Raw genomic sequence first — 127,578 nt, forward strand, 5'->3', positions numbered from 1 at the left:
TACATTTCATGGAAAATAATAATTCTTTAAAAACCCGGTAAAATAGCAAAAGTGTCATATACAGTACACAGGAACACCCTTATCTCGGGTAACCTCTGCTATCAAAAAAAGGCCACAAAAAAGAAGTCAAACGTTACTCAGGATAAAGCACATACTCCTCCTCCGTTAAGTGTGGGTGGAAGGTGAGTCCAGAAGGCCTGCCAGCACCTCCATGAAAACTTCCAAGGGCTTCCTGGGGCCCCCATCCCCCCCCCGGGGGGCCTGGGCTCGGGGCCAGACCCCCCTCACCCCAAGCTCAGGAGCCGACTCCCGAAACAAGGCAGCACCATGGCGTTGGTTTGGTGTTGGGTCAGCTAGCACCGCATCTCTGATTCACCCTCAGGACAGATGCCTGGAGGCAGAAGGGCCACATGCAGATGGAAAGAGAAAACTGCAGGTTCGTGCCCCTCTGTTCCCCAGAGTGACTGAGTCCATCAAAAAGGGGACAGCTGTGAACAAATGACGCCCTCTCCCCTCTTCCCTTCTTCCAATACATTGCTCTTTTGCTAAGAAACACTCCCTGGCCACTTGACTGGGTTTTGTTTATTTTTTAACGACAGCCCTGGGTGGGGTAAACCATAGTGTGCTGGGGATTTCAAAGTGCTCTGGGCTAAGAGGCACGGGATCCGACTTGAGGGTCTGACTGGATCCCTTAGGAGCTGAGAAAACTTGAACAAGAGCGGCCGAAATACTGAGCCTTGGTGTTCCCACCTGGGAAATGGGACAGCCCTGCAATCCTTGCTGGGAAGATGGGAGGTGACGGGGATGAAGGGACTTTGTGTAAAACGACTAGAACACCTAGGGAGGAGTTACTCTTCACGGGAGGATTTGAAGTCGCTTACAGGACCAGATCCCACCTGTGATGGGTCGCCCTTCCCTCATCTCCCTCGCCCCCACCTTATTGTTCAGCTCCGTTGGATGCCCTGAGGCCCCGCCTTCCACAGCAGTCCAAGACACCTGCCACTTGGGCTTAGCCTTTGAACTGGCCTTTTTACATAAAAATATCAGAAGTCTTCTGATTCTCCCACTTTTCTCCAAAAAATGACCCAAGGACACTGACTTAGTAGGGAAACCTCAGGACCTTCAGAGAGAAGACCACCTCCCTGCCCCACCACTCCCCCCGCCCCCAACATAACCCTCTTCCACAAACTGCATGATTGATTGATCGGGCTCAGGGACACCCCAGTCTTATGCAAAGTACCTTCTGGATGTGAGTCTTCCTACACTCCCAGTATGAGCAGCCTATTTATTTATTTATTTATGGCCCAAGATTCCTCAGTAGGGGCTTCCTCAGTCACAACAAGAACCTCTGAATCTAGATTTCCAAGGAAGGCATAAGAGACTCAAACCATAAACAGAAACCCCAAATAGATGCCACCAACTTCCCAAACTACAAATCTGTTCTCTGAGCTGAAACGCACCACCACCATCACCACCAGAGGGCGCCACTTGCAAATGTGTATCAGAAGTCAACCTGCAAATTCTCTAAAACCATCATCCTGCTCCATCAGCTCAGAATATTGTCCCCTCGACTTGAATGACCAGGTTGCTATCTGCTTGGCTCCACCATGCCCTCAGATGCCAAGTTAAGACCATCAGGAGAGACAAAGGGAGTTTTCAGGGCCAACTCCCCACCACTTGAGAGCCCTGGTCTGTGCTGGGTGGGATTCCCAGGGAAGACCTTTGCAGGTGTCTGCGGACAACAGATAAACAAACAGCCTATCAGGATGCCCTTGGGCATCCACCTGTCCCTGTGAGGACGGCAGAGAATTCCGTAGTACAGACACACTTCTGGCCTCGCTGGGTTCCTGTCCCAAGTCCCCCAGAAAGATCTCAGAAGCCACAGATGGGTTTCTGGGCCCCATGTGCCCGACAGACCAAGCCCTGCACGTGGCCTCTATGAGCTCCTCTGGTACTTCTGCAAAACCTCCTCACTGCGGCTCATCTACATTTTGCCTCGTGACATCCATGGCTCTGGACCCTCTGACCACCAGAAGCTGGAAGAATGTTCCAGAACACGCACAAATCAGATTCAGCTTAGCCAGAGTGAAAACTAACCATGAAGGATTCTTCTCACAAGCCTCCAAAGCATCTATCCAGACTGATGACCGGAACAAACCAAGCCACGCTCCCTGATCAAGGTTCAGACACCAGAATGCTGACTGGGTGGCAAGAGAGAGAGAGGATCCCCTGCCCCAGACGCAGCCGGCCTTTCTGTTTGTGTTCGGTTTTATGGTATCTGGCCAAAAGCAACATCCTCTCTCTGATTTGGCGGGCGGGATTTCTCCTGTGGCCCCAAAGCACAGCAAAGGTAGTGGTGAATTCTGCCCGAGCCGTGGATGGAGCTCAGCTTGGGCCAGATCCCAGGGTGGGTGAGGCTTTCCCAAAGCAAAAGGGGCTCGATGGAAGTCACTTTTCCTGTTCCCTCCCCTCCTCCTCCCCCTCCAGACTTTCCAATCCAAGCTCAAAGCCTCCGGGCCAGATGAACAGAAGGTGAATAAAAACGAGGTCACTAAATCATTTGTAACTGGGGAAAGAGGGGTAGGGATGGAGAGAACATCTTTCGGGAGAGGAGTCCCAAGACTGTGTCCGGGGTGGCAGCAAAGCCTTGGACCTGGACGTCGGCACGGCAGGGTCCCTCCTTGGGGCTCAGATGGCCAGCCAGTGCTGCAGCTGCAGAGGAAGATGGCAGGGTCGTGATGCCAAGGCCAGAGGCGGGTGGGGACGAGAGGACCCGGGGCCCAGAAGGACAGCGGAAGCACGGGGAGGCAGAGAACACGGCCCCTCCCTCCAAAGACCCCGGAGAACGTGCAGGCTGACTCCCTAACCGTCACTTGGGCCCAGAAAGGGCGAGGAAGCCTCGCAAAGTGGCACAGCAAGTCTGAAGCAGGGGGCTCACCAGGACCCTCCCCCAGCCCCCAACCCCCAGGGTTTTAAAGTTAAAGGACTTAGGTCATCCTGTGGCTCATCCTGCGAGATAAGAGATCCCCAGCCTAGGGTGACAACTTACAGAGAGGAAATAAAGCTTCGGAAAGACTGGACGTGTGGTTTCCCAGGACCAAGGAGCAGAGGGGCAGCTGGAAGCTAGTAGAAGCAGGGGACAGGCCCCTCTCCGCCATTCCTGACACCACACCCCTGGGACGATAGCCCCACAGCTGCTCAGGGTTTTGTAGCATGTGGTATGTGCAGCCAGCATACAGTGGGGGGGCAGCTAGGGCCCCCTGCCCGGAACAGTCCGGCCTCCCGCCCAGAGCGGTCCGGCCTGCACCTACTTGGAACTGCCTGACATCCCTCTGGGCCACCAGGTGATGCTCGTTCTCCGGGGTGATGCCATAGGCCAGCCTCTGTGAGAAGACGGGGAGGGGGAGGAGGCCTCAGCCGGGCCCAGGGGCACCTCCCGGGAGCCCAGACACAGGCCACCTGCTATCTGGCCCTGAAGTCCCACAAGGACAGCGTGTGAGGTCCACACAAGACACACTGTCCTTGTTTGTGGCCTGGGTCGGTTCACGCGGACTCATTGGTCTAGTCCGTGTTTATGGGGTCGACTACTGTGGTCAGACATGAGGTGAGGCCCTGCGGCTGCAGAGCTCAAGGAGACGCACACGGTCTGTGCTTTGGGGAACACACACGCACAGGGGCAATTTTGAAACCACAACTGAAGTGTTGCAGAGGACAGGCTCGGAGCACAACGAGGGCCCAGAAGATGGAGTGGCGTTGCTGGGGATCAGGGCAGGCCCTCCCTGGGGTGCAGACACAGGGCGGGGACTCGGGAAGGCATCTGGATCAATGACTGATCCTGCAAGGTGGGACGCCCTCCCTGCTCCCACAGTGTGACAAATAAAAAGCGCAAAGCAGATCGTGGTTCTCAGGCCCAGGATGTGCTGACCGAGCACAGACCCTCCCGGTGACCCGGAGGCTCCTGGATGTGGGATTTCAAGGACAGGAAACATGTCACAAGGAGCCGGGGGAGGGGACAGACAAGCCCGGCCTGGGACCCTCTTCCCCCAGCCCTGTGTGGCCCGCTTCCTGATGCCCTCATTTGTCTGTCTGTCCCCCTCATTAGAATGTGAGCTCTGGGGAGTTTCATCTGGTGCCCAGCGGACTGCTGGGGCCTTGTAGACTCACACCAAATAGCTGGAAAGTCAGGGCATGAAGGGATGAAGGAATGAAACTTCATCTTCTGAAGTAAGGACATTAGGAAAAGACCGTCACCATTATTTATGAAAGAAAAGGCCTATCAACGAAATAGGACAGACATAATTTCAGAGTGAGGGCACTCTTCCCTCAACCTTTCTCCGCGCACATGCACACACAACGCGTACAAGTAAGAGAGGAAGGTGTCGGGTTCAGGAAGGAGGCAGGTAAAAGCTTCGATGACCAGATCACAGTGAGCTCAGACTGGGAGAGTGGGGGCATCTGGGACACGACAGACCTGAGTGTCACCTCCTCACATAAACACCGGTAGGGACTGACTGCAGTCAGAGCACGTGTGCACCCGACACAGACATAACAGTGGGCAGCAAGCCTTGAACGTGTCCTCTGTGCCCGGCACTGTGCTGAGCGCTTCCTGTGTCTTCTCAAGATCCATAGCGCTAACCCCAGGGTACCAGTGTGGAAACTGGGGGCGGGGGGCGGGAAACGACCTGGCCGTGGTGGCGGCTCTGGGGTCCGTGTCCTCGTGTCTGTCCTCTCCCGTCGCATCGGGGATGACCGGGGACATCCCTCCCGTCCTGTCCCCCACACCGCCTGGCGGCCCCAAGCTTACCTCCCGAAGGGAGCCCCGCGTGCTGAAGAACTTGTAGATGCTGTAGGCAGGCACCAGGACCATGGAGGACAGCGCGATGCCCCATCCAACCCAGTTGGCCCAGAGCGGGAAGATGTAGTCATCGTAGGTGAGTGGCTTGAAGTTGACGACACTCATCACCACCACAAACTGTGGGACAGCGGGCAGTGGGAAGGGACAGGAGGAGGGACGTGAAGACAGAGCAGGACGGGGAGCCACGGGGAGAGGACAGAGGAAGCGGGTGGGAGAGAGGCAGTGGAAGATCCGTGGGAAGTGAGGGGCCAGGGGACGGAGACAAGAAAGAAAGAGAAAAAGAGAAAGGAGGTAGAGAAGGAGGAAGAATTCATTCAGCAAGCAAATGATGACCAAAGGGGACAAAGGGAGCCAGAAACAGAGAAAAGGAGTGGCAAGGTGACCCTGGAGCTGGGCCGAGTGGTGGTGCCACGGCGGGGCTGAGTGTCCTGAGTGTCCCGTCTGCATAACCCGGGCTCTGCTCCCCAGAACCTCCACCCGCAAAGCAAAGATCCCCGCGCCCCGCCCCCCCCAGCCCAGACACAGCCCCCTCTCCCCAGGAAGGCCGGGCCACGCGGTACGCACCAGGAGGAAGGCGGGGCTCACGAACTTCCAGCACAGTCTCCAGTACAGGCCTGGCTTGAACCCCATCATCTGCTGGATGTCGTTGCTGAACCTGTCCACACCTGTGCACACACAGGGCAGGCTGTTACACCGGTCCCTGAGGAGCGCTGGGCCGCCCCCTGCTGCCCTCCCCTGAGAGTCAGGCTGCCCAGGGGGCAGCGGGGCAAGGCTCGGACACGCTGGCACTTAGGAGCCCCGGGCGCCGGCAGTGGCTGGCGAAGAACAGGGAAGAAGAGAAACCCGGCAAGTGCCATTTGTGACAACACGGACGGGCCTAGAGGTCGCCATGTCCGCCACAGAGACACAAAGGCCATATGACTTCGCTTCTGTGTGGAATCTAAAACACAAACCAAAGGAACAAAGTAAAAAAGAAACAAAGAAAAAAACACACACACTCTCGAATACACTGGTGGTTGCTGGAGGGGAGCCAGGCGGGAAAGGGATACAAGACACAGACAGAAGGGATTAAGAGGTTCAAACTTCCAGTTAGAAAATAAGTCAGTCATGAACGCAGGGAAGATAATGAACAGTACTGTAGTGCCATTGTTTGGTGACAGCTGGTGACTGTACTTCTCCTGGGGAGCACTGAGTAATGGACAGGGGTGTCCAATCACGATGCCTTGCACCTGAAACTAATGTAACACTGTGTGTCGACTGTATTGCAGTTAAAAAGTTAAGAAAAACAGTGTCACCTTTTATGTGCCATTCTGATTTGTTTTTCAGGGGGAACACAGTGCTCCGGGAGCAGAGGGGACTTGCTCCAGGTAACACAGCCAGGGCGGCCTGGCTCCCAAGCCTGCCACTTTGCCCTGTTCCCTGTCTTTTAGAACAGTGATGATGGGGGCGCCTGGGTGGCTCAGTCGGTTAAGCTTCCGACTTTGGCTCAGGTCATGATCTCACGGTTCGAGCCCTGCGTCGGGCTCCGTGCTGACAGCTGGGAGCCTGGAACCTGCTTCGGATTCTGTGTCTTCCTCTCTCTCTTCCCCTCCCCTGTCCACACTCTGTCTGTCTGTCTCTCTCTCTCTCTCTCTCTCTCTCTCTGTCTCTCTCAAAAGTAAACATTAAAAAAAAAAAAACAAACAAACAGTGATGAAAGAGTCCAGACTCACGTGAATTAACTCTTTGATGCGACACGTGGGGAAAAAAGAAAACAGAACACATTGGACAGTTTGTAACGCTTTCTCCCCATTCAGCTCCAGAATAAGGTCATCAGAGAAACAGTAAGACACTCGGTTATATCTGAATTTCAGAAAGGTAACGGGAGAGATTTTGGTTTAACTCCATCCCATGCAATATTTGGGACATACTTAACAGCAAATCAATTACCGATTACTCATTGCTTATCTGAAATTCAAGTTTAACTGGGCGTCTTGTATTCTGTTCGCTAAATGCGGCGATCTCACTCTAGAATGAATTGCACGGCTTGGGGATCAGCAGCTCCCTGAGTCCCTTTTGCTAAAAGCTGGCACTGGGTGCCCCTGGGGGGCTTTCCTTTCCGTTAAAAGGAATTCATGCAAAGATGAGCTGGGGGCTGGAAGACCTGTTCCCTGACAAGCTACTTGCTCGACTCTGGAATCAGGCCGTGGCCGTGCTGGAAAAGGAGAGCCCCTTTGCCTCTGCGGGTGGGGGTGAGGCTTTTCCAGGGCCCTGCTCGTACCATAAAACCAGGAGACTCCGATGGCTTCCATGAGCACGGCAAACAGAATGGAGGTCCCCGCCGCAAAGGTGTCCAGCAGGGTCAGCACGTATATCCCGCCCTGGGCACGGAGAGACAAAGCCTGAGGCCATCCCGGCCAGAAATGGCCCACTGACCGTCGCATCCACCCCAACTCACCTGCCCCCTGTCCCGCTGGCTCAGAACCCTGTTTGAGAAGGCAGGTGACAGGGTTGTTTGTGGTTCTACTGTCTCCATGTAGCCTATTTGCTTTCTACTGCGGGTCTTCTGTAGTCCCTGGCCTGGGGGTGGGTATTTCAGCCAGCAAATGTAACAGGGCTTTCACAGGGACTTTGGCTGCCCCTCACACAAACAAGCAGTTGAAAGAGTCGCCTGGAATTCTTCAGGCTCAGAGGCGGGAGACTGAGGACACTGGGGGGTTAGCCCCAGGGGATCGGGCTGCAGGGCTGAGGTCCCGCCTCCCTTCCCCGCTGAGCTCACCCTGGCCCTCCCCACCCCAGCTCCAAGGCTGGGGATGCCCGACTGGATTGAAATGCAGCCTCCAGAGCTCCAAGTGACCCAGGGCCCAGCCCCTCCTCACCTTGGTTATGCAGAACAGGGCCAGAAGGAAGGTTCCAAAGGTGACACCAAATGTGAAGAGTTTCCGGTGTCTCTTCAGGACCTGGAAGTCGTCCGCCAGGCCTGTGATGACGGCCTCCATGCCTCCCATCTGCACGGAGCCAGGCAGGGCGAGGAGCACGGATGAGAGACTGCCCGTACCTGGGTCCCAGGCCCCAACTCCCTGGGACCTCCCGAAGCCCAGGGGACACGGGCACCCTGGTGGCGGCCTTGCCTTCCTCCTCATCCTCCCCCCACTCTGCCCTGTCCTCAACCAAACTCAGAACTCCCAAACTATGTGGGGGAGGCTGCAAAGTTAACTCCTGTGTCCCTCTGATCACAGGTACCTGTCTCCGGTCCCACGCAGTTGGCCTGAGCCGGTACTGACTAGCCCAGGAAGAGGGCAGGGGGTAAAATGCCAAACTGCTCATGCATGGAATCTACCTGCATATAAGCAGAGGGCTTTCTGGAAACAACCACCAAAAGAGCGTTTCCAGTGCCTGGAACTTGAGGCAGCGGTTTCTGACAAGGATTTTTCACGCCAGACTCTCAGAGTCGGAAAAGGTCTCATATGAGTAATAATCATGTGCTCACTCCAGTGATCCCCCAAGCCTGGGATGGCAGATAAGAGGTGCACACGCTGTCACTCTCTACCTATACGTGTCCCCTGTCCCCTCGGCAGACGGTGTTAATCAAAATCAGTTTTCCTTCCTACGAGCCTGGAAGCAGCCTCAGAATCCTTCTCAACACACTTCCCTATGCAGAGACTTCTTGCAAATTTCCAGGCGTGACGTATGGAAGGTGGACACAGACATAAAGAGGTCCGTAAATCTAATCTTGCATGTGGGTTAACAAAAAAGAAACTAATGAGACTCAAAGTGTTCTGTCGGCCATTGGTGATGAAATATAATGGGAAGGGTGCTTGGTTAGAGAAGAAAAGTTCCATCCGGGCCCCCTCCGAATTCAGCTCCCCTAGGTGTGAGAGGAGGGCGCCCGGCTGGCTCCGAGGAGGTCTCTTCTGGTGTGAATTCTGTGATGCCACCATGTTTCTACTGGGTCTTAACTTTGGCCTAAGTCTTGCCCTTTTTTTGAGTGAGGGCTTGTCTGCATTTAATTGGGGCTTTCTGGAAACAACCGGTAACCAAGCGGGGACGTCAGGCTGAGTAGTTGGGGGATGGGGAGGGTCAGGCCCGGCGTGTGTGTGGTGGGGTACCCCGAGCAGGGTCACTCACCGAGCTGTCAATTCCCAGAGCCAGAAGCATGATGAAGAACACGACAGCCCAGAATGTGGATCCCGACAGGGTGGAAATGGCTTCTGGGTACAGGATGAAAACCAGGCCGGCTCCTGTAAGAAACACCGAGGACCTCGTCAGCGGCTGGGCCCGCTGGTCGGAGATGCCGATGGGACAAGGGTAGCTGAGGCCGTCAGCCCAGCCAGCCCCGCGGAACTCGGCCAGTCACCTGAGGCAGAGCAACCAAGGGTCTGCGGGTGACAGGAGAAGCTGGATCCAGCTCGTAGTTTGTCACGGTCCCGGGGAGGTTGACCTCAAACAGCCAGGCCAGAGAGCAGCGCCTCGCCCGGGCAGCTCCAGGCTCCAGGCCACGAGGCCCATCCCCGCACACCCTCGGGGAGCCTCCTACCCTGAAAAGTTTGTGGTCCTCGGGGTCCATTAGAGTTCCCTCCCGGGCCTCAACCTCTTTGTGGCCATAAGACTATAAGAAACAGTAGGGAAGGCCAGTCTCCAGAGTCGGACAGCTCAGGGCTTGAACACTAGCACCACTGCTCACTAGCTGGGTGACCTTGGGCAGCTCACACAGCCTGAGTCTCAGTTTTCTCACCTGTAAAGTGGGCCGATTAACACTTTACCACCCACGGCGGTGTGAGAACTAATGAAGGGCTGTCAAGCGCTCAGCTTCAAAATCGATCCTGCCTAGCCTGACTCAGGGAAGGTTCCGTTACATAAGCAGGGGCCAGGGCTTCCGGGAACTCCCAACTGACAGCCTCAATGGCAGCTGGAAGATTTGGAAGCCTCCACGCCCAGCCCTCTCGTTCCCACAGCCCCCGCCCTTCGTGGGCTGCGTCCGCCCACCCACCTTCGGTGGCAACGTCCTCAATGTTGACCTTGTGTTCATGGGCCATGTAACCAAGGATGGAGAAGATGGCGAACCCAGAGATGAAGCTGGTGACACAGTTGATGGTGCTGGTGAGCAGGGCGTCCCTGGGGGAGAGAAGCGCCGTTCATTCACGTCACCCGATGCCCCACCTGCTCCCTGAGCCCCGCACTGGCTACGCAATGGCTGCTTCAAATGCCAACCCCCCCCCCCCCCCCCCGAGTTTCCCTGCCGCCACAGGGACCCCAGCGCCCCAGCGGGTCAGGACGTGCAGGTTCAGGAGACGGACTGACAGCTTTTGGATGAAACACGTTGGGACCAGGGGCTGGTAGCAAGCTCTTGTTGGGGAATCACATGCCCCGCCTTCCACTTCCACCAACTGCCTGTAGCTCCCCCGTGCTGCTCGACTTCAAGGCCTTCAAGAGCTTCATTGAGATGCCCCAACCTTGGGGCACCCTAGGTGGCTCAGTCGGTCAAGCGTCCGACTCTTGACTTCGGCTCAAGTCATGATCTCGTGGTTTGTGGGTTCGAGCCCCGCGTCGGGCTCTGCACTGACGCTATGGAGCCAGCTTAGGATTCTCTCTGTCCGCCCCCCCCGCCCCTCCCCCTGCATGTGCTCTCTCTCTCTCTCTCTCTCTACCAAAATAAATAAATAGGCTTCAAGAAAAAGTGACCCAACCTTCCTGCCTGCCTTCCTTTCCATGATGCAGTCTTAGGACAAAACATACCAGTCGACTTGCTGGCCCACGAACACAGCACCTCCCTGGCTTCGCTCAGGCGTCTCCCTACCACGCGTGCCCTCCACTCTGTGTCCCTCCGTCACAATCCCCAGCCATCTTGCAAGGCTCACCTCACACTCCCCTCCATGCTCCTGCCGACCACCCCACTTCCCTGGCCCGCCTACAGCCTGCCCACTGGCATGCATCCATCCCACTTTGTCACGCACCAGAGGATGGTGTGCTTCTGTCTTTTAGAAAAATGTTTACTTATTTATTTTTGAGAGAGAAAGAGCTCGAGCAGGGGAGGAGCAGAGAGAGAGGGGGAGAGAGGGAACCGCAAGCAGCAGCCGAGATTGAGAGTCGGACACTTAACTGACTGAGCCACACAGGCGTCTCTTTTATTTTTTTAATGTTTATTCATTTGAGGGGGAGAGTGAGTGTGCAGGGGAGGGGCAGAGAGAGAGGGAGAGAGAGAATCCCAAGCAGGCTCCACACTGTCGGTGATGTTTAACCGACTGAGCCACCCAGGTGCCCCAGTGTGATTCTGTCTTAAGCCTTCGCCGGGTGATGGGACCCAGCCCAATTTGTGCCCAAGTCCGAGACTGTCACGGCACTGGGCCCAGGGGAGGCAATGTTAACTGCTGACGTAGAACCGAGCTAGAACGTGGAACGTGGCCTTTTGACTCTGGGGTCCTACACAGACTTCTCTGTCCACCCTGCAGTCTTACCTCTGACCCTGCCAGACCCGCACCTCCCATGTGACCAGTCCTTGCCTGTCTGGGCCTCCGGACGGTGTTGTCTGCTCTTGAAAGGCACACGGTGCTCCTCTGCCCCAACTACCCGTCCCCATGACCTCCCAGGTCTTGTGGCCTCACTTTTCCCAGCACCCACCTTGCCTGTTGAAGAGGTGTCCTGAATTAAAATGCATTCGTTAGGACCCCCTTAGGCCATGTCAGAGGTCACCCACTCTGCAATTCGTGGAAGGTCCACTCTGCCTCATTTGACAGAGGAAGAAGAGTGGACTCGCCCCAGACCGGAACCCTCTTTCCCACCCCTGCGGGAGTCGGTCCCCAGGTCTAGAGTTTTCCAGAGCCCCACCAAGGATCTTACCTGTAACAGTTGTTGTCAAATTTGTTGTAACTGGCAAATGCAATCAGGACTCCAAATCCAGCCCCCAAGGAAAAAAATATCTGAGTCGCCGCATCGATCCACACCTGAAACAGGCAGACAAAAGCCATCACCCTCTGCTGCCCACAGAACAGCACCACCTCACTGCTCCGGGATGGCTGGTGGGCCCCAGGGATGCTCTTGAGACCTGAGGAAACGAGGTCGGAACCAGCGATGGGCAGCCACGCCACTGCCCCGAAACTTGCACAAAGCAACCTTGGAGAGGGGCCTGCGGTCCCTCTAGCAACTCCGGCCTTCGGTGGCCACGAATGAGCTCACCCTGGAGGAACTCACTGGTTCAGTTTGATGTCCTGACTTCCAAAGAAAGTTTATAAACTCACAGTTCTAGGCTAGAATGTGGATGGAGTGAGGGCAAAGGGTATGAACATCTCAGGAGTTACAGAGACGGCATCTTCAGAAAAGAGACAGGGACTCCTACTGTCTCAAAACCAGCCCGCAGGCCGCGGTGACTTCCTCGGGGGGCCAGTGGAGTTACTTTTCCCATCTTTTGGGTGATGGAAGCACATGGCTGGAACCCCGGAGATCTGAGCCCCCCTCCAACTTCTAGCCCTGGTCATTTTCACCTCTTTATATACCAGTTTCCTCACCCGCACGGGGTCGGGGGGGGGGGCGGGAAATTACACCCAGCTCACTCGGGCAGAGATCTGCACGCGGGTTGGACCTCCCTCACGTCTCCTAGGCTTCCCCTACTCTGCAAGCCGACGTTGTAACAAGAGACGCAATCTGACGGAGGAGATCGGGTCTGCTCCCTGAGACAGCATATGGGCTCAGCGTCTACGCATCACGAAGACAAGATATTTAAACGGGTGCAGAACAAACCGAACTCCGGCTCGCTTCACAATTTACAAGACTGGTTCGGGTCTTAAGCTCTGTCATCTTTCTGACACTTACTAAGGAAATAGGTTTCCCTCTTGGTTATTGGACTGTAACACTGTGGTGTGTTGGAGCGTTATCGCTATGGGAGGTGAGTACTAAGCTGCGTCCCGCCTAAGCCTATGTGGCTCCCACCTGCCAGGATCGCTGTGGGTTCAGACAGAGTGTGAAGAAGCCTTTGGGAAGAGGGAGGGGCAATGCTGAGCTGCTGTCCCTGAGGCCGGCCTCAGGGAGGAGGGGGGAATGATCTCAGCCGCGGCTGGAATGTGCTCAAGGCACCGGATACCTCCAACACTCTGATCCCAGCCTCGTTCCACTGCTGCGGACACCACTCCGCGTTCACCCCATCTTCACTTAGTCTGTGTCTCTGGGTAGGACAGTGAGCTGGAGGAGGCTGTGGCAGGGTGGGGGGAGAGTCAGCGGGGTCCAGAGCGCCCTGTGGCTGCAGCTGCTACTTCTGCTGACATCACGGGATGGCAGCAGAGGCAGGGCTGGGGGCTGGAGGCAGGAATTAAGGCTGGGGTGGCTGGGGTGGGCTAGGAGGCCAGAGCAGGTGTCAGGACCCGGGATGGAGCATTGCCTCCCTTTGGAAAGTTCTGCACAGAACACCACACGGAGCCGCAGAATCCCGGGCCATCACAGCTGGGAGACCAGCAGGGGCGAATCAAATGGGTGTCGGTCAGACGGAGAAGCAGCAGCAGGGAGAGGGAAGGGTCTACCCTCCATCCCAGGCTATGCCACAAGTTTACGGCAGACCTAGGACCAGGGTGCCTACGGCTGCCCACGCTGAGACCCCTCCCCAACCCTGACCCACGGGTGCGTGGTCCCTCGTCACTGACCGTGGCCTCTCTCAGGCGGTAGAAGTCGATGTGCAGGTAGGCGTTGATGCCGTTGGAGGCACCAGGCAGCGTGATGCCATGGACCAGGAGCACAAACAGCACGAGGTAGGGCAGCGTGGCCGTGATCCACACCACCTGGCGGCGGACAAGCTTGCTGTGAGAGCCGGGCTCCGCCGCCACGCGGGCGCTGGGGGTGGGGTGGGGGTCAGGCTCTCGCCCAGGGGGCCGGCCGTGCCCTCCCCACTCCTTCCTTCACGCGTGCCACAAGCCCCCTCTCTGGGTGAGGCCACTCCCGCGGCGCAGGACCAAGTGGGAGAGTCCGCACACCGGGGTAGCACGGCCGTGGAGCGGGGGCAGCCGGGACGAAGACTAGGTTCTCACGGTACCCGGTGCCTCCTCTTTGATGAGCGGCCTCTACTGACCCCTTCAAGTTGCCCCAGGCAGATCTAAGCACACCCACGTCCAATGCTCTCCACCCTTGCTCCCTCCTCCCTCCTTCCCTCCTCCCTTCCTCCCTCCCGCCTCCCTCCGGCTCCTCTTTCTTCATTCAAACATCTCCTCCCAACTCACTGCCCGAGAAGGGAGATGTGGCTGATCAGAAAGAAGGCTCTCTGGCCGTTCTTTATCTCGGGACAGATTTAGGACGACGACAAACCTCACTGTCCCTGCTCACCCCTGACTACGCATCAGAATACTCTGGGGGAAGTTATTGTTAAAAATGTCAAAGTTCAGATCCCATTCTTGGGGTTTCTGATTTAATTGGCTTGGAGTGTGGCCTGTACTTTAGTATGTTTTATAAGTTCCCCCTCTCCCCCCGCGTGATGTCAATGTGCAGTCAAGGTTTAAAAATCACTGCTATAGGCAGGTGCAGCCATGGAGAGCCTTAGAGAAAGAAGACTGTGAAATGTGCTCAGGGCTGGGTTAGGCAGGACCCAAGAAGACCCAGCTGAAACAAAAGAGGACACATGACGTAAGAACCAGAGAGCCCCTCCTCCCCAAGCCCTGGCACTATGCAGTCCCCAGAATCTTCACACATTCCTGGGGAGAATATGGAAGCCCTGAAACATAACCACAGGTTAAGTTCTTTGCTGGCCTAGAAAGATAATGGGCTCAACCCAAAAACTGAGATATGCAAAACAAAATTCTGTTTTCCATACCGACATTGAAGGACCAGGATTTATCCTCTCTGTCTGTCTTTCCTGGTAGACCAGGAGCTCCTTGGAAGCAAAATCCCTATATTTTTCCAGTTTGTACCCTCAGCACATGGCATACATGAATGCTTAAAAAAACATTTGTTGGATAGATGGATGGATGACTGGACAGTGGTACGGATGAATGATTGGATGGGTGGATGGATGGATGGATGATTGGGCAGTTGTATAGATGAATGATTGGATGGTTGGATGGTTGGATGGTTGGATATATAGTTGGGTAGACGTGTGGTTAGGTAAGTGAATTATTCAGCACATGGGTGAGTAGATGGATGAGTGAGTCAGTGATAATTCTGAGGGTCAGTGGATGAGCGAGTTAGTCAAAGAACAAATGAAAGAAGGAGCAAGTGAATGAACGAGCAACTGAGCAGGGAATAACTAAACGCATCAGTGGTTGGTCATGTCTTCTGAGGGAACCAGAAGAGGAATCAGCATCTTGTTTCATGTTATCCAGCCGTTCCTCCATCGTTCCCTGATTCTATGGGGGGGGGGTGGTCTTTGTAGATATAGGATTTAGGTCTCCGTTCTCTTTCAAAAGTGCAGGAACGGGAGGACAAATTGCCAAAAACAAATAAGGAGGGAGACATGCCTTGGAAAGTGAAACCATTGCATCTGGGTGGCTCCGCATTAATCCTGGATTTATTCCCTTAAACTGGAACAAATGAGTCTAACTCCTTGGTGACAGGCACAGGAGGAGCCCTCACACATCCTTGTGTTGGTCCTAACTGCTGTGTTCCCCTACACTTCACGTCCACAGCTGCAGGCCAGGTGAGACCATAATCCACGCACCAAAAAACATCCTTGGTGTGACTCCAAGGCACCTCCCAGGGGATGTGCAGGCAGCACTCATTAGTCATGTCTGAGGCTCCAACATGGATTTAATTTGGAACCTATCAGGACACAAGGACCATGGGGACGTGACTGAGCTGTAACCCCGACTGCAGTCAAGCATCAAGAAAGGGGAACTTCTCTCGTCCATGCATATGTATTCAAAGCGAAACCATCTGAATCTTATTGAAAGTTCTCAGAATGGAAGGTGGTAGTGAGTTCAGCTGCCTAAAATCTTGTGTGAAAAGATCCTCGGCCAACTGCGAGCGCATACTAACATGTGCCCAGTCTGTACTCTGAGCTCTGTCATCTCTGCTCTCCAAATTTTAACTGGCAGTGCATCTCTGGCCACAAGAAGCCAGACTTGGTCCATCTGGGACCAGGAGATGAAAAGGCAGACAAGCAGCCCATTGTTTGGGCAAAGTGTCCTCAGTCCCCAAGGGAGGCCGCTGCTTTCCACTGCCTCAAATCCAGCTTCTCACCCACCTTGTGCTTCTACGCATAGGGGCTAGAATTTGCCTGGCTCCAGGCTGCCAAACTCAAACCAACGGTTGGTAATCACAACGAAGATCTTCGCCCTATAAAAGGAAGAACTTTCTAATGACTGGATCTCTCTAAAGAGAGAATGAGCTTCCCAGGGAGACGGCACGGTCCCTGTTATTGAAGGTGTGCAAATCTTGCCAGAGAACCAGGCATGGGGCAAAGGATTGCCTACATCAAGGTGAGGCCCATGAACCACAGACATCAGCATTGCCTGGGAACTTGTCATAAATGCAAACTCCCACCCCACCCTCAAGGAGTCAGACTCCCAAGGAGACACCCAAAAATCTGGGTTTTGACAAGCCCTCCCTGTGATTCTTATGGGCACTAAAGGTTGAGAAGCACTGCTTGGGGTCACCACTGAAGTCTACTCTAACACAGAGATGAGAAATGTCTGTGCTTTGTCACCACAACACTGCACTGATTTAGCCTCTACTGATTCCGAATGTGTGACCCTCCGAACTGGGCTTTAGGGACAGTTGCACTAATAATGAAGACCTACAAGGTTCATGAGGTGAGGAGTATGTACTGATGTTACATGAGAAAACACCAGGGTATAAAAATTGTAGCACATTCATTGCTCCTACGCAAGTGATATTCTCCATTATACTGGGTCCAGTCGAGTCACTAAAGCAAGCAAGGAACAGCTTGTATTGAACCATTAGTGGGAAGACTTGGGTAGAATAATGACCAGAGGGGCAGGTGCCTGGGTAGCTCAGTTGGTTAAGCGTCCAGCTCTTGGTTTTGGCTCAGGTCGTGATCTCACGGTTTGGGGGTTTGAGCCCCGCATTGGTCTCCTCACTGGCAGCACAGAGCCTGCTTGGGATTCTCTCTCTGCCCCTCCCTAGCTCTTGCTTTCTCTCTCTCTCCCTCTCTCTCAAAATAAATAAGTAAACTTAAAAAAATTATGACTTGAAACTTCCAAGTAACAAAATGACCTTTCTACTTAAAAATTCTAAAACTCAGGGTGCCTGGGTGGCTCAGTTGGTTAAGCATCCAACTTCAGCTCAGGTTATGATCTCGTGATTCATGAGTTCGAGCCCGGAGTCAGGCTCTGTGCTGATGGCTCAGAGCTTACCGCCTGCTTTGGATTCTGTGTCTCCCTCTCTCCCTACCCCTCTCCACTCCCCCCGCCCCTCTCTTTCTCTCAAAAAGAAATACTAAAAATTTAAAAATTCTTAAAAATAAAAATTCTAAAACTCGGGTGGCTTTTTATTAATCGGTCCAGTTTTCTCCCCAACCCCACCACACTCTGCCAGAATTTGAGAGGTGTTCTGTCTCTTCCCGTCCACCCAAACAGCCCATAGCCTGGCAGTCCAGTGGGCAGAGCATGGTGGCCACGCCCAGCCAGTTCTGTTGTCTTGATTTATCTCCAGGCCTAGGGGAACCCAAGATGTCTGAACACTTAGTACAATATGTAAACAGAGCAGGTGGGAGCCTGAGCCCGCGCCTCCCTCCAATGCACACAGAGTCTACGGAGCCTTTAGTCCTCTGAGGGGGGGAAAGAGCACTGGAAGGGGTGCTGGGGAAGGAGACAAAGGCAGGATGGAGATCATTTATTGATCGATTTCCATCTGCCAGCGTGGTACCAAGGACCCTCCCAGTGGCCCTGGAGGTTGGCACAAATATATCAGTAGAGAGCGGCATTAATTCCGGGGTCACCCAGCAGGAAATGATGGCGCCCGGACTCCAACCCAGGTGGTCTGGCCACAAAGCCATGTTGTCGATCACTCACTCCAGTGTATACATGGGACCCAGGATCAAGTCTTAGCCACACGAGAGACTGCGGTGAAATCCTGTCCCTCTCCAGGCCTCAGCTTCCCCGTGTGTCCAAGCAGGTTGGAGTAGGTGGCCTGAAGGTGCCTTCTGGTCTGACATTTAGGGGGCTCAGTGACTGGGCTTATGGTTTAAGAGCCAGTTCAACTAAGGACTCATGAGATGGGGGGGGGGGGGGGGCAGGCAGGACTCCAGGATTGCCAACAACAGTGCCCGTGCTTCCAGAGTGACTCCCTGGGGGCCAACTCCCCACTCAAGCCTCTGCCCTCTACCCCGAGGTGGTCAATGGGCCAAGGTCAGTGTGTGTGTGATCTGGGGCAGCCCCTCTCCCTGATTCAGACCGTGCCCTGCCCCCCACCATCATAGCTGTCCCATGGAGTCACAACTCCGCCCAGACACAGAGCCTTCACTTGCCAAGACAGGAAGTGTGAACATTTGCAACTCATTTTGGGCCGTCTCTGTGGCTGTGGAAGCCTGCTAAGAACAGCTCCGTCCCGTTCCAGATGTAGTCTGGGCAGATACACGCAACGCTCTTGATTTTCTCATGAGCTAGTTTATAAAAGCAATTCAAGACGGGGCACAGGAACGTCCTGAGTGAAGCTTCCCATTCTGGAAAGCTCCCTCCCCACGGACTGCCAGGGGCCTTTTCCCTTTCAGCCACCAGAGGCCAGAACGCTTGGGGGGGGATTTACGCAAAATGTGGGGTGGAGGGTTTCCCTAGGGCAATATCCCCCCCCTCCCCGCCCCAACTCATTACACTCTGAAGGGGAGGGCTTACCTCCTTAAAGGAGGTGCGGAGGAACTGAGCGGGCTCAGCTGTGCTCTTTCTTATCATCCGGCTCCCTGCAGACAACTCACACTCTGCTCCCAGCAAGTGCTACCCTAGGTGGGGCCGGCTGTACCAACTTCGGCGATGGCTGTCGGGCACTTAACCTTGGGATGCAATGTTAGAGGCTGTGGTGGCCTCAGGCTCAGGCCAGAAGCAGTGGCAAAGATCATGCGTCTTGCAATTCTGCCACCCGCAGAGGCCGGGAGAGCCCTTCTCCTGATACCCAGGAAAGGTGCAGAGAGGCTGGACAAGGCTGGCCCGGGCTTCCGCGCCTCTGTGGCTTTACTCAGGCAGTTTCTTCCACTGAAAACCCCTTCCCTCTGTCCCATCCCTACCTGCTCCTGTCCTTAGAGACCTGGGCCAAATGTCCCTTTCTCGTGGTCTTTACGGCCCCTGTCAGGTTCCAAGAGCTCATTCTGATGCAGCATCTCTCACTTTTTTGACCACTCATGGTAAGAAAAAACCTTGAACAACCGAGACGAAATCCACACCAACGTGTGGCTCGCTAGGGCTGAAATCCAAATTCTGCAAGCCAGCCAGCTCTTCCTTTACTACGTGCAATGCATTCTGTTACGATCTAGGCCATTTTCTTGTTAAAAAACCGTGGTGACCTGCTAAATCGATATAAGGACAGCTGAAAAATCCAGTTTGTATTTCAACTAAAATGCATCTTGACTCCCGGATGTGAAGGTATCTCCATGGTACAGTAAAAAAGACAAAAAGCAAAAGCAAACAAACAAACAAAAAACCAGGACATAGAATAGTGTGCACAGTTTGTGACCGTCACTGTTTATTTAGAGGGGACACACACATGTCTCTGGATGAAGACTCAAGAAACTAGTGGCACTGGTTGACCTATGTCTGTCTGTAACACACATAAGACCATAAGCACCTGGAGAAGGAATCTGTCTTGTCTATTCTTGCATCACTAGCATCAAGCCTGGCACATAGTAGGTGTTCATAAATGCTTAGTAAGTTGTACTGAATTCGAAAGAACACTTCATGAGCCTCCCCAACTTATTTATCCACCCATCCTTCTTTCTTTCTGCCTACTTAACCTCCTTTGCTCATGAATCCTTCAATTAGTATTTATTGAAGACCTACTATGTGCCTGGTGTCGGGATGGTAGTGGTCGTAGCCTGGTTTTGCCCTACCTCGGAATTGCTCCCAGCTCTGGTCCGCATTTTATTTCGGTTCCTCCTTGGGGCACACACTGGGTCTCCAACATGCTGACAGAAAGCTCCACGTCAAGCCTTTCTTGACAGATTTCATCCCCACTGGCTGCTGGACCCCTGTCATTATCTCTGCTCTCAATGGCATTACCAAGGACTCTAGGAATACCAGGGATACCAAGGACTCTAGGATACCAAGGACTCAGGAATACCCTGATGCACGCCACTTTCCACATCACTCGCCTAACGAAGCTTCTCACAAATCCCCACCTGCCTGATTATGGTAGATTGCTGCCTCGTGACCCCCAGTGAACCCACACCGGTGTCAGTCCCCTCCGTTACCGACGCTGGGCTTTCCCACAACACTTATCTTGGCTACCGGGCCAACGGCAAGCATGATGCAAGCAGAGGCCGGAAGAGCTACTTGCACATTGGGGCTTGTCTGCTTGGAACTTGCTCTTGGAACTCGGTGCCATGCTGTGAGGAGCCCAGACCGCTTGGAGAGGCTACGTGGAAACAGCTCAAGATGCTCTGGTTGACGGCTCCAGCTGGGCTCCCAGCCAGTACCAGCTGCCGTCCATGAGCACGCACCATCTTGGACGCTCTAGCTCGGCCGGACCCCCAGATATGCAGCCAGGCAGTATCACGTGGGGCAGCAGACCCACCGAACTGATCTCAGTCAACCCACGGGGTCATGAGACATAACAAAATGGTTACTGTACGTCACGGCATCTTGGGGTGTGTTGTTACACAGCAATTGCCAATCAAAACGTGGGAAAGAGGGTTTTTCAACTACAGCCTCTTTGGTACAGTGAAGTTCCACGTGGACCCCACGGGGCCCAAACGGGGTTGTTGTTCTCATGATGCTCCCCGGGCTCAGAATCAACATGGATCATGAAGTGGATACACTCCACCCCGAGGAACTGAATACAGGGGACAGGAGGAAGGGTCACCCAGGACAAAACGCCAACTCCCGTGGCCCTCCTACGTCATTTTACCCTGTGCCCCTCTCCCCAGGAAACCTAGACCCCTGTGGGCACTCAGCACTGTGCCAGACTACACACACCGATTTTTACAGTGAAGGAAATGGCTATGTTCCAGAGAAGGATGCAAGTTTGCATCAAGTTTGGGGCCAGAATTCATGATTTATCAATCACACGTCAATAGGTTGCTTTAGGCCTTTTCTGAGCCCCTTGTGGTGTCCCATTCCCTGGTCTCTGCTATCGGGGAGCTTTGGCTTGAATGTGGGAGCCCTGATGCACCTCCCACCCTACTGCTGGGGAGCCTTGGGCTTGGGAAAGGGGAGGGACTTGTCTGGGGTCTCCCGGTTAGCCAGCGGCAGAGCTGGGGTGGGTGCAAACCCAGGCTCTGTCCTTCTACGTCCGCCTTTTCTTTTCACCAACCAGCTAATCATAGCTAGAAAATAACTGTTGTTTTCGGGCCAACCTCCGAACTGAAAGAGAAAGAAAGGTATTACCTTTCCTGATGTCTTCACTCCTTTCCAGAGGCTAAAAAACAGGATGACAACGACGACCATCAGACACAGCAAGAGCTGCCACTGGGGCAGGCCGATGTCGTGGATCCCGCCGCTCTCGTGAAGGTGCAGGACGCCACGCCTGCCCGGAGGAGGAGAGGGGGCCAGGGAAGACGGTGTCGTCACACAGGGTGACCGAGGCCTTGACCACAGGCCGGCCCCCCGCAAGCGCACGTTGACGGAAGCCGGCCGTGGGCCGCCCCACCCCCGGCCCCTGCCCTGCATCGTTTGGGCCTGCTCGACGCCATCCTGCCCTGGGCCAGGAAACCATCGGGGAGGTCTTCCCACTCCAGGCTGTCTTTTTTAAGCAATAACAAAAATTTTCAGTGTGACAAAAATCTCTTGAGTGCCACCTGGTCCTGGAGAGAAGATGGAAATAACAGGAAAAGTCCGGAGGCTGTGTTACTGGCATCTGGAGGATAGTGGCCAGGGACATCCTACAAAGCACGGGACAGCCTTCACGTCCTTTCACGGGCAGGACGGCCTCCGACAACAAAGAATTGTCCAGTCCAAAACTTTCATGTTGCTGAGCTTACGAATCCCTTGGTCCAGAAACTGAGATGACAATAAACGTTTCTCATCTAAAAGCTAAAGGCGTGCATATCCCGAGCCCTAGCAAGTCCACTCCTGGGTATTTACTCAGTAGACATGTGTACGTATGTTCACCAAAACACATGTTCTAGAATGTTCCCAGCAGCATTAATCACAATAATCTCAAATTGGAGAATACTCATATATCCATCAATAGTAGCATGGATCGATCATGATATGTTCATAAAATGGAATATTACAAAACCACCGGCTGTCTGTGGATGGACCCCTCACGTACAATCTTATGAGAAGGAAGTGAACACCGAACCTGAGGAAGTCAGGACTTTCTGTCTGATTCCGCTCGCACAAACTATAACGGGCCAAAGTAACCTAAGGTGTTAGAAGTCAGGAAGGGTGCAGCCAGGGTGGGGATGCGGGTACTGAACGGGAGGGGACACAGTAGGAGTTTCTGGGACGCCGGTCAGTTATGTTTCTGGGTGCTTGGGAACATGGCTGTGTTCAGTTTGTGACATTCTGGAACCGTCCCTTACTGACATGCACTCCCCTACAATACGGCATATCCTATTTTAGAGTAAGGAAAACAAATAAAATACAAATGAGGTTTGAGAATAGCGGGGTTAGAGTAAGGAAAACAAATAAAACACAGATGAGGTTTGAGAAGAGCGGGGTCTCTCACACAATCTACGGTGAAGAAACAGTAAACAGAATCGCACGCAAAATGACCGGCTGCTCATGGCTAATCAACGTCATTAGGGTCTAACCAAACGTCAAGGAAGACCAACCGATGAAACCGCAGACCGGGGAAGACAAAGAAAGCAGAATTGTTTCTGAGGAAGAGGGAACAGCTTGGTAAGGCAGAGCCGTCTGCACCCCGATCATTCATTCCTTAGTGAGTGCCTGCTGTAAACAGCCTCATCCCGGGCCTCAGCAGCACAGTGCGGACTCCTTGCACGTGGTGCCTTGTGTGGGGGGCTTATAGTGTAGCAACCGAGGCAGCATTGAATGCACAGTCCCAATAAAGTGTGACAAGTATCGGGAGCGGAGGGAGCTTCGAGGGCACCCAGAACTCGTCCCTGCCTGCCCTCCACAGCACTCCACACTCAGAGGCTGCAAACTGTCAACACCCTTCAAGGCCCAGCTCCAATGTCACCTCTTCTGGGAGGGCTCCGTGATCACCCCCCGGCACGGGCCTTTCAACCCTCCCAGTTCCTGCGGCTCCTGGCTCATTCCCCAGGCCATGTCTGCCCCTGAGGCGTTAGGGCTGACCGCATGCAAGGTTCTCCCAGGGTGAGAGGGTGGACGAGCCATCCTGGGTCCCGGGTCTGCAGTGCTAAGCCTGGGCCTGGCACTCAGGCCTGGTTAGCTCAGAGCAGACTGTTGGATCAGGGACACGTGCTCACCACCTCACTGGCTAAATTCAATAATCCACCTTCTAAAGCAAGAGGACCCAGGAAGGACAGAGGGTCAGCCTCCCCCGCGCCCTCACTCCACCTCTCAGCAGCTCCTCCTCCGACCTGGGGGAGTCCTCACCCTTTGACACCCTCCAGGGCAACCAGCCACTTTCCACGCGGGAAACTAACTTCCCTTTGTCTCGTCCTGCAGGGCCTTTTGCTCTCGGCCAGCGGTCCTTTCCGAAAGTGGCTGATTGATACGCGCACACCAGCGATACAGGCCAGAGGCAGCTTCACCATCCGTCCTTCCCCACAGTAGTGCCTTCACGCAAAAGAAGGTCACACTAAAGGCAAAAGTTCACACGCCCACAGTGGATAAACCGGCAGTAGTCGACCATCTCTCTGCCTGTCTGTATCTCTGTCTCTCTCCCTCCCCTCCCCACCCCTCTTCCGTTCCCTCCTTTTTCTCCTCACTCCCTCCCTCCAGAAGAGAAATACGAGGTACAGAGAATGTAACCTGCAGGCCCATCAACAAAACAGGGTTCTCAACCTGCTCATGAGAATCACGCGAGGGGCCCCTGGGGGGCTCGGTCGATTAAGCGTCCAGACCCTTGATTTCGGCTCAGGTCGTGTTCTCACAGTTTGTGAGTTCCAGTTCCACTTGGAATTCTGTCTCTCCTCTCTCTGCCCCTCACCCACTCGTGAACTCCCTCTCTTTCTCTTGCTCTCTCTCTCTCTCTCTGAAAATAAATAAATAAACCCTTAAAAAAATCACACAGAGAAGCTTTGTGACAATTATTGACGTCTGGGCCCCCCTCTCAACCAACTGAATTAGATGCTGGGCACCAGCATCTTTTAAATTCTCCAGGTGATTCTACTGGGCAGCCAAAGGTGAGACCCCTTGAACAACAGGCCCCCTCAGCAAACCTGAGTTACAGGTTTTCCTTAGAGGAAACGTGAGTCTTCCAGAAACTGTCTTTACTTTCCTGGCAAAATAAAATTGGCTTTCTGTGCCTAAGGGGAAGAAAAGGCTCCAGAGCAGCTTAAAAAATGCGGGCTTGGAATAGTTTGGACGCCTGGGTCTCAGAGGAGCCCACAGAATCAGAGGCAGATAGATGGCCACTCTCACTGGGAGCAGAGGCACCGGAAGATGCTACCCTGGTGGGGAAACCCGTACCCTGAGTCTGGAAACTTGGTTAGCTTATCCTTGGGCAGGAGTTTAAATTTGTGGAGGCCACCGCCATTTAAATTTGTGGAGGCATGTTTCATTCACTCATTTGATCATTTACTCATCCATTTCAAGACCGATGTCTATTATTTGCAAGAACGTGAAAGCAAATAGAAGAACCTGGAACAGAACTGGGATCAGACAGACCTGGGATCCCACCCTGGCCCTGCCACCAGTGATGGGGTGGCCCGAACCCTCTCACTGATTCCGCAAACTCATTCTGCACATCTTCTGTGAGCCGGAGAGGGTTGGGGGCCCGTGACACGGCTGCAGACAAGCCACGTGGAGCTCCTGCGGGGTAGCGGGTGACAAAACCTGGTGCGAACCTTCCCCCTGTTGAGCCTTGTTCCTTTTCAGCAACATGCTCTCATGCGGATTAAATTCCAGAATGTAGACAATGCCTAGAACTCAGGAAATGTTCAACAAATGATAACTCTAATGATCATGATCCGGTCCCAGCCTTCCAGGAGCAGGAGTGTCCCCAAAGGAGCTAAGGAGTGCCCCCAAAATGACCGGGGAGTTAGGTTAGTCCGAGGAAGTCAGCTGGCGGGTTCACCGAGGGGTGGCCGGTGCCTTCTCTGCAGAGTGCGGGAGGACAGGTGAGCTGAGAGGAGGTGCACAGGTGTGGCAGAAGGAGAGATGGACAGAGGGGGTGTGGGCGGGCACATGCATCTATCTGCAAGTGAGCAAGTGTGAACGAATGGGCAGAGCTGTGTGGTCCACAAAGGCCCATATGTCCCCTCCCCAGATGGCCCCTATCCCTGCGGCCCCCAGGCCAGACGTCATGGCTTTAAAGGACTCGCCTAGCATCAGCACCCCCCCCCCCCCCACCATGCAATCGGTTTCAGTGTCTGGCCCGTCCTAATCCTGCCTCCTGGTCTGCTACCACCCCCCACCCTTGCTGCCCTGTCCCAGGCCAGACCCACATTCTCTCCCTTGCTGCTATAGAAGTCTCCCCATCTCCCCATGCCACGGCACCTTAAATCCATCTGTCTGATCTGCCCTTCTAATCTGTCAGTCTCCTGCCCCTAAGTTTTCCAGGGCTCCTTATCACCTGGAACAGTGGCTCCCACTGCCTCCCCAGGGCTGTTTGGCAATGTCTGGGCTCTCATATCTGGAGTGGAGGAGACGCTGCCCGTATCTCATGGGCAGAGGCCAGAGATGTCACCGAACATCCCAAATGCACAGGACAGCCCTGCCCCAATGTAGAATTGCCCAGCCCATAATGCTAAAAGTGGGGAGGTTAGGAAATCCTGGTCTAAAGGATAAAAACATAAACGTTTCAGAACCTGAGACTTTTCATAACTGTCCCCTGCCCAGCGTATCCCCTGTCTCAGCATACCCTGCCTTGGGCTTCTGGCCCTAGCGAGCCACTGTCACTTCTCAAGCATATGAGGCTCTGGTTGCTCTGGCCCTTAGGACTTCCTGTTCCTTTCCACCTAGAACACACTTCCCGGCCCAATTTGTCTGCCTGGCAAACTTCTCCCCTTGCTGGTCTCAACTCAAAATCATGTCCTGACTTAGTTTCCTCTCTTATGTCCTGAGAGAGAGACAGGGAGGAGGAGAGAAGGGGAGGGGAGGAAGAGGGAGGGAAGGAGGAGGGGAGGTAGGGGTGGGGAGAGGAGAAACAGCTCAAGGGAAGGGAAAGGAAAGAAAGCAGGTGGGTGCATCCAAAAATTGACAGAGAACTAGAATCAGGTCCTGAACCCACCTGACTCTTAATTCTCCTTCCTCATTGTTTCATGGGCCAAATATTGAATGGTGTCAATAACCCTTTGGCCAATTTGACTATTAAAAGCATGAGAAAAAGGCACCGGACCAGCTGTACTTGTCCTGAAAGTTGCTAAAATGACGTGAGTGCATGTCCAACCAGATGGCTGAAATGCCCCCACGCGCGTGTGAAATCCATGGTCAGGCTCGCAGGCTTTGTCTAGAGAGTTTGCCAGTGTAAAGACCAGACTCCTGAGCTGATTCCCAGGAAAAGAAATGTGACCCCAGCCTCTCCCCAGCAGGCCCCAACCCTCAGGGGTTTAGTACAAGTAACTTGGGTTTGTTGGACTCTTCCAGCAGTTTAATGAAAATGAATCATCGTGAAGTATCTGGTCCAGGCTTTCCAAAGTCCGTGGGCCAAACGGGCTCAGTTTCTTACTTGACATTTGAGCACAGAAGGTTGGTGCCGGGGAGGAGGAAGCTTCTCTGTCCCACCAGGAACAGGCAGGGGGTAGAAGTTTTCTGTCTCCGGAGCATGTTCACCAAGGGTGCCCTTTGGAAAGTTCCAGAGAGCGTCAGGGTTTCTTTTAGCTGCGGGTTGTCTGGCTTCAGGCCCAGAGCCTGGGGAGAATAGTGGTTTTGTTCCCTTGGATGGTTTTTCCAATCCATCAGCCTAAATGAGTACAAGATGGCAACGACACTGGCCAGCGGGCTCTGAGGGAAGAGAAGAAACGACCTAGCCTTCCTCAGGGCTGGCACCGGGGGTCCCACTTGCTGGCTCCCCAGACTGAGATGGGGGTGACTCTCTTAAAGCAGAAACATCTAGATACCAGGGCCATGCGCCGTTAAGAAAAATCCACTTGTTGGGGCGCCTGGGTGGCTCAGTCGGTTGAGCATCCGACTTCAGCCAGGTCACGATCTCGCGGTCCGTGAGTTGGAGCCCCGCGTCGGGCTCCGGGCTGATGGCTCAGAGCCTGGAGCCTGCTTCCGATTCTGTGTCTCCCTCTCTCTCTGCCCCTCCCCCATTCATGCTCTGTCTCTCTCTGTCCCCAAAATAAATAAACATTAAAAAAAAATTAAAAACAAAAATCCACTTGCAGTTCATGACTTACGGACTGCAAAGCACACGACAGCAAGCTCAGGGTGAGAAAGACGTGCGCGAAATGGGCTGCCGTCTACCTGCAGAGACGCCTGCACTCGGGTCCCCGGCACACGGCCCCAAGACTCTGTCGGGCGGGAGGAGGAAGACCGGAGAAGCCTGGGTGTGGGGTGAGAGCCCTGATCCAGACGACCTGGCTTCGGATCCCAGCCCTGCCACTTGCCGAAAACCCGACCCGCCACCTTCTTATCTGCGAGAGAGGAGTCATTTCCAACCCCGCCGCCTCCGAAAACTAAACGGGTCTTGGGTGGAAAGAGATCCGGGGTGCCCAGCTCATGGTGCTGTGAGGCTTGTGGGGGGTGGGGGAGGCGGCGAGCCCTGCGGAGCACGGGGCTGCTGAAATACGCCCCGGATGCCACTCCCCGCCGCGTGCCCCGAGTCCCCAGGTCCCGCACGGAAGACCGGTGTCTTTGTGCACCACATTCTGCTCACATCTGAGCCGGGAGGGAGTTTAGGGCTGTAACTGAAGTGACCCGGGTCTCAAAACCCAACTGGCCTCTCTCTCTCCTGCCGGGCAGACCTGCCGGCCGTTAGGACTTCAGAAGAGGAACCAAATAATGACTAGACTAGAGACGACCAACGCTATTGTTTTCCGTTTTAATTTACAAGGACAAGGGTTGCCCAGAGCAGAAAGAAAAGTCATGGTTTTTTCCTCTAGCACAAGATGATGAAGGGGAGGGCTTGGAAGCAATTAAACGTATCGGCAGCACCCTCTGTCCCGGCTCCTTTGCCGCCTCCTGGTCCAAAACCACACTCATAAAGTCAGGAGGCCTAAAACTTCCATCCGCAAGCTCCCTGAAGGTTCTGGGGTTTTCTGAGGCCCCGCTCCTCAGAAGCAGAGTGAAGGAGGGGCGCCTGGGTGGCTCAGGCGGTTGGGCGTCTGATTTTGGCCCAGGTCATGATCTCGTGGTTCACGAGTTTGAGCCCCGCGTCGGGCTCTGGGCTGACGGCTCGGAGCCTGGAGCCTGCTTGGGATTCTGTGTCTCCCTCTCTCTCTCTCTCTGCCCCTCCCCTGCTCACGCTCTGTCTCTCTCACAAAAATAAATAAAACATAAAAAAATTTAAAAAATAAATAAATAAATAAAAGTGAAGGCGGCCCTAGATTTCCCACAACAGGACACTGTTGGGATGTCAGCCTGAAGCGGGAAAAATCTTGCCCTGTCTGAGACCGAAGAGCACAGTGGTCAAGACAGTGGTTGTCATAGTAGAATCACCAGAGGAACTGTCAATAAAACCCCCCATGTTCTGGCTGCACCCAGACCGATGAAATCGGCGTCTCTGGGTGCAGGGTCCAGGCATCCGTATGTTTCTGGGTGGTTCTGAATCGCTGGGCTGGGAGCCTGGCTTTTCCACCCAGACTTCCTGGGTTCAAACCCATTCCAAATGTCACTTCTTTTTTTTTTAAATTTTTTTTTTTTTCAACGTTTATTTATTTTTGGGACAGAGAGAGACAGAGCATGAACGGGGGAGGGGCAGAGAGAGAGGCAGACACAGAATCGGAAACAGGCTCCAGGCTCCGAGCCATCAGCCCAGAGCCTGACGCGGGGCTCAAACTCCCAGACCGCGAGATCGTGACCTGGCTGAAGTCGGACGCTTAACCGACTGCGCCACCCAGGCGCCCCCCAAATGTCACTTCTAAACTACATGGCCCTGGACAAGTCGTTTCCTGCTTGCGCCTGTTTCCTCGTTCGTGACACGATGATAGTTCTAGACTGGCCACGGTGGTCAGGGTGAAAAGGCACTGTGCATAGTGACTGGGACATAATCTAGGCCGGACAAAGGTTAGCTGTGACTGTGGCAATGTTTCTGAGTAGTCATGGCCATTTATAATGGCTCGAATCCAATACGACCCAGAGGTTAGGACTGCAGGCTCTGGATGTCACTGCCTGGCGAGGCAGGGGCTGGGGTGGGGAGAGGGAGGGTCCCAGGGGCAAAGCAGAGGCAGGTGTTCACTCACGGCCTATAGCACAAGCTGCCTGGGCCCAAATCTTGGCTCTGTGCAGTACTGGCCGTGGGGCCCTGGGGCCCTGGGGCAGTGCTTATATTCACAGCCTCCTCGTGCGTGCACTTGGGGAGGCGGGGGGTAGTTACAGAAACCTCGTGGGGTTGGGGTGAGGCTTAAATTGAAATAACACATGCAAAGAAGTCAGCAGAAAGCTGGACACACGTGCGTGATGGGGAGGGAGACAGGGATAACACTGTTAACGTAAACGGATGTTTGCTTTAAGCAACGGCAACGCCTCAGTCCTCGAGGGGTTTCAGATGTGCTTCAATCTGCATTTGATGACAACTTTGGACCCTCTCCCCTCCAAGTCCCACACCTATGTCATTTTGCACATGCCTGCTGGAAACCCACAGGAAACACAGATGGTGGAGGGGACATGCAGGTCAGGGACCGGCAAGTTCTCGGCACTGGCTCGTTGAGGGCAGCTCCTAGGCCCTGAGCGCTTAATTTCCCAAGCCCCAGGAGGCACAAGGCTCTCCAGAGGCCACTTTTAACCAAACTGTATCTCTTTGGCCCTACTTCCCTGAGATGGAAGGGATGGAAACTGGCCTAGGATAAGCCCAGTCTCCAGACAATCAGGACTCATCCCCAGGGCCTTGGTGTAGAGAATCCATAGCACTGAAGGAAGCTGGTCCTCGCGTTTTGTCTTTTATGAATCTGTCTTTTCTCATCCTCTGGACCAGAACTATCCAACGTGGTAGCCACGGGCCACATGTGGCTCTTTAAAGGTAAATTGATGAAGATTAAATAAAATTTAAAAATTTAACTCTTCAGTCACACTGGCCGTGTTTCAATGGCTCCACTGGCCACATGTGGCCCCCTCTTGAGCTGCACAGATAGAGAACATTCCTATCACCGCAGGGCAGCACTGCTCTAGACCAGGAGTCGGCGAGCCGTGGCCCCCAAGCCAAGTCCAGCCTGTGAGCTAAGAATGGTCTTTCTCTTTGGAAAGGATAAAATGAAACAAAGCAGAATATGCGAGAGACATATATGGTCCTCAAGGCCTCAAATATTTGCTATCTGGTTTTTACAGAGCAGCTTGTCACAGCCTACTCCAGACCCCGTACGCCTCACGAGTGAGGTCCCGGTGAGATTTCCCTGTCCCACCCCACAGCTTGTAACAGGACTTCCTGCTTGTCTGTGAACACTTGTGTCTCGATTGCTAAAACGGGGCTTGTCCCCGCCCGAGGAAAAAAGACAACACAAGCTGCATTCTGAAGAGCCCGACGTGCAAACATTTTCACATTAGGTGACCAAAACCAAGTTGACCTCAAGACATAAAAGGATGGAGTTGAGGATGACAGGGGAACCACAAATAAATATTGACGGTTCTGGACGAAAACCACAGAATAAAACCACTCTCCGCGAGCCCGTACAGATGTCAATGAATGACGGAGGAGATGCAAATCAAAGCCACCATGAGATATCAGAACCTGACACCTGTTAGAATGACCACCATCAAAAAAAACAAGAGGTAACAAGAGCTGGTGAGGATGTGGAGAAAAGGAACCCTCGTGCACCGTTGGCGGGAATGCAAACGGGTGCAGCCGCTGTGGGAAAGAGTATGGAGGCTCCTCAGAGAGTTACGAATAGAACTGCTAGCTGATCCAGCAATTTCACGGCTGGGTATTTATCTGGAGGAAGTGGAAACACGAACTCAAAAAGATGTCTGCACCCCTGTGTTCACAGCATTATTTATAATAGCCAAGACACGGAAACAAGATATCCATGGATGTATGAATGTATAAAAATGATGGTGTGTGTGTGTGTGTGTGTGTGTGTGTACGGAGAGACAAAGTGTGATATACACATATGTATACACACACACACACATACAAACTATGGTGTATTGTATATATGTATTGTGTAGATATGTATATATGTATTGGGCATATATATATACACACAATACAAAATATATATGTAATATACAATATTTTATACTTATATAAAATTTATGTAAGTGTATATAAAATATAAACTTTATCTATATACATAAAATATCCATGTGAAAAAAATGGATATCCTTCCATTTGTGATGACATGGACAGCCCTGGAGGGCGTTATGCAAAGCGAAATAAGTCAGACAGAGAAAGACAAATACCATAGGATCCCACTTATACGTGGAAACTAAAACATTTTTTACAAAGATAAAGAAAACGAACTGGTAGTTGCCAGAGGCAGGGGGTGGGAATGGTCAAACTGGGTGAAGGTGGTAAAAAGGTACAAACTTCCAGAAGCTATAAAATAAAGAAATCATGGGGATGTAATGTACAGCGTGGTGAGTCCAGTTAACAATACTACTGTATATTTGAAAGTTGCTAAGAGGGCAGATCTTGAAAGTTCTCATCACAAGGAAAAAAAATTTGTAACTGTGGGTAGTGATGAATGCTAACTAAATTTATTGTAGGAATCATTTTGCAATATATACATGTGTCAAATCATTGTACACGTGAAACTATTATGAACTTATACGCCAATTATATCTCAATAAAAAAATGCATCAGTAAATGATAGAATGAAGGCATAAATGGGGGAAAGGGACAACTCTTCCTTACAAAAGAATCCCAATCAATTAATCTAGAGGGAATGATGGGAACAGAAAATCACAATTAGCAAACGCTATGATAATAATCTTTGCTGGCAAGAATCATTGAAGGATGCTGAGGATTTGGGGTAAGGATGATGAGAAACAAGATATTTACATAACCTCGAGAGGTTCCCCCAGAAGACACTTGTTAATTACAAAGGGAATAATGGTCTCTCCACACAGAAGGAAGCTGGCAGGTACCGTCTTAGCCAAACGATCAAGGTTACCATCCCCAGTAATAAGAGGCATCGTGTCCCTCCTGATACGATGCACTGAGAAGGACACAGCATCATCTCTATGGTATTCTTATCAAAAATGCCTAGCCTCAGTTTAATTGGGAGAAAATAGCAAACCAACCCACACTGAGGCCTAATTCACAGAGTAACTGACCAGTACTCTTCAAAAGTGTCAAGGTCATGACACTCAAGGAAAGACCAGAGAACTCTCACAGACTGGGGACTAAGGGGAAGGGACAGCTAAATGCCACGTGGCACTCTGGGCTGGATCCTGGACCAGAAAAGGATGTTAGTGGGAAAACTGATGAATTCGAAAAAAGGCCTTTAGCAGGTTAGTTAGCAGTATACGAATGCTAATTTTCAGATTTTAATCATTGCACTAGGGTTATATAAGGTGTCGACAGACGAAACTGAATGCAGGGTGTACAAGAGCTCTACATGTTACTTACCCAACTTTTCTGTATCTACAATGATTTCAACATAAAACGTGTCTTTTTAAAAAAGATATTCTGTCTTCTACTACCAGTCAGTGCCTCTCAGGCACACATGGTCCACATACTTCCCCTGAGCCACACATAGCTGGCCTGCTTCTCGCTTTCTGAATTTCACCGACAACCTTCAACCTGGAAGCCCCAGAGGGACAGCAGTGCAGGTGGGCCACGTGGCAGCTTCAGGACCAGTTCCATTTGGGTTCAAGCTCCAGTTCCATCAGCTGCTGGCTGAGCCCCTAGATGTTCCCTTGGCTGGCTTCATCAGTGTTCATGTCACCTCCTCAGACAAGCCCTCCCTGGCCACCCGAGCTAATGGTCCTTTCCCCCCATATACCTGGTTTTCGTTCTTTAAGAGCACCTACACTCCCTAAAATGTGTTTTATTTCCTGAAGGGCACATCGACTCTCTAGAGAAACGTTCTTGCTTCCTTACATGTTTACTAGGGTATTTCCCCACACCCCCACTCTCCCGGGCCGGAACACAGGGTCCTCCACTGCCCTGGCCAGGGCTGTATCCTCAGCTCCCAGCCCAGGGTCAGGCCTGTGGTGGCTTCTCAGTGCCCCCTACAAATGCCGACCGGGGTGGTTTTCCTTAGTGGTCGGCCCAGGTCCTGCCCCGCCCAGGTCTCGGTGCGCTCGAGTGAATAGGACAAGGGGTCGATGACTTACTCGTAAAACTCTGCTGCCGGCGTGAACTTGTACTTGGAGTACTTGGTGTGGTTGCCCAGCACAGAGCTGTTGAGGAGCTTGGGGTCGGTGCAGTTGGGGCTGTTCCAGGCATGGCCGCAGTCGGTCCAAGGCAGCTTGAGGGTGAAGGAGGAGAAGAGGTAGTAGAGAGACCAGGCGATGATGACGTTGTAGTAGAAGCCAACGTAGATGGCGATGAGGATCACGGCGTAGCCAACTCCTGGGCGGGGGCAGAGAGGGATCAGGCGTGGGCTTCCCCGGGCCCAGCCCCAGAGCCACCTCTCTCGGGGAGCCAGCTCCAACCGTGGCACGACCCAACCCCTATGCCCCTCCTTCTCTGCAGCAGGTTGTCAGAGCCTCACCTCCATGCCCTGGGAGCCCACGACCCCTTCGCCTGAGTGCTCTCTCTTGCCTCTCTTGCCCACTCCTCAGGCGGGCCACAAGGGTCAGGACCCTAACGTCCCCAGGGAGCAGCCAGAGCGTATGTACCGGAGCGTATGGAGGCACCAGAGTGTGAGTATCCCAGACCCCTCACCCCCTGGGCCGAGTAAGCGTCAGGCATGCTAACAGCCTCTCCCAGTGGGATGGGCCCCTGCTCCACGGTGGAACAGGCTTGATTGACACACCTTTGATTGGCTGACACCCTCCCTCTGTCCCTCACAGTCTTTCCTAGAGTCGACTCCCCAAATAACTCCCTCCACAAATCCTTGTCTCAGGACGTGCTTCTGGGAAACCCCAAACAAGCAGTCCCTGATTAGCACTTCAGTCCTGGGTGTTCTCTGGGCCCTCCTTTCAACCATCTGCTCCATGCGTGGGCCAATCTCATCTTCCTGAATACGCTGGAAGCTCTTCTTGGGCTAGCCAGTTCTGGGGCTTTTGCCTACAGTAGACATTTTTTTTTTTTTTTTTTTTTTTTTTGGCCTGTGCAATACTGATTCAGGGAGTAGCCTTAAGTGTTCTTAGCATGTGAGGTTTGAGTGAGGCTAATCCCTCACTTCCTTGATCTGGCTGTAGACACACGACTCAGGCCTGGCCAACCAGAGTTCTGCTTCCCCACAGCCAGAGGGATTGGTTGCTAGGTAAACATACGACTCAAGTTAAACCAATGAGAGTCTTCTCTGGGATCTTTACTGATGATAAAAAGGTGTTTTCGATTTACTCTGTCACTGGTAAACTTGGTAGGATTTAATCTTGCCGTTAATGGCCGGTTTTGCTAACACCTGAGAAGAATATGCCTGAGACGGATGCTAACACCGACTTCAGACGGAGAGAGGTGGAGAGAGATTCCAGGTAATACTGTTCAAGGACCTGGATCAAGCTGTACCCGAAGCTAGCAGAAACTCTTGGACTGAACCATATCATAAGCCAAAAATTCTTTTTACATTAAAGCCACTCTGCGCAGGATTTCTGGAAGTTAAACTAAAAAATCCTAACTAATACACACGTCTAATAAGCCTCTTACCAGCCTGTGTCTACTACACGACTGAGTACATAGAAGGCAGTCGGGAGACAGGTGCCAGCTGAGAAGAGGCTCATAAGAATCATATGGGCCCTCAGTGCCACCTGGGCCCAGTTCACTAAGCAGTGCTTGGGAGACACAAATTCTGATTCCATACCCTTCTCGTAGACATATGGCGGCCAAGAAATGGCGGCTGCTATGGCTATTTTTCCCAGACGTGCTCCAAGTCCCAAATGCAAGCAGGCTTCATCACCTGTCCCAGATGTGATCGATTAGTCGTGGCTGCTGTATTCAGGACTGTGACACAATTTCCTAGCTGAGCCCAGAAAGGTCTACGATCTATTTATCATGTCTGCCATGGGAGCAAGAGGGGAGAGTAGAGGCATATGTGTTGAGTACTTCTAGCACTTCTGTAAATATTTCCCATACAGGAAACAGACACCCTCTGGTCAGTCAGCAGCGGAGGCTCGACTGGTACCCAGGCTCCCAGACTTTCCAGGCTAAGCTGGCCTTGACACACCAAGGGCTCTCCGTGTAGCCTGCAATGGTGGATGCTTTTGACCTTGCCAATATCTACGAATCCCACAAGAGAGCTGGTCTACCCCTCGGATCCCACCTTTGGAGCAGTTTCTCCAGGGGCACCAAGGAAATCTTTTGGACACTGCTTGACTCCCCTGCACCCATCCTTTACCTTTGAAAAATGGGCAGATCTTCCACACTGTGGCTGCCCCTTCTCGGTTGTACTGGCCCAGAGCCAACTCCATGTAGAACAGGGGCATCCCAGCAATGATAAGGAACAGGGTGTACGGGATCAGAAAGGCACCTGGAGGACACAGAGGCAGAGCGTGACTCCCTGGACCCCTGGCCAGCCTTGCGTCTGCCCCCTGCACCTGCTTGGATCAAAGTCTACCAGAGCCTAAGTGTCCTCATTTATCTGCTCCCCGGCCACTTCCCAAGGGGTGTTTTGTGGTAGGGAAATAGATTTAACACAGAGCACTCAAGACAAATAATCGTAACAGTAACAGTAACAGTAATTGTTGTGGGACCAGGAAAAACCATCACTAGGATAATGAGGTTGTATGGTCAAATCAGTAAAATCTGGGTTAATCAAAGCTGAACGAGCTTGTTCCTGGCAGGATTCTTCTGGCCTTGGATACACATAGGCACACACTATGAAGCACCATGAAGACGCTTAGAGGTATAGTCTTTACCAAATTCATTTAAATGCAGAACCTTTTCTTTCATGGATCACCACTCTGGGGAATGCCAGTTGCCCCAAACCCTCCTTTTAAAGGTCAGAAAATTGACATCAGTGAGGGAGAGACAGTGCCCAAAGCCGCACACGACTGAGTTTCTAACTTTGCTTATATTTGCCTCATTTTCAGGTCACATGGGGCTTTCCCAAACACAATCTCACTGGATTATTAGTTTCACAGCTGCTCAGAGACATGATCAGACAGGGTCATTATGTCCCCCACCTCCAGGGGAAACTGAGGGCAGAGAAGGGAGTTGAATCAGGCCTGTTCTTGCTACTGGTAAGGGACAGAAGCAGGATTCACATTCAGGTCTTCGAACGCATCAGGCTCCCCCTGCTACAGGCGACTGAAGGCAAATAATCCCTAGAGCGAGCGTCTGACCAGGGAAGAAACCCACCCAGAGCATCGCAGAAACCAGTGAGAGCCCCTGGCCATGGGCAGCAACTCATCCCCAAGAGAATTCCTGCTGGGATGAGACGTGTGTGAGTCTCAGAGATGATGCTCAGCGTGTCCGGCAGCCTGGGGCGAGCTTACCGGGCTCTGACGCCGTTAGGTGACTCACTGGGATACGTGCCATGTCAGCCCAGGCTGCCAGCGTGACCGAAGCAAAATGCCAGCTCCTTTTCCTGACGCGGCTGGAGGTGGCCAGGCCAGATCCACACTCGTCCCCGCCTCTGGCCTTTGGCGGAGATGCAGTAACCTTGGAAACCAAACACTCTCTGGCCCGCCCACACCAGGAAAGTGCAGAAGCCGGGAAATATTTAATGACAGTAGCAGGAGGAATATAACATCCTGTGCTGTGTTCCAGGTGCTTTCCATGCAAGGTCTCATTCGACCTTCACAGTGACCCTAAGATGCAGCGATGATTGCTATCTCCATTTTCCAGACGTGGAAACTGAGGCTCCAAGCTAGCGGAGACTTATGCCAAAGTCACGCGGCACCCCAGGTTCAAACTCACCCAGTCTCACTTACTCAGACTGAGCCCCCACTTTCTTCCCAGGGCTGCTCCTCGGGAAGCCCAGGGATCTTAAGGACAAAGCGTGAAGTGTCGGCCCCAGTGCTCTGGGATCCAGTCCCTTCCGAAGCAAGAGAAGGACCAGCACTGTGGGCACAGGAAAGACACTAGCAGGAAGTGAGTCCCTCCTACGTATCATGTAGGCACTGGGCCCTGGACATCCGTGATCCCATCGACCCTAAGTCTGAGGTAGCAACTGCTATGCCCATTTCTCGGAGGGGGAAACTGAGGCTTGGAGAAATCCAGTGACTTGACCAAGGTCACCCAGCCAGTAAGTGATGGATCTGGGGTTTGGCCCTAGGTCTGCCTGCCTCCAGAGCTCCAGAGCCATTCCCAACATAATTTGTAGATGCCAGAATATTCCAGCTTCAGTGAGGGACATGAGGCTGAACAGGGTCTCAGAGGGGAGGTTGTCCTGGAACTGGGGATCTGGGGCCAGCTTAGCCATCTCGTCAGTTGGTCATATATACTGGTCCAATACCCCATCCCCTGCTCCCTGCTGGACTTCTTTGAATGCCCACGTGGGACCCTCTCTCGTCCCTTCCTCATTTCTTGCTTTCAGACTCCACCTTGTCCTTCTCCGTCTCCCACACGCAGAGAGGGCCGACCTGGTACCTGAGCTCTCGTCTGTCCACGGTGCTGGCAGTAATGGTGGTGGTGATGGAACTGACGCTGGTAATGTGACAGAGGTAGTTGGTGGTGGTGACGGTGACATTGGTGAACATCTGTTGTATGACGAGCCACACACTGAGCTTTTATGTAATTCTTCATTTGAAATCATCCCTGAGACATAATTACCGCTATTTCCACTCAACAGATGAGGAAACTGAGGCTAAGAAAGGTTAAGTTGCTTGTCCAGACTAGAATAATCTGGACTTCCCTTTGAGCCCCACTCTGTCTCCCACCGCCTTGCTCCTGCCCTCGGGAGACGGGAGCCAGAGAGTAGGGGAAACAGACGCATCTGACTGTTGAATAGGTCTGAAGACTGAGGTCGGTGGCCCGGGGGACGGCAGGGAAGGAAAGAGCGGGGCTCACGGCTCAGATGTTGGCACTGGCGTTCTTTTCCACAGCGAAGGGAAAGAGCAGCGTCAGCCAACGAACCAGGTGTCTCACTCGGGCCAATGTCCCCCACTCCAAACCTCCGGGTAGCCGGAGGTTTACAACAGGTTTACAACAGGTAGGTAAATTGCCCAGTTGGACATTCGTCTCCTCTTGTGCTCGGCTGGGAGTACCAGCAGAGGAGATTAGGAGGCAGGATGACAGGTCTGCACAAGCCCGAGGCTCTTCTCTGTGAGCGCCTGTGATGTGAGCCCAGCCACTGCTTCAGGAGGAAACAGCCCAAGAACACTCCAGAATGATGGAGCAGCTGAGTGTGAATAAAAACCAGAAAGCTGCCCAGGGGCCAGTGCCTTATTCCGAAAGAAGACACTGACCAGCTGGCTGGTCCAAGCCCCCTTGCAGAAAGATCTGGAGGAAGCTGGGGCAGGGCTGGAGAACCAGAAAGGGGTTTCAGGGATGCCTGAGGTCAGCCGAGGAGGCCTCGCTTAGAAAGAGCCGTGCAGCAGCTCCTGGGAAACTGAGGCTGGACTGCAAACTTTCCAGAAGCTACTGCCCTGCAAGGCCCATAACCACCACATCCCCAAGGCCCTGCTACATCTTCACGCGTGACAGTACCAGCTGCCACCGGCCTTGCACAGGGTCTGAGAGCTGAGAACCTCAGACGCCACAGCCCACAATCCTGTCTTGATTCTGGAATGCCCTGGTTACGCAGGTCCTGGTGTACAGACCCGGAGAAGCACCCACAGGGCATATCTCCTGAGGCTCTCAGCTCCTGGCAGTCTTCGCACAAATGCATGCGCACAGATGCACACCCGTGCACACTCGTGACCCTTCTGCACAGTGGCACACACGAACACCCGAGGAAAGACCTGTGGGCCGTAAAAGAGACTCTGACAAATGGCCTTCGGATGAATTTAGTAAGGAAAGCGTCCGTCCCATCACCGCTAGCCCAGGGCACACTGCCTGCCACCTCACCATTAAAGAGGCACCGCACTGGTCAGAGAGGGGTTCTGGAATCTTCTGTACAAATGCCAAGCCCTCAGGAAGTGAAGCCCAGGGGCACCAAGTTCCGAGTGGGATGCGCTGGGGCAGATGAGGAGGGCAAATGAGAGGAGCTCAGGAAAGGGGAGGGAATGTCTGCAGGGCCCTCAGCAGGAGGCAGAAGGGAGGAGGCCCACTGGGAATCCGGGGTGAGCTGGAGAGAGTGTGACCAGGGAGGGGCTGCAGGAAGGAGAGCTGGGTCCCTCAGGGAACCCACTTCCCAGTCCGCTGAGGGCCAGATTCCTCCAACTGTGCGTTCTGGCCACAGCCTGATATATCAAGAAGTGAAGACTCGTGGGACTGTTCCCTCGGTGCCTGTGGCCCAGCTGTGGATGGGCAGCGGCTGCGGCTTTCGCCAGAGTTCCAAGAAAACCTCGGTCAATGCCGAGAGTAGCCAGATTTGTGCCCTCGCCCTGAACACCCTGAAGGCATAGGAGACATAAGGGCGCAAGAGAGGGTGACATCTGCATGAGAGCCGGTGTTGCTCGCGGCAGGCACGCGGGTGGGGCCGGGGGGCAAGGGTGGCCCTGGCATTGGACACCGCACATGGCCACGGTTTTCCACATGACCAATCAGGCTGCACCTTTTAAATCAAACATGCTCTATCTTCGTGCCTCGACAAGGGCACGTTCATAACGGTTCTATCACAAGGTTCCGTTTTGGAGCCCTCGCCTCTGAGAGCCCTGTGCCACAATGGGGCGGCGAAGGGGGGGGGGCCACCTCAGCTCTGTCCAGAGACACGCAAGGCCTTTTGCATGTATGTATGGACTCTTGCATATACATGTCTAAGCTCTGTCCACACCCCTGCAGACCACAGGCCTCTGGCCTGCCCTGGGGCCTGCGGCCTGTGCACATTACAGAAGGAATGAAGCGAGAGGCCCGTTCAGACCCAGAAGGAGGTTGGGACGTTTGCACAGGGAATGACTGGGAACCGGTATCTGGAGTGGTGGCGGGGGTGGGGGGAGGGGGGGCAGTGTTCTCGGTGGGCAGGCCTCGGTGAGAAGGGAAAGAGGGCGGAGCAGGGCTGTCTAAAGCACAGGGCCCCGGGGAAGACCCCCTGTGACACAGTATGGAATACGGATACAGTAAAACCTTGGTTTGCAAGCACAATTCATTCCAGAAACATGTGTCCAAATCCAAAGCACTTGTATATCAACGCGAATTTCCCCATAAGAAATAAGGGAAACTCAGATGATTCATTCCACAGCCCCAAAATATTCATATAAAAATGATTACAATATGGTAATAGGACACAAAATAAGAAAGAAAATTCAAAACATAAAGAAAAATAAACAAATTAACCTGCGCTTACCTTGGAAAACCTTCGTGGCTGGTGTAAGGGAGACGAGAGAGAGGAGGGTTACTGTGTAGGACGACTTTCACTATCCCTAACAGAATCACTGCTATCTATCGGCTCAATGGAATCTTTTTCTTTTCACACAACTTTAACAAGGAGCTTACCCAATGACCTAGAAGGAAGCCAAGCATTCCTAAGCTTACTCTTGTATAGAAAAGCAAAGGACTGTCCATCGGTGCTTTGAAGGGACAAAAATACACTACTGCCAGTCATGGGCACCTTCCAACGTTCTGAAAAATCACTGATTTCTGCCAAACACCGCGGCCTGAGACGGAGCACCTGAGCCTAGGAGACGATTACCTATAATCCCGCAGTGAGAGAGAGAGAGAGAGAGAGAGAGAGAGAGAGAAGAACCATTGGCTCCGAATCATTGGCTCCGTTGTGATCATGTGACATTCAACGTCACGTACTACTCGTATTGCAAGACATCATTCCTTTATCAAGTTAAAATTTTTTAGAAATGTGTGCCTCGTCTTGAGGAAACACTCGAAAAACAAGTTACTCGCCATCCAAGGTTTTACTATATTTGGTCTCTGCTCTGGGTTTCTGAGACAGAGCTCTTAAAAACCCCTTGTAATTGTCTTCTTCTTCTCTTTTAATGTGTATTCATTTATTCTGAGAGAGAGAGAGACAGAGACAGAGACAGAGACAGAGAGGGAGAGAGAACACGAACACACGAGCAGGGGAGGAGCAGAAGAGAAAATCCCACGCAGGCTCCACGCCTCTGTCAGCGCACAGCCCCACACTGGGCTCCATCTCACCAAGTGTGAGACCATGACCCGAGCTCAAATCACGAGTCAGATGCCCAACCGACTGAGCAACCCAGGTGCCCCAAACCCTTGTAATTTTCTGAGTGGGGGTGATAGGAACGTCTTACACAGGGCTCCTAAGTCCCTTGGAATTTTCTGGGTGATACGAGTATCTTTCATTCTAATGAGACAATTCCCGGTGAGCTCCTGGATGGGGGCTGGTCACCAGAAGAGCCAAGCCCTGATTAGAAGCTTGGAACTTTCAGCCCCAGGTTCCAACCTCCAGGAAAGAAAGAAGGGCTGGAGACAAATAAAGCTAATATCGATTACGCCCGCGTGATGAAGCTTCCATAAAAATCTCTGAACTACGGAACCTGGAAAACCTCCAGGCTGGTGAACATCATCCTGTGCCAGGAGGGTGGCACAGCCCAACTCCATGAGGACAGAAGCTCCCGCACTCAAGACTCGCCCAGGACTTGCCCCACACACCTCCTCATTGGTATCCTTTACCATACCCTTTATAACAAACTGGAAAATGTAAGTTAGTGCTTCCCTGAGTTCTATGAGCTGCTGTGGCACATTACTGACCTGAAGAGAGGATCACGGAAACCCCTGAGTTATAGCCAGGTGGTCAGAAGCACAGGTGACAGCTTGAGACCCGTGGGTGGCCTCTGAAGTGGGGGCAGTCTTGCGGGCCTGAGTCCTTAACCTGAGGGGTCTGCCAACTCCCGGTCGCCAGTGTCAGGACTGAATTGTAAGACACCCTGCTGGGGTCTGGAGAGCCGGAGAATTGGCCAGTGCATCTCTGGTTTGCTGTGATAATTGGAGACGATGGAGAAGTAAGTACCTGGCGCTTAGCGGGCGCTCTGTAAACGGGAATCACATCCCACCGTCACACCGCAGAGCGCGCACAGTGCAACTTTGTAAACTGGAAATCGCCAAGTTGACAAGTGCCCGTGCAGGGGACGGTGGCCGTGTCCTGCACGGAGCACAGCGCCGAATGCCTGCTGGAGGCTCACCAGCACAGGAGGACTTGGAGGCAGTCCCCCCGACCCTTCACGTCCCTATCCCGAGTGAGGCCGGTTACTCCCCCTGTGGCCGTCCCCCTTTCAGAGGTGCCCACGGCCAGCTGAGGCTCTGCTGAACCTGGCAGCCGACCTCTCCCTCTGGCCGGCACTGCTTTTTCGCCTTCCCCAAATCCCTCCCCCGCAGCCTTCACTTTCCACCTTCTTTTTGTCCTTCGCACCATGGAGAACGGAACAGATCAGTCTTGTCCAAAGCAATGCTGTGCACGCTGGGTGTCGGGCATAGGGCCACCCGCCACCCCCACCCCCAAGTCTCTGCCAGTTAAACAGCTGGCTTCACACGGCCATTTCTTTAGAGAAACACTCCACTTCTTACAATAAACGAAGCCCAGATCATTCATGTTTGTCAACACAGACTCTGCCCAGGGTAGGATATTGGAACCATGCGGTGACCACTCATGTTTCCTCCTCCCCGAGACTCATCTGCCCCTGCCCACTGGCCCCAGGATCCCTTTAACCTCAGCCCAAGTGGAGCCTCGCAGCTCTTGAGTCCTCCTGACTTTTACTGAGATTGGCCAGGAGCACGGGTGCACCCCTCTGCAGAAATGCCTGCTGCTCCGGGAGGAAGTTCCACACAAAAGGAGCAGCACGGTCACTTTAGGGGCTTCCCGCTGACCTCGGGGCCTTCGATCTGAGACCCGGGAACATCCCCAGCAAGGAGAAACGCCCACTTCCTGACGGATTAACACCCCTGCTCCCTTAAGGAGGGCAAAGGGGGTTAAAAGCAGGGAGACTAGCATTGGGGCTCCCCTCCGCATGGGGCGATTCTCTCTCTGCTGTCAACTTTGCAGGGTCTGACCTGATATTTATTAAGAATTCTGGGGCTTTCCATATAGCTCCTTGAAGGTTCTGGTTTCCTATCTCCATTCTGGTCTCTTTAAAATGAACAAATAAGAGGGCGTTTGGGATGCTCAGAACTGTATTTTGGAAGGCAACACAACTCACAGAGATCAGTAGAACCTCATCGCCCTCATCTGGGATATAATACTTCCAATCACAGAACCCCAAATGACGTTAGCTTTTAGGATGTTTACAATAGACTAAGAGCTCTCTCAAGATGGGGATTGCCTTTTGCTCATCTCCACGTTCCTGGCATATGATGAGCACATCGGAAATGTTTTCTGGTTAAATAAATGGTTCCCAGAAGGGAGTCACAGGGAGGATGCAGCTAATGAAATCCCCAGGGCCTTCCTCTACTTGCATGGTGACCTAATCCTTAGTTAGGCAGCTGGGTCTGGGACCACAGGACAGGGTGCAGCATTTATCCCCACGAAATCCCATCTTGTTGGAAACAGCTTCTCTAGATCTTTTATGGCCAGCTCAGAGCAGTGAGCCCCCTCCTGCTGATGACCCCGGATTAAAGTCTCAGCTCTAGCCCCCGATGAGCACCTCATTCCTGCAAACTCGTCAGCGGAGGGCCACGCCAGCTGGCCGGCTCACGTGTACCTGAGCCGAACCGTCAGTGTCAGGGTCAGGCTTGGCAAGCTCAGGGTGTAGACGGCCTCCTACAGCCAGGCCGGAGGTGAGGGCATTGAGTCTGCAAACCTCTGACCTCTGTACCAGCCACGCTTCACACCCAGCCTCCAGAAGCCCAGATATTTTGGCCGAGAGGGTTGCCCCCCACGGGCTGTGCATACCTGAGATGCTCAGCTTACTCGGGAAAGGAGGAGAACCCTATCCGGGACCAGAACCACGTCTCACGGGACCTGGTGCGGGACTGTTAATCCCGCTTTTCCAGGTGAGGAAAGTGCAGTGGGGCGAGGCTGGACTGCCAGGACCTGGAACAAAGCCTAGGTCTTGCCTCTTGCTTTCCCGTGACCCAGATGTGCCTAATTTCCAGCCTTATTCCCCTTCCTCAGTTCTTCCTTAGAATTAGTTCTGCTCCCTCCGAAACCAGGACGCCACTGGGTCTATCCTGCAGTTAAAAATCACCCAATGATAACAATAATAGGCGCGGGTCCATTTATTGAACCCCCACTATGTTGCACACGTCATCACCCTGCTGATGAGAAAGTGTACTCTTTCCCCTTCTCTGCACAAGAAAACTGAGGCCCAGAGAGGAGGAGTCCAAGACTACATTTCCAGGAAGTGTCAGGCTCAGATGCAAACGTGGGTCTGTCTGAACCTAGAGACCACGTGCCTGACGGCACAGGACTTGTCTCAAACTGAAGCGGCCGTTGCCGAGACCCCTTCCCTGGCAGGGAGGCAGACATGGGGACCCGGTCGATCTGCCTACGCCTCCCCGGACGTCAGCGCGGCCAGGCCCAAGACCACCACCGGTGCAGGGGGAGTATCTAGCACCCTGAAAATAGCCCCACGGCCCGGCGCTCCGTTTGAGAAGGTTCCGAACCCTGGAAATTTCAAGGCACTCCCCATCGGCAGCTTCCCGTATTTGTGCGTCCCAGCAGCTGGCCTATGGGAAGATGTTCAGGCAGGCTCATCTTTCCCAGGAATTAACTCAGAAAGTATTAGCCGGGGGCCTAAACTCCTGGCACTTTTACTATTTCAAAACACCCTCCAGTATGGGCCAGCGCGAGCAGCCAGGCGCGGAGGTTACTTTGGTCAAACTGGCACCAGAGGAGCACACAGGCCATGAAATAAACAGGGCGGGTGAGTCCGGGCTTAAGTGCAGAGCCGAGCCAGGTCATTGGAGAGGGACAGATCTTGGGGGTCACCTACGCTCACCTCCAGCTGTAGTGGGGAACTCGGGCGTAGAGACGGGCTGGGCTGTGCCCACAGAAACGGAGCTGGGATTCAAACTTGGGTCTTTTGGCTGCTTGCCAACCTGCTTGCCCGTCTCAGGGGCTGACGTTAGAATTACATTTAAGAATTGATCCCCAAGGAGCAGCCAGGGGGTCTCCGCAGAGATCAAGCTCAGAAGGGGCCAGCTGAGCTCCCCCAGAGGGGTGAGGAGAAAAGGATCTGCCTTCGAGTCTGCGAAGGAAATGGGAGGCTGCCTCGCTCCCCTGTGTCATCCATGGCCACCCCAGCCAGAAATGGAAATTCACTGGGACAACTTCTCCACCCCTTAGCCTGGCATTCAAGGTCTCCGGGGCCGGGCCCCAACTTGTCTCTCCGCCCTTATCGCTGATGGCTTGCCCTCCCGCCAGCCCGCACTCCTAGTCTCTGCGATGATCGCACGTGCATTCTCGAATAAAATGCCTCCTATCTTCTTCTCAAGGCTTGTCCATGCACCTCCCTTCCCTTCCTTGGGGCGGTGCTCCAAGCACAGTCCACCTCCGAATCTTTCCCAAGCAGCCCCTCTTCGGGCCTTTAGAGCGCCTGTCACTTCTCCCACCCATGTCACACGTCATCAAAATGTTGTTAAGGAAAAGCAGCAGCTACCTTTCCTAAGGCCATGCTCTCTGCCTCGCTCTCCACCGGCATTATCACATCATCACGTCCTTACCTTCTGAGCTGAAAGCCATTCTTTCCATTTGACAGATGAGGACACTGAGGCTTCAGAGGCTGCCCCAAATCACTTTGCCAGAAGTTGGAACCCGGGACTCCACGGCCAAGGCCCCTAACTTCTAGATTGCTGGCCCCACCCCTCCCAGCGCATGCTGCCTCTCTGGGTTAGTTAGTGTTTCTGGATAGGCATTAGGTCTCTGAGGACTTGGACCATTTTCATTCATTTATTCACTCAACAGAAGTTTGTTGGGTACCTTCTATCGCATTCCTAGGATCTAGTCTTTACTTTGGGCATTAGAAATGGAGGAAGAAGTGACAGTCTGTGCCCTCAATGTGCCCCAGTCTGTGTGGGTGACAGATACACAAAGCAATAAATGACCGAACAACGCAGGTGGGTGATATACAGGGCTAGCAGACCCAAGAGAGGGAGCTTCTGGCCAAATTTACCTACAAATTGGAACCTGTGACAAATCGGCTATGTTTGTGCCCTGAGCCCCTGGTATGTCACCTTGCAGGCAGCAGGTGGTCACAATTGGTGGCAATGACCAAGTGAGCACACGGTGTCAGCGGGGCCCCAGAATATCCATCTACCTGATGTGTGCGGCTGGCCATCCGGGATCCTTGGAGTTTCACCCAACACTTATAACAGTGGCAGTGGCGTGGGGATGGCATATGACACTTCAGGTGACTGAAGCTCCTGGCAGGCAGGTGTGGTGATGAATCTATCTAGGTGACCCCTGCAGAGCCCAGCACTGTGCCTCACACCAGGGAGGAACTTGTAAATATTGCTGATTATTGATAGAGGCTCCTGCTGTCTGGGGACACACGGTCTCAGATGGTCACTGAGGTCATGCTGGATGGCACATCTCAGGGTCTCTCAGTCTGTCTTCCATTCATCACCTCCCCACCTGCTAAAAATACATGCAATCTGCATTTCCTCCCTTCCTGGGTCCAAAGGGCCAGAATTCTTAAACCTGACCAGAGACTCTTGAGAGGCCACAGCAGCCGAACACGGAAGAGTGTCACCTCTGGGTCACGTTTCCCATTTCTCCACCAAAACAAGTGTCCAGAGCAAACACTGAAGCAAACAGCTGGGTCCCAGACCCTATGGGGCAGATCACAAGCTTTCCCTTTCCCTGGTTCCAGGTAAGGAAACATCTGCCCTGCCTCCCTCTGAGCCCCTGGAGTCCTGAGCTACAGTTACTGCCAGGCGGGCTGGCCCAGGGAATAGAGAGAAGTTTCCAGAGCTGAGCCCCCGTGTGCCAACTTCTTCCTTCCCGTCATTTTTCCAGGCTCTCTGCAGGGCACCCCTGAACTCTAGCAAATGAGCGCAGGACTGGTGTGGTTTAGGCACCCAGGAGCAAAGGCCCTCGAGAAGGAGCTAGGGCCTTAGGACCTTGTGTCCTGTCCCCCCAGGCTGCTTCTTCCAGGGCTCTGCCATTTGGTTGGGCTATAGTTGGTCTCTAGACTTGCATCCCAGGCAAGTGGGTGTCGTGTCACCCTGCACGGGAAAGGGGAGAGAGCCTCGCCACTTCCACTGGAGTTTTCTCCAGGCCCCTCTCCTACTCCACCCTGCATCGGAGCCAAGGACCCCAGGCGGCGGCAGGGGGCAAAGGCTTCACCTGCCTCAAGCATCGGGCCAGTTCTTGGTCCCTAATGACCCATTCCTACCTAGACTGTGCACTCCGGCCCCTCCATCAAAACAAGCACCAACATGACAGTGGAGCTCTCTGACATTAGCTTCTCTTTGTGGGTCTCAGTTCCAGAGTCTCTGTCCCCAAGAGAGCAAGGCCTCCCAAGTGCCTTCAGGGAACCCACATCCTCTCTCCCCTTCTGGCCCAGAGGTCCCTGCCCCAAGACTCAAAGTGCTGGAGTTAGGATCACTGCGTGCCTGGCTGTCACATCCTGTGCACTCCAAATCCTCTTGCGAACCATCAAAAGATCACCTACATTCCTCATGCACCTATCACTGTCCAGGGGCAAGCCTCCACTTCCCTTTTCCACTGAGGACTCCAATTCTGTTTCCGTGAGCCCCGTCCAGACCCTTCTGCGCTCCAGACTCGCTCGCGTGCTTCCTCTTCTCCCGCGCATCCCAGCTCCTCCATCCCGGCCCCGGTCCTGGCCACTGCTGCGGTCAGGTAGCCTCCCAAGTCCAAACCCCAGCCCATCAGGGGGCTCACCGCCACCATTCTTGTAGCAGAGGTAGGGGAAGCGCCACACGTTGGCCAGGTCCACCGCGAAGCCGATCACTGACAGCAGGAAGTCGATCTTCTTGCCCCAGGTCTCCCGGGGCTGCTCGTCGCCATCGCGGGACGCCAGGAGACACTGGACGCCGTTGCGCTCTTTCACCACCAACAGCTCCGCGGCTTTGCGCCCTTGCACCGGCTGCTCCGGCCCCGGGTCCGCCCCGCCGTTCTCGGGCTGCACCTGCGGCTTCATCCGCGCCAGAAGCATGGGTGCGGTTGGCGAGGGGAACGTCAGCCGTACTGGGAGCGCGCCGAGGCTCTGCTTGGATAAAAGGAAAAGATGTGGTCACTAGGCCATCCCGCCCTCCATGCGCCTCCCGAGACCTCCCGGGAGCGCGGGGATAGAGCGGCCAGCGCGCGCACCGAGCGGACGCAGGGTTCCCCCAGACCCGCGCGCGTCTGTTGGTAAAATTTGGAAACAGCGGTAGTGGCGCGGAACTGAGACGGAACTTAGAGTTGGAGACCAACCCTGCCGGCCCTGTGGGTCTGGTCCCGGACCCCACAGCGCTTCCCTCATTCGCCCGCTCCCTCTCGCCCCCAAATGGCTGGGTTGGGACACGGCGGAGGCGGAGGTTTCCCAGGGCGGTGACCCTGCCCGTGCCGTTGGCTGCCCCCTGTCCCCCAGCTCGGGGTCTGTGCCACCTCCGGCAGCCCCAGGAGCCTCCCGACACTTACCCCTCCGCACTTCAAAGTCGCTACCGCTCTCGCTCTGCGCACGCAGCCGGGGTCTCCGGCACACCTCGGCCGGGCGGCGCGCAGGGCGCACTCACGTGTCCGGCAGCGCCGCGGTCCCGGGTGCCCCGCCTGGCCGCGACGGGCTGTGGGGCGCCGGCCGGGGCTGGGCTCCGCCGCGTGGCGCTCGGGCGCGGCCCGAGGAGCGCGGGAGGCGCGGGGCGGCCGGCGGGGCGCGCGCTGGCTGCTTCTGGCCGCGCCGGGCGGGGGCCGGGCTGGTAATGTAGCCTGCGCCCCAGGTAACGCGCCGATTGCATTAAGCCCGCGCCGGGCCCGCTCCGTCTGGAGCCTGTTAGCGCTAATGGAGACTGACAGCGTGGCCGGGGCCGGGCAGGGGCGGGGGCGCGGCGCGGGCTCGGGGGGCGACTCGGGGACCCGGGTGCCCGCTCCCTTTCCAGCACGCACCGGCGCGCCAGGCGCAGCTCCCGGGGGCCACCGGGCTCTGACTTCCCACCGCGGGAAGAGAGCGAGACGCCCAGAACTGGGGGTCAGAGTCGCGTCTGAGAGGGGGCCGGGAGAGCAAACGACCCGAGTCAGCACCAGCTCTGTCATCCGCCGCAGGCCATTTAAACTTACCCTGCCAGAGTTTCTCCGTCAACGAAGTGGGAATGTTCTGCTCAGCGCATTGCCGCGGTCGGTCGGCAAACAGGCAAACGCGATGGCCGGCCAGTTGGCCGGCTCGGGGTTGAAAGGTCACGCCCCAACCCTTACTCCTACATCTCTGTTACGGGCAGGCTAGCCCAGATTTGCAGTTCTGACCCTGGTTCTATCAGGCTTCATTCATTTCTCCACGCATTCATTTACCCCTAACTCATTTGTTCCTATCTGTGCCTGCTATGTGCCAGGCACTGTTCTAGGCCTGCACAACTTAACTCCAAAATCCCTGCCCAGGGGGCGTGGATATTCTGCCAGGGAGAGACAGGGGAATCAAGAAGCGAAATAAATGCACATTCTATGGTATGTGAGGTGATATTTGCACAGGGAAAAACAGCATGGTAGGGGATGCGCAGTGCTGTGTGCGGGGAGGGTGGGGAGGCAGGTGGGTCAGGGAATCTGAGAAGGCGACGTTTAAGCAGGTAAATGGACCTGGTATTCACGGATGCATTCCCTTGTTTGTCTATTGGTTAATTGATCCATTCTTCCAACGATCACCTGCTACATGCCTGATCAGTGCTGGTTAATGGAGCTAGTTCCTGCCATCAAGGAGCTAACAGTCCAGTGTGTAAAGAGTCCATCACGACCCAGATTGGTCAGGGCCGGTTGTAACCACAGGGGTATGGAAACTGGTTGGAGCCGAGTCGGCAAGTAAGGGGTGAGGTGGTAATCCAAGAAGGCGTCACAGAAGTGACAACGCTTAAGTGGGATGGACAGGAATCTGGATAAACCCAGGCATGCTGACCTCTCTGTCCTTTAAACATTCCAAGCTCAGACCCACCCCAGGACCTTTACACTTGCTGTTTCCTTTGCCTGAGTTGTTCAGATCTCAGTTCGGTGGTCCCTTCCTGTCCAGTCAAACCTGAAATACACCCCCACTCTCTATCGTGTTGCCCTGTTTTATTCCCTTCATTACATCAGTACACAAATTTATTTGTTCATTTCTTGTATGTCTTCTCTTGGGTAGCATATGACTCCATGAGGGGAGGAACCTTGGCTGTCCTACACACCACTCTGTTCCTAATACCTGGAACATACTAGGGCACCAATTAGTATGGAAACTGAATGGATTAATGGTAGTGCATGGAGGTGCTTAGAGCATTTTCGCCAGGGGAACCAGCAGGACAAATATCCTCTGGGAAGGATGTGGAGAGAAGAGGACGGGAAATGAAGGATGGTGAGCCTGCCCTGGCCTTCTGGGGGCTGATGATGGGTAGAGGCAGAAGGTCAGGGAAAGGACTGAGCAAAGGTCTCAGGAGTGCCCGGCACCACGGGTTCCCATCCACCAAGGATGTTAATCTTCTTTGGCCCATGGACAGTCTTTTTTTTTTTTTTTTTTAAATTTTTTTTTTTTTTCAACGTTTATTTATTTTTGGGACAGAGAGAGACAGAGCATGACCGGGGGAGGGGCAGAGAGAGAGGGAGACACAGAATCGGAAGCAGGCTCCAGGCTCTGAGCCATCAGCCCAGAGCCCGACGCGGGGCTCGAACTCACGGGCCGCGAGATCGTGACCTGGCTGAAGTCGGACGCTTAACCGACTGCGCCACCCAGGCGCCCCCCATGGACAGTCTTGACAAGCCTGTGAGGAAAGCAGGGAAGAAAACACCTTTCCATTTCTCAGGTCAGGAAACTGTGGCTCTGAGGATCCAAGGGACCTGCCTGAGGTCCCACAGGTTGGAAATGGCAAAGTTGAAATGAGAACCCAGGCCTCCCGGCTCCCAGCCCCTGTCCCCTCCACCAGTTTATGGAGGGAGACACTCAGAATGTCTCTAGTGATCACGTTTCCCTCCTCTCCTTTTACCCCATGCCCCACCCAGCTGGCCCTGAACACCCACCTCTGAACACCTCAGCCTTCCCCCCGCCGTAGCACCCCCATGGAGGATCCCCATCGCCTCACTGCAAAACCCTCCCGGCTGGCCACCTCACATCCAGTATCTGTCTGATCACCTCCCTCTTCCGTCTCCTCTTCTGTCTCCTCCGAGAGACGACACACAAAATGTGATTTAATTAACCGCGGATTGAAGGTCATTTTATTTTCTTCTTTATACTTGTCTTTGTGTGCCAACTTGTCTACAATGAGCATTTGATACTCGTGCAATCAGAAGAAGATAAGCCACAGTTTCTCGAAATCCTCCAATCTTTTCGAGATAATATCGAGACACCTTTAGCAGGACGGACAAGACTCTGCCCGTCCGTTCAGGTACCCTGGATACCTTGTGCCTCTGGATTTTTAACTACGCTGTTCCTTTCTTCGTCTACCCGGAGAACTCCTATTCATCCTTCAAAACCTCAGAAGTCATGCCCGCTGTAAAGCCTTTCCTGGTAACCACCTCCCAACCACCTCCTTCTTTATACTGCTTTGTGTATTTGTCTAGTACAGTTATCGGTGTGATTTCCCTACTAGGGGTAAGGAAAGTGCCCAATATTTCCTGTTACACAGCTTGTGCTATGGAGATGTGTACAAAACAGAACTAGAAGAGATCTCAATCATCGGTTGGGTTTGGGTTATCGGTCGTTTATGTTGGATTCCTCCAGAAGCCTAACCTGAAACAAAGATTTGCGTTCAAGTAGTTTACTTAGGAGGCAGTTCCTGGAAGCACTGGTATAGGAGTGGGGAGGAGAGGCGAGAAAGGAAAAGGAACCAAGAGAGGGGACGTTAAGGGGCAGTTACAGCTGTGGGCAGCTGGTGTTTAACCCTGCTAGGGATCTCCGGGAGGCTGCGTAGAGCAGGCCTCTGTCGTCCCACTCCTGGGCAAGGAAGTTGGAGTATTTACCCATTAAGGCTGTTCCCAGGGTGCTAACTTGCCGGCATTTCCAGCCTGCCTGGCGTGTGGGCTGAACAGGAAGAGGCTTCTAGCAGAGTCCGGGTACCGGCGGTGAGGAGCTGGTGGTGGGGTCTGCGTTGGCAGGCACGGCGTGGGCGGGGCGCTGCAAGTGAGCCACGGGGCTGGAGGGAGGCATCCCCCCACTCATGCACACCATCAGAGGGCCAGTCAGCAAGCCCAGAGGGTTCCACCTGGTGGTTTCAGAGACTTCTGGGGGACAGCAGTGGAAACACCAGGCTGGGACTGGGCCGAAGGGGAAGGCGTCTCTCTCCATTTCTGACCCAGACTCCCTGCGCATCTCTCCAAGAGCCACGGGGCCATGTGGCTTCTCTCCATACCCTGCATTCTGCCCTGCCAGGTGGCCTGAGGGCAAGTGGGTGGGCAGACGGCTGGAGCATTATCAGAGCTAACTTGATCTCGGGGGAGGCGTCACTTCCACTTACCATGGCACTTGGTGACACAGGCCATGGGCACAAGGCGATGGCTGGTGCTGTCAGTCCAGCTCTGGACATCTCCCGGCAGACGCCAAGACCCTGACATGCAACGGATAGGCTGGAGGACGTTTGGAAGCCAAGGGTCTGGGTACTGGGTGTGTCTTGAGAACAGTGTCAGAACTTGGACCTTCATTGCACGGATGGGGGAACTAAGGCCAGAGAAGAGGAGAGGTTTGCCTGCAAATTTTCTGCCTTCCTTCCTTCCTTCCTTCCTTCCTTCCTTCCTTCCTTCCTTCCTTCCTTTTTCCCTCTTCCCTCCCTCCCTCTCTTCTCTTCTTCCTCCCTCTGTGCCCTTCCTTCCTTCCTTCTTCCTTCCTTCCTTCCTTCCTTCCTTCCTTCCTTCCTTCCTTCCTTCCTTCCTTCTTTCCTTTTTCTTTGCCTGTTTGTTTGGTTTGGTTTGGTTTTGTCTTTTAACCAGGGGCATTAGACCTATGTCCTTGCACATGACCTGCCCTGGGGCCATTGGTCACCGGCATAACTTACATTGTATTTACAAATAGCATAAAAGTCCCCTTAATAAAAGACCCAGAGAAGCTGAAATCGGTCTCCTCCAGAACACCTCCCACTAAAGCCCCTCAGTCCTTGAGGCTTCTAACTCACCCACAGGCGGCTCAGACCTTAGAGTCTCCTCTGTTGAGCACCTACCCCAACTGGCCACATCCGGGCCCTGGCACGAAAGAGCATCCATCCGTCACTGACGTCCACGTTTACATCCTCCGCCCGAATCCAACCACAGACTGCACGTCTCTACGTGGGTGATAAAAGGCACCTGGAATTCACCGTGTCCGAAATAGAATTCTTGAGCTCCCCGTCCTGACTTTCCCACAAACATGCTCTTCCTCCTTCTCCCTCATCTCAGGTGATGACATCTTCTTCCTTCTAGGTCCTCAAGCCAAAAAACCTTGGAGTTGGCCCTGACTCCTCTTTTTCATTCTTCCACATCCAATGCTATTGCAAACTCTTTGCGTCCAAGTGGCCTCACCCCTCCCACCTCCGCGGGGACCGGGCTGCTCCAGGCCATGCCGTCTCTCACCTGGATTACTGTGCAGTCTCCGAGTGGCCTCCCTCACTCTCCCCTTTGCCCTGAAGTTTAAGCCCTACACCGTTGCCAGACCTTTTGGAGACGAGCTCAGATCCCGTCCCTCTATCTCCATGCTCTCATCTTCCTCGGGGGGAAAACCAAAGTCCTTCCAAGGGTGGTATGGATGAACAAGTAAACACATCCTTTTGTGGACTCGCCAATGCAAGTCCAGCTAAGCCCTGTGGCCCCCGCGGTGTGGGAATCAGGCAAGGACACAGGCCCTGGGCAAGAAGAGAACGGGACGGGCAGGTGGTATGGCAGAAAGAACCCCCGGGGCTGGGAGTCAGCACCCAGGGTCCCGACTCCTGCTCGGCTTGATTTTAGGCTTTGGGGTAATGGCCAAGTCCAATGACAACATGGGGATGAACCACAGGAAGAAGAAAAACGGAAAAAAGGGAGGTCAGGAGAGGAGCTGGGGAGGGAGAAAAGGAAAGGAGGGGTTTGAGGCAAAGGGACTCCTTCCCTTGGGAAGAAAGGTGGTCCTCCCTCCTCTGCAGGAGCCCCTTAAGACATCCCTTGGCCTTAAGGTAGTCATGAGTTATGGCGACATGGCGCTCACACCTAGTTTGCGCCCATCTCCACGGCAGAGGGGATTTGTGCTCAGCTGAGCAGAATGAGCCATACATAGCCAGGTTGGCACAAGGACTTTGCACCCCTGGGGAATACCAGAGCAAGGGGGGACCCCCCCAGGAACCTTCATGCCCAGGTACCCTCCATTAGAAGACCAGAAATGCCTTAGGTAATCTGATGAAATGTGGATTCTCCCAGAAATATGCACATACACACAGCATTTCTAACTTAGTGTGAAATGTATCATACGTGAGCAAAAGTATATAGAACAGGTATGAACAGTTTACAGTTTAAATAATATTAATGATATGAACATAGAAGAACCCACCTCCATGGGTTAAGAAATAGAGCATTTCCATAGTCAGTTAAGCATCTGACTTCGGCTCAGGTCATGATCTCACGGCTTGTGAGTTCGAGCCCCCTTATCGGGTTCTGTGCTAATAGCTCAGAGCCTAGAGCCTGCTTGGGATTCTGTGTCTCCCTCTCTCTCTCTGCCCCTGCCCCGCTCACGCCCTGTCTCTCTCACACGCACAAAAAGAAATAAACATTAAAAAAAAAAAAAGGGGGGGCGCCTGGATGGCGCAGTCGGTTAAGCGTCCGACTTCAGCCAGGTCACGATCTCGCGGTCCGTGAGTTCGAGCCCCGCGTCGGGCTCGGGGCTGATGGCTCGGAGCCTGGAGCCTGTTTCCGATTCTGTGTCTCCCTCTCTCTCTGCCCCTCCCCCGTTCATGCTCTGTCTCTCTCTGTCCCAAAATAAATAAACGTTGAAAAAAAAAATTTAAAAAAAAAAAAAAAAAAAGGAAAAAGAGCGTTTCCGGTTCCCCATCAGCCCCTATGTGCCCCTCCTCAACAGCCCCCTTCACTGCTCTCCCCCACTCCGAGGCAACCACCACCCCTTGCTTAGCAAGTAATCATTTCTTTGTCTTTCTTTACCACCTACCGATATCTCCCCAACAATACATAGTTTCCTCTTGTCCTTCTTTGAACTTTATATACAGAGAATCACACTACAGACATTTCTGTGACTTCTTTGGCTGAATATAACATGTTTGAGATTCATCCGTGATGGAGTGAGCTGTAGTTCACTCATTCTTATTGTTGGATATATTCATTGTATCGGAGGAAGAGTAACTAATTCATTTATTCATTCAACTGTTGAAGGACATTTGGATTATTTCCATGTGTTTAATATTTGAACAACGCTGCCCATAAACTTCGGTACAGACTACTCCTGTGCATGTGTGCATGGGTTTCTAGAGTTTCTATACTTAGCAAACCGCTGGTTTATAGTGTATGTGTCTGTTCTGCTTTATCAAGGAATGACAAACTATTTTCCAAGATGGTTGTACCAAATACAACTCTCTCCAGCAGAGTTATTTCTTCACTTCCAGTTTCTCACATCCTCCCCAAAGCTGGGTATTATTTACACTTTGAATTTTTGCTAGTCTTTTATTATTTTTTAAAAAATTTTTAACATTTATTCATTTTTGAGGGACAGAGAGAGACAGAGTGCGAGTGGGGGAGGGGCAGAGAGAGAGGGAGACACAGAATCTGAAGCAGGTTCCAGGCGTTAGCTGTCAGCAACAGAGCCTGATGCAGGGCTCGAACCCATGAACCGTGAGATCATGACCTGAGCTAAAGTCAGGTGCTTAACCGACTGAGCCACCCAATTGCCCCTGAATTTTTGCCAATCTTTTATTTTTTTTAATTAAAAAAAATTTTTTTTTAATGTTTATTTATTTCTGAGACAGAGAGAGACAGAGCATGAGTAGGGGAGGGTCAGAAAGAGAGGGAGACACAGAATCTGAAGCAGGCTCCAGGCTCCGAGCCGTCAGCACATAGCCCGACGCGGGGCTCAAACTCACAGACCGCGAGGTCGTGACCTGGGCTGAAGTCGGACGCTTAACGGACGGAGCCGCCCAGGCGCCCCTTTGCCAGTCTTTTAGATGCAGCTTTAACCTGCATCTTCCTGGCTTCTAATGACGTGGAGTATCCTTTCACATGCGCATTGTCCATGTGTGTTTCTTTTTGTCCTGTAAAATGATGACGTGGTTGGTGCAATTTGCTTGTTTGTTTGTTATTTTCTATTGGCTTGTTCGTCTTTTCTTCATGATTCATAGTCGTTCTTAGTATTCTGGGTACAAATATTTGTCGGTTTTATTGCAAACATCTTTTCTTGGTTGCATGATAAGTCTTTTTTCCCTACGTGGTAGGGAAAACCTTTATTTTCACATAAATAAAGGTTATTAAGGTTAATGTAATGTTCATTTAATTTAGCTTTTCTTTTGGTTTAAGTATTTATGTTTCAGTTAAGAAATCCTTCCCTACCTAGGGGGCATCTGGGTGGCTCAGTCGGTTAAACGTCCGACTTCGGCTCAGGTCATGATCTCACGGTCCATGATTTCGAGCCCCGAGTCAGGCTGTGTGCTGACAGCTCAGAGCCTGGAGCCTGCTTCCAATTCTGTGTCTCCTCTCCCTCTGACCGTCCCCCGCTTGCACTCTGTCTCTCTCTCAAAATAAAATAAAAACATAAAAAATTAAAAAAAAAAAATCCTTCCCTACCTGATATTTTCCTAAATTACAATTTAAAATTTGCCAGGTTTTCCCTTTATACTCCCCTTCAATAGCTTAACTAACGTTACTGCCTCGGTACAGACTTTCACTTGTAAGATGAGTGCTGGGGCCTAACGTAAAGCATGGTGACCATAGGTAACAACAGCATGTTACGTATCTGAAATTTGCTAATACGGTAGAGCTAATGTGTTGTGACCATACCCCAAAAAAGAGAACTCTATGTGAGGTGATGGATATGTTAATTAACTTAATTATGGCAACCGTATCACAATGTGTATGTATATCAGGTGATCGCATCGTACACTTTAAATACATACAATTCTGTCAATTGTACCTCAATAAAGCCAGAAAAACAAACAGACGAACAGCATTGCTTTGTAATATGGTTTTGCTACCTGATGGGGCAAGATGCTTCAGTTCTCCTTCAGGAGTGTCGTGGCCGTGCTATTCCTCACGAATTTCAGAATCAGCTTGCCGAGCTCCTTGAAAAATCCCACTGGAGGTTCCACCGCGATTACACTGATTGTAGAGATCGATATGGGGAGACCTGACATTTCTACAGGATTCGGTCTTTCTATCCAAGAGCACAGCGCATACCTCTGTGTATCTGTCATCTTTAATGTACAAAGCATTTTAAGCAGAGGTTAGGGGATCTTCAGATTCCCACATGCAACCCATCTCAGAATCCCTTGACATTGCCTCCTGCTAGCCTCCAGGCTCTCTTTTCTCCGTGTCATACACGTGAACCCATTCTTACAGCTGCCTCTCACCCCCTCCCGGTTCGTGCTTCGGGTGTCCATTCCGAAGAAACTGACCAGCCTCAGCTTCTTCTGCAGCTTGGAGATACAAGACGGTGAACTGGCTGAAAGCGTGGTTTTAGGAGCCACGATGCATGAGCTCTAATCCTCGTTCCGCCCCACTCTGTCTGGGAAATCTTGGCCAAGTTCCCCTACTTCTTTTGTGTGTCTCACTTTCTTCATCTATAAAATGGGTGAGATGGGGATGGCAACCGTACCCATCCACAGCATTGTCGAGAGGATTAAATGAATAAATACATGTAAAGCACTTAGAGCCATATACCAGCACAGCGTAACGTGTTACTTCTGTTGTTTCAAAACCTGTATTTCTTATGTCTGTGGGAGATAGGGGTCTCCTCCAGAATTTTTTTTTTTTAATTTTTTTTTTCAACGTTTATTTTTGGGACAGAGAGAGACAGAGCATGAACGGGGGAGGGGCAGAGAGAGAGGGAGACACAGAATCGGAAACAGGCTCCAGGCTCCGAGCCATCAGCCCCGAGCCCGACGCGGGGCTCGAACTCACGGACCGCGAGATCGTGACCTGGCTGAAGTCGGACGCTTAACGGACTGCGCCACCCAGGCGCCCCTCCTCCAGAATTTTAAATTAGGTTTATCAGACATCACCATTCAGGCCATGGATGGAATCACAAATATACGTCGATATGACAATGATGAGTGTGGAATTGGAATTTTCTTTAGAGAAAGTTGGGAGGGTTCAAAGCCTGGATTCACCACTTGCGTGCTGGGTGCCTTTGGTTTCTGAGCCTCAGGTTTCCCACTTTTTTTTAATTTTTAATTTTTTTTTCAAGAGAGAGTGAGCACATGAGCGGGGGGTGGGGAGCGGACAGGGAGAGACAGAGAGAGGGAGAGAGAGAGTCTTAAGCAGGCTCCACGCTCAGCATGGAGCCCAACGCGGGGCTTGATCCCGCAACCCCGGGATCATGACCTGAGCCCAATTCGAGACTCAGACGCTCAACTCACTGAGCCACCCAGGTGCCCCTCAGTTTTCCTGTTTGTAAAATGGGGGTAACATGGGGCACCTGGGTGGCTCAGTCTGTTAGGCGTCTGACTTGGGCTCAGGTCATGATCTCACGGTTCGTGGGTTTGAGCCCTTCGTCGGGCTCTGGGCTGACACTTAGAAGCCTGGAGCCTGCTTCAGGTTCTGTGTCTCCCTCTCTCTCTGCCCCTTCCCTGCTCACACACACTCTCCCTCTCAAAAACAAATAAACATTTTATTAAAAAAAATTGTTTTTAATGTTTTTATTTATTTTTGAGACAGAGAGAGACAGGACACGAGCAGGCGAGGGGCAGAGAGAGAGGGAGACACAGAATCCGAAGCAGGCTCCAGGCTCCGAGCTGTCAGCACAGAGTCTGACGTGGGTCTTGAACTCACGGACTGTGAGATCCTGACCTGAACTGAAGTTGGACGCCCAACCGACTGAGCCACCCAGGCGCCCCAAAAACAAATAAACATTTAAAAAAAATGTTTAAATGGGGGTAACATACCTGTTCGATAAGATAACCAATGGGAAGGACTTTGATATCATTATTGGAAGAGACCCATTTCTCAAGATTCCACGATGCCAGCTGCCGCCGTGTCCCCAGGGGTCGCTGCTTCTTCCTAGAGGCCTTTCCCTCTCTGCCACTCTCCCAGGTCCCAGATCACACTAGGCTAGCAGGCCGTGCAAAGGTGCAGATTCCTCGGTCCCATCCCAGAGATTTGGATTCAGTGGAATCTGCATGTTTACAGTGTGTTTAATTCCTGTTTAAAAAAATATAATTCCGGTGTTAGTGACACGTTTCATAAACATAGTCCCAGGCGGAGAGTGGCTGTAGCAATTTCCACCTGCTTTGCCTGACCCGAGCTCCTCCTTTCTCTCGCACTGGTGCACTTTTCTTCCTTTTGCTGTGGCCGCTGAGCAAAGAGCACACAGCCACTTCCTGGCTGAGCTGTGTTTTCCCCGGGAGGGGTGAACGGGTGCCCTCTAGGGCATGCAAGTGAGAAGAGCTGCTCCGTGCTCATTGTCTGGGCCACAGTCACGGCCGTAAAACACGCAGAGCAGATGCGTCGGATGGGTGAGGAGACAGAGGTGGGAACTGCACCCTCATCAAGGTGATCGTCGAGAGACCTCAGCACGGGGTTGTTCACAATGAAGCCAAGGGCTGGGGATGTCGCCTCCGGTCTGGGCTGGTCCTGCTCTGCCTTTGTGCCCAGGAACCCGAAGGCAGTTATTGATGGCAGTGCAGGCGGTGGTCCACACTGTGTAGACCACACACAGAGAACACCTGCCCGAGGCATGTCCTTATATGAAGCCTGCCATCTCCTCCTCCCCCAAGGCGAAAGCTGAGTGGTCTTAGGGCAAGGGCAGGGGAACTAGTGAGTTGGGCTCAGGGGGTGGTTTTCTGCCCCTCTTCATGGTAAATACCATCACCATCCCCTTCCAGTTTTTTAGGAGACCGCAGACCCCCTGGTGGCCGTAGTGTGATAAGCCAGCACAGTGACACTCGACTTTCACACTGAGTGGGGCTTCAAATCCTGGCTCTGTCACCTGGTAGCTGTGTCACCTTGGGCTGATGTGTGCCTGTTTCCTCTTCTACACAGTGGGGTCCATCATCATAGTTATCTCGCAGCGTAGTTGGAAGGCGCGGAAGCGTCATGACTCTGAAATGCCCCCGACGTGTGCGGCATATACGAGATACACGTGGGCATTTGCTACATGTCTGGCAGGCCTTCACTGATGGAGCATTTATTGGTTGTAAGGACCACATATGACTGCGTATACTACTCACCGTGGTTATCCCCATTTTACAGATGAGTTAATGCTGGCAGAGGTCAAATGGCTTGTCCCTGGCCGCGTGGGTAGGATGGGACAGGAAGTGGGATTTGAACCCGGATCTGGGCTGGCTCCAGGGCACGTGCTCTTAATCACTGCTCTTTCTGGTGGCTCAGCGTCTGCCTCCTGGGTCCCGGCCGTCTTCATCCTCCCCGCCTCCTCACGGCCCCCTCCCCATCTCAGGAGGCCCCTTCTCCCTTTGTGGCGGGGAACCTGGAGGTTGTGGCTGATGCAGTCCTGAACCTCAGCGCCGTCAGGAGCCACAGTCTTCTCCCGTCCTTTCCCCTCTGAACCAGAGTCCTTCCTCCCCAAGGCTCCCCTCCTCCCACCCCGATCCCTGACGCACCCACCCTGCCCACCACCTCTGGGACCTGCCTCGACACCACCCTGCCCCTCTCCTGCTTTCCCTCTCCTGTCTCCTCCCCTCCATCCTACCCACCTATCCAGGTCTCCCCTCTTTACGGCTGTGTCCCGCTCGCTCCATTTCCCCCCGTGGCTCAAGGAAGAGCCCGTGCTGCGTCGGTGGCCTTTCCCCCAGTCACTCAGGTTAGCGGCAGGACGAGCGCCCAGGCCCTGGCTCCTGTCACATGGTCCAAGGCTCTTCCCACAGCCCACATCCTCTCTGTGGAGCGGTTATCAGACTGGGCACACCCTGAGGGCACAGGACGTGGGACAGGGAAACAGAGGAGGCTGGGAAGGAGGGTCCAGACTGGCCGGATCCGGGTGCTCGCAGGGTCCAAGAGAGGCCATTCCTTTCTTTTTTTGTTGTTGTTGTTTTTTTAAGTTTTTTAAACAAATTTTTTTAAGTTAATTTATGTTTTTGAGAGAGAGAGGGTGCGAGCAAGGGAGGGGCAGAGAGACAAAGAGAAAGAATGCCAAACAGGCTCCGAGCTGTCAGCACAGAGCCCAACGCGGGGCTCGAACCCATGAGCTATGAGATCCTGACCTGAGCTGAAGTCGGACGCTTAACTGATTAAGCCACCCAGGCTCCCCTAGGCCATTCCTTTCCTGTTCCGAGGGACACAGACACACACCCATCAGCCCTACAAGGCACCGCTTTCCTGGTGAGGAGACAAGGTTGCGGGTTCTCACCGTGCATGGATAGCTGTGGGCTGTTGAGTTCCATTCAGCCCAGGTGCCGCCCCCCACCCCGTCCAACAGTCCAACAGAACCCACTTCTGGGTGCGTGTGTGCGGGGGGTGAGCAGAGGTGGTGGGGAGGGGACTCGTGAGGGGCGGACCCACTGGCCCGAAGGGAGGGTGTGCAGTCAGAAAGGGGAGGCTGTACTCATATTCTAGGTGGCTCAAGGGCAGGGCCGGAGCCCAAAGCGTTTGCTGTGGGGCCTCAGAGCCCGGCGCCTGGGAGCACAGGAAGGAGTTTAGCGGGCAATGTCAGGGACGGAGGAGGCCGCCTTCCGAGGCCTGAGTGACCCCTGGTTTGTGGTAAGAAATCACAGTGTGGGGCCTGTTCGCCTGACAGTTTTCCAGGCCTCCGTGAAGCTGGGGAAGGGGCCACGGGAGGGGAGGGCAGATTCCGCCAATCATTGCTAATCAGCTTGCTGGGAATAGCCCCTCTGGTGGCTGGGGTGGGGGACAGGGCCATCCTCCAGCCCAAGTGACGTCCAAGTACAGTTGAATGACATCATTTTCTTCTCTGTGCGTTTACTTTTACATTTACCATCTATTTATGACCTTGAAACGGGTTTTCGATTTCTGATGGTGATATAGAGTCTCTCTCATAATCTGTGAGTTCTAACTTTATGATCTTAAAATCATGAAATATCGCAGACTTACATAAAAAGATACCCATCGTATAACAAACAGCGAGCTAGCTTAAAAAACAAAAACATTAGCCGTATGACCGATGGTCCTGTGTTCTACTCCCCAGGTGTGCCCCTGTCCTCCCTCCTACATGGCCAACCAGGTTGATTATTCTCAGGCATGAAAGTCATGAATCTATCAATGCTTTCTCTAGGTGGATGGATGGATGGATAGATAGATAGATAGATAGATAGATAGAGGTAGGTAGGTAGATAGAGGTAGAGATATAAAGAGATTGACAAATATAGGGATATATATGGATATATACATAGGAGATATATAAATCCCTAAAATTATAAATGTGTATTTCTAAAATTATCATATACTAACAATTGGCCCTTGACTAATACAGGTTTGTCCACACACGTCCACTAATATGCAGATGTTTTACCGTACCGTTCAGTAAATATATTTTCTCTTCCTTAGGATTTTCTTAATAACCTTTTCTTTCTCTATGTTTACTTTATTGTCAGAATATGGTATATAATACACGTAACATACAAACTATGTGTTAATCAACTGTTTACATTATTAGTAACAGTTCTGGTCAATAGTAGGCTATTAGTAGTTAAGTTTTGGGGGAGTCACATTTACACATGGATTTTCGACGGAGTGGAAGGGTCAATGTCCCTAACCCCTGCATAGTTCCAGGGTCAACTGTCTTTTTTTTTTCCCCCTTTGGGTCAACCGCCTTCATGTGCGTGTGTCTATGAGGCGTAACATACAGAAAAGTGCACTAATCATAAAGGTACTTTTTACATGGTAAATACATCCACAAAATCACCACTCGGACCATTAAAAAGTATGACCAGCACCCCAGAGACTCTCCTTGTTCCCCCTCCTAGTGAACATCTACCTACTCCAGCCCCCACAAAGGTAACCACTCTCTTGACCTCTAACAGCGTGGATTAGTTTGGCTTGTCTAAACAATAGAAAGTATCGTTTTGTGCATGTTTAAAGTTGACACGAATGGCATCATTCTGCATGAACCTTTCTGCAAATGTTCTTGAGATTTTTCCATGTTGATACTTGAACTTCCTTTTAAAAACAAATGTATTTAATTAAGAAGAGTGAGTTGATTTTAAGGAAAACACCGAGGGCATACTAGGACAAGTTGAGCAGAGCGTGCCAGAACTTAGGAAACGTGGGATCTAACTCCGCTATCTTCCCCTTTTACAGGTGTGAAAACTGAGGCCAGAGAAGTAAAAGCCATACCCCCCGGGCCACTCTGCAAGTTCCTGTACTGCTGGGACAAGGGCCCCAGCCCCAAATGCCTGAGGCCAGAGATCTTTTCCACTGCGTCATGTTGGCAAGGAACACCTCCCTCCACCCAACCCCATGGCGACAGATAGCAACTCTATTTCCTAGCCAAGGTTCCTTCTTAACCTTGAACTGCAGAAACTAAGCTGTTCTCATTGAATTGTTTTAGAATGAAGCCTGGGGTGGGGGCGGTGTGGTGGTGTGGGGACAAGTCAGCTGTCCAGCTTTCAAAGTTATGACAAGTCTTCCACTCGGCAGCCCACCTCGGTGACCTATATTTTAATATGTGCTATTAGATTATTGCTAATGAGACATTTTAGGGCTAAAAGAATTATGCTCGCTGCCCGGGCTGCGGTAAAAGTACAATCGAATTAAGGGCTGAAATCGTTTAGGACTCTGCTAGACAACCTGTCCCCCAGGCTGGGCCTGAATGGAGAGATTAAGCTTTAGAAATTACACAGGAAAAATAAGTATAATTGATCTAAGGTAACTTCACTCGTCTAAATTAAATAATGTGATTGTTACAGGCAGAAAGGATCAGGATGAGGAGCCGGACGGAAAAGGCTCGCTATCTGCAAACAAAGTTATAAGTAAAGGCCCTAGGGAATTGACTTTTTCCTGACGAGCTGGACACCCTCCTTGCTGATGGCTTTGAGAGTCCGCTGGGGCATGAGCCGGAAGTGGACCCAGTCTGAGCTCAGAGAATCTGAGCTTTGGGACCCCCGAGCACCATCCTCACATCCCCTGCCTAATACCTGGGCCCTTCCAGCTCTTTCCAGCCTCCCAAATGGGGGAGCTGACGCCACCCTATCCCCTTAGGCAGGTTGTCCAATGTCTTCACTCTTGGGTGCTAGATTTCTCTGCGGGTGGCTGGCCAGCTGCTTTCGTGTGGCCGGTGCCCACCCGCGTGAGTCCTGCCCCCTGGAGCCCCAAAGATCGGGTCCATGCCAACCTCCCTGGAACAAGATCTCCCCCCACCTCCCGTGCCACCATTTATCATGGCACAGTGCCAGCCTGAGACCAGTTCTCGAACGGGGCTGCGGCGTTTGCACAATGGCAGAGGACCTGGCGTTCAGGGAGCTGACTGGCTGAAGGAGAGAAGTGATAGCTCCTCTCTGGCTTAAGTGTTTGCATCCCACCAACAGTACCCTTGGTTCTACGTCATTGGGGAAGCGGGGGCGGGGTGGGCAATGTCAGTCCTGGTGCTGTTCATTCAATGGCAGATGCTGTCGGCAGGAGTCTCCCTGCTAACCTGTGAGGGCAGAGACTTCTCACCTCATCCATCTATCTCGTCCGCTCAGCCCCCTTTGCCTCCCAGAGCTCCTGTGTGTCCTACTCCTAGGCGAAGAGTGGGCTGCCTGGAAGGGGAGATTTGGGGGCTCCCAAACTCCCCCCAAATATTGCTGCATCTAATGCCTTTAAGCCCATAGTTAACCCTATTTAAAAAAAAATTCCAGGGCACCTGGGTGGCTCAGTCGGTTGAGCATCCGACTCTTGGTTTCAGCTCAGGTCATGATCTCACAGTTTGCGGGTTCGAGCCCCACGTCAGGCTCCGTGCTGTCCGCACGGAGATTGGGATTCTCTCTTTCTCTCTCTCACTCTCTCTCTCTGCCCCTCCCCTGATCCCTCTTTCTGTCTCTCTCTCCAAATAAACAAATAAACTTCAAAAAAAAAAAATTCCAGGGTGCCTGGATGGCTCGGTGGGTGGAGCGACCGACTCTTGATTTCGGCTGGGGTGGGATCAAGCCCCAAGTCAGGCTCCGTGCTGAGTGTGGGAATCTTGCTTAAGATTCTCTCTCCTCTGCCCTCCTCCCCCGTTCAAACTCTCTAAATTAATTAATTAATTAAAATCTTTTTTAAAATTCCAGTTAGTCAACATACAGTGTTGTACTAGCTTCAGGTGTACAATATAGTGATTCATCACTTCTATACGTTACTCAGCGCTCATCATGATACGTGTCCTCTTAATCCCCTTCCTATCAGTTTCACCTATCCTCCCACCTACCTCCCCTCTGATAACCACCAGTTTGTTCTCTGCATTTAAGAGTCTGGGTTTGTTGGTTTGTTTGTTCGTTTGTTTTTGTCTCTTTTTTCTTTGTTCACTTGTTCCGTTTCCTTTTTTTTTAAACAATTTTTTTAATGTTTATTTTTGAGACAGACAGAGAGTGAGCAGGGGAGGGACAGAGAGAGGGAGACACAGAATCCGAGGCAGGCTCCAGGCTCTGAGCTGTCAGCACAGAGCCCAGCTCGGGGCTTGAACTCACATACCGCAAGATCGTGACCTGAGCCGAAGTCGAACACTGAACCGACTGAGCCACCCAGGTGCCCCCATTTGCTTTGTTTCTTAAGTTCCACATATGAGTGAGATCATATGGTATTTGTCTTTTTCTGGCTGATTTCTGGCTAATTTCTGTTAGCATTATACTCTGTAGATCCATCCAAGTTGTTGCAAATGGCAAGAACTCACTCTGTTTTTACAGCTAAGTAACATTCCATTATGTTATACACCACATCTTCTTTATCCATTCATCTATCAATGGACACTTGGGTTCCTTCATATCTGGGCTACTGTAAATAATGCTGCAATAAACATAGGGATACATACATCTTTTCAAATCAGTGTTTTCATATTTGTTGTTTAAATAGCCAGTAGTAGAATTACTGGACCAGAGAGTAGGTCTCTTTTTAATTTATCGAGGAAGCTCCATACTGTTTTCCACAGTGGCTGCCCCAGTTTTCATTCCCACCAACAGGGCATGAGGGCTCATTTTTCTTCACATCCTCACCAGCCCCTGTTGTTTCTTGTGTTTTTAATTTTAGCCATTCTGACAGGCGCGAGGTGATATCTCATTGTGGTTTTGATTTGCGTTTCCCTGATGAGGAGTGATGTTGAGCATCTTTTCATGTGTCTGTTGGCCATCTGGATGTCTGTTGGAAAAAATGCCTGTTCATGTCTTCTGACCATTTTTCATTGGATTATTTGCTTTCTTTGGTGTTGAATTGTATTAGTTCCTTATATATTCTGGATAGTAACTTCTTAATCAGATATGTCATTTGCAAATACTTTTCCCATTCCCTACATTGCTTGTTGATATTGTTGACTGTTTCCTTTGTGTCACTCTCCAGGTTAAAACCGAACTAGAACACAGGGGTGCCTGGGTGGCTCAGTTGGTTAAGTAGTTAAGCATCTGAGTTTAGCTCAGGTCATGATCTTGTGGTTTGTGGGTTCGAGCCCCACCTCGGGCTCTCTGCTGACAGTGCGGAGCCTGGAGCCTGTTCAGATTCTATGTCTCCTCTCTCTGCCCCTCCCCTGCTCACACTCTGTCTCTCTCTCAAAAAATAAACATTAAAAAATTAAAAAACAAACTAGAATATGTAGATACAAAGGATTTCCTCCCTCTCACCATCCTTTCTTTTTTTCTTCTTCCCACCCCCTTTATTCCTTCCTTCCTTCCTTCCTTCCTTCCTTCCTTCCTTCCTTCCAACAGATATTTCCTGAGCAACTACTATGTGTCAGGGACAGTTCTATGACACAGGACTATAGTGGGAAACAAGATGGCTAAGTCCCCTGCTTACACTCAAGGAGGGGGAAACATCTAAAATGAATAAACAAGCAAATAAATAAGATATCAAGACATACTGACAAGTGCTTGAAGACTACACTAGAGTGTGAGTTAATTCAGAAAGCTGGGGAGGGCCCGGGCCAAGCAGGTACTCAGGGAAGCTTCTCCAGGCCTCCCAAATTGAAGAGATGAGAAGTTGAGATGGGCTGAGCCCTCCAGAGAGCAGGGAGGAGAGGCTAAGGCAGAGAGTGCACAGGCCGGGGTTGGAGCAGACAGAACCAGCAGGAAGGGGAGGGTTCCAGAAGAGACGGTGGCAAAAGGAAGGAGGGTGTGGCAATGGCCTGATTTTAAGGCACCTGTTGGCCACAGTGAGAAGGATGGTGTGTGTTAAGGAAGCCATTGGGAATGGCTGAATGGGAGAGCGCATGATCGAAGTTGTATCGAAAGGGTCTGTCCGGCCGGTGCGTGCAGAGTGGGGCAGGGACCTGGTCCAATGGCTCTGGAGTCACCAGGGGGAGAAGAGGGGCTGTGAACAGCTGAGACCCCTCCCGGGCAGGAGGAAGAGGACTGGCAGGAAAGGACAGTCTGGGGACAGTTTCTGATCCTGAAAAACATAAAGAGACATAAAGAGTAAACAGACATGCTCTCTCCAGTTCTTTAGAGATACGACTGTCCTGGCCCAGAAAACTGCCCACCTTGGCCCGTCCTGCTGGGAACCATCTTGGAGCCTGTCTGTGTCTTTCAAAGTGGGACAGATGGGATCAGCGTCAGGGGCCGCGGGCCTCTGAAACACCCGCTCTTTGAATGGGTCTGTGGACAGGGCAGAGCACAGATCTTGACGGCTCTTAAGTACATCTCCAAACCTCACTCTGTCAGCAAACAGGTGACTTTCAGTTTGTGGAACAGGATCTCTGTTCCTCAAAAGCCTGTGACCGAGTCCGAGAGACTCCCGTATTCATTCCTGTCTTTGAAAGCAGAAGTGCAAGCTTGAACTTGGGCAGTATAAACCTCTTTCTCTCGTGAATTCAGGAGAGAACATGAATTGACTCTTGCACACCTCAGTCCTCCCCGTTGCACTTGGCACAGGGTCTACTCTTTGGGCCTCAGCTTTCCTTTCTGTATAATGGGCGAGATGATTTCCAGTGTTCACTCCTGTCTGACATCTATGTCCTCCCTGAAAGGGAGGGATGAGGGGTAAACTTAGGGGCAGTATAACAGGGGGCAAAGTAGACAATTCTGAATAAATCGTGGGCCCTCTGCCCATCTCACTGTGTCCCAGGGTGGGGGGCTGCCACTGACCAGGCAAGAATCCGATGAGAGGGGAGTGCCAGGGGGAGGATGGGCTGACTGTCACAAAGGACCCACATAACAGCGTGTAATTACATTTTCCCGACTTCTCCTGTTGTTTTGGTCACCTGAGGGCTTTGCAAAGCTTTCGTCGTTCTTTTCCATTGTCTGCTTTTCTTTTCTCTTTTTCTTTTCATTTTTTTCCTGTTACCTTCAGACACTGATATTAGCTCAGTGACTCAGCCCTTTGGCTCCTTATTAATTCCAGGCTCCTGTGTCCTATCTGCCCATTCTCCTTCCTGCTTCTCAGAGCCCAGCTCGCACTTTGGTTCTTCGTGGCAGCGAATGCTGTCCACGATGCCCTGCTACCTTCTTCTCTGAAGTACCGTGGATCTGTGGATTTCCTGTGCTGACAGCTCCAAGTCCCATTGCTAGTGTAGACAGAAAATTCTGAAGTCGCTGCATATTTTCGAAAACAACAAGACCCCCAAATAAAGCAGGGCCAATGGAACATCACAAGGTAAGTCGCAAAATTTTCGGACGGAGGAGACTCCAGAGGTTCATCCAAAGCAGCGTGTCCTCTCCAATGTATCACCCCCTCAGCAGTGGCCATTTAACAGTGCTGCGTGCCTCCCTTGACGGAGTGCTTACTTCTTGCAAAGGCAAACGACTGCACCTTTAGACTTCACTGACTGGTAGGGAGTCCTGTGGTCAAGCTGCCGGCCCTGGGTTCAGCCCTTGGAGACACACGGAGGATGGTGACCCCCTCCTTCTGCACAACCAAGGCAGATATTGGAGGACAGGGATAGCGAGTCTTCCTCCCCAACTCCAATGCCACTGCCATCCACCTTGGGTTCTCTCTTGTCTAGGCCAAGCATCCAGCCCCAATGCCTTTAAGTCTTACAAGAGACTTGATTCCAAATCACAACTCCTGGACTTGCCTTTGGAATTCAGCAGCTGCCAGGGACATCACAGCTAATTGCCTAAGAGGCCACGGGGACACATTTCTTCCCCTCCCCAGTCATTGACTTTCTCGGGTTTCGTTGATCCAGTTTGTATCGATTGCATCCGGTGAACGCAGACACTTGCACGGTTTCACCGCCCCTGAGAGACCTGCCTGTCATCTCGAACCGGGGCCAGACCAAAACCATTCGTGATCACTCGGGAAGGTGCCCGAAGGCCACTAAAGCAGCTGTGGCATCAGCCAGCCAGTCCAGGTGAATGGCGGAAGGAGTTACCTGGGACGGGAGCCACCAACCAGCACCTTGGGGCCACCTGGAGGCCATGGAGTTGTGGTTGATGCACCTGCTACTTCGCAATCAGGAACTCTCACACGAAACTCAGAGGTCTCCGGTTTCTTCTAAGCATCGGGAGCTCTGTCCGGACCACTCTGAGTTTGGGGGAAGGCACGATCTCTCCAGCTGAACCCAGACTCCTTACATTCTCCTCGGTCCACTCACCCCCCTTTCTGCCCACTTTTGTGCTGTGGAGAGTTTGCAGCCCCCTTGCCCCGGGGCACTTCTGCCTCTCCTGCCCCAGAATTTTTCCACCTCTTTGGCACCAGGATGGTGAAGTTACAGGACAGATGCCCAGAGAATGGAGTCTTGGTGGGGGACAAAAGTAAGGCAGAAAAGGGCACCTTGTTCTTCCGATGGAGACCCTTGGCCTGGAGGACAGAGGCCACAGCTGTCGGTCTGACCCTGGAGGACTCATCAGCCAGTCGGCCACTAGGCTCTTTCAGGTCAGGGTCCTGCCAGTCTTTCCAGGCACTGCTCTCCCCGCCTCTCTCCTCACACCCTTCACTCCCCGAAAGCTGGGCCTCCCCGTTCTTCCTCCACGCACAGATCGGTCCCTCTGTCCGGAACTCCCTCCTTTCCTCCTCTTTGCTTGGAGAATCCCACTTCCTTGGGACTTCATTCCAACTCCTCAGACCCCACAGCCAGGTCAGACCCCCTTGGTCTGTGTTCCAGCTGTCCCCATACCTCGAGTGACAGGCCTTACCCCACACGCCAGTGATAACCACCGGTGCCCCCGCCAGGGGACGAGCTTGTTGAGGACTGAGACGGGGTCTCGTTCACCGTACCCCCCCTCCCCCTCCGGCTGCAGGCAATGCCATCCCCACCCTGTTTTGTTGACCGTCTGACACGGCTTTTGGGCCTGACCAGATGTTGTGCTGAACGGGAGGGAGCAGGAAGGATCCTGGGGGTGACCAGTCCCATCTGCGTGTTACCTGGTTGCCCTGAAAAGGTGTGGTCACCCGCTTCTCCCGCAGAAGACGGAGGGTCTGGAGGGCTGTTGCCAAAGCTTGTTCAGCGCCATCTTTGGAAACCATCGGTTTACAAAAAAGTACCGTATTAGTTTCCTACGGCTTGCCGCAGGCAACCACAGACTTTTGTTGTCTCGCTGTTCTGGAGGCTGGATGTCTCACATTAAGGTGTGGGCAGGCTCTGGCTCCTTGTGAGGGCTCTGGGATGAGAACGCGTCCTTGCCTTTTCCAGCTTCTGGAGTTTGAAGGCAGTCCCTGACATTGCTCTGCCCTGGAGCTGCGTGGCTCCAATCTCTGCCACTGTCTTCATGTGGTGTCTTCTTTCCGTGGTTGTCTGCATCCCACTGTTTTCTTTTCTCCTAAGGACACCAGTCAGATTGGATCAGAACCCATCCTCGTATTAACTAACTGCGTGTGTCAAGACCCTATTTCCAAATAAGGTGACATTCTGCGTACCTTCTGACATTCTGAGTTAAGGCTTCAGCATGTATTTTGGGGGGGGCACATTTCAATCCATAACAAGTACCAGAATCTCCGTCACTCCTAGCCTTTGCCGTCTCCCAGCCGATGCCGAGGGATGACCTCAGGACAAAGTCAATCGAGGTATTGCCGCGAATGACCCAAGACTAACGGGGCTCCTCAGCCAACTCTGGTCCTCCCAGAGGTCCACGAAGGGGCAAACCTGGATGCTGTCTGGGTGTTTCCTCATTCCACATAGGCCGTAAGCCACGGCTGTAGCCAGGATGTCTGAGCAAGCCTGGTGCTTGAAACCAGCTGATCTGGGCAGGACGTGGCGGCGTGCCAGCCCTGAGGACCCTGAGAGCAGCCATTACTTCTGGTTCCCTAAGAAGAGTAAATGTTGTGAGTTGTTCCGGAAGTAGGCTGGAAGCTCTCTGGTGGCCTTTCCTGATCGAGCTCAGATTCAGAACCGCAGATCTCCGGTGGTATCCTAATAGGGAGTATTATTTTTTCCTTGCAAGACATAACCTCAGCCTCGGACAAAACCCACTCAGTTCAATGATGTATTGACATTTGGATTTTTGTCCCCCCGTACACGAGTTATGAAAAAAACCGAAAACGTGATTTCTACTGGAATGGATTTATTAGTAGGTGTTGGGGATGAGCAAAGAAGTCATACGTGAGCTTTCCTTTAGGGGAAAAATATTATGGTTTGGCTCAAGCTTTAGAAATGAGTTTGATGCCCCCCCACCCCCACCCCCATAGTTTGGAATTCTGGCGTGTCACATACTGTTTGACAAGATTGAAAACGTGCTTGTTCTGAGCAAAGCAATCTAGACTCTTTTAAAGTTGTCAGTAGGGCGTTGAGTACCCAGCACCTCGCATGTGGAATACACCCACCCCCCTCCACCACCCATTCAATGGCACTGAGAGCCATCGCTTGACCAAATCAGGGCTCCGTCAAAGTGCCCCTTCATTCTGTTTCTCCTTGGCTGCCATTTGGAGGTGGTGAGAAGAACGAGCACCTGTCTCTCTAGGTCTCCTTGGTCTTACCTCTGCTTTTCTCGATACATCTGTAAAATGGGCGTCCCAGGGTATCAGAAGGATAGCCGTAGGTGTGAGCTCTGAGATCCTGGGGAGAAAAATATCAGATTATATCCACCTGAGTCTCCTGATTTTCCAAAGCTCAGACGGTAATGCCAGCATTCAAGGTAATACTTTCCATCCGATGTTACACTTCGAAAGATTTTCTCTCTCATTCTCTCAGTCCCTGCCTCTGTCTCTCTCTTTCACATGCGTACACACACACACACACACACACACACATGTTTGGTCTGAACTGACTCCCTAAAGCTCCGTGACGGTATGTAGATGAAGTAATATCCCCATTTTACAGAGGAGGAAACTGAGTCCTAGCAGGCTAAGGGATGTGACAGTAAGTCAGTGAATGAACACAGCAACTGGAACCTAAGTGCCCTGAGCCTGGCATTCTTTTCTCTGCCCTACAGGCCCACCCAGAAAATGGTGAGCACAAGCAAACATGCACGGAGGGTGGGATGGGAAAGGCCCGAGCCCCCAGGTGCCTCCCGGATTCCCTCCCATGCCATCACCCTCTGCAGCTTCTTCTGGCAACGAGCAGGTCTCCCCTCCCTCAGACGCGCACGGAAGCCCTGGCCCCAGCCTGGCCATCAAGCTCTCTGGGAACAAACAAGGCCTTTCCTCCAACCCCAGAACACTCGATCTCTCCTCTTGTGCCGACCCCACCCTGGGGAGCCATGCGTCATTGCTGTCAACACACTGGGGCTGGGTGACCGCCACAGGAATTCATCCATAAACGCAGACAATGGCTGAGGAAGTGCGGGCCTTTCATGTGGCTTGAGGGCCACATGTGGGGGATCAGAGCCAAGGGGGCCTTCATTCCAGGTCATATTACCACTTGTACCCTTTATGTGTGGCCTCTCATGAGCCCTCTGGTCTCATTGGCTCTCTCCAAGGGTCCTATGCGGTAGACAAAGCCACAGTTATGATTTCCTCTTAGAGATGCAGAAACTGAGGTGCAGAGAGATTGCAGTGGCCTAGGGGTGCTGCATGAGACTCAGAGCTGACCTGGGGTTAGGGGACTAGGCCAGCTTTGCCCCCAGAGCACGACCTAGCAGTGACTTCACTTCCCAGGGTCTAGCTTCCTTCTTTGCAAAAAGGGGGCTATTGCTTCGTTTGAAACACTTCTTGGGTCCAAAGAGGTAGCTTCTTTTGACAACACTTGAGAATTATTATGTTTTCTTAAATCACACAGGGACGCCTGGGTGGCTCGGTTGGTTAAGGGTCCGACTCTTGATTTTGGCTCAGGCCGTGATCTCACAGTGCATGAGATTGAGCTCCACATCAGGCTCTGCATTGGCCTCTCTCCCTCTCTGCTCCTCCCCACCCACCCCCAAAATAAATAAATAAGCTTAAAAAAATCATACAGGGGCACCCGAGTGGGTGGCTCAATTGGTTAAGCTAGGTCACGATCTCACGGTTCACTGGGTTTGAGCCCCGCGTCGGGAACCGTGAGATCGTGACCTGAGCTGAAGTCGGACACTTAACCAACTGAGCCACCCAGGCGCTCCGAAATAAGTATTTTTTAAAAACTAAAAAAAAATCATACATAACTTTCTGGCCCCATTATTCAAATGACCTACTGAATCAGTGAATGAAAGGAGGCAAAACTAAGGTATTTTGTGGCTGTTCTGAGTGAATGAGCTCCAGCAACAACAAATCATTCTCCTAAAATATCCTCATGAGGATCAGAGAGCCATAGAACATTCCACAAGACCAATTATCTGGTTCCTTCATCTGTGAACCATTTGTGGATATATTTAAACGTTCCCACAACTCTTCTCCATTTGCCAAAAGTTGTTAGTAATGTTCATGACGCAGGCCTTGCAGGGTGATGGTGGGGAAAGAGGCCGTCTGCGCAGGTTTCAAAGGCAAGGTTTGGGTTCCTGTTTACGTACAATTTAAACTAAGAGCCAGGCTGTCGCTGGGGAAGGTGACCGCACTTCTTTCTTGGGATTTCTATGTTTTGGTTTTTCACTACAAAACCCTCGGGTTGAGAGTATTCGGTTACTATTTGTATCTAATATCATGGCCGAATGGAGGAGGGAGCATTAGGCCTACGTGTGTGGTAATAGTTTGGACGAAAGAAACCGTGGCACGGCGAGACAAAGCCCAGACGGAAGGAGAGGGCTCAGGGTTTAGTGAACAAGGGCTGCATCCTGTTGCAGGTCAGCCCGATTTTCTGGGTTCAAATAAATTAGCTGTATCAGAAGGCCCTTTGGCTTCCAAAGCTTTTCCCTGTCTGTTTTATTGGAGCTTCGACAAGTCATGTGTCAGCCTACCTGTCTGAAAGTAACCTGAAGGGAGTGTAAAGGGACTTCGGCGGCCCCGTCAACGCCCCTCTCAGTCGGGCCTGTGTTTACCATTCAAAGGAAATGGCTTTTCCTGACGACTGTGTGGAGTACAGAGATTTTACTTCCATTATTCTCAGTTTAATTTGAGCTCCTTCTAACTAAAACCCTGACAAGCAGAGGACTGTACCCAAGAAATCTGGGAAACTGTGCAAGTTTATATTGTGAATGTTTGTCACCGACGCAAACTCTGTGTGTGTGTGTGTGTGTGTGTGTGCATGTGCGTGTGTGTGTGTGTGTGTGTGTGTGTGTAATAAATTTAGGGGAGGGGCTCCTGGCTGGCTCCGTGGGTGCAGTGTGTGACTCTTGATCTCCAGGTCATGAGTTCGAGCACTACATAATCCATCCTTAGAAAAGGAAATATTTAAGGGGCACCTATGTGGTTCAGTTGGTTGAGCGTCCGACTCTTGATTGTGGCTCAGGTCATGATCCCGGGGTCGTGGGATCAAGCCCTTGCGTTGGGCTCCACGTTCAGCGTGGAGGTGGGTGTGGTGCCTACTTAAAAAAAATTAATAAAAATAAATAAAGAAAATAAATGGGGAAACTTCAGGCCACTCAAGTGTCTGTCAGCAGAAGCATGGATAAGAAAATTGAGGCAAGCCTTACACTGGAACCCTACTGTGTTATAGTGTTCACCAATATAGATGAATCACAGTTACTATCTGCAAAAGAAATGGGACACCTGGAAGAGTACACGCTTCATGTACTTAAAGCATGTACCTTACAATTTCATTTATACGGATTTTTAGGACGGACAGGCTAATCTGTAGTGATAGAAATCAAACTAGTAGTCATCTCTGTGGTGATGGCGATTACTGAATGTCAAGAGATTCATAGGAATTTTTTGAGACAAGGGTATGGTTTATATGAGTGTATCCAGTTAATGTGTGCATTTCATCGTGTCTGTATTTTATTTAAAATAACTATAAAAATAATAATAAACTACATGAACAAGATTCCTTAAAGATTCAGATATCATTTAATATACTTTTTTCTCTTTGCATTTCTATGTTACGTGATAATGAATGCTCAAAGCCTATTATTAATCATCTACCACAATTCTCTTAATCTTTATGTGTGTTTAGATCTTCTACTTTGAATGTAGTGAATTGAATGTATTATAAATTCTTACTACTATCAAATACAAAGGAAATTAACATCGAGCTCATCGGAAATGCATGTTAATAAGATGGGTAGGTTTTCTCTCTACCTCATGGTTCCTCATCAGTATTATTCCCATTTTATTTTTATGGATGTAAGCCCTGAGAGTTTATTTACCTGTGTAAAAGGTAGTATGGAAGAATTTGTTATAGAAAATTATTTAGGGGCGCCTTGGTAGCTCAGTCAGTTACGTGTCCGACTTCGGCTCAGGTCATGATCTTGCCGTCTGTGCGTTCGAGCCCCACATCAGGCTCTGTGCTGACAGCTCGGAGCCTGGAGCCTGCTTCGGATTCTGTGTCTCCTTCTCTCTCTGCCCCTCCCCCACTCATGTTCTGTCTCTCTCTGTCTCTCAAAAATGAATACATGTTAAAAAAAACCATTCTTTAAGAAAATTATTAGATTATTTTTCAAGTCATTTGCCAAAAATCACATAGTATCTACTATTAAAGATATTTGTAATGATCCACCAGCTAACAAACCGTTGGTCCTCCTTCAATTTTATTGCAAACAATTGATTAAACCATTACCATTAAATACATACGTAAATTAGTCAAATAACACGGTTAAGTCTTTCTTATCCAATTATCTCCCCACTCTCCTTCTTACTACTCTGTCAGTATTTGAAATCGTTCCTTTGTCCCATGCCCAGAGTATTCTTATACCCCGGAGTAAGGTGTGATTTAAGACTTAGAATAGGTGCAAGGCTCACTTTTTTTCCTGTAAAGTACAGGAAATGTAAGTGTGGAAGACGTCTCTTTGAAGACTTGCAATGAATTTTAAAGAGGCCAGTCACCCTGGTATCTTTCTACCGCAACCAGACTAGATTTCTGTTAATTCCATGAATAAGCCTTGCTTTCTCCTGCACGTTTTGTTGTTTCCGGAAGAAAACACTCCCTCCTTCACTCTTTAGCTTCTAGTCATCTTCCTGGCACGGAGGGCTTCCTCCATCAATGTTAGTTATCGCTGCCCTTTGTCACTTTCCCAAGTACCTGTTGTCGCCTGTTTTGTAACTTCATCACGCGTAGCGTTACTACCGTTTTAGTGATTTGTCTTCACAAGGCTGTGCATCCCATGAGGATGAGGACTGTTTGTTTTGTTCACCATTGTATCCTGGGATCTATACCAGGACCTGGCACGAGTTATGTGCTTAATACGTATTTATGAAATGAATCTAAATGAATGAAGAAGGTAAGAAAAGTATAGTGGAGATCTTTCACCCGTGGTCGACCTTATACTCGCACAATCTCTCTTGGTATCACTACAGCTTTACAATACGGTTTTATACCTGAGGTGGCAATTCTTCCATCTCAAACACATGCAATTTGGGGGTTTTTATCTTCAGAACTTCTTGCTGTGTGTAACTCTTTGTACTTCTAAATACATTTTACAGTAAGCTTTTTAGAATCAGCTTGTCCGGTATACACACACACACCCCATGTCACGGAGGGATCTTGACTGCAATTGCTCAAATTTATAGAACTATTGGTGGAAATTTTACATGTTTATCATATCAAGTCAGCCTATAAATGTAATTATTCTTTCCACTTAGCCCTTATTTAACATAGTTTTAATCAAATTTCATAATTTTATCCAAGTTCTTGCAAATGTATTTTAGATTTGTTTTCAGATATCTATTATTTCCTTTTATTTTTAAATTTATTTATATATATATATATATATATAATATATATATACATTTTTTTTTGAGAGAAAAATATGATGTGAGAACAGCTCTGTCTTTGGTAGCTTTGAAGATGGAGATGGGCCACAAGCCAAAGAATGTCGGTGGCCTCAGACGGAAAAAAAAAAAAAATTCTCCCCTCACATCTCCAGAAGGAAGGAATACAGCCTTACTGACACCTGGCTTTTAGCCCAATGAGACCCAGTGACCTCCAGAATAAGATAACAATTTATATCATTTATGCCACTGAACTTGTGTAATTTTATAGATGCAATAAGAAACTGATATAGTATGAATGTAATTTACTTAAAAATATTTTCTAATTAAACCATCCTTGCATTCCTAGAATAAATCCAACTCGATCATGAATTATTTGATACATTGTGGATTGGACTTAATAAGAGAATCTATATTCATACATAAAGCAGAAAAGGTACTGATCTTTCCCTTATTGCCCTCATATCAATGTTATTTTTCTCTGTTAAAGGATGTATAATTGGGATATCTGTTTCTTAAAGATTTAAAACTTGTCTGGAGCACCATCTAAGGGTTCCTTGGGCGGGGTTGATTTTAAGCTACTTATTAAATTTCTATAACGATTATAGAGCTAGTCAGAATTTCTCTTTAGTCAATGTCTTGATTTGGCTTTCATCCTTAATGGAATGAAATTTTGTAAAGCAAAGACTGATCAGCTGGATATGATCCAAGTCACTCTTTTCTCTGTGAAAGACCCTGGTAAGAAGATCAAAACACAAGCTACACATTGGGGAAAAAATATTTGCATATCACATATCTAACAAAGAAGTATCTAGAATATATAAAGACCTCCCCAAATCCAAGAGTAAAAACAAAATAAATAATCCAATTAAAATATGGGCACAAGGGGCGCCTGGGTGGCTCAGTCGGTTAAGGGTCCAACTTCGGCTCAGGTCATGATCTCACGGTCTGTGAGTTCAGAGCCCTGCGTCAGGCTCTGTGCTGACAGCTCAGAGCCTGGAGCTTGTTCAGATTCTGTCTCCCTCTCTCTCTGCCCCTCCCCTGTTCACGCTCTGGTCTCTCTCTCTCTGTCTCAAAAAATAATAAACGTTAAAAAAAATAATAAAAATTAAAAAAAATAAAATAAATAAAATATGGGCACAAGAGGGGCACCTGGGTGGCTCAGTTGGTTAAGCATCTAACTTCGACTCAGGTCATGATCTTGCAGTTCGTAGGCTCTAGTCCCTCTGGGCTGACGACTCAGGCCTGGGGCCTGTTTCAGATTCTGTGTCTCCCTCTCTGCCCCTCCCCCGCTTGTGTTCTGTCTCTCTCTGTCTCTCAAAATTAATAACATGTAAAAAAAAATTAAAAAAAAAAAGAAAGAGAAGAGTGACCACACCAAATATTACAATGATGTGGAGAAACTAGACTACTCATCGCTGGTGTGAATGTAAAATGGTACAGCTATGGTAAATAGTTTGGCAGTTTCCAAAAAAAAAAAACCCAAAAAACAAAAAACAACCAAAAACAACAACAAAAAAAAACAACACTCTTGTGCAACACTCTGTTCCTCAGCAATTGCACTTTCAGGCAATCTATCCCAGAGAAATGAAAGCTTATGTTCACACAAAGCCTGCCCGTAAAAAGTTATAGCCGTTTTACTCAGGAAAATGATAATAAACAGGAAACAACCCAGATGTCCACCAGTGGGTGAAAGGTGAAATGAGCTGTGGTACATCCATGTCATGGAATAGAAAGGAACACGTTCCTGATAGAATCAGCAGCCCAAAGTTACATACTGTGTGATTCCATTGATGTAACCTTCTTGAAACCACAAAGATACAGACGTGGGGAAAATATGCGTGGTTGCCCGAGGCTAAGGGGAGATGGGAATGGGGGGTGGGGGGAAAGGGCCAGGTGGTTGTAAAGAGCCAAATGAGGAATTCTTATAGTGGGTGGAATATTCTGTGTCTTGACTGTATTAATGTCATTACCCTGGCTGTGATATTCTACAGTACTTTTACAAGATGTTACCATTGAGGGAAATCATACTAAAGTTTCTCAACACTAGTAATAAAGAAAAAATGTAAAAAAAAAAAAAAGTAGCCCAGTGATAAAAATACATTATATACAAGAGAACCACGAAAAGAATTCCTTTTGACTTCTCATCAGACACAATGAAAGGAAGAGGTCAATGGAATCTTTACAGAACTGGAAGGAAAAAGGAAGTCAACACAGAATTCCGTATCTGGCAAAAATAAGTCTTTAATGAAGGCAAAATCAAGACATATTTAGACAAAAGAAAGCAGAGAGAATTTATTGTCAGGCATCTTGCCCTTTAAGAATTGCTCAAGGACATTCTTCAGGCTGGGGAAAAACGATGGAAAGGTAGAATCATACCAAGAAATTGAAATAGAGAGTGCCGGAAATAGTAAATATGTAGACAGACCTTTTTTCCTCAAGTTTTTACTTGACCGTTTTGAACAGAAATGATAAATGTGTCTTGTGGTGTTGAAAACACATAGAAGATACATGACAAGGGTCCAAATGGCAGGACAGAATGAAATGAAAGCACACCGAGCTTCCTACATGATAAGGGAAATAACGCACTTGTATTTGAAAGTAGACAATATTAAGCGAAAAGTATATATTATAAGCTCTGGAGCAACCACTATTTACTTACTAAAAGTAAGTAAGTATAGCTAATGAGCCAAAAGAAAATATAAAATGACAAGATATTAAAAAAAAAATTAGCCCAAAATAAGTCAGAAATAAAAAGATCAAAGAAAAAATGGAATAGAAAACAAAAAGCAAGATGATATAGACTCAAATCCAATCACATCAATAATTCTATTAAATGGAAGGAGACCAAATGTTCCAATGAAAGGACAGAAATTGCCAGACAAGATAGATAAAAAGTAAGATCCAAATGGACCACAAAATACTCATTTTTTTTTAAGCTTATTTAGTTTGAGAGAAAGAGAGTGAGCGAGTGGGGCAGGGGCAGAGAGCAAGGGAGAGAGAGTGACCTCAGCCAGCTCCTGACTGTTCAGTGCAGAGCTTGTAACGCGGGGCTCGAACTCACGAACCTTGAGATCATGACCCGAGCTGAAGTTGGACACTTAACTGACTAAGCCACCCAGGCACCCACACAAACTATTTATTTAAGAGATGCATATTCGGTATAAAGACACAGATGGGTTAAAAGGAAAAGGAAGGAAAAAGATAAACCAGGCAAACACTAGTCCTAAGAAAGCTGGCATGGTTAAGCAGTTACTTACTGACAGCATAAGTGGTATTATTGGAATTACAGAGAAATATTCATAACGATAAAAGGGTCAGTTCATCAAGATGACATAACAATCAAAAATGGTCATGAACTTAATGGCAGAGCTTCAGACAAACTGACAGTTGATAAAAATCAGAGTTTTCAACATCCTTCTTTCAGTAACTGCTAGAATCGACAATCAGCAAGGTGGAGAAGACATCTCGAGTTATCAGTCACTGGACCTAACTTACATTTAGAGAACATTACCCCAACACTTGTCGAATCCTCATTCTTTACAGGTACACATGGGACAGTCACCAAAGATGTACCGTAGGGTGAACCATAAATGAGTCTTAAAACATTGAAAGGGACAGACATGAAAAAAATAAGAAGAAGAAAGACCGGAGGAAAGTTTTCACCCCTAGCCTAGAACCCAGGCCAAGACAGAAAAACTCCCTCATTAGTCTTCCTTTGCCAGAAGTTGCATTTTTCTGGTTTATTCTTCTCCTGAGAGTATAGCCCTTCAGGCATCTGTGTGTCTCCCCTGAGACCTTGGTCCCAGATCCTCACCTCATTTAAAAACCTTGTCTTTTGCCTCGTAGGGCAGCAAAATACTAAGCCCCTTGTTACCGAGACTGACAAATGTCCGCCTGTGACCTGGAACTTTTATGCCTTCACATAGTTCTGGTTTCCAACTCTCTTTCCATTCTTGGCCGGCAAGGGTTTCCCTTCCTATTCTGCATGCTCAGCTAGCATTTTGAACATGTTTGTGACATTTTGCTCAGAATTCTATGGGTTTTGTGGCCAGAGGGTTCTCAGATTATCTAGTTTCCATGTTTCTGGAAACTGAAACCGGCCACATAATTCTCTAGTTATTTTATGCACTCAAGTTACCTTGGCCCAATCAAAAGTCCCCTCTTTTAAAGCCAGACAGGCTTGGGTTTGAATTCCAGCCCGGGTACTCGCCGGTTATGTAACTCTTGACCAAGTGATAGAACCTCTCTGCATGAGTCTAGGGATCTCATAATGCCAGGTTTTCAGGTTTATTGTGAAGATGATCTCTGTCTTCATACAATGCGAGGCACATGAAATGAAACCTAATGTTATTGTTGTTCATTCACAAAATAGTGTTTGCTCTGTGTAAGGCACACCTGTTAAGTGGTAGGAATAAGAGACAGTAAATATGCAAACAAATAATGTCACAGAAGTTTAAATTCAAGGGCAGCAGGATTCAGAATGCCTGTAGAGGTGGAGTGGGCTTTTTTTGATGGGCAGTGGCGGATTCCTATTTGATGACCTGATGTTCGATTACAATCTAAATAAACTCAGGATGTCTGGATGGCTCAGTCGGTTAAGCATCTGACTTTGGCTCAGGTCATGATCTCACTGTTCTTGAGTTTGAGCCCCGCGTCAGGCATTGTGCAATAGCTCGGAGCCTGGAGCCTGCTTCCGATTCTGTGTCTCCCTCTCTCTCTCTGCCCCTCCCCCACTCATGCTCTGTCTCTCTTTCTCTCTCTCTCAAAAATAAACATTAAAAAATAAATAAAATGTAAATAAACTCAAACATTCTAAAAATTAGATGTGATAGTTGCACAACTCTGAGCATTCTAAAAAAAGCACTGAGTTGTACATTTTAAATGTGTAAAATTTAAATGTGTAAAATTGTATGATGTATGTAAATCATGATCTCAATGAAGCCTTTGTTTCTTTTTTAATCTGAATGAAGAAAAGCGAACCAGGTAAAGAGACAGAAGATGGTTAACGGTTGACGTCTACACCTCCAGGGGGGCCAGACCATGTGGGGCCTTGTGGGCCATGTGGAATATTTGGGATTGTATCCAAACTGCAATGGGGAGCATTAGAAAGAATTTAACTGGAGAAGTGATAACTGGTTTGTGCTTTGTAACAGTCATTGTTCTCTCTGCCCGGCAAGGGAATTTATAGGAGGCCGAAGGTGTAGGCGAGAACAGCAAAGGGGGTGCTCCACAACAGTGCGAATGAAGGTCCTAGATACTACAGTTGTGAGTTAGTGCTCAGTTCCCTACACTCGACCTTGATGATCATATGACATTATTCTGCGAGCAGAGTTGTACTGTGTCCCACAGCAGAGGGACCCAGAAGAAGCAGGGGATTTATGCTCCTTCACTACCCACAAAGGAAAAAGATTACTGTAGCGTCCTGAAGTTGACCCTGCCATTGATTGACAGTCCCTTCGATTATTCATATGGGAAGGTTTCTGGATTTTCAGCCCGCCTATCCTGGGCCTCAGTTCACCCATCTTTTCCCATCCCAACCACCTCTGTCTTTCTTCCATTTATGAACTCAGTCAAAATTTGGTATCTAGACCCCACATATGGCAGACATTACTCTATCAATTCTAGAAATCAGGCAACAGTGATGCTATGTGTAAATAATTAAGAAGCCTGGCCTTTGGAGTCAGACAGAACCCAAAACGAAAACCCAACTCACATGTTCAGTATGGAAGAATGATCACACGTGTCATCTTAGTGCTATCTGAAGAAACATTAGGTACACCGAAAAATTCACATTCGCAGGAAAATCGAATGACCTTGGAAAATGTCATATTCCAAGTGAAACAGTAGAGTGTAGAATACCATGCACGCTCTTATCTTGAGAATGTAAGAATATTTGGGAAAAAAAAGTGAAATAAAACATGTCAAAACATTCGTAATTGCAGATTTGGGGTGGTGGAAGCAACCGTGATTTTTCTGTTTATTCTCTTCTCTCTCTTTTTTTGTTTTTATTTTTTCTAAGGTACAGAGACTCTTTCAGAGGAATGATAAGAAAACGATAAGGTCCACGTTAGAAAAACTAGCGAGCTGATATCCCAGTGTCGGGGAGACAGCTGGTTAGAGCCCCTTACACACACACTCGACAAGGTGACAGGTGACCTAGACACAAGTGCTACGTTGAAAGGGCTAAAAGGGACAAGAGCTCTTCAGGCCATTACCCTGTTTACTCGGGTTTGTGACATGTGTATTGGCAACATAGCAAGAACTTCATGAGGGCCTTCACTTCTGTCAAACCACAAGCAGTGCTGATTTAATACTTTGGTATAACAACAACCACAAAAACTGAAGTCTCTTCAGGAGAACAGGAAGAAGAGGGGAAAGATGGTAAGTAGGTCTGCTTCCCGGTGGAGTGGTTTCTCACTGGTGGCTTCTTATCCACTTTGGTGATTGGTATATACAAACAAACACACAAAGGGTTTTGGGGTAGGGAGCCCACCTGTCCACCTCGCCCGGTGGGCCGATTCCCCATCTTGCACTTGTGGTAGCGTGAAGGGGAGGGTCCCCGAGTCTGGGAATCAGATTTCTGTACTGTTTGTGCCTCACGCGGACCGCAGACCGTACGTCTTCTAAAAGGGAGGCGGTCTCTTTGAAATATCCGTGATGGGTACCACTACTAACAGTCACGGCCAGCCCTCCGAAACTCGAGAAGCAGCGGCAGGGGGGTATGAAATACGCATAATGCCAGCAATTTGGTCTACAAGCATTCAGCACATCATTGTTCTTCAACAGAAACTGTTCTGATCGAAACCTTTCGAGTTTTTTGGATTTTTAATTTTTTTTCAGTTGCATTTGTTTATTTATTTTTGGGAGAGGGAGAGAGAGAGTGAGCTGGAGGGCACAGAGAAAAGGAGAGAGAGAGAGAGAGAGAGAGAGAGAGAGAGAGAGAATCCCAAGCAGGCTCCACACTGCCAGTGAGGAACCCAATGTGCGACTCAAACTCATGAAACCACGAGACCGTGACCTGAGCTGAAATCAAGAGTTGGATGCTTAACCAACCGACCGAGCCACCCAGGCGCCCCTGTAGTTTTTAGGTCTTAGGATCTAGTATTTCTCCTTTCAAAAAATAACTTTTTTTTTCAAGCTATTATAGGAAACCACAGTGCATTTAACTGATTTAATGAAACTTAATTCCTTACTTCAAGTTCTAAGAGGAGAAAAGGCTCTTTGAAGGCAATCTTTGCTATGATGGCTTCAAGAAGAACCTAGACTGTAGGGATACTGATGATCATGACTGTGGTTAGACACACGCCACTGGCCAAAGTCAACTTCTTTAAGAATAGGAACTATGGCACCTTTAGCTAAAATTTGAGTTTTTCATTAGAGTAAGATCATGCCTGACATTTCATAAAGCTTAAGGCAAACAAGAATGATTAATCACGTTCATAAATATGCAAACACATTCAAACCATGATATTAAAAAGGTGTATTACCTTTGAGACAAAATGGCAAAACCAGAACTTTTTAATTGCCAAGAATTTTACGTAGCAAGTTTATTTATTCAGTAACATAATAAAATAGGGATATTACATTGGCAGAAGTGGACTTAAGGAGCACAAAATATTAGCTTAAAATGGGAAAACAGTGGGATCGTTTTCAGGAGGCTCATAGGAAACGTTCCATTTTTAATGCTACTTTTTCGTAACTAATAGGAGTAATATGCACCCTTTCTATGATAAACAGCGATCGTGGTACCTGAGTAGTACGTGCATTCTATCGCACACTCAGACACTATTCGGGACAGATACTTTTCTAATTACTTAAGCAATGCTTTCCAGCTCATTCAATACTTTGTCTAAACAGCTTTAAGGCATATGAAAAAGCAAACGATCATACGTGCTTAAGTATAAAACATTTTGGGAAGCGATGCTCCGAATGTACTCATTCACTTAGAGCACCAACTGCTTCATGTGTAAAACTGGCTTGAAATGATCACCCACCTCTCGTGAGGCTTTCCAACTTCAATAATGGCATTAAAAAAATGAGTTCGGGGGTAAATCGCCAATATATTCAGAAACACAGCCCAAACAAAGAGACTGGATTCAAAGACACAATTCAGAAGTGAGCCAACTATTTTTGTACATTATAGTAACTGGGTCTTCGTTCAAAATTTCAAACACAGGTGATATTAACCATATGTAGGATGCATGACATCCAATCAAAATGGCACTTGAAGGAAGTTGCTGCCTAACCTAAAGGAAAGATGTCACGGCCAGATTCCCGCACGGGGGTTAAATTCTTTACACTAATAAAGTAGGTGTTCAGATTCCCTAACTTTCGATATTTAGGAACGCTTTGTGTTTTCCCTGTAGACATCTCAGACAAGCTGTAAAATTTGTGAGGACGCTTACCATCCCACTTGGATTGTAAAATATGTCAATTCTAATACTATCTAAGGAAGGCAGATCTGACTCATTTAGTGGGCAAGCCCTACATTCTGAACTATGCAACTCAAACTAGACCCTGTGGCAAATGATTCATTTTCTCAGCAGGTAATTAAGGTTACCTGCAATAAGGCAATTCCCACTTGGCCTTTGGCCGTAGCCTGGGTCTTTAAAACAAGGTTCTAAACTGTAGGTCATGCAAAATGGTATAATTTCCTTAGCAGGCGGTTAAGGAAATCTTCCATAAAGGTGCAAGAGAGAGAATATGAGTTTTAAGAAGGCTCACTGAATTAACGAAGCTCTCCCTCTCTTCCAATCCAGCAAATTCAGTGATCCAAGAAACTGAATTGGAAATAGAAATAATGCATCTGTGAAATTAACGGCATGAAATTCCACAATGTTCCTTAGACTTCTCACTCATTTCCAGAACGGGAAGGGATTCGAGATAACAATATTACTTCATTTCTTTAGAGGGAAGTAGGTTTAAAAAGTGTTTACCCTCTTTAAGACTTTTTACAGTGTTGATTAGCACTCATCAGTAAATAAGTGAGACCGTTGCATTCATTTGCATATGCAAATTAAGTTGGGAAATCCATAAAAACGTATTTATCACCAATAAACCAACCAGCACAGCACAACATAAAATAAAGGGAATATATGTATTCCCTTCATACGTATATTACTTCATATACGTATAAGAATAAAAGCCTTTTAATAAAAAAAATCTATCATTTTTATTTCAAAAAAGCTTTCCATTTTAAACATCATCATTACTCAAAAGTCACACTGAAAATGCTATCAATAAATGCCTTTACAACTTCAAGTAAATGACTTCCCTTGTGAATATTTGCTTTTAATCATCCTTTTTGTCTGAGGTGCTCTCGTCGTGATTTTCGGGACTGACTTTATTGCTGGCGATCAAGGGAGCTGCCTGGGCTTCTTTTGGTAATGAAAACACATGGCACGTCTGGAGGTCTAAGTAGGTTGTAAATATCTTCGCATATTGTGGATGCTTTAGGGCAAAACTTTTAAATTCCTCTAGAAGAGAGAAAAAAAAAACCCGTAAATAAAGACGCACCTTCTTTTGGCACGATGCCGATTAATATAGGACCTTAACGATAGGATCATTGCAAACTCCCATTACTCGACTCTTAGGAATCATACAGCCACTTTGGAAGACAGTTTTTCCATCATTTAGTAGAGTGGAGGATGTACATACACCGTGACCTGTCGATTCTCTTCCGAAGTCTATAACCTAGAGAAATTTGTGCATGGTGTGTTCTTGGAGACATGAATAAGACTGTTCACAGCGGCCTTAGTTATGACTGGTGACAGTGCCAACGACTCGAGTCTGTCGGCAGCAGACATGGGGATGCGTAGCATTTTCATGGAACAGAGCAGCTCTACGGCAGAGAAGATGAACAAACAGCTGTGTTGTAGCCATGTGGTCGGATCTTAAAGCCATAACGTTGAATGAAAACAGCCAGATACACAAGAATGCATATTCGAATGAGTCCGTTATATGAAGTTCAAAAACTCGGCCAAAGCTAACACATGATATTTAACGATGGTACTTTGTGGTGAGATGCTAACAAGTAAAGCGAGGTAGAGAGTCCTTTGAACGTCAGGTTAGCTAGGCACACGTGGGTGGCTCAGTCCGTCGAGCGTCTCACTCGTGATTTTGGCTCAGGTCATGATCTCATGGTTCGTGAGAACAAACCCCATGTTGGACTTTTAAAGTCAGGTCCGTCATGCCCGCTTTAGGAGAGAGAAGGGGGTTGTCCCTGGGAAGGGGTGCACAAGGGTTTCCTGAAAAGCTCTATTTCTTTTTTTTTTTTTAAGTTTATTTATTTATTTTGAGAGAGAGAGAGAGAGAAGGGAGGAGGGGCAGAGAGACAGGGAGAGAGAGATTCCCCAGCTGACAGCGCAGAGCCCCATGCGGTGCTTGAACACCTGAACCGTGTGAGATCGTCACCCGAGCCAAAAATAAGAGTCAGACTCTCAGCTGACTGAGTCACCCAGTCTCCCCGAAAAGCTCTATTTCTTGACCTGAACATTGGTAACATAAGTGTTCACTTTACAAAAGCTTGTGATGCTCTATGTTTATGTTTCATTCAATTTTCTCTATTGCTGTTATTTTTTATGATAAAACAATGCTTAAAAATGCTATTGCTCATGACTTTTTCTTACTGGCTTTTCAAACGATTTTAACCTTTAATTCTGGTATACTAATTCACAGTCTTGAGAAGCTGAGCCCCGACTTATGATCAATAAAGACAAGTAGAAGGTACAATATATAATCATCCTATCATGAGATCCCTGAGTCATGGGCCTCTTTCTATCTTTGGGGTCTTGGATTTACGAACTGAGGTAGAGGTTTAGAAGGCTAACTAAGTTAACCATCAGAGTTTGCATGTCAAGCCTCCGATAACCTGATGTTTCTGAAGTATAATGCCAACCCTCAATTCTGAAGCCCCTCTATCCTCTTCTGTTTGGATGGAGAGAACTTTATTGAGTTTACACAGCAAAAGGAGCCTAGACTTTGAATCAGCTAGCTATCCAAATAAAAGGATTTTTAACCCCATGTTCTAGTTCTATTTCTTTTTTAAAAATCCTCTGATAACCCAGAGTCTATTTCACAGCACGTTAGACTAACAAACAACTCCTGGAGAAAGAAATAGGTCTCAGTGATGAGAAAGCTACCAGACTGAGCCCAAATCATGCTTTGCAACAGCAACATTATTTTGCATTAATAGACCGCTTTATGTTTCTGAATCAGGCAAGCTATTAACATGTTCTTTGAATGTTCTTTTTTAACATCCAAAATAAAGGTTCATCTGCAGAAGTCTGTCTCAGTGATGAAGGCACAGGGGACTTAAGTGACTTTTAAGGAAAGTAAACAGGAGAGTTGATCTACTGAAACCAAGGTCTTTCAAGACTTGTGCTCTATTCAAACAGTCAAGGTCTCTGTCCTCTTTGGGGATGTCAGTGGCATTAAAAAGCAACTCATTTCTAGAAGAAGTGCTGTGAACTGGCTAATCTGTGGAATTTGGGCATTAATTTGGCTAATGGAAAACCGAGAAGGAAAATAATTTAAATGGTCACATTCTGATACATTTCAATAGCTATTCTTTTATAAAATCATACTTAAATGCTTCCAAACATTTTTGCAAAAAAAAGGAAACAGGTATAATATCGGGGAAAGGGAGATACGGTGTGTATTCTAAAAAAGAAAAAGATTAAACACCGAAAAACAAAGCAGATAAAATTATTAAAATTGACAGGTAAAGTTATGACTACCTAACAAATCATTTTTGGTATAACTGCCACTGAAATAGATTACTCCAAATAGTAGTTCTGAATTTGGCAACCAAATAGTTGTTCTGAGTTGTTCTGAACTCAGTAAGCAGTCTTACTTGTGAAAGGAAAATGGTCAGAGAATGAGTACCCAGGGGGTTTATGACTCATACATTTTATCTCAGTATGTACTTCCCATTTTTCCTCCTTCCCTTCCTTCCTTCCTTCCTTCCTTCCTTCCTTCCTTCCTTCCTTCCTCTCAATAGAGTAAGTGCCCTAGGCATTTAATTACCTAACATAGAATGAAGGGCAGGCAGAATGATAGTAATTAAAAACAGAGAGGAAAAGAAGTTTGCGATCTAATTCCCCCATCCCATGAAAGTTAACAAGCTGAAACTCTCTGCACCATAAGGAAAGAGGCCCTCAAGAGGAATCCCCCTGCAGCACGCAGGAGAGGCTGGGGGAGGTACGCCAGCCTGACGTGAATGGCACAGCTGAGCCAAGCCAGGGAAGGAGTCACCTGGGCCTCTCCACTCAGCTGTTTCTCAACAACTGTACCGGGAAATAACTCAGAAACCGACGGACCATCCTTCAGCCCTAGGGGACTTGTTTTGATGTGTGGACTCAAGCCATCTGGAGAAAGCTTGGTCACTGATGGATGGACCTGCCATGTGGCCACAGGGTCTTCTTCTGCCGTGAAAGTCCCAGCTTCACAGCGGTGCCATCAACATGATGGGAGAAAACAAGCCTGTGTGAAAGCTTAGCTAAGCTGCTGACGGTGAACATCAATAAATGGTTTAGCTGCTATTATCCTTGTTGGCACCTCAGTCCCCACCGCTCTACTGTGGTTACACCCACTTCAGTTGACTTGCTCAGTTTTGCTCAGCCATGGAGACGGTGGAAGGGAAAAGACCCTTCCGGGAGGGGCAGCGGATGACAGGTAAGGTGGGGAGGGCAGAGGGCAGGCTCTAAAACCAGACTGTCGTGGCTTTTGAATCCTGGCTCTGACATTCTCTAGCTGATGCCCTTAGGTAAGTTAGTTAAACTTTATGCATCTCAATCAAATAATAATTAAGAGTACTGATTAGGGGCGCCTGGGTGGCTCAGTCGGTTGAACGTCTGACTTCGGCTCGGGTCATGATCTCACGGTCTGTGAGTTCGAGCCCCGCGTCGGGCTCCGTGCTGATGGCTCACAGCCTGGAGCCTGCTTCGGATTCTGTGTCTCCCTCTCTCTCTGCCCCTCCCCTACTCATGCTCTGTCTCTCTCAATAATAAATAAACATTAAAAAAAATAAAAAAGTAAAAAATAAGAGTACTGCTAAATAGGCCTGCTAATAAATAAAGATTTATTAAAAAATGTTTAGAAGAGTGCTTTAGCATCTAAGCCCTCAGTAATTAGCTACTCTTACACCACTACCCCTGTTATTATTACTGTCAACATCATTATTACCGTTATTTCTGTTGTTAATAGAATTAGTGGAGGGACCTTCCGCCCGAGGGTCCATCTGTAGTCAGGGATGGCTCCTGGTAAACTAAAGCAGAAACCAAGCTGCCCACTCACCATACGAAACAGAATCCCCCTGGGCTATTTCCTTGAAGAGACCGGAAACATCCAGGTCGGGCACCCCAAGGGAGGCCTGCAAAATGGTGGAAAACTCTTCCTCTGTGATGAAGCCGTCCTCATCAACATCAAAGAGCTGAAGGAAGAGGAAAATAAAATATAGGAATGAGTGCCGGCAGAACAGAAATGGGATGGAGTAATCTCAGAAAATCTTTAATAATTCAAACCGTTATTGTGCCAGGGGCAAGGGAGATGCATGTGAAGTTAGAATGGTCTCTGCTGCCCATGTAGCTTGGGCATGGAAAGAGACAGAATTGAAACAGGGGTGACAACAACAGTAAGTACAGAGGACGTGGGAGGCCTGTGGAGAACAAGATGAATCCTACGGGAGAGGTCAGGGGAAGCTTGACCCAGCTGACACGTGAGGTGGGTCTCAGAGCACAAAGGGATATTCCTGGAACATACAAGGACTGGCAGGTGAGTGTCGGGGGCTGGAACCAGGAGACTGACGGACAAGCAGGACTCACGCCATGATGGGTGTGTGACACCTCACCTAACCCTGTGGGATTATGACAGTGGGGGACGTGCTGTGATCATATGTGAATTCAGAGCAAGGAGGATGGATTGGGGTCAGAAGGTTGGAAAGACTAGAGGCGGGAGAGCCAATTAAGTGTGGCGTGGAGGGGTGCCTGGGCGGCTCGCTCGGTCAGTTAAGCCTCGGACCCTCGATTTCGGCTCAGGTCGTGATCTCCCAGTTCGTGAGATGGAGCCTTGCCTCAGGCTCTGCACAGACAGCACAGAGCATGCTTGGGATTCTCTTTCTCTCCCTCTTTCTCTGCCCCTCCCCTACTTATGCTCGCATGCTCTCTCTCTCAAAATAAATAAATAAACTTAAAAAAAAAAGAGTGTGAGGGGGAGGAGTGGGAAGGACAGGAAGGGGCAGGATTTATAAGAAAGCAGGGGCAGGACTGGCATGGCAATCGGGGCCCTCGGGGATGGACGGGAAGGAGTGTGAGTGGGCGGGGGTGTTCTAGCCTGGGCACCTGGGATGAAGTGGGTGCCCTACCAAGAACGGGAGAACAGGGGTCCCCCCGAGACCTAGGAGCTGGACCTGGGGGCATAAAACCTGAGTGGGAGGAGATGAAGCGCCTCAGCTCAGGACAGTGGCGAGGCCTGAGCCGGGGATTCAGCAAAGAGCTGAGACGAGGGGTGTGTCGGAGCTTATCTGCAGGGAACGCACACAATAAGGCAAAGCCCTGGGACAGCACCAGAGGAAGTACTTTGGAAGAAGCTGCCAGAGAGCTGGAGAACCGGAAATGAAGAGCATGCGACTCAGCCCCAATAGGAGGGAGAACAGCACCAAAGTGAAAAGCGAATGAGCATTTGTTTTTGCAAAGGGTGGCCCGGGGCTCAGCAGTAACTGCCAAGGATCTCGTCACACCCGGCTCCTCACAAGTGGGAGCGCAGCTTCCTTCCCGGGCCTTCCATCCCTAAACAACCCTCGGCAACTCATCTGTCACATTTGGTGCTTTGGTGGCTCTCACTTCTGTGGCAGTTCCCTTCACGTGTCCATACTGGGGGCCTTTACTTCTTCTCCATCTGGCCCCTGTCATCACTACTCCAGATTGTGCCCCTCACTGAAATGTTCAATTTCCCTCAACTACTCATCGCTCCCAGTAGTCTCCCTGCTGCAGAGTAAATCCCACACTCTGGATTCCAGTAGAGAGCTCAGCACCCCGATTTCCTTAGGGGGAGTGGAATCTCCCCACTGCATGGACTACGGTGGGACTCTGAGCCAAAACACCCCGTCTTTCCAGCAAGCACACGCTCTTTACAGCAGGACCAGTTGGACCCTCCCTGGAACGCGACTGAGGACAGAGGACAGAATTGGAGGTGCTCATTCTAACTGGCCTCTGGGGTCGCTGCCTCTGAGTCCACCCTTGAGCCCCCTCCCCGGCCAGATGGTGATTTTTGCAGCCACAGTCCACGCCTGTCTGCTCAGGGCTAGAGAACGCTAGCTAACACTCTACCCCTGAAGGTCACTGTGGTCACGGAATGGGATCAAGGACGGGGAGTTACCTGGGAAGTGCTTCCCAAGTAAAGGATTGGATCCCGTACGTATAAATGGATACTACTAAATGAAACATAAAAGTGTGCCAAAATATTTCTTTAAACACCAAACACACCTGGAAAAGGAGGTTGAAAAATAACCACAGGAAAGCATGACCCTTGTCTTACTGGAAAAAGAGTTAATTATAGTTTCAGGTCCTCCTTGCCTGCCTCTGCACCAAACCGAGGTCTAGGCCAGAGAAAAATCTCACGGCGTCTTTAAAAACAATAATTACTGTGATTGAGGGCCAAATTTTCTACCGGGTCTTTCATCGGTGAACCAAAAGTGACCATTTACTCAGCTAAACTTACAATTATGTACGCAGTCCCAAAACAGAAACAGAAATATCTGAATTGGAATCAGTTAGCTATGTGTATAATTTTAGGTTTTATGATGAATAAGTCTGTAAAAGCCAAACGTTTTAAACTTGGAAAAAGTTCTGGCCCTTGCCTTCTGACCATCTGCTAAGCATCAACCACTTGGGTTCTTCATAGGCCTAACAGTTAACTCCGTTTTAACCAATCTGAGATACAAAGCCGGCTCGGGGACTTCGCCGTCGATGACAGAGCACGTGAACATTCCTGAGGCTTGCCCTGGTGGCCCCTAAAACGTGAGAAAGGACTCTCGGAGGAAGAGAGTCTTTTCTAGACAATAGAGGGGAAAGAAAACCTTGTGGGACGCTCTTCTCAGAAAATCTGGAAGAGAGGGAAGTAGGAGCAGGAACAGGGAAGGTCCTCGGTGGTCATGGTGGGTGGAAACAGGGAGACCTCCACGAGGCTGAAGGATGAGTCAATACCCACAGCTAGGTACCAAGACAAGCAGGGAGATCAAGTTTTTGTTTTACTTGAGAGCAGACGACACAGCCTTAGAACGGGAAGACCTTTTATCTCAGAAAAACGAAAAACACTTTGGGAACGTATTCTTCCAGCTCCTCTTGGGGGCATGCAGGTGATACACGGGAGTCGGGGTCGTCACAGCTCAAACCTCCACCAGGTTCTGCTGAGCACGGGACCATGCATGCTATTCCTCTGCCCCGCCCCCCTTCCCTGATATCGCTGTGAAAGTACACGTGATACCCCAGGAAAACACACAGGGTGGGAACTTGGGACATTTAGCATGACGCTCACCTGACATCCCACAATAAAATAAATTCCATCAGGAAAACAGCACTTAAAATAGCTCTGACACACAGAAGGAGAAAATGTGAGGACAGAGGAGAACTTTCCGGATGGTGAATTAGGATGACTAGTGGCAGGTGGTGTTTATTTATACACCGCACTTCGGGGCTCCAAAACGGACAGGCTGGAAAGAAAGAATTTTTAAAGCGAATTTGTTAAATTCACCGGCTCTTCAATTTTGATGCTATTAGTTAAGCTTCTCCCAAAGACTTCCTTTTTGCTTAACCGGATGCTTGTGGTTTCTTTAGTCTCAGTGGCAATTGTCTTAATCACATTACCCCTGTGTACACGTCCCAGCAGATCTATAAACTCAGGTAATGGATTCACTGGTTTTCACATAATGCACTTAGAGTCAACACTTGTTCACGAGGCAGACGAAGATGTTTTCAGCGGGGCTGACAGTACCTTAAATGCCATTTGGATGATGTCCTCCGTGTTGGCAGGGTTACACAGGACAGCCAGGCCAATCACATACTCTCGAAAGTCAATGCTGCCATCATGGTTCTGTGAAAGGAGGGGAGAAATCAATTAGGAGAGCCACCAGTTGAATTACCATTAATCACAGGGCAAAGGTGGACCCCAGGTATGTCACACAGCTTGGCATCATCACGTGCTGAGCTTACTTGGAAAAAAAGTTCCTACTGAGAGGGAACAGCAGGCCAGTGGCCTGCCCATTCCCAGTTCAGAAGGAAGGAAAATCTATTTCTGCTTAGTAAGAAATAGAAACATTTAATCACTGAGGCCATGTAGAGCGGCTCTGGGGCACCTGGCGTGGGTTCTTGAGCAAAGGCCTGATGGGAGCCCCTCTTCGAGGCAGGATCTAGAATCTTGGTGGTGGCCCCGCCATGATGGCCAACACCAACAGGTCACTAGAGAGTGACCAAGGTCACTAAGCAACTCTCTATGTGTAGACAATGGAAAGGAAAGGAAGGGAAAGGAGAGGAGAGGAGAGGAGAGGAGAGGAGAGGAGGGGGGGGGAAGGAAAGGAAAGGAAAGGAAAGGAAAGGAAAGGAAAGGAAAGGAAAGGAAAGGAAAGGAAAGGAAAGGGCAGACTGAGGCAACAATTGCAGACAGATTCTTTCTTCCTTGCAGGCTTTGTCTGCAATAAGCCAGAAGCAAGTGTGCAAATCTGAGCCACTTCAATGGCCCCATGATGATGTGAGGCCCCAGAAGATCCAGAACTCTGAAGCATCTAGCTACTATATTAGTATCTCTGTACCTCAGGAGGTGTGGCATGGCAATACAAAAGAAGGCATGGATAATTCTAAGCCAGGTGGACTGAGTGTGCTGTTTCTTACACATGAACTACTCGTCTAGACAGGAACTCTGAGGCCGAAGTGGGGAGAAGGAGATTCCGAGAACTGCAAGAGGCCCCTGCGATTATAACCCCAGGGTCTCAGAAGCACTTGGGCGGCACAGAGTCTTCAAGTGATGAATTCCCAGATAAAGTGTGAACTGGTAACAATAGAGCTAGCGTGGTACTTCGCACTTGAACAAATGGTGTTCGGCATCACCAAGAGCGTAAGCTTTACCTGTGGCCGAGTATCTACATTTCGACCATCAGGTACTCCTCTAGGGCAAGGATTGCTTTCTCTGTGCGGCACTGTATTTCCAGTGCTTAGCGCACATAGGTAGGCACTAGAAACAATACTGCTTTTTCTCCTTGACTCTTACCTACTTTGAGTTCACTTGAAAAACTAAAGTGCCTGGTGGCTCAGATGGCGAAGCGTCTGACTCTGGATTTCAGCTCAGGTCACGATCCCACGGTTCATGAGATCAAGCCCCACGTCGGGCTACGTGCCGACAGTGTGGAACCTGCTTGGGATTCTCTCTCTCCCTCTCCCCCTTGCACGCTCTCTCTCTCTCTAAAAAATAAATAAGTAAAAACTTTAAAAATAAACAAATAGAACTGAAGTAAGTGCTCTTCACTGGGGTTCCACGGATGAGCTTGGGGAAAGGGGAGGCCGTGAAGCCCCTGAAACGGTGTGCAGTTTGTGTGTGTGCATTTTTCTAGGAAAGAAAATTGCAGCTTTTGCCTGCTTCTGGAAGCAACCAGGACTCAAAGGATCAAGAGTCACTTTTTGCATGCTGCTTTATCTTACTGCAGGGTGGGAACTAAAAGGAGAAGCAATTTAACTTCCCTTTCCCATCAGAGAAAATAGAAACAAAGATATTTCAAGACTTCCCTTAAGTAACACGGTTTATTCCGGAGACAAAAACTCAGGTCCTCTGACTTCCATTTTTGTCTGGTTATCTACAAAGGTGATTTCTTCCTTTTCTTGAATCAGTTTGTTTGAAAAAAAGTTGACTTAAGAAAATGTATCATTTACATTTGATGAAAAGCACCCATTTTATTTTTTTTTAATATGAAATTTATTGTCACATGGGTTTCCATACAACACCCAGTGCTCATCCCAACAGGTGCCTCCTCAATGCCCATCACCCACCCATCCCTCCCTCCCAACCCCCCCCCCCCCCATCAACCCTCAGTTTGTTCTCACTTTTTAAGAGTCTCTTATGGTTTGGCTCCCTCCCTCTCTAACCTTTTTTCTTTTTCTCCTTCCCCTCCCCATGGTCTTCTGTTAAGTTTCTCAGGGTCCACACATGAGTGAAAACATATGGTATCTGTCTTTCTCTGTCTGACTTATTTCACTTAGCATCACACTCTCCAGTTCCATCCACGTGGCTACAAAGGGCCAGATTTCATTCTTTCTCATTGCCACATAATATTCCATTGTGTATATAAACCACAATTGCTTTATCCATTCGTCAGTTGATGGACATTGAGGCTCTGTCTGTCATTTGGCTATCGTTGAAAGTGCTGAAAAGCACCCATTTTAAATGTGCAGTTAAGGTGTTTTGACAAATGCATACACCAGGGTAACCACCACTGCCACAATCAGTATCTATGACATTTTCATCACCCCAGAAATTTTAGAGACGGTAGAGTTTTAAGTGACATCATTTTCTTCTTGGGCCAGCACCAGTTTACTTCCTTATGCACCATGGAGAGCTGCTGTTCATCAGCCTTAGAGGCTGAGCAGAGCAGCTTTCCAAACCGTAGATGTATTATTCAATATAGGCACATTTGTTCCGCAGGTGGCTTTCTTGATGAAGCAACACAGGGCCTCGGATAGAAATTTGGAAGAACGGACAGAAGAATGGTCTGTGGACACTGAAGACGTCATAGATTGTGTGCCTGGGCCTGTGCTTTTAAATTTATGTTGTGTCTCTATTGTGAGGCATCCAATTTTTATCTTTACCACCGAACCCTACGTAAAACACAGGTCAAGTATCAGAACTCATTTTTCGGAGGGACAAAGAGAAATATAAAGGACTCTTCACATTACCACTATTCACAAAACAAGGTAATGTTCTGGACCTCTTCTCTAGGAGTGGTCTTGGCTGACAAAAAGAAGCAGACCCTTGATAAAGGATGTTAAAGCAGACCTTGCTAATCAGACACATGAGAAATTATATGTTACATTTTCATCGTAGTAGTGTAAGGAGGGGAAAGCAGTGTGGAAATCATTCTTAGGTGTTTTATTATTGGATGAATAAAACGATACATTGTTAAGGTTCCAAATTAAAAATAATAAGACTTGGAACTGGAAGGAACCTTAGAAATCATCCATTTGACTAATTCAGTTTTACTAATAAAAAAACGAATTCATTTTTACTAATAAAAAAATGGGAGACTTTGACGTTTAAAAATGTAGATGGCATAATTTCACATGATTTTTAAAAATCACTGAGTATTCTTTTCTCTTTTTAAAAAATATTTATTTATTTATTTATTTATTTATTTATTTATTTATTTTTTATTTTGAGAGAGAAAGAGAGAGAGAGAGTGCGAGCAGGGGAGGGGCAGAGAGAGAATCCCAAGCAGGCTCTGCACCGACGTGGGGCTCTATCCCACTTCACTTGACATCACAAAACTTGCTATTATCATCAACTACAATTAAAATTTAGGTAACTGGATTCCGAATCATTCAAATTAAAGCAAGTAGTTTAATAAAATAGATTCAAAAAACAAATAATAAAAAAGTATACGATGAGGGACACTCCTTTCATTTTTTAATTTCAAATCAGTTCCGGGATAAAGATTAACCCTCAGATCTGTGGGGTTAATTCTTTAAAAACCTATTGAACTTCTCTGGAAAAATTAGACACTTAAAAAAAAATCTAGGCTTGAGAATATTTCAGGGCCACATTTAGAAGGAGGAGACCAGCTTTCTGGAAGGAGACCCTAATCCCTCCGTAATCTGTCCTAATCTGGAGGCCAGGACAGCCCCGAGTAGGAACCACGGATTTGTGCTGGATCACTGCAAACAGAAGGGGTGACCAAGCCTGGACGAAGCTCCAGACGGTGGGCCCCGTCCCTTCCCTGGTGGTCAGCAGGATCAGAAGAGCATGGAAGTGAGGGCTGACGGTCACCGTGACCTCACGGCACCCCAGAGCCCTGCCAGTCCCACCGTCACTCGACACTAGCTTCTAGGACCAGCGGGAAGTTCCAAACCACATGTTCAAACATTTAAAATTGCAGAAGGGACAAATGCTGATTTTCCTGCATCTGATTCTCAGGTATCCGTTCCCTAAAGCTTTTCATAGTTGGATTCGTTCAACATTTTTATTTCTACAGAAGCAGGTATGTTTAACAACATTTGAAGTCCAGCAACATTTAAGGATATGGGTGTGAATACATTTTGAAATGGCAAACCCCCAAGGACAGGACTATATTCTCTTTGGTATGTTATCATTGGTACCACCCCTGAAGGTGAGAGATTGTCAATACCATCAAAATAATTTAGAAATGCTTCCATAAAAACAGAACTTACTACGCAGCAGTCAACAGAAAAAGGCCTTGGGTCCTTGAAGATACTCTACAAATCCAAAGGAGTTCTATTATTAAAATACAGTAAATTCTCAGTTTCCCAGAGGATTCTGGGGAGAGGCATTCTGTTGGCTCAAATATTCTTATTAAGAGCGTATTTCTACCCACATATGTAATTGTATTACCAATTTTCCAGGAATTAAATTGCTTTAATCCACTTAGCATTAAATGCAGACACTTTTAAGAAGTGATTCTAAAAGCACCTCAAGATCAATAAACATGTTAAATATCAGGACCCTGCAGGTGCATCTGTGAATATTTTTTAAGGCCCCACCATGGGTTAGTTGCGCAATATTACTGATGGAATTTCTGACTTAAAAAAACAGTTTTTAAAAACACAAGCACTACTACTCAAAAGATATTTTAAGTGACCTTTAAGATGATGTATACATTTTGAACATTCTCAGAGGTTTGCTTTCCTTAGGTACAGAGCGTGTAGTTCTTTTTCCTGTTGTTACAGGTTACAGAATCCAATGATTATATCAAGATAAAGATGTTTTTCAAAACCAAGTGGCAGATTTTGAAATTAAAAAGTGTAGATGGTACAATTTCACTTGCTTTTTTAAAATCGCCGAGTATTCTTTTCTCTTTTTAAAAAACATTCATTGATTTATTTAGTTTGAGAGAGAGAGAGAGAGAGAGAGAGAGAGTGTGAGCAGGGGAGGGGCAGAAAGAGGGAGAGAGAATCCTAAGCAGGCTCTGCACTGTCAATGCAAAGCCTGACTCGGGGCTCTGTCCCACAAACCATGAGATCATGACCTGAGCTGGAATCAAGAATCAGATGCTTAGCCGAGCCATGCAGGCGCCCCACTGGGTATTATTTTCAACTTAAAACATCGATCGTATAGCTTAATGTTAGAAATTGAAAAATAATGGGATGAAATGATATGAATCAAAGACCTCTGTCTTAGGTTATAAGTAGTCTTCCATGTAGAAATGGTAAATTTAAAACAGTGTATCACATAAATACTCCCTTTTACATTGAAAATGTGCCTTTAGGGGCTCCTGTGTGGCTCAGTAGGTTGAGCACCTGACCTCGGCTCAGGTCATGACCTCACAGTCTGTGAATTCAAGCCCTGTATCGGGCTCTGTGCTGATGGCTCAAAGCCTGGACCCTGCTTCGAATTCTGCGACTCCCTCTCTCTGCCCCTCCCCCCATTCATGCTCTCTCTCTCTCTCTCTAAAAATAAATAAACATTAAGAAAAAAGAACATTTGGGGCACCTGGGTGGCTCAGTCGGTTGAGCGTCCGACTTCAGCTCAGGTCATGATCTCACAGTTCACGAGTTCGAGCCCCGCATCAGGCTCTGTGCTGACAGTTCGGAGCCTGGAGCCTGTTTCAGATTCTGTGTCTCCCTCTCTCTCTGCCCCTTCCCTGCTCATGCTCTTTGTCTCTCTCTCTCTCAAAAATAAATAAACATAAAAAAAATTAAAACATCAACTGTTGGATAAAAACTAAGAAATTCAATTACTTGTGGCTATTGCTTCTGCACAATGCCAAAGTTTGGGGTACTTAAAAAAAATCCAGAGCTTGGATTGGATTTTCCAATGTCTACTCTAGTGACTGGGGTTATCTGTACAAATGTTCTACAAATTCAGAAGAGAAGAGAAGAGAAATGTAAGTAACTGTGGGATGTTCTGCCCTGTGCAGTCAGGAAGAGAATCGTAAGGGCAGATAATCCCTTGACCCGTGAGGAGCAAGAAAAATACTTAATACTGCCTCCCACTTGAGGTAACTGTCTTAACTTCCAGAAAATATATAGAATTAAGTGAGGAAAAAAAAGTGCAGTGCAGTTATGCTGCCCTTTCTACACCCATCACGCAGAAAGGTTAAATAATAAGCTTAACATTCTGAGACCTTAAAAGTCATCTTGGCGGCTTTCCCCTTTCTTGGCTATATTCCTACGCTCATGCCTAACATCTGAATGGGCGGACTGTAAAATAGGGATCCTGACATTAACGTGTGGTTGCTGGCGGCAGCCTCATTCTGATATGACCATACCTGGTCTAAGCAGCACACCAGAGCAGGCTTAAGTTACAAAGCCCCTGGCGGAAGGTGGACGTGGCGGTCTCTGTGCTTGGTTCAGGGCAGGATTATACGCACGTGGTGGTGCATAAATATGATATGATGGTGATGATGGTGAGCAAAGAGGCCAAATGCCGACCTCTCCTGATTTCACTGGGGATTGCTCCCAGGCAGCCGCGGGCTGTTAACAGGGAAGTTATGTCGGGTCTATAGTTAAACTCTCCTCTAAATGAGTCAACAGAGGAAGGAAGAATTTATCTTCAACCTCAGGAGGACCCTCCAAGGTAGCCTTGGAGAGAGGGGGAACACATGAAAAGCCAGAGAAGCAGGAGGGGTAGAAGCCAATTAAACAGCAGGCGAGGGGACTGGGCGGTTGCCCATGCAGCCCCCGTAGCTGAGTCTACTGGATCCGGCCTGCCCCACCATAGTCACCTGAATCAAAATGAAAGAGCCAAACCGAGGGCCACACGCAAGAAAGCACGACTGCCCTGCCTGGCAACCGTGGATGCTTGCTGGAATCATCTGGGGGAGCTTTAAAAGTACTCATCTCTCCAGGGCCCCTGGGTGGCTCAGTCGGTTAAGGGTCCGACTTTAGCTCGGGTCATGGTTCATGGGTCCGAGCCTTGCTACGGGCTCTGTGCTGACAGCTCAGAGCCTGGAGCCTACTTCGGATTCTGTCTCTCTCTCTCTCTTTCTCTGCCCCTTCCCCACTCGTGTTCTGTCTCTCTTTCTCCCTCAAAAATACATAAACATTTAAAAATAATAATAATAGTAATAATAATAATAATAATAAACCTCTTCTCTGGGCCCTACCTCTAGAGATAGATTTTTCTCTAACTCATTTGGAAAGGGAGTCAGATATCAGTATCCGTGAAGAGTTCTCTCTGATTCTGAATTGCAGTCAGGGCTGCGAACCACTATAATAATAATAGTCAACAATATTTATAAATCTTTATGTATCTCTATATTGCTTTATATTCCAAATAACTGACGGCAATTTAGGTAAGCTCTACTTTTGTTTTGTTTTTCTTTGCTTACTTCTCTTCCATCTGCAGTTTTCTAAGAGGAGCAAAACAAATATTCCTAGCTCTGAGGCAGGGCAAGACATGACAAGAGCCAGCCAACATGAACTTGGCATGCCTGATTTTGTATACGTGGGTGTAAGAATGATTAAGAGTGACATTTCGGATTACAGGTCCGCCCTTCATTCTCCAATGCCCTGACCCTCTTTACAAATACATCAAAACAAGGTTGCCGCATGCTTATTTTACTAGAGAAACAGGAATAAAAGAATTCTGGAATGTTAGAGAGCTACATGTATCTACCCCCCTCCTGTGAAACTGCTTCTTTCCTCATTTCTGAACCTGCTCCTATACAGTTAAATAGGTTTCCAGGAACACATCTTTTTTTTTCTTACATAATGTAAAGAGCAGATGTGAAATGAGAGGAAAACAGATTTTGAACTTTCCTCCTCCTCACCTTTTTAAAGGGAAAACAGATCTCTGGAGGGCTTTTTGATTTATTCCAGGAGTTTTTCAAAATTTCACTCTCAATAACAACAAATTTCCTGCTCCTTGGAATTCACTCGCCAAATAAGCGACAGCCTGTTAAAATCTACTCCGCTGGGGCTCTGCCCCGCCCCGCCCCGCCCCACAGCACGCACGCATCTGTCCATATATGTCCGGTACCTCAAAAAGCTAACAGGGGTGCCTGGGTGGCGCAGTCGGTTAAGCGTCCGACTTCAGCCAGGTCACGATCTCGCGGTCCGTGAGTTCGAGCCCCGCGTCGGCCTCTGGGCTGATGGCTCAGCGCCTGGAGCCTGTTTCCGATTCTGTGTCTCCCTCTCTCTCTGCCCCTCCCCCGTTCATGCTCTGTTTCTCTCTGTCCCAAAAATAAATAGACGTTGAAAAAAAAAATTTGATTTAAAAAAAAAAAAAAGCTGACATACAAACCACTCAGAACATCCTTCATAAAAAAATAATCTGTTTTAATGAAGCTGTTTAAAGGGCCGCCCCAGTTCAGAAGCATTCAGGCCGGTGCAAGAGCTCGCAGGAAGTGACAGCTGTTGGGCAGGGTACCAGCCACCGTGCAGACCGCGCGGCTAGGCTCTTGGCGGTCCCGTCCTCCGGGAGGGCGCTGGCTTCTCGCTGCGCGCTTCAGGAATACATGGTCAGCTGCAGCCATTCTTGGATGGACACCTGAACCAGGCCGCCTGCATCGCTATCCAGAGACTTGAAGGCACGGAACATGGCATCCAGGCGGACCAGGCAGCTGATGAAATTGTTGAAATCCATGCTTCCATCCTCGTCGGCGTACCGGCGGATGATCATCTGGTAAAGTTGCTCGTTTAGCTGGAAACCTGCTGCCTGGAGAGCCCCTCGCAGCTGAGAACTTCCCAGAGACCCAGAATGGTCCCTGTCATACTGCTTATAAACGCACTGCCATTTCTTGATGTTGTTCCAGAGGTACTTAAATTCTTCGAAGCCCAGCTTGCCGGTCGTGTCACTGTCCATCACAGACACGATGCTCCGGCAGGTGTCAAGACTAAAGCCGTCGGTCTTCAGGTCCTTGTGCTTAGAAAGGACTTTGTTGAGAATATTCATTAGGTCGGTGGCACCCACCTCCATGTCCGGCCCAGCCAGCTGTGCAAACTGTTGCCGAAACCGACGAACTTCCTCACTTTCGTTGGCCTCCACATTGGTGAAATGCTGCTGAGTGGGAGGGGGTTCTGGGGTGTACTGAGCTGCGGCAGCCTCGCTGATGAAATTCACAATTCCTCCAACTATGCCGCCAATATTTCTTCCTCCTCCACCTCCTCCTCCTCTTCTCTGACCGCCTCCTCCAAGAAGGCCTCCAAGAGCTTCCCCAAGACCCCGATCAGCCCCTTCCAATAAAGCCTTTGCCAGAAACATGCTTTTGGTTTAACAAGCAAGTGTAAAAGCTGCTGATACCTTGCAGGTGGCGTGGAGAGAGCTGAAATGGAGTCTCATTAGCTTATAGGTGGAAGAACTGGCTTTTCTGTACCTAACAGGGCACCACGCCCCATGGTGCTATGTCTCCCCTCCTACTGAATACTTGATTTCCATTAGGTCCTAGCACCTGCCAGTTTTTACAGCACCTCAGTAAAATATTCGTAAGCTATTGTGTGCATGACGAATTACCAAAAATACTATTTTAAAATGTAATATATTAAAATACAGGCTTCTATACATCATTGACTTCTCCACATCTGAAAGATGACAGTGCATTTCCCCAACAGAAGCTAAGTGACTCAAAGATGTCAAGCATGTCTTTCCTAAGGAAGATTTGTTGTTAGAGCAGAACAGAATTCTTGATCATCGGGAGGACAGTTCCCTAATCCCTCTCCTTTGGCAAAGATTCCCCAAGTCCAGTGTTCTTAAGAAAAACTTGGAAGAGGGTAGGGGGATTAAGATGCAGGGTCCCTAGGTCCCATCCTCAGAGATTCTGATTCTGTAGCCTGCTGTCGGGCTCATGATGTACATTTTTGGAGCCTTTTCTGAAGTGTAACAGGCATATGTAGAGCTCAGAGAATTTCACACACTGTGCACGCCCATATCTTCACAGCCAGATCAAGAGATAGAATATTACCACCCCCAGAGCCTCGTCCCTCCCAAGGGTAACCACTATTCTGATGACGAACACCATCGATCAATTGCTGTACCTTAAATATATGGAGTCAAACAGTACACACCTCTTGGCGCCCTGTTTTTAAATTTTGAATTACATTTCTAAAAACTGTGGTGGAATACATATAACATAGAGTTCACCATCCTGTTTTTAAGAGCTCAGTTCCATGGCATGAGGCACCTTCATATTATCGTGCGACCATCACCACCATCCATCTCCAGAAAACTTTTCATCTTCCCAAACTGAAGTTCTGTCCCCATTAAACACTAACTCCCTGTTCCTACCTCCTGCCAGGCCCCGACAACCACTATTCTTACTTTTTGTCTCCATGAACTTGACTGTTCTAGGGTACCTCGTGTAAGAGGAATCACATAGGATTTGTCCCTTTGTGACTAGCTTATTTCACCCAGCATGATGTGTTCAAGGTCCATCCGTGTGGTAGCATGTGTCAGAATTTATTTCCTTTTCAAAGCTAAACAATATTCCACTGTATGTACGGAACACATTTTGCCTATCCACTCGTCTGTTGGGAAGCAACCTTTTTGGCTTTTGTGAATAATGCTACGAATGTGGGTGGACACGTATTTCTTCAAGTTCCCGCCTTCAGTTCTTTTGGAATATATACCCAGAAGCAGAAGTGTCGGGTCATATGGTAACTCGGTGTCTAATTTTTTGAAGAACCTCCATACTGTTTTCCACAACACTCCTTCCTGCCCTCCCTTCCTTTCAGCCATCCTGACGGGCGGCAGTCGTAATGAGTACGAGGTGCTAACATCTCATTACGGTTTTGATGTGCGTTTCCCTAATGATAATAGACTGTCCTCTCATTTCTGATCTTGGGTCTGGCTTTTGTTGCATTTGGGAGATTTGGTTTGATTTTTTTCAGTAAGCATCCAAAGTCAGTCTATGACGAGCAGTCCCGCACAATACTTTGAGAGACCCTATCTTTGATGCTAGCTAGAGAGGGAGGGCACCAGCCTGTCAGAAGTCTCTGGAAGGTCTACCAGTGAACTCTAGGAAAGGTGGCCAGGACATAATAACTAAACCACCACATTGCTTAGCATTTTGGGAATCAATTTCAAATCTGCAAAATGATGGTTAATACCATCTCTCTGCCTATTTCCTAATGACTCAGGGTCATTTGTTAGGTATCAGGACGTGGGCTCAGTGTTTAGGATCCAGAGGTGAACCCATCAGGACTGCTGTGCTCAAGGATCGAGGACGCCCCCCGAAAACTAGTTGTAATTATAACCTGACATCTATGTTCACATTTCTACTATTAATACTAAACTATTACATCTGCATATAGTATTCTTTGGTATTTAGGTATCACAGAATTCCTTTGAAAGACAAAATAGTCGTGATGAGTAAAGAAAAATTCAGGGAAGGTAGGCTACTGAGGAAAGGTATGGTGCTGTATTATCAAGCATGGTGGGTGCCCGAAAGGGGTGCGATGAATTCTGCCAAGGAGAGCATTTACCTACACACGAGGTAATGTGCAGGCCTGACTACAGGGCAAGCCAGAGTTCCTCAAACAGACGACGGATGTGAAGGGACAGCGTAGTAAAAATACAGAGGAGCTAACAGGATGCGTGGTCTTTAAGTGACAGACCAACGTGATGACAGTCCCTTGCCCGGCACGACAGGCCATAACGGCAGATCCGCAGAACAGACTCAGGCTGGAAAAGGCTTTGAACCGCCAGGTGACAGTCTACCTCTCAGCGGGAGCTGCCGAAGCTCGTGTATAAAGTCGAAAAGAGATGAGATGTGAAATTACTTTGTAAGTTGTGCAATTCTAGAATTGAATTATGATTGTTCTAGCCAGTGTCAGGGAGAGAACAGTAGCTGGGGGACACTGCTCTGTTCAGGACATGGGAGCGATGTCTCCTTCTGCCACACCCAGTGGTTTGTGTAGAACACTCCCAACAACTGGTTTTATGACACAGCGACTCCAATAACTGGTCTCATGGGCACAATGAAGTGGCCTCTGCGAACACCAAAGGCCGAATGTCTTCCCTAACCACACAGAAGAAAGCACCACAAAAGGACCATCTTCCTTTTAGGGGATCACAGGGCCATCTGGCCTCGGACAGATTGGAATCCATTCACATGAGCTCCTCTCAGAGGAAATTGCATGGGCTTTGTTTTTATAATATTGCAAATTAACCTGATAGCAGCCACCGCCACATAAAACACGCCTCCTCAGGCCCAGCGGAAGTGGTTTTCACTGAGGTTTAGATCCAGTTCCCCTCCTTTACTTTCCATGAAGATGGAGGGCATTTGGCTACCAGTTTCTCATAAGCCATCCTGGAATAAAACACTGCTATTAGATTAACAGGCCTTTTCTTCTCTGGACTATTTAACCCCCTGAGGCTACTTATTAGAACATTAATAGTAACTTTGGTTGCTGTCTGTGGGAACTCTACTGTCCATATCTGGAGGAAGAAAGAGTAAGGGAAGAAGACACATCTGCTGGAAAATTTAGCCTCCATTTGAGGGGGAAAAGCTACCGAATTTAAATCGTAAACAGTAATACGTGAATGCTATTAGCAACATTATTCGTAATGGCCCCAAAGTAGAAACAACCTGAACGTGTACCAACCATTGGTGAATAACCCAAACGCAGTATATCCATACACTGGAGGGCTGTTTGGCAACAAAAGAGGACAAACACTGATCCATGCCGTGGCAAGGACGAACTGCAAAAAACATTATGCTAAGTGACAGAAGCCAGACACGTGACACCATATACTGTATGATTCCAATATATGGAGACGGCCAGAAAGGGCAAATCTGTAGAGACAGAAAGTCTTTCTCCTAGACTAGGTCTAGAATCATACTTTAGGACTCACAACTCAGTAGTGGTTGCCTACGGCTGGGAGACAGCTGGTGACAAGAGCTAACACTTAATGCCACGAGGAGACACAGTGGAAATGTTCCCAAACCGATTTACGGTGATGGGTGCACAACTTGGCAAATTTACTCTAAAAATCACTGAATTGTAGGCTTGAAATGGGTGAATGGTATGATATGCAAAATAATGCCTCAAGAAAGTTATATATACACACACACATATACATATACATATACATATACACATACATATACATATACATATATATATACATATACATATATATATACATATGTAGGGCCCAACTGTGTCTCAGTAAAACTAGCAAAACAGGCATCAGGCTAGATTTGGTCCATCAGCTGTAGTCTGCTGACCAGTGCTCTATTTCCTAAGCTGATGAAAACAAAGCATGTTGGTAAGGTTTAAGGACTGGTTGAGAGACTGTAGTCAGTGCTTAGAGTGCCTACTATTAATTTGTAGGATATCCCACATTTGACTTAAAAAATACACACACACACACACACACACACACACACACACACACGACATACATAAAAAAGTCAACAGTGATGGTTTAAAGTAACAAGAATACCGATGAGCAGTTCTAGTCTCAGTCCTGCAACTGACCAGCCCTGTAGCCCTGAGCACCATACTTCTTCTCTCTGGCTGGCGGCCTTCTGCGAAATGAGGAAGGTGGGCAGTTTGACAGGAAGGCCCTGCCAGCGCTAGAATTCTAGGAGTCTAGAGTTTCGTGTGTCCTGCAGTGGTGACAGTGGTGTCGTTCCTACCTTGCATTTCCTTTCCTTCTCCTGTCCAAGTGTTTTTATGCTACATGTTGACTTCATCTTCCTTTGTCTTGGGTCTGGCTGCACCACTTTTAAGGACATACTTACCCTCACCTCCACTTTGACACACTGCCTGCTTTTCAGAAGTATTCCTGGTGGTGACCCACCAAGCATGGCACTCCTCCTCCAAAGAGAATGCCGAGATGGGGCTGCTGAACCCAGAAGGACATACAAGCTCCCACTTGCAGGGAATCCTTTCCATTGGAGGCGGGGCGGGGTGGGGGGTGCTTTCACCTAACTGCACCATGATCTGGACCAGACCTTCCTAATTTATTGATGAAGATGTCATGTTGGATGAAATCAAAAGCCTTTCTAGAGCCCATATAGATAATATCTATTCCTTCTTCTTTATCATCTTGGACCGTCACTCTGTCATAGGAGGAAATTAAATTGGTCGGACGCAATTTGCTCTTTACAAAGCTCTGTTCTTTACTTCCTGATGCTCACAGAGGAGGCCAGCAATTGCTCGCTTGTGCTAATAAAAAAAGTTAAGCTTTAACTCATGCAGCCTCCCTTCTGTTTCTTCTGAGCACCTCCTAGGTATACTTGCATTGAGGAGCCAAAAATAAAGTGTGTAATTCTCACGCTTAAGTGGATATTCCTAACGGGACAACACTCAGTGAGAGAAAATACTATAATGGATTGAATGGAGCAGCTCAGTCAACCTGAGACGTGAAGAAGGAAACGGTCAGACATACAGGACCACCAAACACTTAGGACGACTTGTATGACTGCACAGGAAGAAGGTTATGGCCTTTTTCTGTTAATTGTGTCATATACGCTATAGGTACATTTCGTATAACAAATCCTGATTAACTGAGATTTAGAATCAACAGGAGTTCTTTAGAATCGACAGGAACTCTGAGAAACTACATTACAAATCAGACCAGAACTGGAAATCTAAAGGATAGAAGACTTCACTGTTGGTGAGCGTTCACCTCTACCACTGTAGAGAGAAAGCAGCCATAGGCAATCCATAGACGGATGGGCACGGCTGTGTCTCAATAAAACTTTATTAAACAAAACAGGCATCAGGCTGGATTTGGTCCATCGGCTGTAGTCTGCTGACTACTGCTCTATTTCCTAAGCTGATGAAAACAAAGCATGTTGGTAAGGTCTAAGGACTGATTGAGAGACTGGAGTCCGTCCTTAGAGTGCCCAATATTAATTTGTAGGATGCCCCACATTTGACTTAAAAGCGATCACTCTGAATCTTTATTCTCGTCTCCTCTGTCTGCCTCTTGCTGATACCCTCCCTTGGTGCTACTCGTGTTATTTGTCTTTATAGATGAGAGAGACTGATTTCGAATTCCTCAGCTATAGATAGTCCAACATGAGCTCATTATCTGTTTTACCAACAACATTGCCTAGCAGACCACCACCTGATAAAATTTAGGTAGGTGGTGATTCTTTCAATTCTGTAAAAAAGTTTTGAAAACTGCCGTGATTTTTCCCCTTTCTGTCCGCCTTCTAACTGGTACTTAGTTCTTCTGGCATTCACTATGTCCTTTGTTGAAATATTGGACAGGAAAAGCGTGTGTGCACTTCAGCTCTTTGACACTCCGGCGTTTTTGGCTATTGTAAGCTTCTGTAGATCTTTTATTGCCGTTTCACATTATGTGGAATGAATGCGTTTCTTTATCCCGAGTTCTTTCCTGTCTGCCCGGTTCTCGGTATTAGTGCCAGCATTAAATCACGAGTGCCAACAATAACAAGCATCTCGGCTTGCCCCTTCCTGTCCGACAAGGTGGGGTGCTGCAGCATGCGGGTTTTCTGCTCACGCTGAGAGTCAGGACCGGGCGCTTGCGCAGCTGACGTGACTGGCTGTAAATAGAGAAACCTTTCTGAGTAGGATGAGATGAACTTTTTTGTTCCGTTGTACAAGTTGCCCTGAAACTTTGGGGCCATAAGCCCCGCAAAGCAAAAAGTATTTACCATCTGGCTCTTTACAGGAAAAGTCTGCTGACCCCTGACATACAGCTTCTGCCACCAGTGAGCTTGCATAGTATTGGAGTGGTGGATGCCGACGACATACTAAGCTGAGTGTGTCACGAGATGCGGTGAGGAGACACCGGCCTTGCTACCAGTGAGAGGTAAAGGGCAGATGACATGGCACACTGTCAAGCTAGCAACGAAGATGAGCTGTGCTGTGGGGGACGTGAGGACTCCGTCTCACAGGTACATCAGAGACTGCTGGTGAGGCGGCGTCACACGGGTCTGCTGGGGACGCCGCGCTGGAGGAGGATGAAATCGACAACTCCGAGACCCCTTTGTAACTGTAAACACGACGGCGTTCCAATGATTTCTGGTTGAGCCAGTGTGGTTTCCGAATCCCATTAAGTACACTTCAATCCCTTCAAGAGTGCTGGCAAAAAAAACCCTAGTATTGAAAACGGGATTATGAATATAAAAAATGTCGAGACACCACGATCGTCTCAGCCTTCGACTGTGACGCATCTGGACACCCGACTCATCGGAGTCAGAGTTCAGTGTGCATTCATAAAAATAAAGAAGCTAAATTCGACGCCAAGATGAAAAAGTTCTTTTCTATCTTTCAAAGAGATCAGACCTCTCCGAAGGAAATGACCCTAAACTAGGTAACTCTGGTGCTCTTTGGATCACGAATGCCATGCTTCTGTGGGACCTTACCTGCTGCCACATACATACCTGGGAGTCTGAAGGGACCTGTCAGAGTGTCAACAGGGGGCTGGACCAACAGTGTATTTTTTAGGGACGAAACTGAGACAAAACCATTATGTATATAGTAGCGTTACCAACGATAGCCAAAGTATAGAAAGAGCCTGAATGTCCATTGACTGACAAATGGATAAGGAAGATGTGGTGTATCTATATGCAATGGAATACTACTTGGTGAAATCTTGCCATTGGCAACAACATGCATGGAACCAGAGTACATTATGCTAAGTAAAATAAGTCAGGCAGAGAAAGACAGATATCGCATGATTTCACTCACCATGTGGAATTTAAGAAACACAACAGAATTTAAGAAACACGCAGTAGGGGAAGGGAACGAAAAACAAAATAAGATAAAAGCAGAGAGGGAGGCACATCATAAGAGATTCTTAAATACAGAGAACAAACTGGGGGTTGCTGGAGGGGAGGCGGGTGGGGGGATGGGCTAAGTGGGTAATGGGCATTAAGGAGGACACTTGTTGGGATGACCACTGGGTATTGCATGTAGGTGATGAATCACTGGGTTCTACTTCTGAAAGCAATACTATCCTGTATGTTAACGGACTTGAATTTCAATTAAAAAAAAAAAATTACAAAGTTTTTGTAGACTAGCCAAGAATGCACATAGAAAGAGTAAGGGAATGTGGGGAGATAGGTCTCTTCCCCCATCCCCCAAATACCAACACAACCACATTAGACTCTGGGAGAGACTGAGAGAGGTTTTGGGCAGCTGTCTGCACTGCAAACATTTCCAGCTGCTGGAAGAGCCACAGGAACACCCCGCCCTTTCTCGTTCCCACCCTTCCTCCCCCTCCCCTCCTCCTCCCCCCCCCCCGCCCGCCCCCCAAGAAACATTGAGTTTAGCAAGATAAGCTACTCTGAGGGAAACAAACTATGGCGTTACTGAACTTCTTGTCTTTCCCCTGGAACATTCCCCAGCTAAATCACTTAGAGAGACTGAGAAAACAAGCCTAGGGTGGGAGTAGCTCACCCGCACAGGGCGTGGCAACAATTGCATAATTCGCCTTCTCAAAACAAAGCAAATCTTCACAGGCACAGACATGCGGATGTGTTAAAGAAAAAAAAAAAAAAAAAAAAAAAAAAAAGGAAAGAAAGACAAAGACAGAAAGGGGAGAAGAGAGGGAAAGAGGAAAGGAAGGTCACGGGCGCTAGTCACTAATTCCCCAGACTATTTTGTCTACCTTTGGAGATCAAAAGGAAAGTGCTGGAGAGACCATCTCACTGTCTGCAGCGAAAGCCAAATCACACTATACAAAGAAGCGACAAACCCAGTTGTAAGTGATGTGTGAACCCGTGGAAGCGGTCCACGCGGGAATGTGATTGCCCAAACTGGCTGCCAACACTCACCAGTCTCCTAAGTGCCTGGAGCCCACTGTACCCTCTAGTTCAGAGGGAACCGGCTCACCGGGGGGTTATTGTGACCCTTGTGCTGCTCCCTTCCCCACTTCCAATCTGCCCATACTTAACACTGCCAGAGAAAGGACGGGGCGGCCGGCAGGGACTGTCAGTGATCGACAGCCAGATCCTCATGATCTGTGGTCCTCACGACCCCGGAACTGCTGGCAGTGACAGTTTGACACCTGAAGGGAGGGCCACCTTGACAGACATTGTTTCTAATTTTGATCAAATATCCCGACGAGCACAAGGTCTAAGATGTGCTCGAAACTTCCTCCTTGGTTCCTGCTTCACGGCGCTTCCCATTTCCCCATCTCCTGTCCTCCTTTGTACATCCCTGCCATATTCTTTCCTGTCACCACGTTCATATTTATAGAAGCTTCATTTAAAATTACTTGCCTGGTATCTAGAGTCAAAGAGGAGGATGCGACACAAATCCCACAGAAAGACTTGTAACAGTCCAATCGAGAAGTTCTTCTGTTTTCCCAACTTGCATGGGTGGAGCTGATGACTTACTTCTCCTTTCTCCTAAATCTTCATCATGCTTTCTAGTAGTGCCACTGCAGTGTCAGGGACAGGGAAAGATTACTTGTGTGCCGCAAGCAAGCCAAGGAAAGGGCACTGGGCACTACCCAGAGAAGGTGGCTGAAGTGAGTCACGTTAAAGAATGATGAGTCTTAGAGATCACAGACTAGTTCATTAGGAACATTAGTGTGCTCTAGGTAAAGGGAAAAAGAAGCCGTGTCCTTGTTGCTGTCATCAGGCTGTCATTTCCTCGTGAAGTATCTTTTCCCAGCGGTCAATAGAGAACGGGGACTTCCGGTGCCAGCCAGGAGGGACTAAGTCCAGTTGGGCCTCCCTCTCCTTCCAATTATAATTAGAAACTCTCATCAAAACACAGAAAGCAACTACCTCTGGACCAGACACCACGGCAGGAGGGTTGGTGAGGAAAGCCACAGCGAAAGAACAAGGAGTGTAAGGCAGCAAAGTTGTGGGAGACCGAAGGCAGTATGACGTCATCATTAAATTGTTGAAAGGGAAGAGCTAGCAACTCAGCTCTATTCACCACGCAAATAGCCTTCAGGAATCCACGTAACATAAAGTCACTCTCAGATAAGGAATAACAAGACCGCAGTCCTAGGTATGTACCCAGGTGAAACGAAAGCCTACATTCACACAAAAACCTATACAGGAATATTCACAGTTTGTATTCTTAATGGCCCCAAATTGGAAACAAACCAAACCCTCCTCAGTTGGGGAACAGATACGCCAAGAATGTTGTGTCCATACAATGGAATACCACTCCGCAAGAAAGGGGAACAAATTACTGATACACACAACAGCACGGCTGAATTTCAGATGCATTATGCCAAAGAAGCCAGACTCAAAAGGATATGTACCCTTCGATTCCATCTATATGGCGTCTAGAAAGGGCAAAGCTGTAGGGTTGGAGTGACTGTTGGGGGTTAAGGGTAGGGCAAGGATTTGACTATAAAAGAATAGCCCCAGGGGATACTTTTTTTGCACCTGTGATATATCTTGAACGGAGTGGTAGTTATATGCCTCGATGCATTTATGAACCCTCGTAAAACTGTAACCAAGACAGTAAACTTCACTGTCAATTTTATATGTTAAAAAACACATTAAAAATAGAGAACTTGAAACCTTGATACATTTTTCCTAAGGAGACTCCGTGACAATTCAGTTATCTAACTGTGTGTACTGACATATTCATAAGCAGAAAATTGGACCCCCAATACAATGGCTAACAGCCAAGCTTTAATTGAAGCCTTTGTCCTAAAATGTTATTTGAAAAGAAAATCTACTTGGTGGTCACACATTTTTGGGGAAGTCCAAAACCTTCAGAACAGAACAGTACCACCCCTGTCATCAATGTATGAATTTTGACATAAATATTTAAGTTCCTGCCAGTTAAAGAGGCCTTGGCAATTTCCGTATTACAAACATGGTTTGTATGGTCACAATCTTTACTTCTGACTTAGTGTTTAAAATAAATAGATACTATCATAACTGTTGCAACACACACGTGCACGCACACAAGCACATCATGATATTACTACTGCTCTCGTTTATTAAGGGGAACAAACAAAATCATGAAATTAAACCACACACTCGGCCTCGCTTCCTCTAACAGCGACCTGCCAAGTTCTTCTAATGCCGTACTGATTTATGCCCCGTGGAGACGGGCAGAGTATGAATGTTAGCAAGTTGAAGATCACGTTTTAACATACCCTGTCAAAGAGTGTGAAGAGTTGTCTCAAGACATCTGAAACAGGCAACTTTAAATACTCTGCAAATTCGTCAATTCCGATTCTTCCTCCTTTGGAACAACAGGCAATGGTTGCGTACTCGTCCAACTGCTTACGAATGCTATCCCAATCTAACCTAAGCAAACAAACAATCAGAGATGCGTGTTGTCAGCCCCTTACAATCCACAAGGACATTTTACGAACATTCGTTTGTCTGAGGGAAAAAATATTGTACATCGTTACATTTGAAAATGAAGATAAAATGGGTATTTTGGGATAGCTACGGAACATGTATACAGGTTTCTGAGGGTTTTTTTTTTTTTTTTAGTGTTTATTTATTTTTGAGAGAGAGAAAACAAGAGGGGGAAGGGCAGAGAGAGAGAGGGAGACAGAGAATCTGAAGCAGGCTCCGGGCTCCAAGCTGTCAGCACAGAGCCTGACACGGGGCTCGAGCCCACAAACCATGGGATCATCATCTGAGCCAAAGTCGGACGCTTAACCGACTAAGGTACCCAGGCGCCCCCCAGGCTTCTGAGTCTTTTAAAAGATATCGGTAAGACTAATTTCCCCCAAATATCTGTGCGAAAGAAAAGTAACTGAGAAGAGCAATGCGACAGAACAAGAAATGACTCATGAAAAGAAAATAAGAAATCGTATTGTAATCCAAATATTACTAATTAAGTCAAAAGTACTTATTGAGTTGTTAAAAAAAAAATACCACTCTTAATTTCTAAGGAGCTTCCAGGCTGATAATGAGCGCACATTTCACAAAATGTTGTGTCAGGGAGATTCATTAGATAGGACACACTTCCTCCGATGTTAGTTATAAAAACACTAAAACACCAGAAAACGTACCGTAGCTTACAGCACATCTGCCTTTGTCTTGTACTACTAAACAGGTGACTTAACACATAACTGCTTTCTTCTGTATCCAATTTCAGTGACTATCTAAACTTTTCAAATTTATACGAATTTTGTAAATATAACATCAAAACGTGTTTGCTATCTAGAAGATATAAATAATACTTGCTCTGTTATCTTTAAATATTGACCTCTGGGGTGTCTGGGTGGCTCAGTCGGTTAAGTATCCGACTGGCTCAGGTCACGATCTTGTGGCTTGTGGGTTTCTGTGCTGACAGCTCAGAGCCTGGAGCCTGCTTCAGATTCTGGGTCTCCCTCTCTGTCTCTTACACTCTGTCCCTCTCTCTCAAAAATAAATACGTATCAAAAAAATATTTAAAAAAATAAGTAAATATTGACCTTTAACACAATAACTGCTTCTGCAGCTCCCTCCTAAGGAGGATGCCAAGGCCAAGGGAATCAATACATTCTGCAAATCCCTAATAGGGCTGAAAACAGAGTGAATGGTAGTAAGTGGGAAACCAGGGGTGACACCTTTCATAGCAGATGGTTCAAATGGGTTGTTCATAAAAGCACAAAGGGGTGTTTTGGCCTTAAAAAAAAAAAAAGTATGTACCCAGAAGAAAAAGGAGATTGAGGGTAAGTACTTAAAATTCAGTGATGGTCAGAATTGCTTCTCTACAAGTCAATTCATTTTTCACATGAGAAGTTCTGACCGCCGCATGCCAATCCCATCTAATTACGTCATCCTTGCAAAGGGCAGCGGGGTAGGCTGACTGCTCTGAGACCCTTCTGGGCGGAGGCAGATCTGTGCTGGTCCATATCCACTCTCTCTCAGTCTCCTCCTGTGACCAACACATATGTCTCTGAGTTAACTGTCCTTGAAAAAACACAACTGGATGAACTAAGTAGGAGATAAATTCACAACTCTGCCTTCCTTAATAAACACCATGGAGGTTCGAGAGCCGAGCATTAATGAAACCAGGGAAAATAAGCGTAGAGGAGTTCAGATCTCTTTGGGACACCTTTACAAAACTGTAGCAATTTAAAGGTATACTTACTTTAATTTCCGGCTAATTTTGGTAAATTCCACCAGCCCAGCTTCCATGGGCAACGTTAGCTGTCCTGCTGAGATCATTAATCTGCAGTCTTCATAGGTGTGGTCTGTTACTGGAATTCCCAAAGCTCTAAACGGCATTTCAAAGCAAACAAATTCAATTTTTTTTTTTTGTTTTTAAGAAAGGTAATGATTTTTTCATTAGGCCTGAGCTGGTGAACGAACAACAGTAAACAGCAAAGTATTTACTACTTTTTAAACCAGTAGCTTTGGCTTATTATTGCAAAAGAGACGTATTTCTCTCCTTCTGCACAGACTTCCTGGTTGTTTTGTGTTTTAACTGTGACAATAGTTGACTTCAGTCTCAGGGAAAGGAATAAGGCTTATGTTCCAGTCCGGTGGAGTCTTTCACCAGCTGTGGACCTTTTGGCTCTTAACCTAAGCCTCGCTCTTGTCATCTGTATATAGGAATAATTACCCTACTTACTCTACAGGGTTATCTATTGTAAAGATGGGCCGAAAATGCCTGTGGGAGTACCATTTGAACAGATACATTTGTCTGTACACAGTGTAAGTGAGTAATCTACCCAAATCGCTAGCCATCTGCGTTTTTCCATCTCTCGAAACTGGAGATGACTTCTTGATACATAATCTTCTGAAAATACTAAAGAGAACTGATAATAAGCTCAAGATTTCTTCCAAACCTAAACATCCTTCACCCTCGAAGGAGCACATAACCCCTACTAGCTCCCTCCTGCTCAGAGATCTGATAATGAATTAGATTGGAAATACATATATATATATATATATATATATATGTGTGTGTGTGTATATATATATGTATTGTGTATATATATATGTATATATATATGTATTGGAAATATATATATATGTGTGTGTATATATATATATATATTTATATATATATAAAATGACTTGAAAAAAAACAGTACTGAGAAGAGAAGCCTGGCCAGAACATGAAATAATTTCCTGAAGATTCCTCTTCACAAAACTTTCATTCACAAATATTCAGTGAGACTCATGAAGTTAGATCTTCAACGGTATTTGGTTTTGTTGAATCACCGTGAAGAACGTGACATTTTCAATGAATGGGATACGAATAAAATATTTTTTTCTATCTACAACTAGGCTATTTTTGATGAGTAAACATTCTGGTATAAGGATACGTAAGCGGGAAAATAAACATTTTAACTATTTCAGGAATGTATAATTTATCATGCTCCATGGGTACAGCATGCTCGTTAAGAGCTTTTGGGTTTGGGTAGCAAGTGGGGATGTGAGTCCCAGCCCAGACCCTCACTGTCTGCTATGATCTTGGGCAAACGACTTCCCTCTCTGAATCTCAGGTCCCTCGCTTGCCTCCTAGAAGTGCTGTGAGGGTCACGTTAGCTACCCAGAGTAATAGCCTGGCACAGTACTCGGTAAGTATTTATCAAGAGTAGTAGCACCACCACTTTACCACTTTCAAATGCTTCTGTCATACACTCTCCTAGGTGACTCTCAGGATAACCAAAACCATCAGAGAGGAGAGACGAGTATTCCAACTCCAACTTTACACTGGAGGAAAAGGACCCCTCGAGGGACTTGTCTGTCCATGGTTGTGCAGCTAATGGAGGTCCTTCCTACTCTTTCTCCAAGACCCTTAAATCTCCACGGCTCCAAATTCAGAAAAAAACCAAAACGGCTGCCTAATCAAATCCCTGCTCTGTTTTTAGGCAAATTATTAGGAGGTCAAGATACCTGGTATAAATTCCCTCCATTCCCCAAATGTATCTTAGTTCCTAACTTTTGGACATGAGCTCCTATGAAAACATAAGGAGAAAGGGAAGAAAACAATATAAAAGCAAATTTTGTAGCTAATCTAGAAACTGGGAAAATCAAGTACCCATAGGTACACATAGTAAAATTTTTTTGAACATTTGAAAATTTATTGTTTTGAAAATAAAGTTCTTCTCCTGTGAAATATTAATATATATATAATATAGACGTAATAAAAAATATAATCTTGCTTATAATACCAAATTCAGTCATGAAGCTAAAATCAGAGTTCTCATTTGAATGTTTACTGGGGATAAATATCGCCGGCCTATGAGCGTCAACCCTCCTACTGGAATGGCGGAAAGAGGTGGCACCTGGAATGAGGGTGAGCACCCCGTAGGGCTGCCTGGGAGGTCGGACAGTATGACATGCATGCTTTCATTACAGGACGGGAGGAGATTGATCTAATCAGAGTAATGGGCAGTTAAAACTCCCTTAAGCGCAGGACAATACTTGCCTCCCATTTTGCGATTTACAAATCCTAAACTTATAGCCATTCCGAATGGGGGTGACTCCCCCCGTTTCTGTGCCTCCATTACGTTCCCTTGCAAACTTCCTCCTTTTTGTTGCTGTATTCATTAATGCCTTTGAAACACCCAGCGTTGGCAGCTCTGTGGAGGCTGGGCCATAGGAAGCGGACCATGAAGGGCTCAGACCGTCACAAGGCTTTGTCAGACAGCCACAGGCCAACTTAGGAGAATCCACCCCGTGGAAGTCACTGGCTGGTCTCTTCTGGTTATTGAATCCTCCCTGCTCCCTTTCTGGCAAAGACACATAGCCATTAGTTTGGGGCTGCATCTGGGGAAAATATTCGTAGATTGTTTTACCACATTCCTGGGCACATTTAGAATTTCTAACCAGAATGACTTAAGAATTGAGACCCTCGGAATTAAAAAAACAAAAAACAAACAAACAAAAACAAATCCTAAAACTATATAAAAACTATATATTTACCAATCATTTAAAAACTATTTATTAATTATGATGATATATAGAAACTTACTCTGCCATTAGACTCCGGACTCTACAGGCAAAAAGGATGGGATCGCTTTTTTCTTCATCATTTGGTACTTGAACAGGCATAAACTGAAAGACAAACATACCTTTCCATTACAACTGTTAGGCCTAAGCATTAAATGCTACATACATTAATTTATAAGCTGTCTGTCATTATATTAAATCCCCCACCTTCCTGGCGCATGGGTTACATGCTAGACGGGGAACAACACTGTGTACAGACTCAGCGGATCCATAGTCAAGCCCTGGGTCTTTCTGTGTGTTAACTGGTAGGTCTCTGGAGTTTTCTTCACTGTTGCCTGGACCCTAACAAGAGGGCTGTGATCACCCACTCACTTCAGTGCGATGAGGATGAAAGAAGCCAGTGCCTGGAATATTCTGGAAGTTGTAAAGCTGTAGGTTCTGAGATCTTATTCTCCAAGCTGTACCTCCTACCACTTCCAGCCCTTTGTGTGAAAATGTTAGTACCAGAAGTAACCTGTTTCTTATGATTTATCTTCTCTACCCACGCCTGTGTTGGCCATATTTTTATCATTTGTTCAAATGTCATGCTTTGCATTTCTTCTGCTCTCTTTTAACCCTTAGCAGGGGCTTTCTAGCTTTTGCAGAGTATCATGTGTTATCATTTTAAATTTTACTTTTTTTTCTCTACTTGATATTCTGTAATGTCTCATTTGTACTGTTCTTGTTTTATTTACAGTTTTCTAACATTTAACAAGATTTTGGTGCTATATTGAACTCATTGCATATTTTTTGAGCACCTACTATATACCAGGCAAGATTAACAGGACTCTATTCCTGCTCCAAAAAAGATCTGTATTTTACTAGGATAGACCAACTAACTTAGGTTCAAGTTATAAAGGTCACATGACCAGGACTCAGCCCAAGTCCTATCAGATTCTAAAACCCTTGTTTTCCCCACTCAACCATCCTTCCTGGAGTATGAGAGCAAGGGATAGGAAATGATTAGTTTGGCAGGGGGCAGGGAAAGGCAGCCAAAGAAGCTTTACAGAAGAGCTAATACTTGATCTTGGCTTTTTAAGGATAAACATGATCTCGCCAATAGCTACTGTTCATTGAATTATAACTATGGACCAGGCACCATGCTAGGGGTTTTATATGCATTATTTTCATTCCACCAGTCCTCTTGATTTTAGTCACAGGATTGGGACTCACATTAAAAGACTTGCTTAAGACTTCATGGCCCATTTTCATTCAATAAATATTGCTGAGGCACCTCCTGTGTGCCAGGCATTGCACTAAACCCAGAAGACAGGACAGCAAAGCCCCTGCCCTCAAGGAGCTCTCCATGCGGTGGGGTAAAAGTTATGACAGATGAGTGCAGTCTACCAATGAGAGCTACTATCCACTAAGCACGTACCATAGGCTGGGTACGTGCCGGGTACTGTATATTAGGGGCTTTATAAGATCAACTCTCCACAATTCCTTGAGGTCAGTTCTACCACTTGCACTTGACGGGCGAAGAAAGTAGCTTGAAGAGGTTAAGACCACACACCAGCGGCAGGATCACGATTTGAAAGAGAAAGGAGACTGTATAAAGAACACCACTTTTGGACTCGTGTCGACCTGTTTTCAAATCCTGTTAATCACGTCAAGAAGCCTTTGGGCAAGGGTGATTCAGAGATGAAGTGTGAGCCAGGGGCTGTGGTGACCAGGTCCAAGCTTTTGAGCAGAAACATTGGTTGGTAGGAGTGGACAAACCAAAGAGGAAAAGGCTAAGAGCAGGGAGAAGCCCTGGAGGGTCTGGAATCGCCCCGTGAGAGAAGGAAGGACCACGAACAGAGGGAGTGAGGGTGCAGAGGCAAGCATGGATGCAAGTGGTACGGGACGAGAAACTGGAAGGAATCGTAGGACCGTGCGCTAGGTGACATTGACCGCCATTGACCGCTATGTGACACAGCCTCTCCCAGGGGACGGTGGCATGCTGCGCAAAGAACAGTTTTGGCCGCTTGCTGTCTTGTTTCTGCCGTGAGGTCCCGGGAAAGTCATTCAGCCCTGATGAGACTCAGTTCCCCCTCTTGTCAAGCGAGGAAGTTCGACTCGATGTTCTCGAAAGCCCTCTCCAACTGGAATTCGACGGCTAGCTTTCCACTTAGGATCGTTATTCTTTAAGATGGAAAAACACGCTAAGCCACCAGAGGTCCCCACATCACTTATGTATCCAGAGCAACATCTGATCTTTGCAGATAAATCTTTCTCAAGTGTCCCTCCGTCCTGTTCTAGATTTGAATTTCTTATGCGTGCTTAGTAGGAAATCCAAGGAAGAAAACAGGACGTTAAAAATCAATGTTCATAAAACCTCTAACAAAAGAATACAAAAACGTTTTAAATTGCCATATAATTCTTCACTTTAAAAAAAAAAAAAAAGCCACACGATCATTTGACACACGCTTAATCTGTAGGTCATAAAAGCACATCCTTGAAAACCCTGAAAAATAAATTACGGCTACACCGTTAACCAAACATAATACGACGAACTGTGGGTTTAATTCCTTTTACTGCAGGTAATATTTCCCGTGAAAGAATTTTTAATAACTCTCATATTGGCATGGCATTTTATTCTCAATGAAGAAAATCCCACTGAGAGTACAAAATAATTAAAAGCCTGTATTTGACCCGCACGGGCCTTGGAGGCCTCCCATGCCTCCTGAGAAGCAATTCAATGGAAATTCTCGTAAGAAGTCACTTCTCCTTGGAGCGGACCTAGCCGTCTTTAGCACATTTCCATTTTGCATGTAGACATTCAAGGCTCACAGCATATACGGGTCCTCTATGCGGGTAGGGAGACTGGCTGAAGACAGAAAAACGTGATTGTTGTTGTCTGCTACTGTCCCCTAATAAACAGCTCAATACTGCAGGGTCTTCAGGACCCCAAATTTTCTTTTCTACCTTCACCTTCTCTCACCATCCCGAGTATCCACACGGACGGTTCATCAGACATGTTGATCTCACGGCTCTCCACCTGGCCACAGGTGTTCTCAGCTGTGCCTCAGCCAGGGCGACAAACATAGGACGCTAACCTTCTCTGGCAAGTTCTTCCATGAGAATTTCCCTTCGTCGCCTATTAGCTTTTACTTCTCTAACCTGGTCCGGCACAGACTGTAAGAACGTGCTGGTGACCCTCATGACATGCTCGTCCCTCCCTTCCTGGCAACAGCTGCCCGCCTGTCCCCACTGCCCTTCAGGAGTCAGACACCTCCATGTGGACTTTCTGTCATCCGGAATCTCCCCCTTCTGCCACACCCATGGCGCCAACCACATACCCATGATCACCTCTCCTGCTCCTGCCTTCCCATCCCTGCTAGAGACCACTGCGGGATGCTAAAGAAAGGTGCACAATCTTATGGGCTGAGGCTCCTCCGATCCATGGGAAGCTCCATAGGGTCCTTACAGCTGCTTGAAAATTATGTGATTTTCCCCAGGTGACCATACCGCCTCCAGACTCAGAAATAGTTTTGTTTTGTTGAAGGTCTTCCCTTTTCCTTTTAATCATGCAAGTGTGCCCCCAAATGTGATCTCAATACTGAGTCTGTTTCCTTAGTGTCTGTGTGACAGGTGAGGATCAAGTTACTTAACATGAACCTCACTGCGGCTTGGATATCTGTGCTGCACCTGCTGCCGTCATATCTAAATGTTTCAAACACGGTCTGTGCTTCTCAGGTTGCAGTCCTGCTTTTCACCCCAATGGTACTTCACGCTCAACTTTAGAAGGAAGACAGTGAAAGAGTCAAGGACATGCGACCCCAAAACATACCGCTTTGGTATACTGATTATTTTGAGCTGAAGGCACTTGGGAAATAGCCAATGTGGGGAGACGTTTTCTCTGAACTTCCCTTACCTCCCTAAAGTCAGCTACTCTGAAAGGAACTCAGTTGTCCCTCATCTGTCCTCAAGTCCCTCCTGGGGAGTTTCATCCAACAGGGAAGATGGACTCTTACCGCAGGTGACACGACTGGAATTCGACATCACACACAGACAAACGTGATCACACGCTATCATCGCTCCCGGTCTATTCTTCCCAGGGCCCACCAGTCTTTCCTAAAAACCACTGACTCTCCCCTGCATGGCCTACCCCCTCCCTCCCCTTCCTCACTACTTTTTGTGGTATCCACTTTTTATTCCCCATGATGCCTTGCACACATATTAAAAATGAATAGATGTGTGTATCCTTTCCCCTATTAATCTGCCCGCCATGAGATTATCTCACAGATCCAGCTATGGAACCTCGGTGGGGAGACGGCAGGCACTGCCTCCCCACAACAGCCCAAGTGAGCTTCCCCAGTTTTTTCCCATTGCCCCCGAGACTGGCTCTGGGCCTCGCTTCAATGTGCTCTGTTCCTCCCCCCGCAGGCTCGTCACCACCCTGCCCCATCTAAGGGGAGGCTAACCGACATATTTCCCATGCTAACACCTCATTTGTCCTGCTGGTCTGGGAGTGCCCTACCTCCTCCAGGGCCTTAGGCTGCACGCAAGATAAAGTCAGAATTCTTCAGCCCATTTTGAAGGCAATCCGATATCCAGAGCCAACCCTTTACATGGCTACTCAGGCCCAGCAAAACTGCCTTATTCATTGTTTCCTGACCACGCAGGGCACATTCCTTTCTACTAAATGGACCATCGTGAAAAAGAGAAAGACTGATGAGTGACGATACTACAATCAGTCTTTTCTTCTTCCAAGTAACAGGAAAGGACTTTAACGAATCACTCTCAACAAACGTGGAGTTCTGGCTCTTCTCGTGACTCTTCTTTTAAGTCTTCAAGAAAGAGCAAATGCGAATCAAGGAAGGCATTTACGAACTAACATTCGCTGCTTTCTTCCCTGAAGAACAGAGACGTTTAGAGGATAAGGGAAATACAAGTGAATGCTTATTGAACACCTACCACGTGCTAGTACGTAAGTAACCTTATTAAATGCTAACCACCCTATAAAAGAGGTGCCATTATCCCCATTTTACCACTGAGAACACAGGCCAGGAGAGGCTTAAGTCATTCACTCGAGCACATACAGGTTGGTAGCAGCAGAATTGGAAGAAAACCCCAGCTAATATTCTTTATATAACATTCTATTTCTTTTTTTAAAAAATAATGTTTATTTATTTTTGAGAGAGAGAGAGAGGCAGTGTGTGAGCAGGGGAGGGGCAAAGAGAGAGGGAGACACAGAATGAGAAGCAGGCTTCAGGCTCTGAGCTGTCAGCACAGAGCCCGATACAGGGATTGAACCCAGGAACTGTGGGATCATGACCTGAGCCAAAGTCGGACACTTAACTGACAGAGCCACCTAGGCACCACATACAATATTCGACTTCTCTGCTACTACTTAGAAATTTCAGAATTCTACCGAGTTCCAGAAGAAATTAGCTTTGTTAAAACAATCACATATATAGGTTTTATGTGTGTGTGTGTATTTGCACGATAGAGGTTTTCTAAAAGGCTTGTTTGTTTTAGATTCAAAACTACAAGTCATATGAGTGTGTTTGGATAATTAAATAAACTACATAAACATATCTGAACCTTCCCTAAGTAATAAACTCTTTGGAGATTTGAAAAGTTGTATTGGGGCGCCTGGGTGGTTCAGTTGGTTAAGCGTCCGACTTTGGCTTAGGTCATGATCTCTCAGTTCGTGGGTTCGAGCCCTGGGTCGGGCTCTGTGCTGACATTTCGGAGACTGGAGCCTGCTACGGATTCTGTGTCTCCTTCTCTCTCTGTTCCTCCCTGCTCACGCTCTGTCTCTCTCTCTCTCAAAAATAAATAAAAATTAAAAAAAATTTTTTTTTAATAAATAAAGAGTTGTATCTATCTACAGGGATTGGTCATAACACTCACTATTACAATCCTTTCCAAAATCAGAATTGTTTTTTTAATAAAAAAACAACCACCTTCTCTTACTTGTGACAATGGACTGCCCACCATAAAGTACGCCATAAAGTCCAATTTTAGCCGCTAGAAGCTTGCTTTAAACTTTGCAAAAGAATTTACTAAAACAAAATGTTTCTGTCTGCCTACAAATCATTTTTCTGTACCTGTACTATAATGGATAGCTCTGAATAAAAATAGAGATGTAACCTATGAAGGAGGAAACAGACTGATGATCACTGTGAATGCCCTGTTTCCATTCATAAAACAGCTGCTGTCCACATAGTGCCCTATAATCTGGCTTTGCATGGATTCTCTTTCATGAGATTCACTAGCAGGCTGTTGATTTATGTCGCACTTGGGGATGTTTCCTACTAGCTATCTTCTTCCCTATGCCCCTAAGCCAGATGCTTATAAAGACATATGTGTGAGGTAGCTGGCCAATAAAAGTAACCACTCAAAGACAGTTTAAACACATCCACTATGCCACTATGATCCAGAGAATAACTTTCAGGAGAACCTTCTGCAGACACACATGGCATCATTGTTCAAGGATGCCGGAAGACCAATTATAGAGGGTGTGAGGTTTGGACCTGATTGTATTTTTAAGACTCAAGAGTCAAGGAAATAATGGCCTTTTCAAAAACAAGTCTCTGTTGAGAAAGCAGAGAGGGAGTGAGGGGAGGAGACATTACACTCCCTAGGTGTTAGCTACCCAATGGTTTTGGTAACTACAGAGTTGGAAAATCATCATCAGTGAGGAGTGAGTTGTAAAAGGAAAGAATACAGCCTTCAGCATCCAGAGATGTCCTATGACTCACCAGTGCAGTGTCTAAAAGGATACCAAATGATCCACTCAAGTTCATTTTAAAAACTGCAAAACTAGGGGCGCCTGTGTGGCTCAGTCGGTTGAGCGGCCGACTTCGGCTCAGGTCATGATCTCGCAGTCCGTGAGTTCGAGCCCCGCGTCGGGCTCTGTGCTGACAGCTCAGAGCCTGGAGCCTGTTTCAGATATTGTGTCTCCCTCTCTCTGACCCTCCCCTATTCATGCTCTGTCTCTCCCTGTCTCAAAAATAAATAAAAACATTAAAAAAAATTAAAAAAAAAAACTGCAAAACTTGGGGTGCCTGGTGGCTCAGTCGGTTAAGCTTCTGACTTCAGGTCAGGTCATGATCTCACGGTTCATGAGTTTGAGCCCCACATCGAGCTTGCTGCTGTCACTGTAGAGCCCGCTTTGGATCTTCTGTCCCCTCCTCTCTCTGCCCTTCCCCTGCTTGTTCTCTCTCTCTCTCTCAAAAATAAATAAACATTAAAAAAATAAAAAATAAATAAAAATAAAAACCGCAAAACGTAAGACCACATTCTTGAACGGTACATCTTAATTAAGCTTAACTGGTTACTAGAAGTTCTAAAGTTCTAAAAACATAGTAAAAAATAATAACTAGGATTTCCATCAGTTGTAATGAACATGGACGCTGGGAGGGGTTGCTTCTGAACAACCAACACGACTGTAGTTGGCACAACTAAACACGCCGAGCCTTCTAACTAAGCTACATGTGTGGCAGCTAAGTCGGGCATCCCCAGATGTGGTGCAGAAGCCGGAGTCTTGACACAGCGCCCAACTCTCCAGGGCCCTGAGCCAGGGTGTGGACACAGAGAGCACCAGACGGGCTGTGGGATACATTTTTCAATTGTGCCCAACCGGGGGGAATTAAAATATTCAAAAGTCATAAAGTGGTGAGAAGTCCCCAAGGTGAAAGGTAGCATCATGAATCTAAAATAAATATAATTAAAATAAGAAGACTACATGTGAAGGCCACAGAGTCCCATCCTCTTGCCCTGCACCACAATTCAAACACATTGAATCTTACCAGTTCAGCTATTCTAAACCAGGTGCTAGCCATTTTGTTTGTGAAGTTATCAAAGGATATATTCTTTCTTTGCCAGCAAATATTATTCAAACCGGTCTAAGAACTGGCTGGAGAATGCAAACACTGTAATGGAAAAGAAGGAAGGAGGGATAAAGTGGAAGGGAGGGAGGGAATGGGCAGAAGAGATAGAAAGAAGAAATAAAGAGAAAGAGGAAGGAGGGAATGAATGGAGAGTGGAAGGATA

General features: G+C 48.7%; 3 protein-coding genes across 4 annotated transcripts in view; all 3 read right to left on the reverse strand.

The window, feature by feature from the left end:
- Positions 1 to 259: 259 nt before the first annotated feature.
- On the reverse strand, positions 260 to 48,285 carry SLC6A2 (solute carrier family 6 member 2). Its single transcript, XM_030299564.1, has 14 exons — positions 48,012 to 48,285; positions 35,550 to 35,681; positions 33,382 to 33,619; positions 21,295 to 21,433; positions 13,462 to 13,596; positions 11,672 to 11,775; positions 9,825 to 9,949; positions 8,963 to 9,075; positions 7,714 to 7,842; positions 7,116 to 7,215; positions 5,420 to 5,520; positions 4,805 to 4,972; positions 3,312 to 3,383; positions 260 to 2,712 (listed from the first exon to the last, which is right to left on the reverse strand). Exons 1-14 carry the CDS (start codon positions 48,283 to 48,285, stop codon positions 2,689 to 2,691), a joined length of 1,854 nt encoding a protein of 617 aa, XP_030155424.1. The 3' UTR covers positions 260 to 2,688.
- Positions 48,286 to 85,100: 36,815 nt separating this feature from the next.
- Positions 85,101 to 127,578, reverse strand: part of LPCAT2 (lysophosphatidylcholine acyltransferase 2) — a 70,973-nt gene continuing 28,495 nt past the window's right edge. For both annotated transcript variants that reach the window (XM_030299267.1, XM_030299268.1), the window contains 6 exons: positions 119,576 to 119,658; positions 116,738 to 116,863; positions 114,798 to 114,951; positions 94,575 to 94,673; positions 90,882 to 91,017; positions 85,101 to 87,061 (listed from right to left, as the gene is read on the reverse strand). In XM_030299267.1, the coding sequence (XP_030155127.1) occupies positions 86,877 to 87,061; positions 90,882 to 91,017; positions 94,575 to 94,673; positions 114,798 to 114,951; positions 116,738 to 116,863; positions 119,576 to 119,658 (783 nt within the window). In that variant the 3' untranslated portion in view covers positions 85,101 to 86,876. The remainder of the gene's footprint in view (positions 87,062 to 90,881; positions 91,018 to 94,574; positions 94,674 to 114,797; positions 114,952 to 116,737; positions 116,864 to 119,575; positions 119,659 to 127,578) is intronic.
- On the reverse strand, positions 103,052 to 119,138 carry CAPNS2 (calpain small subunit 2). The gene is made up of 3 exons (XM_030299269.1): positions 119,126 to 119,138; positions 118,431 to 118,442; positions 103,052 to 105,274 (listed from the first exon to the last, which is right to left on the reverse strand). Exon 3 carries the CDS (start codon positions 103,998 to 104,000, stop codon positions 103,245 to 103,247), a length of 756 nt encoding a protein of 251 aa, XP_030155129.1. The 5' UTR covers positions 104,001 to 105,274; positions 118,431 to 118,442; positions 119,126 to 119,138; the 3' UTR covers positions 103,052 to 103,244.

This window comes from Lynx canadensis, chromosome E2 (assembly GCF_007474595.2).
Source record: "Lynx canadensis isolate LIC74 chromosome E2, mLynCan4.pri.v2, whole genome shotgun sequence".
NCBI lineage: Eukaryota > Metazoa > Chordata > Mammalia > Carnivora > Felidae > Lynx > Lynx canadensis.

What these genes read in the sequence shown, in the direction of transcription:
- SLC6A2 (XM_030299564.1), bottom strand. Translation starts at nt 48,285, where the DNA reads ATGCTTCTGGCGCGGATGAAGCCGCAGGTGCAGCCCGAGAACGGCGGG. An exon ending in CCCTGTTCTGCATAACCAAG is followed by an intron (nt 7,216 to 7,713) that starts GTGAGGAGGGGC and finishes CTCCGTGCCCAG; the next exon opens with GGCGGGATATACGTGCTGAC. An exon ending in TGAGCCCCGCCTTCCTCCTG is followed by an intron (nt 4,973 to 5,419) that starts GTGCGTACCGCG and finishes GCTGTCCCACAG; the next exon opens with TTTGTGGTGGTGATGAGTGT.
- CAPNS2 (XM_030299269.1), bottom strand. Translation starts at nt 104,000, where the DNA reads ATGTTTCTGGCAAAGGCTTTATTGGAAGGGGCTGATCGGGGTCTTGGG.